Source organism: Mytilus edulis, chromosome 8, assembly GCF_963676685.1.
Source record: "Mytilus edulis chromosome 8, xbMytEdul2.2, whole genome shotgun sequence".
NCBI classification, from domain to species: domain Eukaryota; kingdom Metazoa; phylum Mollusca; class Bivalvia; order Mytilida; family Mytilidae; genus Mytilus; species Mytilus edulis.
The window spans coordinates 57,883,589-58,005,484 of NC_092351.1; the positions used below are offsets into that span (position 1 = coordinate 57,883,589).

The following is a 121,896-nucleotide window of genomic DNA, read 5'->3' on the forward strand; positions in this document are numbered from 1 at the left end:
TTTTTGTTTTTCTTGTTTTTTTTTCATCTCGTAAGAAGTTAAACATACGGCACACACATTCAGATGTTTTTTTTATCTCCGGTGGCGTGTTCAATTCCTACTCAATAGTGTGCAATGTCTTTTTATGTTCTACACTTCCTCTGCATATTCCATGTTTTGTCTTATGTAAGGTGTCAGTACTGGAAAAAATGTTCGGATATAGTTTGTCGCACATCAAAAAAAAAAAAAAAAAAAAAAGAAAGCTCAGTCGGGAAAGGAAATACTTATCCTATAATTTCCATCAATATTTGGTGCTTGTGCCTAATAATTCTGCATTCAACATAACATATCCCGTCTTCGTTTAATATTACAACTTGATACGATGTATGTGTCCTAGGAAATGCTGTTCTTGTTAATCCGTTATCGATCACAAACTATCCGTCGATAGTCCTACTGCCAATCGTTCAGAGAATTCGAAGGCAATTGCATAAGACTGATATGTGTCTTACAGTCGGTAAATATGTATGTGTTCATCTTTAGTTGTTTAAATTTGACTGGGACATTTCCCTTAATATAAATGATTGGATCGTTGTTGATCAATTGTTATCAAAGGTACCAGGATGCTAGGACTATCAGGATTAGAATCAGATAACGAACGAAATGTGTACCATAACACTGGAGAAGTCTTCATCAGGGCAGGTAATGGTGTCATGGTTAATCTATTTGCTTCAATGATAACGGGAGAAATAGAATAAATGTACATAATACACTAATCATTTATTCATTTTTCCGTACGCATAGTACTCAAAAGCGGATAGCATATAGTACGAGTCATACATTTTTATACGATTATACATTTGCATCTGCAACTGCTCATAAACCGACATAAATATTGTATAATGTAATAATATTAACGTTTAAATCTTGCTAAATGATGTAAACGGTATTTTTCTACTGGTTTCATGTAATAAATTTCGCGTTGACGTTTGCGATTTTCTTTTACTATCAGTTCATTAAATATTCCTGATAAGATATACAAATATTTCGTTATACATGACGTGTTATGTGTTTGATTAAGATCTTATTGATGTTGTGTGCATTAAAATATCTACACAAGCAAATTGCATTTTAATTTAAACGGGTTTAATATAGTTTAATTTGAAAACATATAACAATTTTATTCATTAAGAAATATAAAAACAAATTAAGAAATAATTCCTTCATGTAATGCTCTATGCTCATTTTAACATGGGTAGGCATTATATTTGTCGATATTTTACACTGAGCGTTAGCGAGGTGTAAAATGTGGTCAAATATAATGCCTACCCATGTTAAAATGAGCATAGAGCATGACATGAAGGAATTATTTCGATTCTAATAGGACAAATACAGTATTTTTATAGGTCGAAGCGTACGAAAATACCGTAAAAATGTTTAGCTGTTCCCGTTTCCTCCCCGAGGAGTTTGTACATTACATTTCATATTTGATAAGGTTAAAAATACGAGCAGGCTAAATATATGTTGTTCGATATAACATATATTATAAAATTTTATGTAAGCTACTTGAATGTATATATTTTATAGGATAACGATAGAAATAACTTTAATATAAACAGTAAATTTGTGCGCATGTGTCAAACATATGTTGTGCTCATTAGAACACGGCTTTGTTTACAAAGCGTAATAAGGACGTCATATTAGAATCATCGTTTAAAATATTGTTTGATTACATTAAATTTAGAATTAGGTTCACAATCATCCGTGTACTTTTAAAACGACAACCTGACAGCTTAGAAAACATTTAAACAAAGTTGCTTGATTTAATTTAAGATTTAATGCATGTATATGTAAAATGCTACTTAAGATACTTTTATTTTTTTAAACGAGGACACGATACAAACTAAAGTCCATAAAAAATTCACAAGGAAAGTTTAACATGGAGTTAATTTTTCATGCCAATTTTCTAATCAACTGATTTTGATTAATCATGGTATATTTTGTCCTATTATAACGGTAGCATTTTCAATAATTGAGCCCTCTGACAAATTAAGATAACTTGACAAATTGAATCAAATTAACGGTAACTATAGAAAACACATCATAGGAGTTAGTCTGTTTTTGCACCAACGGATTATCTTTACACTTTAAAACGACCCAAGATGAAAATTCTACCTGAAAGTGTAATTGTAATCCTAATCGTAAGCGAATGATAGTTTATGTATTTATCAATGTTATAAAGAACAAGTGCATTTGTTGTGACATTTGTCACATGACTAGATATACCGGTTTAAGGTATACTCTAGAGTAATGAGTATTTCACCAGCTAATATAAGCGAGAAGAATTGTAACGGTAAATCTGTGTGTAATTATGTGTCATTCGACGCTTGCATTTCGGACAGTTCAGTCTGGTCATTTGACCCCACCCACCCACCCACTTTTTATTTTGTCAATATTGTAAATTGATGTATTCATGCTTATGATTGATGTGGATGTTTTTTAAGAAATATACATGCTTGAAAAGATTGTTAACAAAGATATTTCTTTTGTAGATTGTGTATAATTGAAAAATGATATGTTTAAGAAGCGGCTACGGGCGTGCAGACAAATATTCATATATTGTAAATAAAATGAATAAACATGCTTAACTGTACTGTTCAGGCGAGCTGATATCCCAAATAGTGTTTTGTTTTTTTATGTATAAATATTGTATGTGAGTTTGAGTTGACGAACAAGAACATAACCGCAAATGTCTATTAGGACGTATCACACTACCTACTAAAATAAAAGTATCTTATTTTAGGACACATGCAAATGTATGAGTCTTAATTATAGCATGACGACCGTTAAGTGACCTGAATTAATGAACAGATTAGATAATATCTTTATCATGAAATTCACCCTTTGATAACATGTTTTACCTTTTGTCGGTCACAAGCCAGTTTTACTTAAGGATGATTCTGCTCAATCTCAAAATAAATAGGATCCTTCTTTTTCAGGTTTTTTACATTCAGTATAGATAGATGTTAAAAAAAAAATTAAAAAAAATATGGGTTCATTCGCTCTTTTTTTCGATATACTAACTTTAAACATACCCATATATGGCATAGTTGTGAAAAGCTAGAGAAACAGTTTTTTTTATATAAAAAAAAAAGAGATGCACAATACATTTACAGTGTACAAATATTTTTATTGGTGGCAAAACAAGTAGAATATATATCAGTGTTACATTTTTCAATATTTTTTTCTTTAAAACCAATCAACAAATTGTGTTATTTTAGCAGTTTAGTTAAAATTTGAAAAAGTACGGGAAAACTCGTGATTTCTTGTTATTTTCTTAAAATAAACATCTTTGTAATAAATACATCCCCACAATATTCTCAGAATATCTTCCTCATACATTTGTTCTTAATTTCCAATAAAAAATAATATATCATCATGCGCTTTATTTTTAGCTAGTCGCTGAAAAAAAGTACGGGAAAATGCCTGATCTTTTTTAAGCTAGAACTAAAATAACACAAAAAGTGAAGATAAATCTATAATTATCCATGTATTCTCAACTGCATGCATCAATGTAAATATAACGGAATTTGATGAGGGTTAGCGCTATAAAACCAGGTTTAATCCACCATTTTCTACATTTGAAAATGTCTGTACCAAGTCAAGAATATGACAGTTCTTGTCTATTCCTTTTTGATGCGTATTGTTACGTGATTTTGCCATGTGATTATGGACTTTCCGAATTGATTTTCCTCTAAGTTCAGTATTTTTGTGATTTTACTTTTTTTTTCAAAGTTTGTTACATCAACTTGTTATAATTTTTATTAGCAAAGGCAACCAAATTTTCTAACTTTCTAGAAGCACATGCATAAATCAGATTCACAAAAGTGCATACAATGAAATTCATACACCTAATAAGAAAAAAATATTGCTTATAGTATCTGAAGATTGGAAATTTCTGAAAATTTCACATGATCAATGAATTGTGAAATAGAAGTCATTATCAGCTGACAGGCGTCCGACACACATTAATCCTTCAAATGAATGTAGACCAAATATCATTTACCTATTATGAAGAATATTGAAAAACAGGCCTAATCATAAAATTTTAACGTTTGAACCATGCGAATGAGGTCACTGTTGGGTGGCAGGTGTACACAAGACTGACAAGTACACATCTGGATGAATCCATTGACTAAGTATCATTGGCTTACCATATATGGTAACTGAGGAAACAGACTTTATCACAAAAACTTAACTTTGTCACTCCTTAAAATTTAAAAGATGGTCAGTTACAGATGTCAGACTGACATGTTCACCTCCAATTGATTGCATAGATCAAATAGCATTGACCTACCATGTAAAGTTCATAATAAATAGAACTTATAACAATAACTTAATCTGGTCTCCATCCAAGTCATAATTTATATAAGTTAACTATCATGGGTAAAAGTACGGTCTTCAACTAGGAGCCTTAGCTAACACCGAACAGCATGGTCTGATTAAATCAATATACTTGTATGAAAAGCATAAACACTTTCAAGGTAAATTAATAAATAATTAATCCAACATAATTGCACAAGATTCAATATTAATGCACGGAGCACAACATCATAATAAGGGTTAACTGGGTATGGAGAAAATGACAGATATTCCAAGTAAATATTCAAGCCATAACAAATAAAAATTTGTAAACTAACAGTTTTGCTAAAATTGCAAAAACTGGTTGTTTTGTATTGGTAAAGTTTTCATATACTTTGAGGCGATAAAAAGTTACACATAATTATTTACTTTATATAGAAAATTTGTCCATATAATGTTCCACAAATAATACTTGATTTCAAAGTAAAATAACTTCCTAAAATTCCATTCTGATTGATATATGGTATTGTCATAAATTGATTTGTATGTGAAGAGTGGTATAGCAAACATTGAATTCCCTTACAAAATGTTATTGTACAGTATAAACCTGTGATAAAAAATTACACAAAAAAGCTTCTCTATATTTAAAAAAAAAAAAAATCTCATACACTTGAAATACTTTTAGCTGATTTTGTAACTCTTAAAGATGATCCACACTTTTTTTGTGAAAAATGAGGTCAAATTATTTTGTTGTACAAATTAACAGGAGGTATCAAAATTACTAAAATTTTGTTACGTATCAATATTTTGAATAAAAGGAGGACATTCTAACACCCTAAATGTATGCGAACAAAAAATTGTTGTTATTGTATTGCAATGTTGCTGTCCATTGTATTGTACATTAAATCCTAACACAAAAAAGTATGGCTGATTTACTATGCGGGTAAACATGGTATATAGATTTACAAATTAAAGTGCACATATGGTTAGCTTTGGTCAATTTGGTCAAATCATTTTTTTGTACAAGTCAACATGAGGTATCAAAACTGCTGAAATTGTGTTACGTATCAATATTTTGAATAAAATGAGGACATTCTAACACCCTACATGTATGCAAACAAAAATTTGTTGTTATTGTATTGCAATGTTGCTGTCCATTGTATTGTACATTAAATCCTAACACAAAAAAATATGGCTGATTTACTATGCGGGTAAACATGGTATATAGATTTACAAATTAAAGTGCACATATGGTCAGCTTTGGTCAATTTGGTCAAATCATTTTGTTGTACAAGTCAACATGAGGTATCAAAACTACTGAAATTTTGTTACGTATCAATATTTTGAATAAATGAGGACATGCTGGCACCCTAAATGTATGCAAACAAAAATTTCTTGTTAGGGTATTGCAATATAGCTGTCCATTGTATTATACATGGAATCCTGATATAACAAAAATACGGCTGATTTACTATGCGGGTATATAGATTTACAAATTAAAGTGCACATGTGGTCAGTTTTGGTCAATGCGGTCAAATTATTTCATTGTACAAGTCACCATGAGGTATCAAAACTAATGAAATTTTGTTACATATCAAGATTTTGAATAAAAGGAGGACATTCTAGCACCCTAAATGTATGTGAACAAAAATTTGTTGCTATTGTAGTACATGTATTGCAATATTGCTGTCCATAGTATTATACATTGAATCCTGACATAAAAATTATGGCTGACTTACTATGCGGGTATACTGATTTACAAATTAAAGTGCACATATGGTCAGTTTTGGTCAATGCAGTCAAATCATTTTGTTGTACAAGTTAACATGAGGTATCAAAACTACTGAATTTTGATACGTATCAATATTTTGAATAAAAGGAGGACATGCTGGCACCCTAAATTTATGCGAACAAAAATTTGTTGTTAGTGTATTGCAATAAAGAACAGAAAAGGAGATCGACGTTTTTCGTAATTGAAGAAAATTAGCAAATTGCAAATTATTTAAGTCTATTATAAATGAAAAGATATTTTTCACAAAAGTTTATTATTAACAGGTTTTGAAACCTTATACTGTGACTGGACTACATAAAAACTTACTGTACACTGATGTGAAAATTACAGGTAGGGTCGGACTGAAACTACTATGTGTTATAGTAGTCTCAGGGTCAGATGCCTATCTTATGGAATAGAAAACATAGAACAGACAAGAAAATAAAAGATATTAATTCATTACTGTCAAACAATCGTTCTACGTGAATTATATTTATAAGCTAAATGTCTTTATTTTTTTCAATCTCGGTTGCTAATTCATTTCGAACATTACAACAGTTCCTTATAAAGTTTTTGGAATGTGTATATATATTCCATTCATCAGGCGATTTGGTGTCACTATATCTCAGTAGCATGGGTTCGAATCCCGGTGAGGGAAGAACATAAAATTTGCGAATTTACAGATCTAACATTGTTGGGTTGATGTTTAGACGAGTTGTATATATAATATAACAAGGACATTCGGAAAATCGAAAAAAAAAATAAAACAAAATATCGTTTAAAACATGACGGAAAACTTTACAAAAGTTATTGAATAAATACGAATATTTCGTTTTGTGTGTGTGTGTGTGTGTGTGTGTGTGTGTGTGTGTGTTGTAATGTGTGTTTTTTCTGTGCTTCTGTTTCGTTAAGTTGTATTCCTGCAAATCTTGTTTATTTCAGTATTTTGACTTACATTATCTTTTGAGTACAACTGTCTAATACGCGTGTCCATGTGTATATTCGTTTAGATACACAAATAGTGTTTAATTTCATGTCATCTATAATACTAAAATAACGAGGTCCATTTGTCAGCCGTCATCACGTAAAAACGATGAATCAAAGAATTCAATTTTATATATAACTAATATAGTACAATGGTGTTGATTAAAAATTACACCACTCCAGGCCCATTTGTTTTCCACGTAATTAATATTGCCAATAATTAAGAAGTTCCGGATCGAGTTCGACACCGATACCAATAGTATATTCACCTGTTACCTATTACTTTATCTGTACGTTCCGCATCTGACAGGCGCACCACTAAATGGTGTAGTTAGAATTTTTCTGTATACTGTTGAGTAAAAAATACTCCATTCCAGGCCCTTTTGTTTTCCAAATTATTTATATTACCAATAATTGATAGGTTCCAGGTCGACGGGTTCAAACAGAAAGATTTTGAAAGCAGAGAAAACTGTGCATCTTATAATCGGCATGACTTTATCAGATGACAATACCAATACTTAAATAAGGCATACGCATAGTTATTTACTTTAATTCAGTCACGGACCCGCGATATCACCGGTGTGTTCTAGTAGATTTGAAAAATGTAAATCATGGTTTTTACCTGGATATAAATAATTTCTTGTGGAACAAATCGGTCAAAGAAATGTTTTTTTTCTATGGTGGATCACTTGTTTCACTTTTCAATGTTCTTTTCTTTTTAGTTTCTGAACACACTAAGGCCATGCGTAACCAATCTTCAGATTAAGGTCAAGTTAGGGTTACATCACTACGGATTCAACTGAGGTTGAATTATTCACTTGCAAGTCAATCATACATTTGCAATGTTTTCGATCTTACTTTGGCCGCTTTAATTACTGTTTGAGACAAAATTTTTTTTTTATCTAAATGGCATTTAACAGGTTTACAGAACATTTTCAAATTTTGTTAAAGTGGCGTAATTTTAACATACATTTTGTATTATAGCAAATACTGTAAAAATTCTCCCTTCTTGTATCAGAGAGACCGTTTGTCAACAACTCATCATATTTACAAAACTAATATCTTGCATTCGTGTGTTGGTGAAAAAGGTCCGTCAATGTCGATTCAGATTGTAACATTTATATAAAATCAAAAATACAAAAAATGTAATAGAAATTAACGTGTAAAACTATAAATTAAACAACAACCCATCCATAATTATTTACACATCCTTTGGGGAAAATTCATGTACAAACTTATACATGTTATATGTATCTAAATATCTGTCAAATTTGCTTTTAAGTATAACGATGACAATCTTTACAAGTGATACAGACAAATTGGTGGAGTAAACAGTCTTGTAAAACTATAATATTACTACAGGTTACCTAAGTTTGTATTCCGAAATGAATTAATTGTCGAAAATAACTGGAGTACAACAACCATTAAGATATAATCACATCATACGTGAATAATTAGCTCTAAAAGTCATACTTATTTTACACTCTTCAGAAGTATTAGTGATGAAATTTCTATATATAACCCTCAGACGTCGTCTCGTCTGATGCAAACAAAAAATAATAATTGTTGCTGTCTAATGAAAGTATTTTCACCCTCTCCTTTACGACAGATATACGATAAAATAACTAAATATGTAATAATATGTAATAAGGTACAAATAAACAAACAAATTAAAACAAAACTCAGCTTTATAAGCAAACTAGTACCTATGAGACTGTACATTATGACAATATATTTATTCTATTGCCGGTTGCTGTGTGTGTGTGTATTTTTCTTGTACCGTTGTTTCATTGACGTGCGCCTCAAATCTTTTTTTTATTTCAGTATTTGACTTCGAATTGTCTTTTGCATTCAACTGTCCAAAATGCCTTCCCATGTGTATAGTTGTTTACACACGAAATAAGTATACTAAGCCCCCCCCCCCCCCCCCCCCACACACACATCGTGTTCATGTTGATGTGACAAGAGAGTTTAATATAAGAGACCATAATTATCTCTTCTTGTATTAGACTGTTTAAGATTTTGGAAACAACTCAACATTTAAAACTAACATCTTGCATTCTTGTGTCAGTGAAAAAGGTGCGTCAAGATCGTTTCAGATTGTAACATTTATATAAAATCAAAAATACAAAAACTGTAATAGAAATTAAAGTGTAAAAATATAAATTAAACAACAACCCATCCATTATTATTTTACACATCCATGTTCCAACTTATGCATGCTATATTTATCTAAATATCTGTCAAATTTGCTTTTAAGTATACCGATGGCAATCTTTACAAGTGATAAAGACAAATTGGTGGAGTAAATAGTCTTGCAAAATTATATAATATTACTATAGGGTTACCTAAGTTTGTATTCCGAAATGAATTAATTGTCGAAAATAACTGAAGTGCAACAACCATTAAGGTATAATCACCTCATACGTTTATAATTAGCTCTAAAAGTCCTACTTATTTTACACTCTTTAGAAGTTTTCTAATTGAAATTTCAATATATAACCTTCAGAAGTCGTCTCATCTGATGAAGAAAAAACAATAATTGTTGCTGTCTTATGACATGTAGGAAATTAATTTCACCCTCTCCTTGATCATGTTTACGACAGATATACGATAAAATAACTAAACAGGTACAAATAAACAAACAAATTGAAACAAAACTAGGCTTTTAAAATGTAAGCAGACTGGTACCTATGAGACTGTACATTATGTCAAAATATTACCGGTTGCTGTGTGTGTGTGTGTGTGTGTGTGTGTGTGTGTGTGTAACAGGTTTAATGATAACACATTAATTGTTACTTTGACACGTTAAACCTGTCAAGGATTTGAATAAAAGTGCCGTTATCTCCATGTACAAGTTAGCACAGGCCAACATTTATCACCATCTGACATCGTTTCGCTAATCTGCATATCCTGTTTTAACTTTTAGCAGGAATTGAAATTTTCTTCAAACGTTTTTTACAATTCTATCTTCTAAAACAAGGAAATGACATTTTGATTTTTTTTCAAAAACATTTATAAATGCCTTAATACAGGGAAATCTAACTTTTTTTGTAAGTCTGCATATCCCTATAAATGTACAATCTAAATTTGAATTATACATTCCTTTATTACGAGTGGAAAAAAATTGGTGTATATATATATACATTGTTTTAACTTTAAATAATAAGTATATGTATGCTCTTTTCGGTTCTTTTTGGTCCTTTTCGGTTCTTTTTGGTCCTTTTCGGTTCTTTTCGGTTCTTTTCTGTAAATCGTCGCTCTTTTCTGTAAATCATTGGACCGCGTTTTATGCGTACTTTATTTTCAAATACATGTATTTGTATTTAATCCTGTTTATATAACGGAAGTATTATTTTACTTTATTTTCGATGTTTATACTACGAAACAAAGATATTAAAAAATATTTTTAAAAAGTCGATGTAGAGCGGTCCTTTGTGGCAGGACTGGTTTCGAAGTTAACTTATGTTAACTTTACGGCAGGACTGGTTTCTAAGTTAACTTCTGTTAACTTATGACAGAACTGGTTCGAAGTTAACTTATATTAATAGCGGACCTGTTTCCAAGTTAACTTTTTGGCAGACATAAAAACAGTCCTAGGACCACGTCCGCTTTTCAAGAGAATCTGGCCTAACCACAAAAACTTAGGATTTAATAGCAAATGAACATGATGAACCATTAAAATGAGGTCAAGGTCAGATAATTATATGAACCCTACAATATGTACCGGTATATACAATCTGTAAATACATCAAATATACTAAACCTACTGTTTATAGTAACAAAGGAACAAACCTTTTGAGGATAAATTAAAATGGACCAAATAACCATTTAAAATATTGTCAAGGTTGCATAAACCTTGCTAGGTAGGCATACATGTATTTTCATATCTAGTGTTATAAAAAGCTTGTTATTTTGAAAATGAGTAGCGAACTTTCTTTTAGCAGTAAGCAACGAATGTTTATTACAGACTTCCTTAAAAAACAATAAATTGTTTAAAATTATCCTAATAAAAATACAAATTATCGAATAAAATAAGGTCACCTCAGAGAGGGTACCGTTGCAAAGTTATCCTCAACTCTTTAGTTTTAGTTGTTGTCTACAGGGATTTTGTCGGATTCGTGAATTTTGCTGGTTGTAGTTTCTTTCCATATGTATCTGCTTAAGGTATCAATGTGCTATTTACAGGTTAACATCAACTGATAATGTTCATATGTCTTCGCTATGGACTAACTGTTGATATTTAAATATAAAAAAAAGAAGAGGTGGTATGATTGACAATGAGACAACGCCCCACACTATACAAAATCACACAGAAATTAAAGACGATAGGTCACTGTACGGCGATCAACCATGAGCAAAGCCTATACCGCATAGTCAGCTATACAAGGCCCAGAAAAGACATATGTAAAACAAAATATATGCTTAAACCATGTATACTGTGAACTATAAATCAATTGTTTTGTCGACATTCATCCCTAATCTCAATTTTGGAATACAGCTTTACATTCAAAGTAAATTGTATTAATCCATGAACTCATTACGTTCATGTTATAATTAAGTCTCCTCCTTACTTTGAGATAACGACAACTCACTGTAACTCTTTTTATCAAGGGTGAAGTAAAACATTTTATTATGAAAATTAAATAGTCTGAAGTATTTGATAATGTCTACCGTCTGATGTAATGAATGTTTGGTCTACTCTCAACTCCTTCTATTTACAGAAATTATATAGGTGCAATCATGTTTCGATTTAGACTACATGCAACTCTTGTTTAATATATATGTGATGGTGAGTTCCTTCTAATTGAAAGGTAATCAAGTAGAGGCTAACTATACAAAGAATATACTCACACTCATATGTCGACGGCAAACTGTCAGTGCCAAGGCAGGACAAAAAAAAAATAAAAACGACAAAATAAAAACAGATTTGTCAAAAATTAGGTGTTTAATACTTAATATCAGTGTGTTCTGTTCAATTGTAAGATCAAAGACACCTTCTTATTATAACAAAATATGGAATCGTATATTTCGTGTTTTCTTAAATGAACACGCCTGTGGAGAATTAACCGCACTGATTTATAAAATATGATTGAATGTGTACAAAGTGATAACAGGCAAAAACCGAAACAACAACAAAACAATGTATCATGAATATCTGTCCATCTATGTGTTAAATTATGAACCAATCAAATTATCTCCAGGACAAGTACTGTCGATTTACGACAGGAAATAATGTTTTATTCATTCATTTCCATATGCCTAAAACTACAGTAAAGTGGTGTAGTTGGATAATGTTACGAGCATCTTCATTAAAGGAAAGGTAAATTTTATTGCATTACACTAACAAATATTATTATGTATCGTATATATTCATGTTGAGCTTTACATACTATCGTGTATATTCATGTTAAGCTTTACATACTGTTCCATCCGGTCAAGGTTCATGTACAGAATTATGCATACTGGCCATGGTTTCACATCAAAAAAATATAGATAATATAGTCTTACTTTACGTGCATATCATAATCACAATTCGCATGTCATTATCCAGAATAATATCATTTTTGCAGAATGCATATTGTGTTAATAATATATACTTTAAGGGGCTCTAACATGTATTATCCGTATGGTAGTTAAAGGCAAATAGATAATTATTTGTTTACACAAAGTCAGTTGTATCCCAAAACACTGTATAAACAATCTATTCAGGATACTGACGCTTTTTTTGTTGGTAAGTGTCATCATTTGTGATGTCAAGTGTTTTTCTGATATTCCTCTTATAGTTATTTTAATTATCATGAACTATACCATGGGATTTTTACTGTTTGGTTTTCCTCAAAGAACCACGATATAGGTGGTAATTATCGTCTATGGTTTAGCTTTTGGTTATCTGAACATTACTGCTCCAGTCGAGGTCATCTTTTAATGATCATGCAGATGACAAGACGATTATATTATTGAATCATCATCACGGGGAAAGGTGTATGTGGTATTAATAGTCGGTTGTTTTCTGTCGAATGATTTGATAAGTTAAACACCTTCATTCCTTTTAAATCATCATGAATTAACCCGTATACTATTTATCATTTGTCCTTTATTAATTACCATGATGTATGCAATGCACTTTTGTTGTCTGATTTTATTCCAAAACATTGTAATGAGATTTGATATGACTGCCAATCAGGAAATTTGATCGTAATGATTAAATACCAATAAAATGATTTTTTAAAATAACAAGTCAATAATTTTTTTTTTGGAAGTTTTTGTTCTTTTTTTTTATTTTCTTCAATTTTTATAGTCAATGGAAAAGTATCGGAAATACATGATTATATCTACTATGATTTATGAATAATCTATTCGCAAAAAAAACATAACGAAACTTTAAACAGATGCAACTATGTATAAAACTGCAAATTATGTTCCAATCTATGACTTCCCATATAGATAAAGGCAACAATGGTATACCGGTTTTCAAAAGTCATAAATCGATTGAGGGAAAACAAATCCGGTTTACAAACTCAAACCGTGGGAAAATATCAACTATAAGAGAAAAACAAAGGAACAACAGAAACACCGCAGTGCAACAAAAACAATCGCCAACATACATATAACTGAACTATTTCATAGCTACTGCCATATCCCTGATTGATACAGGATATTTTATGAAAAGGGTTTTATGGTAGTTAAACCTTCCGCCTATATTATTTTGGTAAAACAAATTCCATAAAATGATAACACTACGTGACAGAAATATATCACAATCACAATCAAACGCAAGAACACTCATCACAGAGAAAAGTGCATACAAATAATATAATGGTAGCCACAACATGCAAATCGCAGACCAACATTGAACGACATCAGTGAACATATTTCGAAATTTTAGCTGAATAAGGCCAGCATTATCAGAATGAATAATTCAGATATTATAAAAATTGCCAAGTATAATTGTATATTTATGAATTAAGTAAATTTTCTACTTATCAAAAACATGCGAAACTGCTTGTGCTTTTGACGATTTTTTTGCCTCTGAATGAGTGTGTATTCGCAATATATATGATTGATGCATAGAAAAAAAAAATGTTCTTTTTTTGTTGTAGTATTAATTACGCCATTGCATTTAGTTTTCAGCTGTTTCGTATATTGTAATATCTGGGACTTTTACATCCAAATAGTATAAGTTACATATATATAGTGTGTTAGTGACCTTATACGATATATACAGGGTCAGTAAAAGCCTTATGGGGTGAGAACGAAGCTCGAACCCCCCAAAAAAATTACTGACCCTGTATATATCATGTATATCGTATTAGGTCACTAAACACTATGTAACGAATGTATCTTACCGACTATCTGTATTTGTTGAATTTAGACTAGAGTTGCCTCATTTGCAATCATACCACATCTCCTTATTTTTATAATAAAGTGTTCAAGTGCTCAATTTAAGAACCTACTTCCATTGGTCTGCACTAAAAATAAATAATGTCAACAATAACAATTCAATATGAACAGACGTGATATAGCAATATTAAACAGACCTTTCTTTACATTAAAACAATAAAATAGTGACCAAGTCGTAACCCCACTACTAACCATGTATGGAAATAAACCCCGCCTACCTGCTTTCCTAATAAAGACTATACACGGTCTACACGTGGACCCTTTTAATCAATCATGTTCCTATAAATGTATAGGATTCATGATTAAGCATATATATTTATAGGCACTGGTTGTGTCATTGTTGAAGGCTGTACAGTAACATGTACAGCTACACATTGCTGTCCCATATTTTACGGATAGATGACAAATTTGAAGTGATATCAAATAACCTTGCAGCCTGGTCTGTTTTATATATTGGTCCTTGATTGATAATTTTACTCTTAATTTGAAACCAACATTTATTACGTAACATGATGAACACGTATCAATTGAAATACCATTACATGTAATGTATATGCAAATAACTTATCTGATTCCAGATATTAAGAAATACTAAAATGCATTGGCCATTTATCATTTGACCATTGAAAAATGTATGTTATAAAAACAAAGACTAGAGATAGATTTTGAAATATGATTAAAAAATTGTGTTTTTCTCATTTTGTTTCAGGTTCCTTAAACTCCTACTTTGAATATGTGATCTTGACTCAACAAATATATAGCCATCTTGGTTGTATGTCTGTCAGAGCCAAACAGACAACGAACAGGGAACCAGTAGCCCGATTGAAAAAGTAAGATTTTAATTTCGGATGAAGTACATATGTGTATTAAAAGTTAAAAGCCAGATGATCTTCAAAAAGGAACAGGAAGTGACCCTGTGTAAACCGGAAGTAGCTATTTTTGTACATTTTGAGTATAAAAGTATACAGAAACATAAATTAAATACATGTAGTTAAATGATACCGGGAAAATATTTTTCAAACCGTAAGTTACAATTTATCTCCCTTATTTAATACAAAAATGTATAGAAACCATATATGTTTGGAGTTATTGTACTATAGGTAGCAATAAACAGTTAGGAAAAATTATTAAAATTTGCCCTTATGAATTTTACTATCCCCTTTTCATTGCTTTCTTGCAATATCAAGCTTACTGTTTGTGTCATATATGGGCATATGTATGTAATCAGAATCTTCCATAGATTTTATATCCAGTATATAAAATGGTAAAATATAATTTCTTTTTGGTGTATTCATAGCAACTATCTGCATTTATTTGTTATAAAATATTGCAAAAAGGGGGAGGGGGGGGGGGGAGATGTCACATATAATTCCCCACAATTTGGCTAAAAGTAGAATTTCAATCGCTTAAAGTAATACTTTTTCTTAAACTGTGTACATACATCATTCAGCAAATCCAATGAAAATCATATGTCTTTCGTCTCATTTTTTTGTAAAATTGCTTCAAAAACTTCGTGTAGAAAAAGAGTGTTTGTAAACAGTACATTAATTTCTGGACCGATGGCCGGTCTAGCTATGAAAATACGGATTGTCAAACAGAAAACAGCCCATAAAACATGTAAAAAATAATCTTGATGCACTTATAAACCATCTTTGAAGGCTAAATTAGCAGTCATCTGTCTAAAAATGAATTTTATTACACAATAACTTTCCTATTTGAAAAATCCACAGGGGCCAAAATGCGAAACTAAACTCCTAACTGTGTATTGCTACCATAAACTATCATTTGACGTTGGAAATGACATTTTAAACAGAATTTTTACTATTTTCATATCAAAATATTTGGGGTTATTTTGTGGAAAGACCTTCAATTGCTCTCTCAACAATTGGTTTTTAATTATATGTAGCTTTTCTGCCGTATCTCCATTAATTATGTTAAACTTGGGGTTGATGAATTTGTGCAAGCCTCTGTTATTTAGATGTGATAAATTTAGAAAATATGGCATTTCTGTTTTTGAAAGTGACTTTATCAGCAAAATATCAAGCGAACCCACTAGGGCGAGCTGATATTCGAACTAGGTCATGTTTTCTCTGCCTGTTTATGACGTCTTTACACTAAATCCATTGGATGTTGGATGTGTACGGATTGATAGTTTAGTCTTAGTTGCATGATTTTTTATTAGTTGTTAGTGGCTTTGAACTAGCTGTCCGATAACTGCAAGTACTCTCAAATCTGTTCATAATGTCTTTTTGTGTAAGAATGTATAAGTACCGGGCCACGTCCACTTCTATTTTGTCCATCTGATGAGTTAAGCCTTTTTCAACTGATTATTATAGTTCGTTCTTATGTTGTACTGTTATACTACTGTCCCAGGTTATGGGGAGGGTTGGGATCCCGCTAACATGTTTAACCCCGCCACATTATTTATGTATGTGCCTGTCCCAAGTCAGGAGCCTGTAATTCAGTGGTTGTCGTTTGTTTATGTGTTACATATTTGTTTTTCGTTATTTTTTTTTTACATAAATAAGGCCGTTAGTTTTCTCGTTTGAATTGTTTTACATTGTCTTATCGGGGTCTTTTATAGCTGACTATGCGGTATGGGCTTTGCTCATTGTTGAAGGCCGTACGGTGACCTATAGTTGTTAATGTCTGTGTCATTTTGGTCTTTTGTGGATAGTTGTCTCATTGGCAATCATACCACATCTTCTTTTTTATATTGTGAAGTCAGTATTGAAAAATAAAATGCCATCCTTATGTTTATCTACAATTTGATATAACTGGGTTTTTCGTGTTAAGTATATGAAGTAAATTAGATGCTGTTTAAAAATTTCTACACCACCTTCAAATACAATTGTCTATATTTTGAGTAAGAGCTGATGAAGTTTTCTATAATTTTAATATAATTTGACCAAAAATGAGTACAAAACACTGTAAAAATATTATTGAGAAAGCGGAAGTAGGAATTTTTAAATGTTTATTAATTGTTTATAAAAAATGCACTACGATATAACTGTGTCCTCGGACTAAATTGCAGATATACTTAGAACATTAACTATGAACGAAAAACTGATGTTTATCTGTTGATATCCTCTGTTTGATTTAAGTTCAGTTGACTTTATCATGACATGTTTCTGCACTATTCAATTATTTTGTTTATACAATTTAAATAAGACTGGTGGCATTAGTTATCCCCAGTAAAATCGGGAATTATAATAATGTTGTCCTGTCTTTGTCCATCATCATCTTGTGTGGGGTTAATAAACGTGATGCAGTATCTTAATCAACAAAGTGGAATGTATAAGTTGTATTCTTTTTATTCAATTTAAATTTGAACACATCGAGAATAAATTACTTCTACAACAAATATGTTACACGTTTGATTAAATGACTGTTCAATTTGTTCTGGATTAAATATGGACAATTTTGTAGCTTTGTTTATCTATTTTGACTAAGTTGTCCGTGTTTTGTCTTTGTTGGTTTTTTACTAAGGGGTAGGGCTAGACCAAACGGCATTGATAAATATTAATTTCATTTTCTAAAGTGAAACTATATTGTGTGTAACTTGTGCACTTAAAATAGATATATGAAGATGTGGTATAAGTGCCGATGAGACAATTCTTTATCCAAATCACAATAAACCTGGTATCTTGGACACGTTTTTAATGTACTGGTGATACCGCTTTTGAAACATGGCAAATGTGCTTGCGATATGAGACATTAATATAAAACACAGTTGTAAGTAAAAATGCACACTTTTGTTAAGGGGTTAGTTAAAAAAAACCGGGTTAACCAAAGAGGTTCCGGTATTTAACAGGTCCTGGTCTATAATCATCAACTTCGTACTTTATTTGGCCTTTTATTTAGTCTTCTAAAGACTGATATTTGAAAGTAACACTTTTAATACTTAGTTTCTCAACCATATTTATATCTATGAGATTTCAAAAATGTATACGCCGTTTTGCAACAAATGCAAAATCATTGCGGTACAATTCATATCAGTCAAGAAATAACGCTATAAAAATAAAGTGCGTCCAAACTGATACTTTTTTTAAATTTAACTTAATCAGTGGCTCTTATATCAATGATTTGAAAGCAAAAAATTATCAAAGGTTATATATGCCTATGGATATAAAAACCTTTGGTTTTTGGTTAATTATATGATTTTAAAATAGAACATAACAGAAAAAAAAACATATCAATATTATATAAAAAAGAATATGCGGTATGAAGGCCAATGAAATAACTGTCCACAAGAGACCAAAATGACACAGACATTAACAACTATAGGTCACCGTACGGCCTTCAACAATGAGCAAAGCCCATATCGCATAGTCAGCTATAAAAGGCCCCGATATACAATGTAAAACAATTCAAACGAGAAAACTAACAGCCTTATTTATATAAAAAAATGAACGAAAAACAAATATGTAACACATAAACAAACGAAAACCACTGAATTACAGGCTCCAAGTATATTTCGGATCAACATTCATTATATTGATGACAATGTGTTGATAGTGGATTTACTGCAAATGACATAACAATAGATTTTGGTATACATACGTTTACGCAATAGTGTTGAGTATCAATAAGCTGATGGTACACAGATGAGTATCATTTCATTGGTTCATAATTGTCATAACTGGCTTAAAATATACAATATTATGATTTTCATTTCAGTTTATAAACGACATTACACGGTTTTATGATAGATCAGTAAAGACATCAATACAATTATAGATCACATGCTTTGGATCGAAAATTACCCGAGAGAAAAATACATATGCGAATATTTAATAAAAATAATTGGTACTATAACAGGCATTAAGTTATTTAATAAGGATATCAATCTGCAGACCATTAAGCAAATTATAGATACATTTACAATGCTTGGAGTATGTCATGAGATATCTGGTCACAAGGACAAAGCTTATCATTATTATAAGGAGGCTTTGCAATGTGATATGTCGGTCAATAATTTAATTTTGGATGTAAGGGGTCTTCTGATCGGCTGACGTTATTTTGTTATTAGCCCATAGACATAATTTAGTCATGTGACCGTAACATTTTTTATGTTATTTCTTTATAGACAGAACAAATATTACAGTCATTCCTTAATTAAATGAAAGGATGTCTAAACTTCTAAACGTGTGAAAAAAATATTGATGTAGTGAGAAAGTCTAATTGATCCTTAAGTTGATAGTGCATGCCCAAATCGATGCACTTGTGATATACATGTAGAGCAACAATATGCAAGCGGTGTTAAATAAAGGCATTCATTCTCTATATAGATTATAACACACGATACAAGTTTAGTGATACAATGTAAACCATACTTGATATGTACTTTCTCATATTGAAATTAAATTATAACAAAATGTATTCGCTTGAAAAAATAAAGTGAAGTCAAAACTATTTCCTGAATGATTCGTATTCACTATACTAAATTTTTATAAAGTTCCATATAATAATAAATATATTTAGATATATAATTATATACTTCTGTTTACATGAATCAACTACCAATACATATCTTGTGAATGCATTCTTAAAAGGTAGAGTATTTTATAACAATGACCGACGATTCTATTATGACGACCTATTATCTTCAACCAGTATAATCACAATATATCTGCCTTCAGCGCAAACGCAGTAATACACAAAACGACTGTTCCGAGTTGCGACCAACTTATTTACACTATCAGATATTCTCAATTTTCGACATCAAAACCCCCAGTATACATTTGTACCAATACAGTATTTGTTGTGGTATGAAGGTGTAGTAATTAATATTTACTGTAACAATGTTAATTCACACAAATTAAGAAATAAACAAATAAATGATAAATGTTGAACACGTACAATGAAATATAGTTTAAGAAATCGATTAGTCCAGATAGGCCTTATAATTTTTTTTAAACATTAAATCGAAGGACCATTTACACTCAGGACCGAGTCATCAGTAGGCAGAACAGATGTATTAAAACAACCTAGCATCATATTGCTAGTAGCGGGATTAGCATTGTCGGGTAAATTTTGTCTTTTTTTAAATTTGGTCAATGAACATACATTTGTATAATGTTTGGTTCAAGTCGAAATAAAATGCTTTTATCTCCCTATTACTTACATTGTACATAGAGGTAATACTTCTTCTACAAATCCTTGTACATGAGAGTTATCTGTCAAATCTTTATTTCACAAAGAATAAATTGCAGAACAATGAACTGAGCTCAAAGCAAAGTACTTTAATAATACACTTAGACAAAGAGCTAAATCCAGTGATATACTTTGTACTACAGGTCCTTCATGAACATTCATCGACCAAAACCATATCTCAATAACATGCCATATACTACATGGTTGGATAAGAAGTCCTGAAAAAGACATGATTTGTTTTATTTATTTTTATATGCACAGGTTAAAACTTTCTTGTGGTATAATCATTCAGTATCTAACAACTATCAATTTGCGTCATGCACAAATTGATATAGGTTGAATGCCCATCTGTTGGAAATAAGAACACACCTCCATCTAATTTTAGTAAACTAATAAACAAACATTCAAAACTATCAAATGATTTATCCAAGACTTGTCAGTGTCTATTTGCCATTGCCACTGAATCAGTGATATATGTACACATAATTATATACATGTAAGACTAAAATTTTAAAGTACATATATAAGACTTAACCTGAAATTCAGTCTTAACTGAAAACTTTATTCCCCAAGTCATTTTCAAATCAGACTTCACAATAAAAAAAAATCCATATCTACATGTACAACTAATGAAAATCAAATATCCCTCTATTAGACTAGCATTGAAATCCCAGTTTTCTAAAATGTTAGCTAGGTGGAACCTGAAACTAAACAAATTGAAACAATATAATAAAATTTGATTTTTTTTCCCACCTGTGACCATAAAGAACTAGTTATATTGAATTCGGGCTGTCTATCAAAGAACAGATATGTTGACTTGAAAATATTTGCATGTGTGTGTGTCATTCTGTTTATTGTCATGACGAATGAATGTTACATGTGAGCCAGTTCGTTATTCGACATTCCATATGTTAGCATAATTAATTTGATATTCAGACGTTACAAATAGTAAGATGGTTGGTGTTATGAAAAAACTAAATTGTATTTTAATATTTTTTAGTTATCTTTTAGTGACCTAATACATATTATGGTCCGTTCTCCAAAGATAACAAGTTCCCAACTTATTTTTTATTTGATTAGTTGTCTAATATATAATTTCAAAACGCAACAGCAAAGAACAAAATACAACGAATTAGAAACCAACAAGTTTACACAGCACAACATTGAAAACTTTGAAACCTTACTTATACGGAAGGGTAAGCGATTCCTACTCAACATGTGGCGACCGTTGTTTTTTTAAAGGCAAGTAAAAGCTTACTCGGGCAAATTTTATTGGAAAAGAAAGATATTAAACGTTTAATTGACAAGTTTACCAGTTTTAGATCGAATTACTATTTTTAGTACTTGTTGATTAATAGACTGGCACTCAAGAGTTCTAAGGATTTTTTACTGATAAAATCTGTATCTTAAGATGCCGGGAAATCTCGTTGAATCTACTCGGTAAGCTAATGTCACAATTTATAATTTACCTTTATATTTGCTTTTATATTTTCTCAAGCGATAAAGTAGAATCGGGTATAAAATTATAGATTTAACTTTAATTGAAATGCGCAAAGTTGTAACGACAGGTTAGGTTTATCTTGCTATGCATTCATAGTCATGGAAACTATAATAATAAACAAATCCGATACCTTATATATTGTCATTTATTATATTACTTAGAACAGACTACACATGTTAACGGATAATTGTTTATGTACGGTGGACATTTCAAAGATCCACATACGGTAAAAATGTCATAAAACAGTTTGCCATAATGTTGAGCTGCACCGCCATTAATGAATTCTGGATAGATATCAACCCATTTGTAAGTCGAAGCAGCAGCATTTCTATACCCTCCTGACGATAAATATCCATAATACTATCTCGTCCATTCGCTGTAACATCTATTCTTTCCCGGAATCATTATCACAGAAGTAGCTCGAGTCCTTCTACATAGTGCACATGGAACATCTTGACCATCAGCATAAGAGGCAAAAAAGTTATTATCGAATTCTCCACCGTATATTTGAGCAAAATTTGCACCTCTAGGTTTTGAAAAGTTTGGATCTGGTGGTAAACACACACTCTCAGCTGCCGAGCCCGATACACCATAGTGACCCCCATCAGCATATCCTGTAATAAAGTATCTCAATATATATTCCAGTTGATGCATATTAAATGTATTAACATATTCATATCGTAACAAATCAGTCATACAAAAATGTAAGTCACAAAAAAATAATGTTTCCTGTTAGTCCAGCAAACGAGATTAGATTTTCAATTTGTACCAAACTACTGATACATAATTATTTTTAATTGTATACAGTGAAAAACAGTTAAAAATGGGCCTTTCTCTAGTTCAGAAAATGACCTACAATCCGAACTCTGTCTGTGTGCTGTTTTCAATTTCTATGCATTGTGTATCAATGTTATTTTGATTGACATTTGACAATTTGATATTGTTTTTTTATATCAAGGGTAATTTTGTTATTAAACACAAAAAAAAAAAAGATTGACAGAGCAAATAAATAGAGCAGCCTGTAGTAGTTTTGAGTTATGGCTATCAGAATAAATTCTGCACCGAACATACGACCATAGTCTCCCCCACTAGTCTTTCCATAATTTGGATCTGGTGGTAAACATACATATCCAGCAGCTGGCCCTGAATCAGTATAGTGACTCTCACCTGCAAAGCCTGTTATAATAATGTAACATCAATATGGAGAAATAATGAATGCATATCCATGAAATAATGTACATAATATTCCGAAATAATGACATGTCATTTTTGTGAAATACCCTATATAACAAATGAAGATAACATGTATCCAATACTTGAAATAAATATCACAGGGATATCAAAGGTTGTAATTGAATTATGTTAAATTCTCATGAATTGAAAATACAATGTTGCTTAAACACCACAGGAATAAGACTGGCAACTACGAGTATTAAAACCGTGTAATTGATAAATTTAACCTATGTTATATTTACCGGAATAAACCAATTCTGTATTACTATTTGGACACTGCTTTCGTCCCCATCTTACATATGTTGTCCAAAGACCTGAAGTAAAGTAGATACTACTTGGTTTATTTCAAATTGATTACAGACACATATTATGTTGATTGATTGGTTGTTTATTCAAACATAAAAACATTACAATGCTATGTTATATACCATGTTCATGATACAATGGCATTTACGACACAATGGTAAATTCGATTTAAACATACTGAAGTACTTGAGTTTCAATCATCTTTTTATAACTGAGCAAGATAGGCAACAGAGTTTTATATCTTAACAATTCATCAGCCAGATCAATTAGTCACACTTACACAGGTTAACTAAACATGCAGTTATATGTAGTCTTTTTGACGAGCTCATTAATGATTACCACAGGAAAACTACAAGATAAATCGCAAACTCGTTAAGTTTTATAAACTTAATTAATCTCCGACACCAATACGGGGGAAATAATACTTTGCATAAAATATTTTTTTCTACACATGACATATTATACTAAGTTCCCCATGTCTTCAGTTCCATAGACTGTTTGATAAAAGAGCCTACAGACTTTACACGCTGGCTTAGAGGTTAGATATAAACTATATTTCATTTCATTGTCAGGAAAATCTTTAAGTTGGAATTTAAATCATTTAATAGGAAATGTGTTAGTCCTTATTAATTCAACAAAACATAAGGAAACGGGTTCAATATTAATATAAAACTTTGCACTTGTAACATAGTATCTTCTAAATAAGGATATTCTAATTTCGTCTACTTAAACTGTCACTAATATAAATGTTGCAAATCTCTTAAAAGTTTTCTGGTATACAAAAGATATTATTGTAAACATACAAGTTTGATATGTGTTTATAAATGAAGTTTGGTGTTTTATCATTGGATGATTCTTTCTATCTGTATACTATGCCATTGATTGATTTTTTACGAGATTCCTATTGCCTTATTATATGTTAGATCTGCTTTAGTTATAAGTGGACCTTACATGATAACATATTAACGTCCTAATTATTACTCTGATAAGGAGAGGCCGTCGAAATTGAGTAAGATTCTTTTCAGTATACCAGGTGATTTTCTCACAAAAGGGAGTCTACATACAAAAATGACTATATAGATTTCAAACAATCAAGAGTTAATTGTCTAAGCTCAGATCTTTTTCAATATGAAGTTTTGTTACAAAGAATGGTTCTGTATTGTTATGGAAATGTACCTTCACTTTTAAAGCAATAGTCAATGAGCAAGTATGAAGAGTTTTGAAATATGTCTTCTCAAAACCGTTAATTAAATAAAATCGTTATCGGTATCAGTTTTCTTGGGATGATCCCCTTGAAAAGATGTTTCGTCTACCCACTTAGTATTTTGAAGAAAAAACACTACTGACTGAAAATGATATACCCAAAAAGTACATATCAACTTAATCAAATCTTTTATGGAAAGTTGCCTGGAAGAATAACATTAGTCTACATTAGAGTTCGGAATAGTTGATGAGTTACATATTTTAAGTTGACTCCACATGTTTCAGAGACTGAACTAGTAAAAACACGCACATAAATTCACAGTATGGATACTTTTAGTCTACAGGATCAATTAATTGAGACAACCTTTTGAAGCAAATGAAGCATATTATCCTCATTCAGTTCTAAGATGGACTATAGAATTTGTTTTAAGAAAACTTGCTTTACAGGATTTTTAAGTGTGTTGATATAGACATATGAATAGATATCTTATATTTACAATATATTCGTAATGACTACAACAGATAGCAATATTTATTTCAATTGCTTTTGGGATATTTATTGAACCGAATCAACCCTAAATTCAACAAGAAGGGCTAACGAAAAGTTTAACTTTCGCATATTCTCTTCTTTATGAAAAAAAGTCTTACTTGGAATGCGGCTAAATGAGCTTTGCAACTGTTTAATTGTCTGCTCCAGTTGTTGATTTATTGTCTGTTGTTGATGATTAATTGTCTGTTGTTGTTGGATGGTTTTCTGCTGTTGTGGGATTAATACCTGTTGTTGTTGAAGTGTTACCTGTTACTGTTGAATTGATGTGTTTTGTTGTGTAATCCATGCTTGTTGTCGAAGGGTTGATGTCTGTTGTTGCTGAATGGTTTTCTCTTGCTGTTGAATAGTTAACGTCTGCTGTTGGTTTCCGGTGAATAGCTGTTTTATTGTGGCATTGAGTATGGCAACGATATTTTTTCTCGGTTTAAACGATTAACAAGTACATCTGGATCATTAAGCAACAGCCTCCTCTCTTCTGCAGTGACCAGATTAACACTAAAAAAAAAATATTAACCAAATAATCATACTTGAACTTCCGTCATGTGCTTTGAAGAAACGATTTGACGCAAACTGTTTCTTATCAATCTAGTGTTAGGTAAGGTCACATAGACAAAGATATCAACAAGTGTACATGCATATGCCAACTAGTGCATTTGAACCCAAAGATCTTGATAGTACCATTTTTAAAAGGACATCTATGATTCGGCATACTCCTACATTTTCCATAACTGTGTAACCGACTAGTAATTTTTGAAGGCAAACATTTTTTTTTATATTGTTCATATCGACTAATTTATAAAACAAATAAACAAACGAAATCATCGGAAGCGTAAATATATAATATATAAGAATGTAATGGAGACCTTTACAATTTCATTCGAAACAATATTGAAATTTAAACCTTACTTTGCCAAACTTAAAATGTTACAATTTATTATAGCATATTTTTTCTCTAAGAAATAAATTCATTGATATGTAACCATTGAAGCAGATCAACTGTTCCCTCTTTGAATATGGTATTCGAACGTTAGTAGTACCCTTAGTCTTTGATGAACTGCAACTATTTAAATGTCCGATCAAAAATACTGGGACTGTGGGTGGCGTCCTTTTTTTGTGACATATTATACAAATACCGTACAAATGAAACCAACATTTGCCAAAACCACTCATGTCTTAATGATATCCTACGGCAGCTTTTCTATTATTACCTCTACTGAGTTTTGTTTTAAGTATGTTATGAATTGCATGGTTTCAGAACAGCATAACCATTGAACATATCCTTAAAAAAGAATTATTTGGAAACATAAAGAAATAATATAAGATATGCTAAGGTAAGATCAATGGTGTATCTACACAATACCTAGTGAATCAACACATATCTCCTTAAAAGAGGGACGAAAGATACCAGAGGGACAGTCAAACTAATTAATTGAATATAAACTGACAACGCCATGGCTAAAAATGAAAAGGACAAACAGACAAACAATAGTACACACGACACGACATAAAAAGCTAAAGAATAAACAACACGAACTCCACCAAAAACTAAGGGTGATCTCGGGTTCTCCGGAAGGATAAGCAGATCCTGCTTCACATGTGGCATCCGTCGGGTTGCTTATGAGATAACAAATCCGGTAAATAGTGTAATCCGGTAGGTCACATTTATGAAAGGAAAGGCTTAACTGTCAGTCAAATATAAAAATGCAAAATATAAACGCAGGATTAAAATTTTGGTGTAATCGATCCAGGCTGCTCAAAATTACCTACATACATTATAACTACGAAGACCAAAACCAAAAGTTCTGAAAGTTTAATGCATTTATAGGTAAACAGTTTCAAACTCTGAATAGATCTTGATAACATAATGTGCGATATGTAGTGGACAGTTTTGTACAATAGAAGAAAAGAAAGCATTACATACTATAAAATATCAAAAACGACTTTTCAACTGAAACCTAGTGAAAATTATATGCTACAGAAGTACTGGATATTTGATTTCAAACCACAGCAGGAAAAAATCAATTCGAAAGGAAATTATTATTTTGTTGCAAACAGTTTATTTTAAATAATAATTTACTTTTGAATTGATTTTTTTGGTTATCTTGTGTGCCGCATAAAGCGTGTATCTTGTTATTACTCTACAACCTTGATAATATAATTAATCACCAAATATTGTTTCTTAACCATTTAAAATGGAAAATTATTATGATATAGATTAAATGACCTTCTAGTGTACAAATTAAAATGAAAAAAAAAAAACATAATCCTTTAATAAAAACATAAATAAATTACTTTCAGTTAAACTACCGTTTCTTTTACATAAAAAAGTCACCAGGAACGCTCAAAACCAACAAGCTAACTAACCAAATTATGCATTTATGTACGAAGTTTGAGAGCAATGAGGGCCAAAATGTCGGAAGGCTTAGAAAATTACAGCCTAGGTAATTCAATTAATAACAAAATAACAAAACATTATAATAGTGGTTTTTTTATATATATTACCGTTGAAGTAGATTTAGAGCGTGATATTATAAAATATTTCCGTCATTTTTGTTGTTCCGTTTTGTTTCGTCATATAGTAGGTGTGATTCCTACTGTTTTGGTTTGCTACTGTTCATTATTTTTCGTCTGCTTCAATTTTTCGTGAATTTCGTTGGTACATGGAAACAACGAATTTAAAAGTTCAATAAATCAGAAATGTACTGAATAAATATATGCAGACTTTTGAAAAACCACGAAATCAAATATTCATGAATGCAAGTTTTCCTCATTCGACGAAAATTGATACCCTCAAAACTATATGAATCAACAGAAAATCGATTTACGACTATTGGACGGCGGTATACTTCTATTGCCTTTATTTATACCATAAGCATGTGTAATTGACTCAATGGCCGATCCATAATGTTAGGACCGTGCAGCAGTAACAACATATCCACATAATATGTGACCAGCCACGACATATCCAAGCTTATGGTGGTAGAACATCATTGTGAGAAAAAAACGCCGTTAACTATATGTGAGTAGCCACTTCCAGGCTTAGGACGGCAAATTGTCTAAAATTTGCTTTTTGTATATTTATCTATATAATATTCCGAAACAAAAGTCTTTGTCATGTTATTATGACATATATGTTGTAATAGCAATGAAACGAGTCATTTCGAATACCGGAATGAAAATGAGATTGTTCTATGACGACTTTTATTTATTGAAGACACTAATTTATAAAATACAACTTTATTGTATTAATTGGCTCTTAGTAATGTTCAATAGCATATTTGAATAAGATTTCAAAGAATTAAATTTACTACAATATAAACAATTCTTATCTCTATTTTAGAACATGTAATTTAAACTTGTTGAAACGAAGTTAGTTGATAATTTGTCAAGGTAAGCTTTAAGAATTCCTTTTTTAAATGTTTTAATAAAGATTTATCATGCATGTCTCTAAACAAAGTATGCGACGCATAACAGTTTATATGTCTTGGTGTTTTCAAATATGCACTTGATACAGTGCATTTATTATGGATATATTTATGAAAGAAAATCTATAGAGCAGAGCATTTTTTTTTGTAGCTCTATTTTAGAACATGTAATTTAAACTTGTTGAAATGAAGTTAGTTTAAAATTTTTCAAAGTAACCTTTAAGAATTCCTTCTTTTAATTTAGATTTATTATGCATGTCTCTATACATAGTATGCGACGCGTAACAGTTTATAAGTAGGTGTTCTATTATATGCATTTGATACGGTGCATCTGTTATGGATATATTTCAGACTCCATTTATGAAGGAAAATCTATAGAGCAGAGAATTTTGATTTTTTTTTGGTATCAATTTAAAATTAATTCAAATATTTTTCACTTCAAACGATAAAGTAAAACTCTAATATATGATGTATAGTTTGGCGTCTGCAAAAAAGAAGCCAAGGAAAGTGTTTAGCTCTTCACAATATTTATCATGTTTATATAATTTTTCTAACAATTACGTTCTACCTCCATAAGCCTGGAAATATCATGGCGGGTCACATATAGTACCTTTTAGAACGATGTTGTGTCGTTGTTCTCCTCTTATATTTAATGCGTTTCCCTCAGTTTTAGTTTGTTATCCCGATTTTGTTTTTTTGTCCATCGATTTACGAGTTTTGAACAGCGGTATACTATTGTTGCCTTTATCTAACTATAAGTCTAATGTAAATAAATGAATATTTTATAGTAACGCATGATACTGAAATCGAACTTCGTTAGCTACAAAAAATACAGTATACATTTGTTAATTAAAACAAAAGTTCGGAACATTTAATGCATAAAATCGTCAAACAATATCAATTCCTTTATGACTCTCTGTAAAAAAACAGTAGTGAAAACTGTGTTGAATCATCTGTACACATGAAACATGAAAACAACATGTTCGCCAGAAGACCAGAAACAGTTGTTCAACTGTAACTTATGATAGTAAATAACCTATGTAAGAAACGTTCAGTAAAATCGGTAACAAAACCAGCACGACAAGATTCCTTCAGCAACAAATAAATGTTTATAAATTTACTGTTTACTTAACTTTTGATTGTTCGAAATACTCTAGGAATATCTCAGATCGGAACAATACAACAATGATGATTTCTAATTGTGAAGTTACCAAAATTTCTATGGTGCAACAGATAACAGCAACTGGATATGGTGTAAATACCTCCAATTTGATATAACATTCAAGACCTTGCGTGTTTTATCATGATTTACTCAAAAGAGGTTGCTGCTTTCAAGAAGGCTTTTGCACATGGGTTCCTATTGTTCACCTATTTTTGAACCAATAACATGGAATCAAACACACCTGATATTAAATTGCACGTGGTTGCTATCTATGTATATTTATATTTTATTTTCTATCGCGTTATCTGATAGTTGGTAGTATTTGGATGTCAGCTTTATGGCTAATTAGTCCACGTCTTAACAAAAATATACACGAAATACTGATATATATATATGTCGATTCAATGCATTGTTAATTGTTCATTTTATACTTTTTGTATACTATATATAAAACACGAGTCGAATCGGTGAACATGAATTTGACAGTTATTGACCCATCGATACAGTGTAGATCCTTTTTTAAATTTAATACAACAATAGAGCGGAATATTTTCTTAATAGTTCAAACTTTTAAGAGGATTCACTGTACAATTAAATGAAAATATTAACCTTGAATCTTCACTCTTCTTTTAAGTTGTTGTACTAGTATTTTAATTTCAACCGATTCTTATGATTTGAGAATTATCACACGTACTGTTTTTCCTTGGTCGTATAACATGTATACCCTGCTAACTAAAATTTTTTGGTTCAATTGGACATGTAGTTTCAAAGAACATTTGATTACAAGCATGCGGAAATTATTTTCAGAAGAGATGTAAATACAATATTAAAAAACAATTAAAGGTCTTTCCACCAGTAAAGATCTTTTTTAATATGAAAAATATTGAAATTTGATGTTGAATGTCAATTCCAGCATCAAATGTGAGCTTATTGTACGTAGATTCCAACAATATGGTTTCTATACAAAAAAGTATAAAAAAGAGATTTTGTTTTAACTTCCGGTTTGAAAAATGTCATTTCCGGTATTGTTTGATAGTTTACTTGACCCTGATTCCACAAATATATGGTTTTATATACTTGTACATTAATTAAGTGAAAAAATTAGATACTTCCGGTTTAGAAAAAGTCACTAAAGGTTGTTTTTCAAGGTAAAATGGCTTGCGACCTAATACAAAAAGTCCCATGATATTATTATGCATACAAATAAGTTAAAAGCAAAGGTCAAAATATAGAACGTCCAATCAACCTTTGTCTTGAACATAATTTCAAGGTCATGAAACAAGGGCCTCAAATCAAAAGACCCTATGTCTTAATTATATATGATAAATGAGACATATCACCATACGTGTAATTTTCAATATGATAGGGGAGAAAACGTCCATTAAATGTCCCCATATACTTTCAATTCAAATTTACATGTTACGACAAACAATTCTTTAAAAATATTTTGTGGACATCTTGTAAGATTTCTGAACGTTAGTGATAACAAGCCAAAATCAAAGGTTGACATGATCTTGACCTTTGACCTTGACCTCATTTTAATTTTTTTGGACCAAGGAAATCAAATCAAATGACAATAGGCCTTTATCACTTATGGTTTTCCATTTACAGGTACATTTCACTTATATCAAATACAAAAGCGGAAATACACATGTAACTCTCATATGGAATCTTTAAACGGCTTCGGTCAACATTAAACGATAAACCCTGAGGATAAACATTGTAACGAGCAAATTGGAAAATATAGTTTATATAAAATATCACTGACCGAGCATACACGCGTGTAATTTCAAATTTGATAGCACTCTTTAAAGTGTTGTCCATACGACATTCGATGAACGGTTACACCACTTTCCGGCCAGGTTAGGGTCATTCTATATATGCCTTTCAAAACCAGGACCATGTAATTCGTTGATTTGATTTTGTGCATAAAATAGGCCGTTAGTTTCCTTGTGTAAATTGTATATATGTAGCATAAGCTTTAAACATGCCGAAGCTTTCGTTTTTGGATTCTAGTAACATAGATGCGTCTGCTAGTACGATTGTGTATATGTTGTATACACTAAAAGTAATTTCCACGCATCCGACAAACAGACGCATTTGAAATTACTCATTATATTTCAAGGACTGTAGATGACATTTTAATTTTAAATAGAATCAACAATTCTAAACTGCCGTTTTCATTTTGAAGGAAGAAACTAGACTTATAGATAAAGCAAACAGAAGATAAATAGTAGCTGTTGCTGCGATTGACCTGAACAAGGATTATTTTCCATTATAATCTTCTTGAAAGACACATATATAAGATGTTGATAATACGAATAAAAAGATTCTGAATTTATATAATTATATTCGCGAACTGTAGTTAGAAAACTATTTTAAGGTGGGTTAATAACATTTAACTAGTTTAAGGTGGGTTAATAACATTTATACTCTTGAAGCACAAAAAGCTTTGGTACTGGCTGTTTCCAATCGATATAAATGCCTAGTCCTAGATATTTGTGATTACGGAATTCTGAAAATCATAGAGCAACAATTGACATGCTTGGGTAGTGACAAATATTTGAAATATACACTTTCATTTTGTTAAGAATATGATGTCAAAAATATATACTAGTAATCAATCATGTTAACATGTGTTTTTTTAAATAAATAGTTAAACCTCAAAATGGCAGCCGTTTTATAAAAAGCTGCAAAGCTTTGACGTTTGGTACAGAAGTAGGATGAAATAATTATAAAAACGACGTCAACTAACGTTACCATTACTAAACCGAACACCGTGCGTAACGTGGTTGTAATATTAACTGGCAGAAACACTAAGTCTATTTATAAGTAAAATACGGAAAAAATGGATTTTTTTAAAACAAAATTTACTTCTATATTCTATGTACTATCTTATGATCATGAGCTGCTGTATCGTGATGCTTCTGTCCAAGTTTGGTAGAAATCCAGGCCAATTTCAGAAAGTTATTAATATTTTACATGTTTTAAAAACTTTAAGCACAGAGTGAATATTTGTGGACGACGACAATGTCGCCGACAGAATGTAGGATCGCTATGTCTCGATTTTTCAACAAAAGTCGAAGGCTCGATAAAAATGATATACTATGTACTTCACCTACAGTGTACATGTACATGTCAGTATACAACCTTCAATGAGATAAACCTTAACAGAAACAAAACAACAAGGCTGATAGTTTAGTTTTAGATGCATGATTTTTTTATTAGTTTTTAGTGGCTTTGAACTAGCTGTCAGATAACTGTGGGTACTCTCAGATCTGTTTATTGTGTCTTTTTGTGTCAGGATGTATTAGTACCCGGCTATGTCCACTTGTATTTGTCCATCTGATGGGTTAAGCCTTTTTCAACTGATTTTTAAAGTTCATTCTTATGTTGTACTGTTATACCACTGTCCCAGGTTAGGGGAGGGTTGGCTACGTCCACTTGTATTTTTGTCCATCTGATGGGTTAAGCCTTTTTCAACTGATTTTTATAGTTCATTCTTATGTTGTACTGTCATACCACTGTCCCAGGTTAGGGGATTTTTAATGGAGAGTCTTTGGTAAGGCACTAATAACCCTAAAAATATTATAATATTGAAGCTAACATGTTTAACCCCGCCACATTATTTATGTATGTGCCTGTCCCAAGTCAGGAGCCTGAAATTCAGTGGTTGTCCTTTGTTTATGTCATCACATCTTTTTTATATTGTATACAACTATCAAGTCAATTTACAGATTTTAAAAATGAGCCTAAGCCAACTCTGGATGGCAATCATTAAACAATGCCCCCCTCTCTTCATAAAAAGAATTGAGAAAGAAAAAGAAAAGATAATTGGATTAGGAGATATGAAAGACTTTTTTTATTAGTTGTCATTATTTGCCAGTACATTCAGATCAGTAATTAGTCTTTTTGTGGTTGGGATATACAAGTACCCGGCTACATCCTCTCTGAGTAAGGAGCCTGAAATTCAGTGGATGTTGTTTGTTAATTTGTTACATATTTGTTTTTCGTTCATGTTTTGTACATAAATTAGCCATCAGTTTTCTCTTTTGAACTGTTTTACATTTGTCAATAGGACCTTCTATAGCTTACTATGCGGTGTGGGCTTTGCTCATTGTTGAAGGCTGTACGATGACCTATAGTTGTTAATTTCTATGATATTTTGTCTTTTCTGGAGAGTTGTCTAATTGGAAATCATACCAGATCTTCTTTTTTTTTATATTCATTCCTGCTTTATTTATAGCTTCTCTTGTTTTTGTTCACATGTATATATAGCGCTATGACAGTAGTAGATGGGCATTATGTTTTCTAGTCAGTCACATTAATTTGAAACTGATTAATTAACACATATAGAAATAAGAAGATGAGATATAATTTCCAATGAGACATCTCTCTACCAGAGACTAAACGATGCAGAAAGTACATATTAATTATGGTGTTATCATTTAAAAAAATCCATTAGGAGTCTGTCATCCAATGAAAGTTGTCCATAATTATTAACCATGCTGAAAGATTCAAGCTACATGTATGTTGTTCCTATGCAAATCAAATTGTTTTTTTCAATTGAACAAGACTAATTCTCTTTTTATTTATTTTTAAAGGTAATGTGCATGAACTTATGGAAGTATCCTTCAAACAAAAGTGGCTTAGATATACATTTGTAGCAGCAGTTGATAAATGATTGGCTGAGCCACCTCTACTAGCAGATCAAGCAAACAGACAAGAAAAGGAGACCACTTATAAATAAATTAAACAATGAATGGATGTGATAAAATTTTATTATCAATACAGTTAATATAATTTGACTCTTTGTGTGGTCATTAGGGCTATTTAAAGTCTGTTAATTGTTCAGCTGGGAACTGTTTCCTTATTTTGCAAACAACACCTGATGGCAACACAACTCTTATGGTTCTCCTAGTACATGGTAAATCTTCTTTGTGAAAAATATCTGTTATTTCTGAAAACAAAAAAGTATTCAGCGAGAACTTATTTTGAAAATGAAATTTTACAAAGTGTCTTAGTTGTTTTTGTTTGGTTGCTGTCCAATATATGTATATCCCACATCTTCTTTATTCATACATATTTTATTTAGTAGTAAAAATCATATGGTTGTTTACTTACTCTTTTGAAACTTGATAAGGATTTAAAAATCAAGTACAAAATCTTACTTTTATTATCAACTGTAATCTTATTATAGCTCGAGTAGGGAAGTAGTGGAATGGGTGTCAATGAGACAACAATACACAAGAGGCCAAATGGCACAGAAATTATATACAAAATTTTCATTTACTGGTCCTTCTGAAATAGCTGTTGGTATAAAAATCTATGAAAACTGAACATGAATTGCTTTGTATGCATCAGTCTCTGTGCCAGTCACAAATAAATGCAAGTGATATTCATTGTTTGTAATTGAATTTGTATGTTAAAAACCTAATCACAGAAAATTGATTAACTTCTTGTTTTTAAATATTAACAATACAACAGTTTGTCATTAGGAGACCAAGAAATGTGAACTTTCCAGAAAACTAGATTCCTGGCATACAGGGTAATTGACAGGTTTGTGTTGGCAAAATAAAAGAATATAGTCATTTAAGTAGTACAAGTTAGTGTATGAGGGGTTACTTGATACTGGCATAATTAAGCAATGTGACAGTATACTTACTCATGAATCATATGATTTGGATCAAATGGATTATTTTCTTGAAGGTATTCACCCATGTATTCATAATACAACATGCACAAGAAGGTATGGTTTGGGTTGGACAAAATCAATCAATCAAAAGGGATATAAGTATATCAACTCTGCAAGAGCTAAACCCAATTAATTTGGGCTTTTTCATGTTTATCATGTACAATGCACATGTGTCATGTGTATTACAAATGTAATACTATTACAAAGTGCAATTGATTACAAACAAAGCCATGACTTTCCTTAACAAGTTTTCTAAATACTTTGATATTTATGAGATGGAGTTTATAGAGAGAATCGCTCTGTTCAAGCAAATTAATAAGCATAAATGCAACAGTCTCTTACTATAGCAAGTTTGCCATATGTTGATCAATCATCATATATTGAATTTAAGAAAAGAGAAAAATATATTTTCTTAATTTATTCCATTCACATGTACAACTTAAACAGTTAAAATTTATTTAAACGAATCAACATGATCAAACTTGCACCCACCCTCCCCATATTTTGATATATATACAAGTACATCACACCAGAGACATACACAAATGTACATGTACATGTATGAAGATATTTCACCAACTCATGTATTAGAAGTACTGTAAATTTGCAAATTTGTTCAAAATTAGGACTGACTAGTGACTATAAATATGATTTATTCAGAGGTGTTCAATAATTCATGACAAAAATTGTCTACTTATATAATATACATGTATAGTGCACACATGTAGATTCACTGTACATTACCACACACAATTGCTTTTGTTTATATTACCCACTATATTGTAATGCATACATTGTACATGTAATGTGATGTATATTATACAAAGAGGGAAGAATTGATAGTATCATTTGAAGACATTTCCATTTTCAGGCCTTCTTTTTCAATCATATCAAACACCCCCCTTTTTTTCCTTTTTATCTAAACTTAAACTAAAGAGGGGTGGGCAGGAGTCTCTGATAATTTTCCTCTTCCCTAACCCATCCAATTCCATCTCCCTACTCCCCCTCAATTTCTCATGTTCCCTCCTAACCCCTCCCTCAACAGCTAAAGGTCGCAATGTACATGTACTGTGTATACCAACCTACTTATATCATTATTATATGATTACAAAAATTTTGTTCGAGATGACTCTGACGTCCAACGGCTGTTTTGCCAGACACACCGGTGTCGTGCCGAGAGCCCAAGCGTGTCTGACAAAACAGCCGTTGGATGTCAGACTCGAGTCATCTCGGAATAACAAAAAGTATTTCTAAATACCAATTTTAACCAATTTATTAAAATATGAAACAAAAAAAGTTTTTAAAAACCTTTGCATTTCACCTTTAAGTAAATCTGGCTTGTGACTGAAAAGAGGTGAAACATGTTATCAAAGGTTGAATTTTATAAAAAAAGAGGTAAACGAGGCTTGCTTGTTTTGTTAGATTTGGGAAGCACGATTTCGATTCTCTTGAAAAGAATTTGGACGCAAAACTTTTAAATTTCTTGCTTTTGGTGTCATAATAATGAAATGGTTAAAACTAAAAACAGTCTGTAACAAAAATGTAACTGACATAAACAGTACATAAAATGTCAAAATATTTCTATATAATCTGTCTTTATAGAATTAAAGGAAACCCCATCTCGTACAAATGTTTACAAGAGAATGAAAAATAACCAAACATAAATTTCAAAAATTCGCGAAATTGAGGCCAATATTGGCCAATATAGCCCCTTCTCCTTTGGGTATCAATATCGTAATTGAATGAGGGAGTTTCGTCTTTAAGTTTCCTTAAGTTGCATTTGCAGATTCTACATTAAGACTTGTCAAGACAGATTACTCGATAAAGTTGTAGGGATCAATAGTTTACGTATACAATGTAAAGAGAGTAAACAGAATTGTGCACTTGTTGTTTTTTTATTGTAGATATCATGGAAATGATCGAACGTTTTGGCTAACCTTCTTTTTCAAAGATAGAAGATGTAAAAGTTTGCATGTAAATTGCGTGTGCACACAACTTCATCAGGAATAATCTTAAGGGCTTAATATCATGTATTTAAAGATGTCCTGAATACATGTATTCTGATATTACAAGAGATATACTTACTTATGTCGAAAAAAATTTACAGTCCCATTTGTTGCAGAAGCATTTAAATGGCTTACATATTATTAAAGGATTGGCATGGTTTCTATGAATTTGTGCTCGATCAATGTAGCAATAAAAAGAAAAGAAAAACAATCAAATACTGACAATATTATAAATGGATATTTATCTTAAAAACGATGTACCCGGATTTGTTCTGTGTAATTCGATTTATGACTTTTGAACAGCGGTATACTACTTTTGCCTTTTTTCACTGTATTATTTAAAAAAAAATGTGGTTGACCAAACAGTTATTGCAAATTAATGTTATTTTTGAACCAATTTTCTTTTTATAGATGAGACTTGATAATGATATAAAGACAAAAATATATTTACAAAAAAATAAAAATATTTCAGGTGTATTGGAACTTTGAACTTACTATTTCTTTCTTTTGAGCTTTTTTTTATTCTTTTTTTATACAATGATTTTTTATAATTAAAGTGGAACACTTGTTTACAAAATAACCAATAAAATCCTGTTCCTTTTAAATATCAGATGACCAAGACCAATGCATGATTATTCTAATTTACGAATGCAACACAAGTAAGTGATTTAGTTAGCTATAACATAAGATCGAATCCACACTTTTCTACATAAGAATATACCTGCCTCAGGTCAGGAATATCCAAGTTGTTCAAGACTTTCTGTTTTCATTTTGTTCTCCGAATTCGATTTTTGTTGTTGCTTTGTTTGTTTAGAATGATTTAAAAATGAAGTAGAAAAACGCCTCTTCTAATTCTGTTTTAATGTCTAATTCTAATTTTTGTTGAGTCTGCCTCTAATCTTAAGATACTATATGTCTCAAAATGTGACATTGTTTTCTACATAAGTATTGTCAATGAAACAAATTTATCTACGATTATTAAAGATCTTGACAAAATATGAAAGACAAAAAAAAAAAGGTATTAACTTGAATGAAGGCAAGAAAACTAATACCAAAACGATATTGCTATATATACATTGGTTCTTAAATCAAAATGAATAAGTTCATTAAAGAAACAAATTGTTAATTCCAATATTCATGTAAACTGTTTAGTAAGCATTCAAACCCGAATTTTAAATATTTAAGGCGTGATAATAAAAGAAGCAGATATTTCGGATGCTTTTTTAACGTATCATCTAAAGTGACTTTACATTGTACTTGTACTCAATTTGTCAGATATTTAAATTGGAAATTTACCCACTATTGACATTATTCGAAGATAAATAATTCGTGACGCATAGTTAAATGAGTCCAGTTGTTTTGATTCAATAATTCATTTTTGTTATTTGTAAACATATTTTTTAAACACAAAGGTTAATCTAGTAAGAACTATTTTTAACATAACACAAACATTTAATTCGTAACGGAATTTAATTTTTAACAAATCTGTTATTTAGCTTATACAAACGTAAACCTAATAACAACAAATCTAGTTGTATGTAATTCTTTGAAACGACAAGGAAGTCTTATAAGTATAAATAGGGTGCGGTTAAATGGTTCACTTAAGAACAATATTTCTCTTTGCATAGAGTAAGCATTTTGTTCATAATGCATATGCAATTGCTGTAGAATCTCGTTTATAGCATTTACAAATATAACAAAAGCACTACCAATTACAATCAGGGAATGATATAAAAGAGTGTTTCCACTACTGACAAACTGTTAACTTAATATATTGCTCATCATGTTATAACATTGATGACGTACAACTTTTGATAAATTTGACGAAAATTGAAAGCTTCCTAGCTACAAGGATGCAAGTCAATGCTTTTCTATATATCTTTTTTGCTTTTTGAAATAGTGTTAGTTAAATAGTGAATATGTTTATAAATCGATGATGAATCTAGATCTAGGTTAACATGTTTAATGTTCCTACTTTTACTGTGAAGTCAGCAGACTTGGGGTAATTGTAATAATTAATCAGCTATAACTGAATAAAATTATTCAAGTAATCATTGTAATCATCAAGCATTTAAATGTCTGATTATATGTTATAGCATTGTAATCTAGATTACCTTTTGATTACATTCGAATTACAATAGGAACAATCTAAAGTTGTGTCCATGGTCAATATGTTACGCCTTAAATGAACCTATATGTTCATATATACATGTACATATCTAATAGATATAAAATTTATTTAGAATATACTAAATGATTTATTTACTTTGAATTAAACTGTTACAGTATCAAAAGTCATCATTAGCATAATTGAACAGGAATTATACACATATTCACAATTTAAAGAGTAAAATTAAGAATGGAAATGGGGGATGTGTCAAAGCGACAACATCCCCGACCATAGAGGTGAAAACAGTCGAAGTCCACCAATGGGTATTCAAGGTACGAGAAACTCCTGGACCTTGAGATGTCCTTCAGCTGGCCCCTATACAAACATGTTTACTAGGTCAGTGATACTGGACGTCATACTAAACTCCAAATTATACACAAGTAACTCAAATTAAAAATCCTACAAGACTACCAAAGGCCAGAGGCTCCTGACTTGGACAAAATTGCAACGGGGTTAAACATGTGTTTGAGATCTCAACCCTCCCCTTATACCACTTGTAGAAAAATCAAACGCACAACAATACGCACAAAAAAAACTCAGTTTAAGAGAAGTCGGAGTCCGATGTCAGAATATGACCCAAAAGAAAATAAACAAAATGCCAATAATATATAAATAACAACAGACTACTAGCAGTTACTGACATGCCAACTCCAGACCTCAATTAAACTGATTGAAAGATTATGTCAGGCACAATCCTTCCTGTTAGGGGTTTAGTATTATACCATCTTGAAATATATGAGAAGAACATAACCTTTGTCATGCCATATCCCTTCTTAATAGATCTGTTGAAAGGTTTTGTTAGCTTTTAAGGTGAATACCGCCATTTTTGTGCTTTGTAAAGAATATTACCATAAAATATTGGATGTTAATAACCTGAACGTATAAGATGTCGGCATGTTGAGTTATATTAACGAATGATTTCTTTATACCGATGATAAAAATTAGTAAATGTTTTGACTAGTTTGTGATATCGAAAACCATTGTGTAATAATTTTTAAGTAATACATTAACTTCTCTCGCTAAACTGTAATACATTGGTACATACACGAGCGAATCGTACAAGTTGAGATATATAAACACCATAAGATGGCGACAAGGAACATCACCATCTAAAAATAGATAATTAACAATAGGACATGAAAAATAATCTCTTTTATCATAAATTTTTGTAATAAGCTTCTCTTTAATTATATAGATATCAAGAGCGAGGAAAAGGCAGTGGTCATTGTAAGTATTAGCGTTATTTAAAGGAAGTTTTACAGGATAAATTTCTTTAGTATACATACTGAAGTCATCATTATTGAGAGCCAATAAATCATCCAAATATCTAAAAGTATTGTATAATTTTGTATCAAATGAATATATTTAATACTGACAGCTATTTTCATGTAATTCTTTCTGAATTATAATCCTAATTATTGTCCCCTGAAAAATGACAGGTAGAAGACAAATTAAGGTCAGTGTATTGCAGTTACAAATTTTGTGTAGTTGACGGGCAAAACATATGATGAATGATAAGACAATTGAATGTTTCTAACTGTGACATGTGTGATAAATAGGTTGTTTAAAGTAAACAAATTTTGATATGTGGTCATATCAAATGAAATGATTTTATACTTATATTTTTTTTAATGATTTTTTAAGCAATTCTAGTACAATTTTACATATGTTTTAACTGCTAAATGTGTCTTATCCATATTCTAACATCCCGAGACTGCACTCTAAAAATCATGTATAGACAGAAGCCAAATACCAAACCTCTTTTATAACTTTTATTCAATTGAAGTCAAAATAATTCAGAGATTAATACTAATAAAGTTTAGGGAGTCATACACTACAAACCATTAAAAGTCTGAAATGGCCTATATCTGTACTCGACTGTACTGATTTTTACTCGACCAGTCTGAATTCGTCTGAGATTTACTTGATAATACTCGACTGTAGTCTGAACCATACTTAACAGTCTGAATGTGTACTTGACCAGTACTTAACCATTTTATGCGAGTCTGAACCGTACTCGACCTAGTCTGAACCGTACTCGACCTAGTCTCAACCGTACTCGACCTAGTCTGAACCATACTAGACCTAGTCTCAACCATACTCGACCAAGTCTTAACCAACCTAGACCTATTCTTTGTATCTTTTAACTGAATTTTATCAATTAAGGAATTCTGTTAATAAAAATGGAATTTGAACAACAACTTGAAATTGAAAATGTATTCAATACAGTATTGAAATTAAGATTTCACAATAATCAACCATAATATAACTTTAACTGAATATTAATCAACACTCACATAATAATGTATATCAACTTTTAGAATATAAATAAAAGAAGCTATCAAATAATCTAAAAAAAATGAGTTGTGACTAATATTTTCAATATTATTCAAAATTTTATAAATATTTCGGAAGTATTTTATGGTAACTGGACTATTTTCACCATTAACTTAAGCCTAGTATAGATTTATGGTGTCAGTTGAGTTCAGGTAATAATGCAGTGAGTGTTTTTATTAAGATATATATAAAATAGTATAAAAAACAACTTAATAATTTTTTTTTTTTAAATGAGAGCTTAATTGTTTTGTTTTATTAAACCAAGAATTTAATATAATCATGATAATAGAATTTCCATAGCAATCCTTGATAACCTTTTTAAAAAAGGAAATGTATTCCAAAGCATCAGTAAAAAAATATTTCAATTAATTTAAGTATTTTTTTGGTCAAATTAACATGGCATACATAAAGCACTTTAATATGTTTTTATTACCTTAGTACATTTGTGTTTTACAGGTAAAAAGAAAGCCCTATTTTCTTAAATTCGTGTATTACTTATCTAGTACATACATGTATATTCGAAAGGCCTTGTTATTTAATTTAAACAGGATGTTGCAATTTTGAATCAATGTTATTTAGAATTTAATACCTCTGGCCAGGTGTGATCTTATTTATGAGTTTGCCCCCAAGCAGAGGTTATACTTTATATTTCACCACTAATCAGGAAAACAATTTTATTTATTTATTTAATTTTATCCCTTTTTTCATGTAAGCTATATATAATATATTTTTTTTATCCTAAATATAATCAGAGATATATTTCTTTTATAATGTTGATTTTTTATAAATTTTGTTGGCTGTTGTTATATATATAAGTTAAAAAGAAATTTATTTTAACAGTTAAAAAAGTAGAGATTTTTTGGTCTAGTATGGTTCAGACTGGTCGAGTATTGTTCAGACATTTGGTTAAGTATGGTTTAGACTGGACAAATAGGTCGAGTACATGTCGAGAATGGGTTAAGACTGTTTCAGACTGGTCGAGTAATAGTTCAGACTATTTTCAACGGCAAAGATAAGGGTCAAGTACGATTCAGTACAGTCAAGTATGGTTCAGACTGGGGTCGAGTAATGTCAAGTAAAAGTCAGACCAATTCAGACTGGTCGAGTAAAAATCAGTACAGTCGAGTACAGATATAGGCCATTTCAGAATTTAATGGTTTGTAGTGATAGCCAGTGATGTTGTGAATATTTGTGGTTTTATTAAATTTATGAAATTTATAGTTATTATTTACTAACACATCATATAAAATCCATTCTCAAAATTTTCTACAGTTATATTATGTTAAACCTTTTTTTAATTGCATCATTCAAATGAGTTATTTTGAAATTCATTGTAATCCGATGTAATATTTATTACGCGAGAATGTAATTACTTATTTAATCAGTTACTTTGAGAAATGATGTAATCATTACTTAAATATAATCATACAATTTACAAATTTATTTTCATTTTAACAATTATGTATAATGTAATCAGACCCATCTCGCCAAGTCTAAAGTATATAAAGGGATAGTTCAAGTTGAAAAAAGATATGCTTAAAAAACTCCTTCAAGAAATACAATGACGATTTCAGTCATGTCAATCCACTTGTGAACGTTTTCCCCAACAATTATTTGTGTTTTGGTTGCACTATTTTTTATATAGTTTCACAATGAAGTACCCAAAAAAAAAGCCAACAAAAACCTTTAATTTTTTGAACAATTAGTCATTTAAATGTAAAAACTCGTAGAAAGAGTCACAACTTGGTTGGTTGCGTGGTAGCGTGCTCGCATCGATTGTCTCATGGATTGCATGGCATCAATTGCTCCCTAATCAATTAATGTCTAAATGACAATTATATTTTTTTTTATTTTCTGTTAAGAATTGACTAATCAGTTCCGTTTCATTGTAATGTGGTTGGAATACGAACGTTACGTCAAATTTTGAAATTGGGGCGTCCGTTTGGCTGTGTGTGATGTACAAGTTTGCCACCACGTCCTGTAAAACCATATGGCCTCTATTACAAGACCTACCTATTGTTTTTATTGTTAACTTCTTTCTTTTCCCTGAACATGAATGAAATATTTGCCACTGTATGCTTAGCAGCCAACAAATAATCAATCCGATGTCATACATTCCTATAATTATCACGTGTACGACATGTTAATATTTTGAATATACAAACCTTCTCCGTCCCGTTTAATGTTGTAGTTCTACCTCAAATGAAAGAAGAACTATTTCTACTAAATAATGGTACATGTATCACAACTATCTGTAAACTGTAGCAAATAACAACAAAGACGTAGGACATTCATTAATTGTATGACTACATTAAAAGAAAAATATATTTAATTTATTAATGAACAAAATATGAAATAGCATACAAGACACAAGGACAGAAATTATACCTTAAAATGTTGTTGAAAATAAAAAAAAAGCATCAACCGCTTTCAGTTAAAACCTTAAAAATTAGTATAATTGAAGATATTGACATGTTTTTTTAAGTTTTAACAGCTCACTCAACATAATAAAGGAACGATTTTGACTACATAAACCTGTCAATTTTTCTAAAAATAAAATCTATCATTAAAAAATTTACTTCTATATTCAGATTCTTCAATTTCTTCTAAATGCAATTTAATAATGTTTGGTCAGGATATTGAGGTTTACTTTGTGTAAAGGTAAAACACTTAACTTCATCATCCTTTTTTGTTGGCAAGAAGATTCTGAAAAAAGAATATATGTCTTGCTAAATGTGAAATTATTTGAACATGTATATTATTTGATAATGATTAAAGTAACGTAGCAAATTCATAAGTCAGATGTAATGGTATGAACTTTGTAATGTATGAACTGTAACGATTCGATTGGTGTATGTGTAAGAAACATGCTTCATGAATAAAGATTTAAATAAGAAAAATCCATGTCAGCCTCCACTGCGAACGTTTCAATCCTTAAAGAACATAATAATAATAACTAATATTGATATTAAAGTGTATTTTATTTTTAAGTCAACCTTCATTCTAAACATATATAGATATATGGAAAAGCAACAACTTGAAAATGGAAAATGGACCAATTTCTTATTCATTTTTGTTATGGTAGCGTTACGAGTCAATTGTCGATATTCATTTCGATGAACAACCGACTGTCACGAAATAGCATAACCTTTCTCACATTGGGAATGAACGAATACGCGGGTACGTTAAGGCTGTTTCAAATTATAATTCCTTAAAAATTCTATCAAATCGCTATTTTTTCTAAATATTGCTGAAAACCGTATTATTGAACATTCGAGGCATTCATATATGGGTGATATCAATTCAATAGATTCTAAAATTTCATTTTTTTCTACTTTCACTTTCATGGGAATTTCCCCGTAGCTGTCACGTGACTTATTTGATATAAATAAATGATTTGCACAACCTTTTATCTTCATATTTATACAGTAAACTTTGGATGTATCAACTCTTCCCTTTATATATTTTCAGGAAATTGCTGGCGATAACAGTGCTGACAGCGTGAATGAATGTAAAAACGTAGTTTACGTAACAGGCCGGAGGTTGAATTTCTACAAATGCTACACCTTTCAAGGATGCTAATGTTCTACGACAAAATGATACAACCAAGCGCCAGATGTGTTGCAATTGTCCAATAAATTCTGAAAAGATTGGTTATCTGTACAAGTCTAGACGTTTCCGATAAAAGGTTGAACAGATCGAAAATAAAAAAAACTAGATAACATTTCCGACAAGGTCGTCATTGTTTACAAACGCTCGAGTGATCCAGGAGAAAGAGCAAAGGGAAATAATCGATAATAAAGTATTTTTGGCGCAAATTTTTCAAATTGTATTAACTATTACTAGTTCATTTTTGTCACTTATTAGTGTTCAATAAATATATAGAATATTAAAATATGGATAATTGTTGTTTATTGTTAATTACTAGCACTTATATTTATAGAAAATAAAAAAAGGGGGGAGGGAGCAGTTCTGTGTTTTATCTCAAGTATTTTGTACATCTCAGCATACCGTACACAGCAGACACAAGTTTTAACTTACCTTATTAAAAACCATCACTCTTTTTTGAATTTCCAAACAAGAAGAAAAGTTGGCATTTGCTCATAAAATACTTTACTGTCCATGTCTTTGTCCATTGAAGGATCCCATAAATTGGTCCCATGGTAACATAAAAAAAAAAAATCTCCTCACTATTAAAAATGCATTTTTTTCCATGTTTCTTTTTAATGTTATTTCATCAGTTATGTAGTCGAAATCTTTTTTTTTTGTTGGTTATTTTTTTCCTGAAATATTTCTTTATAAAATAATCTTTTTTCACTTTGAAAATCTCAATCCACACTTCTCATAATTTAAGAAAAATTATGTACAGCTTGCCATCATTTTATGAACACCCTGAAAATATTTCTTTCATTTATTAACTTTCTTTTTCTGCATTACTGATCTTTACTGCATACCACTTCCTTTCCTGATTTTTCCTGATAGGAAGAATGAGTTAACAAGAATTTTAATCAATCTAGTTTATTAGACAACATCAATGAATACAACATGAAGCAAAAGTCATAGTAACAGTTATATTCAAGAACATTTTTCTATTTAATAATTATTTTTGACATTTACAATGAACATCTGCAATTTTTCAAAAGTGATAATTTCAAGGTCAACAAAAGATTCCAAATCTATCAACTATTTCAATAACCCACATAGCAGATCGGAGCAAAATACTTTGACCCCTGTATATAAGTCATCTTTATCACTGAAACAGCGCCATGAAAACTATTCTCTATTTATGCATAAATATCCATCTATGCAAATCAACAATTTTAAGTTATATTGTCAAAAAACAGCAAGGATTCAGGAGTATGTAACAAATGCAAAATACTATGAAAACAGAAATCAAGGTGGAGAAAGGGAGACATTTATTAACCATTTTAAATTAATTCAATGGTTGAAAATTTCTGAAACAGAACGCAAACAGCACAAACTAGAAAACTGTATGCCTTGTAACACCACACATATAGAAATTTCTAAAATTCATAAATCTGTCTCAGAGACGTCCATTCAAATCTTAAATTTAAGTGAGCAGATAGTAGAAAATGTTTCATCTATATTACCAACCAGCACAGCAACAAAAGGTAAAAAGACAGCACAAGCTTTAATCAATGTCTTAAATCCATTGTTTGAAAACCAGTTCCAAGAATCTTTTGAAAAATCTGCTGCAGAAGCATTACATTTATCACCTATTGAGAAATCAGCTGATAAAAATAAAAAAGAACTAACTTTACTGAAGAAAAACAAAACCCAAATTATTGAAGCTATAAGTGTCAATGACAGAGATGTTGAGAATTTCCTAGCTTCAGGAAAGTCATTTAGACAACATGATCGAGAGAGAATGCATCTGTTCGAGAGCAAGGCGAATGCTGAGGAAGAAACCAAAAGAAGACTGAAAAAGAAACAAAAGGGTCAAGTTGTCCTTAAGAAACATCATGGAAACTTTTCGAATTATACCTTTAACAAAGATGAGTTCCTTGTAGAGATTAAGTCTTTAATGGAAAAAGGTATTGTAAATTGGACAAGACTAGGGAAAAAATATGACGTCACAAACAAGATAACAGGAAACAAGCCCCAAAATGCTGGCCAAGTTTTATTTATGTTTGCAAAAGCAAATGGAATAGATATTATGTCTTTTAATAAACATAAAGCAGTTTCAGGCAGGGATATCTTAAGGAGGGTGAGACGACCAAAGAAAAAGATAATGAAAAAATTATCTATTCCAACACCAAGATCATCAAAACAATTTAAAGAAGTTATCAAACAAAAACTTGCTGATGGTACAATCTATCTTGGAAACCAAATTGCCCCGAAAACAGTTATTTCAAGTTGTATAAGTAAAGAAGGAAATCTGACAGAAAATAAAGTAATTGTTTACAGTCGAATCATTGGGTTACAAAAAATCATCTTAAGTGAATTATCTCGTCTTCAGAAATCAGGGATTTTGTTAGTACATACTGATGAATATTACGACACGTTGACAGAGGATAAAATAAGACAAAGATTACAATTTCTAGGGGAGGAAACGAGCGTTAGCTGTCAAGATATGAGACTGAAGTTAAAAAATATTGAGAGAACTTTCAAATTGAAAATGTGACATGACCACTCTGATATTTTGAACCACTCCTTTGTCAATTTTATGACCACAATCATGTATGATGCAGCCAATTTCATGACAGACAATGAATATCAAACACTAGCAAGGACAACATCATCAACTAATGTACAGTCTATTGTAGAGAAACCCCAGTTATACATACTTGGGAGATCAGGTAAATTGATAAATATATATATCTATATAACAATGATAACTTAAGTAATAATAAGTTATAACAAATGACAAAAACTAGGCTTGGAACAATATAAACAAGAATGTGTTCATAGTACAGGGATGCCAGACTTGCACTTTCATTTTCTTTGTTCGGTACACTTTGAAAAACTCCAATTTGGCATAAGAAATACCTCGACCAAAAACATTAACATGGTCGAACAGTTGCACAAACCAGAAAACATAATGCCCATAAATGGGGCAAAATGTTAACCAGAACTAAAAGGCCAAACAAATTAGTGAAGGAATTAATATTTGACAATTTCATAATATTAAGGAGTGGGTATCAATGAAACCTGTGACTCAATTCATATTCAAAATGTAGCAAAAGATATTCATAAAAAAAGTATTAAAAAAATGTTTGAATAAAATTATCTCCCCTTATCAGGTCAATAAAATGAAAACAGGTAGGAGCTATTAGTCCACAAGATGTCTCTATTTCACCAAAAAAAAAATTGTCACTTTGCAATAACTATAATCCTTGCGTGCAAATCAAAATACAATGTACCAAATTGGAAGTTTGAGAAAAAAATCCATATGATCTTACATTTTTTTTAGTATTGTTGATATACTTTTGTTCATACAAAATATACATATTTTCTTATAATTGCCAAATGAATATAAGATATGAGTCTATACAACTATTGAATGGAAACCCTGAAATCACAACGAGCATTACATTTTTTAAATACAAAAAAAATCATTCCTAATGAATATAAAAAAACAAAATGCTTTCAATTCTTAAAATAAAATCTCATCAAGGATGTACTTGGGTGAAATTAAATAAATTAAGAATTCAAAATTGATACTTTTACCCAGAAGAGCATCAGATCAGAATCAGGATTAAAATGAGCTAAAATATTGAATCCTCTTAAAATATGGCGGTATAAGACAGACTCAGATTTTTACATTATTTGGGTCTAAAATCCAAAGAAAGAAAAACAATTGTCTGCTTTAATTTTGGAAAATAACCTTTTATGAGCTATCAAGTCTTACATATATATATATATATAAATATGAAAAAAATAATGTGTCTTATTGGGCAAGATAGTTTAGATAGTATTGTAGGGAAAAACACCAAGGAGTCTTGAACATCTGAAACAGATTCAAAAACCTCACCCAAGTTCATCCTTAATACAATAAATTATTCATATAAAAAACAAAAAACATTGTGCAGAAAAACTTCATGTTTTTAGGTGTTTCTTTTCCTAATTTACTGACCTCTACAAACAATAATATAAATGAAATGCAAGTTTTTTATAAACAACAACATTTACATGAATGCAACACCTTTAATAAATATTTCAATCTATTCATATGTGACCCAAGACATGTTTCAAAATTTACATGATTTATGAATTTTAAGGCATCAAAAACAGTTTACATACAATGCATTAAAGTTAATTTACACACCTTAGTTACATAGTCATGATAGTCATCAGTACAAATTAAGTGAAATACTTCTAATAATTTAAAAAATTACAATTTTTCATGTTTCAGCAAGCAAAGATATTGACCAGATAAGTTACACTGAAGCAAGGATTGAAGACCTAAAACAATTGACAAACAAAATAAGGTATGGAGACGTCGATCTAGTTTTCAAACTAAGACTTTTCAGTGGTGATGGACCAGCCAGGCAATTTGAGGCGGGACAACATAGAGGGGGAAACTATAGCTGTATTTGCGGTGTAGAAAGTAAAAGCCACGTGAATTTGGAATGCTGCTATCAAATGATGCCCCTAGATCTTGAGGATAAAAGAAAACTTGTTGTTGAGGGTTCCTGCTGGAGGAAAATTAAGGACGGAATAATAAATCCATTTCAAAACTTAAAAAAGGAAGAATTAATTGATGAGCTTGAAGAAAGGGGGGTTGATACTTTTCATATGAATTTAAAGTCAAGATTACAGGAAGAGTTAACCTCAGTACTCCATGGAATATGTAGACCCCCTGCGTTACTAATGACACAACCCGATAAAACATCAACGGAAATGAATATTGAAGGCTATGAAGTAATGCCCTGTGAACCATTACATGATATATGTAACATCGTACAAAATATAATTACTGAACTTCCCCACCATGTAGAAAATAAAGAAACAAAAGCTGAATTAGAAAATTTTTGTTCAAAGACCATTGGGGATAAAAATCAAATTAAGGGTTCTGACGCAAGGTATTTTGCTATACAACTAGCACAATATGTATCAACTGAACAACAGCATAATAAAATTTCTGAAGATACAGTTAACCTTATTCAAGTATTAGTTGAAATAATCAACATTGCATACAGCTCAGAGGAGAAAAGATCACCACGGCAGATACTACGGTTGTATAACCTTACTTTTTTATTTGGAGTATTAACAAAATCTGTAATAGGAACACCAGTGAAAATAACCACCAGAAAACGGTACGGTTGCCATTTCCACAGTTTAGTTGTTCATTTACCAGAAGTGTACCGGATTATAAATACAAAATCAATTTTATGCGAACAGGAAGAACGATCATTTGGAAGCTTAAGGAGAATCGCGGAAACTACAACTAATAGGAAACCCGGTTGGATAATAGACAACACAATTATACGATACAATGCTCAACAGAAAAGTGATGATAGATGCGACTCATTTGCAAAGCAAGACTCAACCATCAGTCGTCAAGCTAAGCGTCTACCACACAGGAAAAATACAATCTTCACAAAGAAACTGCTATCAGGAAAATCATCAGTTGTCCAATCTCATTTGGCAAGAATAGCAGATTTCATTATCCCTGGTGATCAGATCTGGTGGCATTATGATGGTGAAAATGTTGTATTCCATGACAGCATTGATGAACCAAACTTCAGACTGGAGGGTCCTCCACTGTCAAATTACCGTTCAACGTCACTGAAAAAAAAGAAATAACTAATGTAAATAGAATCTGGGAAAGCTGTATTGCATCAGTCAAATTACAGAAACTCATTGTACCAATACTAAGACTAAAAACTAGGGAGAATGGAAAGCTTGTTTTCCTTGACACACAGATCAGATCAGGTGTGTATAATTCTTTTATAAAATATAGAGTGCTTAAACATCAATTATGTATAAAGTATATAAAAAAATTGTTTACATAAACTGTAAAACTTGCTACATAATTGTCAAAAGTTAAAAATAACAAGAAAGTGTCCACAGTAGACTGATGTCCAGAAAACCATGAGATATGAATATTGTTATTTGACATATTATTTAGAAAGATCACATCCTAAGGAACATATGTACCAAAAAGCTTCAAGCTGGTATTGCTTAAACTCAATAATTTACCATTACCAAATAATTAAGCCAAATACAGGACTACAAGGCAAAAAGAGCAGAGCCCGGAAAACTTAAAAGTTTTAACATTTCCAAAAAAAAAATTATCACTTTCAAAGTTAGAAACCTTTGAGTCATGCTAATTAATTGGGTGGTTACTAGTAATATTTTGCAAAACAGAACATCTTTCTTTTGAAAGAAGATTTTTAAAAACATGAATTCTCATTTTTTTACAGCAGCAGTAAAATCCGTTGCAAAAATTAGCAAAGAAAAAGCAATAATACCACCGAAGAAACCTAATGGTAAGCAAGTTATACAAGAGTAATGATCAAAATGCTTTAAACTTTACAAAAATGTGACTACAACTTTATCAATATAAAAACCCTACATAAAATACTTTTAATTTTTACAGATGTAAAGGTTGAAAAATTGACTGAGTAAAAAACAACCCCATGTAAACTGTTTAATTCATACCATTAATTGTTTGATTATTCCTTTTTATCAAAATTCTGCATTCTTGATGTCACATCAATAATAATTGCTACATATGTCCGCTGAAACATAAGGGTAAGCATTAGTAATTATAAAAAGCATATTTGGTAAAGTTCTTCAACACTGAACTAAGTAATAAACATGTTCTGTTGTTCATTCTTTTCATGATTGCTTGTGTTATTTTTTAAGTGAAAAAATATTCGATCTGCCTCCATTTTTTCAGATATCATATTGGGTGACCTCTCCAAAAACAGAGGAACCAATCATTCAAGGTAATTTATAAACATAAGAATAAACTATAACCATGGATAAGACATGTAAGAGACTGGAGTGAATTGAAACAACACACTTAAAATCTGTATGAGAACAGTAGTCTATATTTCACTCTGTCAAAGTTTTCTATGAAATCACTGTGTAAGGAAACATGAAAGTGAGATAAATGTGAGCCAAAATTTGTTCCTGTGAAAAAAGTTCCAGGGGAACTTATAACACAGGAAATATGTCCTGGGAGAACTTTTTTCGCAGACAATTTCTATATAATTTGTTCCATCTCAATTTAGTAAGTTGCACACTTTACCTTGTGAAATAAGTACTGGGTTGGTGAAATTTGTTCCTTACCTTGTAATTTACAAAACTCACACCTAAATCAATATGTTTATCAAATTTCTAAATTACAGCCAAATGTATTGAATGTGCAGGTAAAGGTAATATGTTTGGTTAGCTTGCTTGCTAGCTGAACCACAAAGTCATTATTCATTTATTATGTCTGGTAAAATACCCTCCTTTAAGAGTAGACTAGTCCTGGGGATAACCAACTGAATAGAAAAATGTGATAATATGCATGTTATTGTTCATGACTAACAAACATGAATGGAATTCATTGGTAAAACGTTTCATTTTCTAATTATTAAATAGGTTTTTGATTTTTTTTCTTTTTACATTTATTGAAATTTATTTAAATTGCATCACATTTTAATCTTTTAAATACATGAATCATGCACAACTGCAGAACTTGAAAAGCTAAACAGCATATTTGAATTTAAAAGAATTGGTTGAACCATTCATATGTTGACAACTGTGCACACAAATATTGTACTTTATAGATTAATAACAAAAGTTTTCCATTGAAAACACAGAAACATAAATTTAAAATAGGTGCATTAACATTTCAGAGCAGAACAAATGCCCACCTATACAATAAAGTGTCAAGAATACAGTCACACTGACAGCTGAAGTTCATCATGCTTTTGGTAAGTTTTGTACATGTATATACCAGGAAGGTTAACAAACATTGTTTTAATCCTATACTTACAAATTTATACTGATAGCAAATATACTGCAACAATGGACAAGGATAAATACTAGGCCAGGATTTGAACCTGGAACCTCCTCAACTTTGTTGAGTTGCTCTTCCAGCTGAGCTACATAGTTTTGTATTAGGAACAAATTTACCCATCTATACACCTGATGTAACGCATGTTTTTTTCTATTAAAAACAAAGTTACAATGTATACTTAAACGTTTTTAAAAAAATTAATATTTTTGTATATACAATCATTGGAAGAATGTGAAGAGATTGCAAATCTGACTAATACAATACTTTTGTACTTTCTAAATTGATCTGAAAACAATATAATTATTTGACTGTTGCAGAGGAGTCTAATGTATGTTTGATATGCAAAATTTACTCTAGATTATGATATCTTTTGATTTTTATTGTTTTAATCCTCTCAAAGTTTCAGCTGTACAGGATGATCTATTTTTTATTATTATTAATAAACCTTTAAAGATACTTATCTCCATTATAGTAGCTGATCCAGTATGGACAAAGAGCTCAGAACAGGGAATTCAGATTATCTCTTCTTGTGGAGACCATGGTAAGTTTTATTTCACTGCAAAAAAATAATAGAGTTGTAGTATACCAAATACTTTTCAAATGGAACAATTAGCACTTTTTCTTTCACATTGATGATTCTGTCTTGATTACTTTCTGAAATGGTACAAGTAAGATTATCTTTTATTAAGAAAAAAAAACCAAATAACAATTCTATAATTATCTTCATTTCACCAATTCATGCAATTCAACAAATATCATTGAACAGTACATTCTGAATTCCATTATACAAGTGTTTGAAGCAGAACCAGTTATAGAATTCACTCCAGTTGGTGTACAAGGCAAGTTATTCAGTTGAATCTGTGATAAGAATTGCATCTTTGTATTCTAAGGAAAATTGAATGGATAATGGTTAATTGCTAATGGAGATAACTCTGCAAATTTTTAATGTGTTTGCTTCAGCAGCTCAGTGAATATAATATAATTTATTTCTAATGAATAAATGATTTTATTCCATATTATTTTATTACATGTATTATGAAGTAAATTTTAACCAACACATTGTAATGGATTGTTTCAGATGCCAAACTTTCCAACAAAGAACCGAAGAAAACTATAGAAAGTATACATTTAGATAAAGAAATTAGGAGATTATATTTTATCAATATCAAAAAGGAAGCTGAAAACAGAAGGGGACAATTAGCCTGTAACATTTTAGAACCTGTAAAAGGTATAACATTTATTTTCTATGTACTTTTTGCTAGCATAAATAGACAGCCACTTATAACTATTATAAGAATATTCAGTGTTTTATGGTTTTAAATTATGGCTCCTGAGAATAGTTTCCTTAAACAGAAGTGCGATTTTTAATACAGGTAATAATTTTGTTTTCTTTAATTTAAAATTTTCTTCCAGATGTGAAAGCCATTTTAAAAACAAGTGACCATCAAAAAGAAAAGACAGAGATGAAGCCAGTTCATGCTACGAAATTGACTGCAAAACGGAAACTTTTTGTGACCAGCCAGGGAAATACTGGTAAGGATTTAATACTCTTAAATACATGTGAAACTGCAAACTACTGCTCACATGTGATACCCCGCTCCCAAGTATTTTGATAAACAGGAAGTTGCTGAGTGAAAATGAGTGATGAAAATGAAAACGCATTCACAAACCAGTCATTTGGTTTCAGACAGGGTTTTATATATGTCACTTACAGAATGTATATAAACCCTGAAACCAAATATCAGAAATTCTTGTATAGTAGTTCCTGAGAAAAATATGACGAAATTTTTCATGGGACGGACGGACTGTCGGACAGAAAGAGGTACAACAGTATATCCCCACTTCTTAAAAGCGGTTTAAAGAAGGGTATTATCATTTAGATTATTGATAGACATTCAGTGCTGACCTTTTATATTGTACCTCAGATTATACATTTTTTTTTCTTTTTGTTTGGTGGTGTCTCTATTAAAGCTATATAATAATAAATCTTTAATTTTTCATAAGTGATTTTGACGTACATTTTCAGATTATATACGTTTTTAACATTTTTCTTTAAAATATTTAATTTTACTAATCTTTCAGAACCATCTAGTGGAAAAAAGACACCGTTGGATCTTGCTGTGCAGTTGCTCGGAAAAACACCAGAAGTGTTAGAGTGCATCAAATATAAAGGACTCGTGCAAAACCATCCAAGTCATGCACCCTTCTCGATGAAGTATGACAAATTGTTTTCCAAACTCCAGATAGACATCAGCGCCAAGTACCATGAACTGAAAAATAAATTAAACAACTCTGAGATGCATGAAAACATGGAAAAGGAAAACGCTGACTTGAAGATTGCACAAAAATTACTAGACCACTGGGGAATGTATTACTTCTGATCAGAGACAATTTAATGAAGCAGAATTGATTGTTAATTTTTATTAAATTTAACTTAAATAAGACCACATTAACTGCAAAATGATTGATTGATATTTAAAGATTAAATTCATGAATAGACAACATTATTGATAACATGATTGATTGATAAATATCAATGATAACACAACTGATCGAAAATAAGTTTCAATGATCGATAACTTAAGATTGATTGATAAAAGACCATTTTGACTGATAAATATACATTTTGTACAGTGTAAATGGCAGCAATGATTACATTATTAATTGATAAATGATATGATTAATAACATGATTGATATGATTGATAACTAAGGATTATATGATTGATAACCTAAGATTGATCGAGAAATGACATCAATGATAACATGATTGATTGATGGATATAACACATTTTTGGCTGAAGTTCAAATTCAACAAAAGAACACAGGATACTGGTTAATAAAATAATACTTCTTCTATTGATTGATTGATTTTAATCCTTTTCAAATTTTACTGACTTAAAACTTTGATTATTATTTTGTCACCTGATTAGAAGTAGTATATTTCTCTGCAGACAACATTAAGGAAGCTGAAAAATCATTACATAACACTTTGATTGATTGATTTAAAATAACTTGAGAAAATGTTCTATTGATTGAATTACAACAAATGATTATACTGACATTTGATTTGGAAAATACCGGATAACTTTCAACACCAAGAACCAAAGGCGGATAATTCACCAAGAAACAATGCCAAAGATAATTAAACAACAACCAAAGACAAAGATAATTTTATATGGAACATAATTGTCATAATTTGCAGTTCAATTGTACAAAATTCAACACGTGATTTAAAGTCTGGAGATGTACAAGAAAGATGCTGATGTTCAGGGTGGGACCTTCCACAGGTATTATCAGTATCAATCTTAAACTTAGGTGATGATTGCATCGCCAAACTTGAACTACACTCCACTTAGAAATAACATGTGATTTAAAGTCTGGAGATGTACATGTACAAGAAAGATGCTGATGGTCTGGGTGGGAATCTCCACAGGTATTATCAGTATCAATCTTAAACTTAGGTGATGATTGCATCGCCAAACTTTAACTACATGTACACTCCACTTAGAAATTGCTAAGTTTTGGACTCTTGAGTAGCTTACTCTTGTTTAGAAATGATTGCATTTCCAAACTCTAGATAATGATACTCGGAGTGAAATTAGCCAATGTTGAATAGAGGTAATGACATGACTGAATTGTTGATAAGTTATGATAACTATGCAAGACGAAATCATCATTACATCTGATCTTCATAAAGATAAATTTACAGCACTAAGCAGGAGACAATTTATAGCACTGCACAGCAGATACCATGTACCGCACTTTTATGTATGACATTCACAAGTACAAGAAATTGAACGGGAAACGGCCCAATTGTAAATCCTTCATATCATCCTTTGATATATAATTTTTTAAATTGAAAAAGCAGTAAATACTATTGTGATTATTTCAGAAAGAATAACTATAAAAGAAAATTTTAAAAGGACAGGGAACATCAGTTAAATTACAAATCCTTCTCCTTATTGAGGTATAATTGCTTATAAATGAGAAAACAATTCCCTAAAGTTATGCAAGAACATGATGAAAAGAAAAATAATGTGAACAACAGATCACAGTACTGTCTTTTACAATGAGTGGAACTTCTAACTGTTTAGTCCACTATACTTATGATAATGTATGAAAAATATTTACATATTTTAGAATATACCCGCTAATATGTAGATATAAGAAGATGTGGCATGAGTGCCAATTAGACCCTCACAGAAGTCACAATTAGTTAAATCAAACCATTACATGTAAATAGGTCAAAGTACGGCCTTCAACACAGAGCGTAAATCTAACAACAATCAGTTATTTAACTGCTGTCCTTTTATTAGATCAAAAACCCAGACTGGTCTTCAACAGCAGCAATAAATCATTATATATATAATTAATAGATCTTGATTTTATTTTGAGGAACTGAATCCCCACCCCCTTTTTAAAATTTATCTGTTGAAAAGATGGATGATATGAAAGGATTTATAGGGTTGATACATCAGATATCACAGCAATTTACTGGAAACGATCACATCATACTGGATATGACAACAATTAACTGGATTTGACAACAATTAACTGGATATGACAACAATTTACTGGATTTGACAACAATTTACTGGATATGACAACAATTTACTGGATACAATCACTATATACTAGATATGAGCACCATATACTATACATATACTGGATATGACCAACAAAACTGGATATAGCATTTTAAAGATACAGAGGCATTGTGGCATGTCAAAAGACATTGGATTGATGTGGCGTCTTAAATATTTTAATTTTTCATCTAGGACTTCATAAGTATTCTGTTAAATTTCTAGCTTTTCCTAACTAATTTTAATGTTTATAATCATTAATAAGTTAAAAGGTAATTAAATTTGTACAGTTAGTTTTTGAGTGCATTACAAATTTCTTCATTTAAAGAATAAAGTTAACTAATTATCTAATATTCAATGTAAATAAAGATGGGAAAAGTTATTATATAATTCAAAGTACCAAAATAGCATAAAAGGGCCAACAATAAAATCATAATGACTGGCAAGGTAATAAAAAAAAAATCCCGATTTTATCGGAATTTTTAATTTGTTTTGTTTCAAAGAAGGTGCAATAAAAACAGTGGTTTCAGAGAAGAAGTAATAAACAAAGTGGTTTCAGAGAAGATCTAAATGGCATTTAAGGGTTTTCTTGCTGTGTAATTAATTTCTCCATGTTCATGATGTTTCATTAATATTTCATGCCATATTCTGAATTGCAATAGTTCACAAGTCCAAGTTCAGCACCGTTAAAAAATGTTTAGGAAGTTCCAATAATAAATAAAACTTGTTTTTCTCTCTCCTTGGATAAAAGTTATTTAAATAATTTAAAATTTATAAACCAAATAAATGATAAACATAAATGTATGAATAAGTTAATTTCTTTGTAAGAAAATATGAATGTCTTTGTGTAAACAAACTTCTTCAAATAACAAAAAATGAATAATGACAGACATTTAATTTATTAAAACTAACAAGCAATTTTAAAGTGATTATAGTTTCTAAATGTACCTATTAAACAATGAATAAACAAAAATAAGTTGGGCAGCTAATATGGGTTTAAAATGGAAACCTAACTAATTATTACACAGCAATTTTGTTAAATGATAGGTATAAAAAAAAGTTTCTTTTGGACTAAAATTTGCAATGTGGTGGTGGGTGGGGAATGCAGCCAAGATATGTAAAATCTTGCCAGTCACAAGCCTGGAAGGAAGGTAACTTCAATCAATATGGAAGTGACCTTCTGAATGCAGAGTGAACCACCATAACAAGTAATATACTAGTTACATGTAAGTGTAAGAATGACTCTGCATTAATAAGGATTGTATTTTTTTGACAATATTATGTTCTGCATTTCTAGTACATTATGTAGATTTAATTTAATTGTTTTTGTGTCAATCAAAAATCAAGTAATATTTTAAATAGCCATGTCCACACTTATACAAAAGATACTTATCTGTTATGAGGGGGATAGGACCTGTATCAGGACTACAGGATCGGGTAATTCTTTATTCAAATTTTTGGGACCTCAGGATTTCATTATTTTAAGCCCGGTATTTCGGGATCAGGACCCCTCCTATCTCCCCTCAGATATGTTCATGTCAAAGTTTTTTTTTTAAAAGACAAGTTAGGCAAATGGAATTTTTTCATAGATTAAGATTTCAACTTACAAAATCAAACCAAGGTTTACCCCTGGTTCTGAAAGGTAATGATCTATTACATATAAATAGACAAATTTTGTACTGCATGGAATTCTGATGTTATGTGACAGCGCATCAACAGGGTGCATGATATAATAAAATGAAACCCGGTAAAATAATGATATCAAACCCGGAAAAAACAAACAATCTCAGAGCTATATATTACAACTATGACACGTTCAAACTTTTGAAAATATCAGTTATTAAAAAATTATTTATATTTATATCAAATATATGTCCAACTGGCATGACTGTCAGACTGGTTTGTAATTTATATTTACAGAACAGATAATGTATGTAGAATTTCATAGAAAAAAAATGTAGCAATTAAAAGATTATATAAATATGGAAAAATAAGGACGGTGTATGACTGTCAATGAGGCGAAATCTGTCACAGCAAGGCCTTCACAACTTATATTTTTACAAGACAATAATAAAAATCATTTCCCTTGAGACCGTCATTTAAATTATAGGGGATGCAAATGGGATTCTGTTAAACAGACCTATGATAAATTTAAAATCTTAGAAATGTTTACCTTTAAAGTCCTTTTCATATAGGGTCAAATCACATTTTTTTTTGTACTACCAGACTATGATATTGCTCAGGTAAAAATCATTTAAATGTAAACTTTTCCTACACTGGTTTGGTTTCGCATGGAATATTTAGGGCCAAGATTCTGCACTTAATATTTATTTACAGCAAGACTTCTGGCCGAGAAAAAATGACAGGGCTTTTCATACATGTATGTACATTTACAAGAAATTGGATCATTCATGACATGACCTTATCATATACCTGTATGAGGGGGGATATGACCTTTATCAGGAATCCGGGATCGTGAGTTTTTAAGCTTGGGATTTCACGAGTGACCCTTTCGGTATCAGGGAATTCTTTTTTTCAAATTTCAGGACCTCAGGATTTCATGTTTTTAAGCCCAGGATTTTTGGGATTTCATTTTTTGAAGGATCAAGACCCCTACTACCCCCCTCATATATATTTTAGATTTTTCACACCTATATTGATTTTTCTTAAGCCAGAAAAAAGGTATCTATTCCCTCTGGACCATAAGCCACCAGTTCTACATGTATGCCTATACTATAGTAAAATTTTATAAAAACAACTTTGCTTAGACAAAAATATTGGAATACTGGTCTTCTTACAACAAGTCAGAAAATGTTTTTGGTACAGACTGCCTATTCCAGCGGCACATTCAATGGACAATGACCGTGTATGTATGTATGTATTGGTGGTCACTTTGTTTACTTGTCTATATTCTATTTATATTGAGAAATAGGTTAATACTAGTATTACTTATAGTTCTGCAACTCTTTCTCCCGAGACCGGCCATGCATAAATTATTCTTGTTGTGACTTTCTGTTCTATATTATCTTTTCAAAGATTGAAAAGGAAATACAAATGTAATGTCAGCCATGTAGTTGAGAGGAAAATAAAGAATTGTGAAAAAGGCCAATGGCCGAAACTTCTTAATAAATTGGTTTACAATTATACTTTCTGTTCTTGCATGTGCCCAACTTCGGCCCATAGGAACTTTTAGTATGACGTCACTCATCTGGTTTGGGGCAGTCGATCTACACTTAAGGATTTAAAATGAGCAGACGCTCATATTTTGGCTTGCGAATATGGAACCTTAATTCACACAAGTAGGCTAGCCACCACCATATATTTATTTATGTAAACTAATGTTCAACGATATATATTTTGCTAAATAAACATCTTGTTTATGTTTATGTGCTTTTAGTAGTTTGTCAAATATCCCAGAACTTGGGTCGACGAGAAAACAAAAACCAATGGAAACTTCCACTCGAGTTACATGTATATTATAATGGTATAGTTATTTATTGGCTAGAACGTTGGAGGAAGGCGTCCCAGAAAAACCTCTTAAATAGTCTTCACAGTTATCTGGACTACATGTAGCTAGGAACTTGAGAGAAGTTTGCTTTCATTTTCATTCAGCCATATATTATATGAGCAAGTCATTGCCATCACATATCAATGTTTTTTTTTACCTTAAACTTGTAATCTCTACATGTACATGTACAATGTATGCACCTTGTGGGTCCTTAATTGGAAGAAATATATCTTATCGTTTTCTGTCACTTGTCTCTGACGACGTGGGGGGGGGGGGGGTTAAAATCTAACACTCATACGAAAAATCAGTGATTTCTTCCATACTAGTGTGGAGTTAAACCACCCATTGACAGAAACAAGTGCCGGGCGGCACATTGTCATTGATATCACATCAGTGTATCACATATGAAATCGCCATCGAAGTCCGTGACTATAAACATTGATAAATGCAGAAGGAGTCTCTCAAACCACATCAATGATAATAACCTATTAATAATACTACTTATTCACTTAAAACAGTTGGAAGTAATCATATATATTAAAGGGACAGGTGTGTCGTCTGATTATTATCTGGCGATGTCACACGTGGTTGTCCGTTAATTTCACATTATGAGACTTTATTCTTGGTAAATACGCTTGAACTACAACTTACACATAAAAAATGATCATACTAGACATCCACAGCCACTAGTCTGCCAAAAATACTACAAAGCTGCAGCAATTTCACGTTTAAGCATGAATATTCCTTCCTGTAGAAAAATCAGACAGGTGCTCGACTCATTCATGCTGCAAGCATCGAAAAGACCCCGAAATTTTTTGATTGGTCGATTAACCAAAAAAGGCGGGGCCTAATCAGCGATAAAAAACGGCTAAATTTAATAAACTTTACGTAAATTTGTGAATATGAGGTTAAATGTCAGTCAATATGAGATAAACGCATCATATTTCAATACTTTTATAAACCTTTGGGCATCTCAATGACAAATGTAACCTTGCGACGCCGAGATATATTTGATGACGTCATGAATAATAATAAGGCAAATAGAGTTATCTGCGCTTGGTAAAAACTACGGGAAAAAATGAAAAAAAGTGCCTTAACGTACCCGCGTATTTTTTATAAATATTTTTATTTAAAATGTGTTCCAACAAATTGTTCGTCAATCTCATAAACTGAAATTCAATTATTATAAATAAACCACACAAATCCATTAAATATGATTACAACGATTTGTCTTTGCAAAATAAAGTTTTTGTTTTATATCCTGTGTCCTTCGATTCAAGGTAGTATTATCAATACCCTAGGGTTCCTATGGGAGAATTTCAGATTCAAAAGAATATGGATATTTTATTGCTTTTAAACCAAGATAAATATAATATTTTATCATTTCTTTTATAATTTGATGTTAAGAAGCATTATTAACCATTCATCAAAAAGTCTTACATTAATTTTACTTGTTTAACCTGTTTGTTCTTCTGGGGCTGTTTTGTTCTTTATTTATACAAATAAAATGTCAATATTTGACTTCTAGCTTAAACATGTTAAAGGTTATAAAAGAAGAAAACATGTTTGATCTGATAATTAGATGACAGACATTTGTGACCAATAGATATAGTATTTTAAATTTATCATAAAATTTCAAAATAAAAATCAAACTAAACGTTTTATATTCTGTTTTTGTTGTCCTTTTAAAAAAAACAATTTCATTATTTAATATCTCTACAAATATGCCAAACAAAAACTTTCCTAATTTGAAAGAAGTCGGGTAAAGTAATTCGAAAACTATATGATTCTTTACTAACAACCAATGTGTTGCTTGTACTATAAATATCATACATGCAACATCACTAGAATTCTTGACACTCCCCACATGTTCTTTGAAGAGGAACGAGAAGTCTTAACATTATATATAGGGTGCGCTTAATTGATTTACTTGTGCTGAATGACATTTTTATTTCTTTTAGGGTTGTTTTGCTATTTATCTATACAAAACAAAATGTTATTTTCGACCTCTACCTAACGGTAAACAGATACAGAATATTTGAGCTTTTTATCAGACACCAAGAATGTGACCAATATACATATACTATTTTTAATTTATTTAAATGTTTTAAAAATAAAAAGTAAATAAATCCTTTTTGTATTCTGTTTTGTTTTAATAAAGTCGATCGTAAAACGCAATTTTTAGTTGTTAAATGTTTAAAATTAAGGCCTTTGTTTTACAGCATTACTGATCATTCATTATTAAATGTCTCCACATATATGCCAAACAAAAACGTTCATAATTTGAAAGAAGTCGGGTAAAGTAATTCAACAACGATATGGTTCTTAATTTACAACCAATGTGTTGCAAGTACTATATATTATATAATACATGCAAATACGCTCGAATTCTTGAAACTCCCCACCAGTTCTTTGAAGAGAAACGGGAAGTGTTAACAGTATAAATAGGGATCGCGTAAATGTTCCATTTTAGAAAAATATTTCCACTTGCATAGGGTAAGCATTTGTTTCTTTAAATTTATTCAAATATTAGGCAATTAATTTTGAATATATTGTGAAAGTTAAACATAAAAAAATACTACCAGTTTATGGCAGGGCATAACACTAATGAGTGTTGCCACTACTGAGAAGAATACACAGAAGAAAAAAATCAGATCGATGGAGTGACTTTTTGACATAACATTGTTGTCCCAAATACATTTGACTTAACTTGAAAGGTTTCCGATTACGAGGAAGCCAATCAATTTTTCACAAATGAACTTTCAATTTTTGATTTGAGTAAAAAAGAAAACTGTTTAAAAGACATTAAATCAACATGTGTTTGACATCGTAGTACATTTATATAATTGACATGCTTTCATGATTAATCTGTTCTAAATCTCTGTATTAAAAGCATGAAGTTTGAGTAAAGAAGGTTTGTAAATTCTATTGACTATTACAACATTATGATGATTTAAATATTTCTCCCATTTTGCAAGATGTGTTGCTATCTCAAATAGGAGGATTACTCATTTGAGTAAAAAAAAGGGTGCCAAAAACCTTCTGTCAACTGTGGACAAAATCAATCAGAAAGTCGGGCCATCATTACTTTTATGACCCGAATAAAAGATAATTTGGTAATAATTTTTGAAATATTAAATATCATACGAGAAACAAAACTGAAATATTACCTCAATATGTTGATGTTAAACGAAAAAAAATCATCCGCTTTCAGTTAAAACCTTCGGAATTGATACATTTGAAGATATTGACGTGTTTTTGTCAGTTTAAAAAGCTTACTTAACATGCTAAAGGAACTATTTCGACTACATATACCGTCCCATCAGGACCGCTAAAATATTTAAGTTAAATTCAATCATTTACAAATGTAATACTGGTTAAGATTGTTCCTTCAAATTGTTCTAAATTGAATTGAATAATGTTTAGTTATTTAGTTGAGATGCTTTTTTTTTTTTTTTTTTTTTTTTTTTTTTTGTGCAAAGGTAATATACTTTATTTCAACTTTTCTTTTTGCTGACTAGTAATTTATTCTGAAATTTGTTTACGTCTTTGCTAATGGTTAAAAATATTTGAACCTGTGTATATATAATTTCATAATGTTACGTAACAATTTAGATATGTGATATAATTATGTGAACGTTTTATGAACTGTAACGCTTCGATTGGTTTATGTGGTAGAGACATGCTTCATGCCGAGACTGGGAACGTTTCAATCCTTAACGAACATAACAATAATGACCAAAATTAAATAACTTCAACGTTCAGTCAAAACTATGATTTTTTTTTAAAAAGATGCCGGAATTATTGAGTCAATAACACACAGTTTAAGAAGAGCATTTTTCACTTCTTAAAATATAGATAAAACAGAACTATTGTATTATTAGCGAGACACATACATGTCCACAGTATAACAAGCAATAAATCGAATCCGATAAAAAAAAATCAACTAAATAATTATTTAGATGTATAGTTAAGACAACATATGGAAATAGATCAATTTTAATATTCTTTTTTTTTTTTTGTCATGGATGCGTTACTAGTCAATCGTCGATATTCATGTCGATGAACAAATGATTGTGACGAAATAACATAACTTTTCTCACATTATTGGGAATAAACAAATATTTTCGTAAATATCTTGATATAAAATGTGTTCCAAGAAATTTACCGTCGATCTCAAAAACTGAAATACAATTATCATTATTAGAGCACACATATCCAACAAAAATGATTGCAACTTTTATTTGAATTGGAACGATTTGCCTCTTCGAAATGAAGTTAATAACTATTTATTTAAGGAATGACTGTAATATTTTTTCTGTCTATGAAGAAATAACATAATAAATTTGGTGCACACTGAATAATAATTACAACAACAAAAATAACAAAAAATAAAAATAATAAGTAGCGGGTTATTTAACAGTGTGCACCACATTTTTATGTTATTTTGAATAGACAGAAAAAATATTACAGTCATTTCTTATAATTAGGTCTTTCCACTTTTCTATGGAAAGACCTATTGTTTTTCTTCTGATTATTTTTTTTTTTTTTTTTCTTCCGCCTAATTTTCTTCTTGCGATAAACATTTGTTTCGCAATATGTCGCTTAGATATTTGGTATATGATATCGAACAGTTTATGCGCTTTTGAAATTTACCCTGCGTAAACGAATACTTTTCTTTGTAGGAGTTATCTCCCCAAACACTGTTTTCCTTGTTAGCGCATCTCCTTCGCAACCGTAAAATATTATGACAAATTTATTTTACAAAATTGCTCGTTATATCCTTCGCATGATTTGTCCTATTTTGACCGAAGTGATATGAACGCTCCATATGAGAGTTATTTCCCCTTATGCATTTGATATAAGTGATCTGCATTTCTATCTTGAAAACCATAAGTGCTAGAGACCAAGGATCTTTTGATTTGAGGTCCTTGGTCTAAAAAAAAAAAAATTAGGTCAAGGTCAAAGGTCAAGGTCATATTCTAATTTTTGAATTTGGCTTATTTCCACTAATTTCCAGAAACTGTATAAGATATCGACATATTATTTTTTCTAAATTGTTATTTGCGACATGTCGTAACACATAAATTTTGATTGCAAGAGTACGTTAAACGTAAAAGAGAGTTTTCTCCCCTCTTGTATTTAAAAATACGCGTTTGGTGATATAACTGATTAACCAAATATTATTAAGACCTATGGTCTTTTGATTTGAGGTCCTTGGTTTATGACCTTGAAATTGATCTCAAGGTCATAGATTATTTTGACGTTCTAGTTTTTGACCTTTGCTTTTAGCTCATATGTATACATGATATAGCCATGAGACTTTTGGCAAAAGGTATCAAACCATTTAACCTTGAAAAAAACAACCGGAAGTGACCTTGTGTAAACCGGAAGTAGCTATTTTTTGTACTTTATTAATAAAAAAGTATATAGAACCAGATCATTTTGGAATCAGTGTCAATTAAATATTCAAATATTATCGGAAGTAACATTTTTCAAACCGGAAGTAACAAATTATCTCCCTTATTTAAAAAAATATTGTATAGAAACCATATATTTCTGGAATCAGCGTACAATAACCTATCAGTTGACGATTGAAATGACGTTTTAAACTTAATTTTACAACTTTCATATTAAAATACATTTTTTTCAATGGAAAGACCTTCAATTGTTCTCTGAACAATTGGTTTTTAATTTAATTCTAAATTCCTTTTTAAACCGTAGAAAACCATGAAAAAATGTTGATGACGTCACTGTCACATGACTAAATTATGTCTATGGGCTCATAACAAAATAACGCCAGCCAATCAGAAGACGCGTTACATCCAAAATTAAATTATTGTGTTATGTTCTATGTCTAACGAATCAAGGTACCCATTTTCAATATCCTAGTGTTCCTTCAGAATAATTTGTTGGGGGTATGTAGGGATTGAAGGTACCTGGATTATAATTTAGTACGCCAAAAGCTCGTTTTGTCTACATAAGACTCATCGGAGACGCTCAGATCAAGTTATATAATATATATATATAGTTATAAAGTTAAAGAAGTACAAATTTGAACAGCATTGAGGACCCAAAATTCAAAAAAAGTTACGCCAAATAAGGCTAAGGTAATCTATGCCTGGGATCAAAAACTTCTTAGTTTTTCGAAAAATTCATTATTTTGTAAACAGGAAATTTATAAAAGTGACCATATAATTGTTATTCATGTTAACACCAAAGTGCTGACTACTAGGCTGGTGATATATTCGTGGACGAAACGTCTCTCAGCTGTATGGTCATTATTATTTCCACGATAAATATAACAATGTATAGTTGATTATCCATCGTAATGGTTTACATGTACTTGTATAATCTGTTTTTTTGGGGGAAAACAAAATGTCCTTATTTGACCTATAGCTAAATGCAATACACGAAGGAAACATCTTTAATTTACCATTCAGATAACAGACCAATGTGACTAATGGATATAATATCTAAATTGTTTAGAAACTTGTATTTGTATTCTGTTTTTTTTTTTTAATAAATCCTACCGTTAAACGTAAATTTTAATTGTTAAATGTCTAAAATGTGGCCTTTTTCATACATCATTACTTAAGTAAAACTCAATGAATCAGTTTTTATTGTTAGATATCTCTACAAATATGCTAACCAAAAACGTTCATAATTTGAAAGAAGTAATGTAAATTTATTCGAAAACGATATGGTTCTTAATTTACAACCAATGTGTTGCATGTGAACTATATATAGCATACATGCGACGACACTAGATTTTTTGTAACTCCCAAAGAATTCGTGGAAGAGGAAGGGAAGTCTCAACAATATAAATAGAGTGCGCCTAAATGATTTACTTCAGAACGATATTTTTAATTGCATAAGGTAATCAATTTTTTCTTTTAATTTCTTTAAAATATTAGGCAATTGATTTTGAACAAACTTAAACATAAACAAATACTAGCAGTTTATGGTAGGGAAAACAAAGGATTGTTGCTACTGCTGAGAAGAATTCACAGAAATTTGAGTAAAGTACTTTAAATTAGTAAATTCTTTTGACTATTACAACCTGCTCATGTATTAAAGTTTTCTCTGTTTTGAAATATTTAAAGCTGTTTTCTTTCCTATCTCAAATGTGATAATTACACATTTGAATTAAACAAGGGTACCGAAACCTTCTGTAAACTGTGGCCAATCACAACACGGAAGTAGAAAATTAATTACTTTCCTGACCATGTGAAAAGAAACAAAAGTAACCATTTACATGAATTATACAGTGTTAGTGGATCTTTTTTTGTTCTTAAAATACTATGCAAGATACAAGAACATCGAACATACTACATTATTATGTTGTCAAACTATATACTAGTATTCAGCCACTTTCGGTTAGATTTATTGAAATATTTTATTGAAGAAATTTTTGCTGGTTTTTAATACATGTAGCTCAATAAAAGCGTTTGACTTCATAGCTGTATTATTAACTGCAAACAGTTTCAGTAAAAATCAATCAACTATTCACAAATGTATAACTGTTTAAAGATAAATGTTTTTATCCTTTCAAAACACTATTGAATAAATGTCGTTAACGTATTTCGAAGTGTATTTTAGATAAGTTTCAATACCACAAAAGGAAAGTTGAGATTGATTTTGTGGATGATGGTCCCAACCGTCTAGTAATTAGGGCCTAATACAAGCGTTTTCTAGTTTAAGATAATAACTCGGAAATTGCACCTCAATGTTAATTACCACAAGTGTGCTAGAGGTGGATTTGTGTTTGAAATCATGGCTCAATCGAACAGAAAGAATAAATATTTAAGTGATATAGAATCCTTGTATTTTTTAAAAATCTTTTTTATATACATGTATTATTATATATAATTATTGAATGACTGAATAAGTAGCTTACGATAAATCTTACGAAGCGATGGATCATATAATTATGATTCAGTACACTACAAAATATAATAAATAACAAGTCTAAACGGGTACAACATCACAAAAAAAAAACACACAGTAAAACGAACAATATGTTAGATATTTCGGATAACAGATGTCCTTCCTTGGTAATAGCACGATGTCAAATGAATCATGTCAATTCAAATTAAGACTCTATCAAAATCTTGAAATTTATACAATTTAAGCGAACGCTGGTACAATTTTGAAATTTCCAAACATGGCACAAAGCCTACAAAGATATGCCAAAATAAAAACAGTTATTTGCTATGTGAACTGGCACAACTCTATATTCCCAAAGGTGGTGACAGTTGAGATGTTAACAAAATGTGTGGAAATACAGTCCCAATAAACATTCGTGACCGATCTAAGCTGGTATAATATTTAAAATATGACAACGGTAGAGCAAATGCACCAGCGACTGCGTATTTAAACAACCCATATATAAGATCAGCAGGGACATATGAATATCAAACAGATGCATGTTTATACTCACCATACTTTTGAAATAACTCCTTTTAGGAAAACAAATAAATATCCTACTTTTTATGAAAGAAATACACTTCCCTTTCTAATAATATCTTATGTAGAGTATCACGTGGTAAAATGGGACGTGATAGGACTGTATAATTGTAGTAATTATCATAACACATTATGTCTCTTTAAATCGAAAAGTTTGAATCATGTAGTTTTAATGTACACAAAAGGTATAAAACAAATTATATCAATAAATGTATTATACTATATGGTGCGATGCGAGAGAGAGAGGAGATTATCATTTGTAATGGGAGTGTTTTTTTTTTTCGTTTTCATTTTCCCCTGCAAAGAGATTGTGTACGTTTATTTGTTTCTCCGGACAATTTATTGTTTACTATTTTGTTGATTGTTAACAATATTGGTTAAAAAAATTAGGTTGATAAACAAAGTTTCAAATCTGTACCATTCATTAATTAAGCATTGTAAGTAGGGATGTCAAAAGATTTGACATTTAATACTCGAGTTCTCGGTCATAATACATGCGAGTACGCGAGTACTCGGATAGAACTTTAACGTCCAGTGAATTTTTTTTATTTTTGTTGAGATGTGGTAATAATTCACAAAAACCTATTTATTATAATATGATGGCATCGTTTGACATCTTCGCGTATTGTTACAGAAATATCAAACTGTATGAATCAAAACTATATTTGAGCTTTAGTTATACGTATTGATAGTCCTAGAACAATGGATAACGGACAACCACTTCGAATTAAATAACTTTTCATAATCGAAATTATTGTTTGTGAGTTCAAGAACCAAATCAAAAACTGGCCAATTAAATCATTAATGTGTTAATAACGTCCGACTTGACAGACAATCTGTATCAGTTAGTATTTTTTTTATATTACGACTTGTCTAATAATTGGTCAACACAATAGTTGATTTAAATCACTTATACGAAACAAAAATTGTATTTAAAATTAAACAATAATAAAGTTTCAAATAAACATTTATTACATTCAATGTAGATTTCATACCAGATTTACAAACAAAAGTAGGTTAACGGTTTAGGTCATAAATTCATAAAAGTGTTAAGTTGTGTACAAACACCGTTAAAACTGTCTCTATTTAGTTGCAGAGGGTCAATCGCATAGCACTTTGAGTGTGCTCTCGTTCAGAAATATTATTTTATCCACAACTGCAGACAGAAGTCTGTTTCTAAGTTTTTTTGCAACAAGTCCTGCACACAAAACAATTTTCTCGAAAGGAACACGTTTGCCTATAATAGATAACCATGAGTCAGAGAATAAATTATGTCACATAGAAGTATGATGATAAATGCATTGTATATATTATGTTTAATAGTATTACGAAAGATATTTCAAATGGAATTTAAGTGAGAGTAAATGCAAGGAAATATATCTCAACATGTCAATCTGGTTTAAAGCAGTTTTTTCAACATTAGCATATTAATTGTCGTCTTAATACGCATCAAATGCACAGATGCTTGTAAATCAGCCATCCATTACCATCATAAAATTATATGTTTTCAAAACGGCACTAATCATGATATGCAGGAATGAGTCAAACGAAACATAGAAATATAAGTATAAAGGTAAACTAGAATCAATAAAATATTGCTAAAAAATCCTGTAAAATGTATTCAATTGTATAATGATGTCGTAGTAACATCCTCATTGTGTACCTTCATTATTTCTAAAAAAGAATTGTTCATTTATCTATGAAAGACACCCATAATATTTCGTACTCACATTACACTCAAAAATAATTCCTGTTCGTTTAACAAATTCGTTATACAATTGAAAATATATTACTTGTTAGATAAGGAACGCTTCTCGTTGACTATTTCTAAATTAGTTGAAACTAAATAACATGAGAAATTAATTACAATTAAAAGATGTATAGGAGAAGCTTAAGGGCTGTGAACAAATACTGATCCTTGAATTGTGCAGGTGTCAACAAAAAGACAAAAACCTATTTCGTATATGCATCAAAGAGATTCATTGATTTCAAAAATTAAATAACCAAGTTCATGTATATTTCAAAGACATTTTTGTTTTCACTTTTTTTAGCGACAAAAAAAAAACCCAAATGCAACTCTAATCAAAGTTATTGTACAATGGGAACAGAAACCAGCTATGAGCAACAAGGATTGCTTCATGAAATGTTTTCTAAGCAAGCAAAGAAGACGCCAGACAAGATTGCAATTGTTGAAGACAGCGGGGCGAAAATAACATTCAAAGAGTTGGATGAAAGTTCTGACAAACTTGGAAAACATTTAGTTCACAAAGGCGTTAAAATAAATTCGTGTGTTGCAATTTATTTGGATAAAAGCATTGCGTATGTAACTGCGTATATTGCTATTCTAAAAGCAGGTCAGTATTGGTTTTCATTTTTCTTTTGTAATTTAAGTGTTTTCATTTTCACAAATTTGCAAGAAAACTGTCTTTGTTTTACATATATCTTAAATTTACTGGATCCAGTTTGTGACTACGTGAAAATGACAGAACACTCGTTTTGCAAAGAAAGCCCTTGGTCCTCGTTTTGAACAGAAAGCTCTGTGTCCTCGTTTCGAAAAAAAAACTCTGGATCTTCGTTTTGAAATGAAGATATGGGTCCTCATTTAACCTGTATGACCTCTTGATAATGTCTTGATTAGCAACAATAAGCAAACAATGAAAGAGCCATCACTAAAATATCTGTATTTTATTATTTTAAATAGTTCAATGCAGTGTTTATACTCATTTATCGGTAATTTGTACTTAATTTTTCCCTTGATGTGTACTCGCTGATAATGTCAGTATCAGTGGACTGGCCGTGATATAAAAATTATTGGGTTAGTACGCAAATGACAAGCGCGAATGCAACGCGTAAGGATCTACTTCGCCTTTTCATTCACAAAATTGCGCGCGATTTTTTTTCGCAGAAACGCACGAGATTTTTGGCGAATGAAACACTTGACATTGTTTGAAACTTTCACAAAGTCAGTTTAGCCTTTTTGAAAGATTATTGTGAAAATGTGAACAGAAAATGCATGAAAAACCCGATAGACTTAAAAAAAATGCGTTATGTGAAGTACAACTACATATCGTCCATGCTGAGTTTTTATTCATACCAATACATAGCCTGGTGCTGTTCCAAGTATAGTTTTCTTTTTCTGTTTCTTGAGAAGTATTTGTTTTACCTGTTCAGTCACTATAAAGTTCATATTTAAACGCAACACATAAATAGTGACCAAAAAGGTAACGCTATCGCAGGAGAAAAGCTAGAAAAAAAATGAAATTTATGCATTTTCGACATTTTCGTGGGACCATCATATACAATTTTAAAAGATGTGGTTTCATTGTCAATGACAGTTATTCATAGATTAAAGAACAAAAAAGTGAACCGTGATATCAAGGATTGGTGTAGTATATCCTTGGTGATATTCATATGCGGATCTATTCCAAATAATTATGACATCTTGAAAGACTATTATATTTTTTTTTCTTTGACGCCTCACATCGACAGGAAGGCGTCAAAGCAAAAAATAAAATAGCCTTCCAAGACGTCATAATTATTTGGACTAATGCGGATCTATAGGATACATTTTAAAAAGGGAGGTATAGCAGGGGACATTACACAATAAAAGTCTGCTCTGACCAGAATTGTAGCCTTTATAAGGGGTGACTGTGACCCGGGTTGCCTACCCCTAAATTCGCTTCTGAAATTAAAGGTAACTGCAAGGCCTTTGAACTCCCAAGTTTCATATTTCTGGTCTGTCTTGAAAATAAATGAACATGGTTTTGAAAAAGCAAGAATTGTAAGCTAAAAGTTTAGTGACGTCTATTAAAATGTTTGAAATAATTATGAAGTCGACAAGAAATGATCTGGTTCAGATAATTTAGTCGGTTTACATTGCCTCTTGAGTCGTGTATAAATGTCTCCTCTTCTTAAAATTATTTGAAATCAATGTGATCGTTTTCATGATGAACACTGGGCGAATAATGACAAAATAAATGTATTTTTATCCACTAATCTAAGTAAAATATAATTATAACTTGTCGTTGAACTCAAAATGATGATCGATAAAATTCAGCTGATTCGTATCATTCTTATTTCTGACTATTAGTTAACCTATGCTGATGCTTTGTGAAAAATAAAAAAAAATGACTAACCGGTATGCTACCATGATTATATTTGGCATTGTTAGAGTCATGTCCAAAGCAGAATATTAATGCAACGCAAGCAATAATTCCTTTTCGATACTTTGTGCAAGAGAACGCCATGTTTATTGCACTGTGACAAAATTTCAAATGACGTAGTGCAGCCTATGACGTCAAGTGTGATTCGCCGTGATTCGAAGCAAAAAAGAAGTTCCTTTGTTATTTTCTCTGTTATTGTAGGGATTTTTTTGTTAAATTACCGATAAACAGAATAAAGGACTTTTTGTTTTTGATACTGACTTTATCACAGAAAATATAAGGCTCACCCTTCGGGCTCACCTGATATTTTACTGTGATAAAGTCAGTATCAAAAACAAAACGTCCTTTATTCTATATATATCTCAAGACCGTACGGTGACCTATAATAGTGTAAATGTCTGTTTATTCGGTCTCTTGTAAAGATTTGTCTTATTTACAATCAGACTAAATCTTTGTTTTTATATTTAATGTTTCTGACGCAAGATATTAATCTAAAATACCCAGGACCATGCCGTTACAGTCAAGATAGGAAGCTCGCGGGTACAAAATTTTGAGCAAAAAATTAAACATTTGTTTTTTTCATTACAAATTTTATTTATTACACTAAGAGTCATTACTTAATGATGTGTTACAAAAATCAACCAATAACATCGATTCTGTTTGCCCCCAGATGACTTTTGAAATGTTTATATCATTGAAAATGCTCAAAATCATCTCCCTTGGTCCAAAAATGCCATGTTTTGGCATCAAAATTGAAAGTATCTTTTTAACACATCGGTGACCTATATTTTTTTATTATTGTTTTCAAATAAGCTGTACATAAACTAAATAATTGTAAAATTGAAGCGATTTCTGTATTTAGGTTATTAATTTATTTCAATATTACTAATATTTCTCCTATTAGTTCAACAGAAAAAAGTACCTTTACAAAAATGTATGCTTTTTTCCAAGGCAGATTGTGAGCGTAAATGAACAGTGACCCCAATTTGTTATTTTATTTTTATTTTAAGTATTAGATAAAGTTCATTTATAGAAAAATATAGTGAAATCCTATATTAGAAAAAAAATATGATTTAGACCCGCGAGCCCCCTTAAGTTGAGGTTCTAGTATTGTACTAAATATTTCCCTCAGAATCAAGGATTCATTATCTGATCGAGTCAAAACAACGACAAACAAAATAACATATTAATAGCAAGTGATATTTTTAATACACTTTATCTAAAATTTGTTCGACAAATGTTACATGTAATAACCAAACCGGTATAATCTTCGTGGCTCGGTATTTGTATATCCCGTAATTGCGTTATTTTTTAACGATAATTCTCGTAGGCTTGTCTTTTGTTTTTGATATGTGATTTGTCTATACGTACTTTTGGCGTTTCTTAAATACCTATGACGTTGCTCTGTTCTTATTCATCCCTTGATTGTGCCATTGTAAAACATTTGTGTATGGTTGTCTTTCATTTCCGCTTATGTACTTTGTCTATATGCCTTTTTATGTTGCTTTGATATATATATGACGTGGCTCTATACTTACACAGCCAGTCATTGTGTTACTGTACTTTGATAATTTTGAGTATTATTTTCTTTACTTTTTGCTTATTTTCTTGGTCTATATTCCATTTTGTACTTCTTTGTTACACATGAGTATATTTTATAATGCTTAGGATTACAATACAATGTTGTCTGATGTATTCCCAATTTGACATGTTAACCTTTAGTTCTGTTTATTTTGTTCACACGTCAATATAATGGAATTTGTTTCGACTGTCATACAAGTGAGAGGTTTAGCTAGCTTTCAAACAAGTTTTAATCCACCATTTTCTAAAAAAGAAAATGCTTGTAACAATTCAGGAGTATGACAGCTATTAGCCTTTCATTTGATGTGTTTGAGCTTTTTGTTTTGATATTCGATAAGAGACTTTCCTTTATGAATTTTCTCGAAATTCAGTATTTTTGTGCTTTAAATTTTTTTCAAACCTGATTCAAACCATTTAAAATTTACTTCAAAATGAGTTTATATTCGAAATGAGTACATGATAACAAAAACAAGAATGTGTCCAAAGTACACGGATACCCCACTCTCACTTTCATTTTCCATCTTCAATGACCGTGAAATAGGTTAGAAAAATCTAAATTGGCATCAAATTAGACAGATCATATCATAGGGAATATGTGTACTAAGTTTCAAGTCGATTGGACTTCAACTTCATTAAAAACTACCTTGACCAAAAACTTTAACCTGAAGCGGGACAGACGGACCGACGGACGAACAGACGAACGAACAGACGGAGGCAAGACCAGAAAACATAATCCTCTCTACTATCGTAGGTGGAGCATAACAATACTTATAGATGACCATTATCACCTTTGTCCTAATTAGACATTCTTTATGCCCATTGACAACGAACCATCTTCCTTACGGGGTTAATGATTTGAACACATTCGAGACACTTTGCAAAATATTTTTTTTTAAAAACTTTTGCAATTAAACACTTTACTGTGAAATTTCCATGCAGAACGTGTATGAAACAAGAATATCAATATGCTGACATTACCACATGACGTCTGTAACATATGTACACCATGGAATGTAAGGCATATCAATGTTGAATAATCTTAAAGATTTTGCCAGTTGTCTAAAGGGTCATCAAGAAGTGCCATTTCAAACCGTTTGTTAACCCTGTTGTCAGCCAATTTTTCAAGATTTACTATAAAAAAAGATTGTTAGTATCTCAACACAATTCCTAAAATTCAAACTGTATTCGGTTCTATATTAAATAGTAAAACATTATTATAATGACCCCAAATATTTGATTCAAATAACTCTTTAGCTAAATTACGTTGAACAAGTTCTTATTTAAACATTTGATTCCAAATTGCATGTACATCCAAGATAAGTATGAAGATATGATCCTCCTAAAGACACAATGATGAAGTCGTTATTGTCATAAAACCTGTCAGTTTTCCTATCAAAAGTCGGTGGTTCTATCTTGGTGCATTAACATCCTCAATCAATAAAAACGAACCGACTACAATTAACACAATAGTGATGCAAGTATCGTTACCATCAATCAATCATTCAACCAATCAGAAACGGTAATTCTTATAATTGTAGACTGTTTTATGCAATATGAATCGACGAAATAGTTCAGAATCATAAGAGTAATTGGTTCTGATCTGTTTTATGTTGATAGTCTGCTCTTGTGTTAATAGACACGTTTACACAAAATATGTGTAATCAAAACTGTAAATGAACAATGGATTACTATCATTGAATCGAGTTCATTGTCCTTATTTTATGTTTTTAATGACAAACAACTTGATATCGAAACAGGTGCTGCTTACCTACCCCTGGATGTGATATACCCACTGCCTACGATGAAATCTATCCTTTGTGATGCAAAGCCAATAGCAGTTATATCTAATAAACAGTTAACAGACACGCTAGGTGGTAAGTGAAAGATAATACAGACAGAAAAGTTATATTGCATCTTAATCAATAAAAACATCTTAATTATTTTTCAGAATAAGTAAATTTAAAATTGTCAAGGACTAATTTTAAAACAGTAAAGATTTCTGATTACCAGTTGTAGTGAAATCATATGTAAAAGTAAGACAGCAATATACTACCAATGCTGGACTCATCTAGAAGATAAAATTAAGCTACAAACAAAAACTTCGGAAATGTCATAAACTCATGAAGGTGAATGGACAGGTTAAGCTCATACCTTTTCAAAATTAAGAGCAAAATCTATGCAAGTAAAAAGTGCAATTCAGTTACAGCGGATTCCATTGAGTGTGTAGCGAAAGGAAATATATTTGGTTAGCTTGCTTGTTAGCTGGACCGTGAAGTCATCATTAGATCAGGTAAACTACCCTCCTTTCGAAGTAACATAGTCCAACAGACAGATCGTTTGGTTTTCTGTCGGACTAGTCTATTCTTAAAGTGGGGAAGTTTACCTAACCTAACAATGACTTCGCGGTTCAGCTAACAAGCAAGCTAACAAAAAATATAACATTTGGCTACACACTTTATGGAATCTGCTATATTATGTGGCTAATGCAGATTTTGTAAAACACTGTTTGTTTTAGGTTTGTTGTCATGTGTGCTTTTCTTAACTCAGTCAAGGTTTGAGCAAAAGTAAAATATATGATAAAAGAGATGAGTTGCATATTGTTAATTATCCTCATTCAGATGATGACGTTCCCTTGTCATGCGTGTTACCATCTTCTGGTGTTTATAAATCTCTACTTGTACGATTCGCTCGTGTATGTAACAACGTATTATAATTAGGCGAAAGAAATCTATGTTTTACTGAAAAATTATAAGCTTAGTTTAACTTGCATACACACTTAGTGTCCATTTAATCTTGTTTGTGTTTTGGTTTAGAGATAAAACATCTATGCACATTTATTGAATTGGAAGAAGAACTAGTGACATGGGAAGCAACTCTTCCAACAGATTTGACTTTAGACAATCGCGCTTACATTGTATATTCATCTGGAACAACCGGAAAACCAAAAGGTAAATGTTTTTGAGTAATGCATAATTGTATTTTTTTTTCATCATGATTCAATCAACGCTAGTGAGTGTCTCGATATTCTTTTATCGTAACATCTTCCTACTGTGTTGTGGTACACCACCGAGAAGATAAAAAAAACAGCAATAACATCCATGTATGTTTTATTATTTTTATTAGTAAAGTGTTTGATTTTAATCTCACGAAATACTTGTCTCTAACTCTTTCGAAACATTAAGGACTTTCTTTCTTATGCAAACTGCAGTTCACAAGAGGCTTTATCCATATTGATATATATTTGCAGATGCTATATTTCTTACTATTGATGGTGATTTTACATGTGAAGATTGATCGTTAGCATATTTTGATCTATATGTTGAAAGTTTATTCAAAAAATCGAAAATCATGTGAAAAGGGCAAGAACTTTTGAAAGAAGTCAAATAATGATATCGACCATCTGCTTTATATATCAGATATATTCTTTATGTCGTAAGTAACTACAACCCTATTTTTATTCCACTAATATGACCTACCAAATTATACTATTTACCGTGTATGTTATAACAGGATCAACACGACGGCTGCCACATGTGGATCAGAATCTGTTTATCCTTCAGGAGCATATGCGATCACCCTAAGTTTTTGGTTGGGTTGGTGTTGCTTGGTCTTTAGTTTTCTTTCGCCCCCTTCTTCATTAGGCAAATATTGACTGACGAATTCAGTTTGCTGTTCAATCTATCAATTATTGTATTTATATAACATTGTATTGTAAAAATAATAAAAAGGAGTGACTGAATCTCCACTGGACCAGTTGTGAACTTCTAAAGATCAACGGATTATCGATCAATCATCTAAGTCAGTTCAAAACCTATCATTATGGATGAAAAATATAAATAAATGATGGTTTTATGTCTTCTATATATCATTCTTCAAAAAGTTTAAAAGTGAGTTTCACGGATGTGTGTTTGTCTGTTCCAATAATCGGGGTTTAGAAACGGTAGGTAACTCGACGTAAAACTTATTTATAGCTGTTCGTGGTATTTGCTGATTATTTATAACAATTACTTGTTTTTGTTTTTTGTGTGTACAGATATTATAACACATGCACAGGTATTATTACAAAATTATCATGATAAGTGAAATGCACTAAACAGTAGTTTTAAAGTTTTTAACAACTTTAAACAGTTATCTTCAAATCTTTTAAATACCTAATTTTTCATTCATATATTGCATAAAAAGGTGGTAAACCGGTTAATTACTGGCACATACAGTTGAACTAAATCTTTCAAGATAGGGTATATTAGATTACATCATGGATTTATACTGTTAGAATGATTCAAATATCATGGATAACGCTTTATCTTAGTTTATAAAGCCTTTAGTACGCTAAAACTACAAAGGGTATTGAAATATAAGTTAAATTATTTATTTGATAAAAATGTTTATTCGTCTATTATCTTATTCTTAATTTCAACACTGTGTTATCATATGTTAAATACAGTTTCAGTTGCTTAATAAAGTACGTATGTATCTTGACCCCAAAGGGTGACTAAGGAATAGAAATATGGTTACTTGGTCTTCTCCCGACCGGCGGTAAAACGCTTGCTGAAGTGGGGCGTCCTTTTGGCTGTGTGGGATGAATCAAGTTGGCAGTCGCGTCAGGTCAGAATGGGGACGTTAAATCCGATGTCTCAGGTAGAGCGAATGCCACGCTCTTTGCACGTTAAGAACCCTGGCAACAACTCTTTGAGGGGTCCGTAGGTGGCCTGTTGCAAGGCAAAATTTCTGCCCCTATCCGATAAACTCTCGTTTTCCAGTGGCAGTCCAAATTTCCCCGACCATCATCCCAGATGGCCTCTACTGTGACAAGACCTACCTATTGTACTTATTGTGAACTTGTTCTCGTCCTGAATATGCACGAAATAGTTGCCACTGGACGTTAAGCAACAAACAATCAATCAACCAATGTATTTTGATGGTGTTTAAATACAACACTGTGTAAGATAGGTTATAGAATACTAGTATTGTATAATACAAGGTAAGAAAAAAGAAAAATCTATGAAATCTATAGAAGCACACTGTAAAAGAGGGACGAAAGATACCAAAGATCATATTATTAATTATTAATACCTAATAAAATCTTTATATTGTCAGTAAATGTCAAATGGGGTTCGAGAAAATACAATATATATGGGGTCAGTAAATTCCATATTGGATAAGAGTGAAATTTGCTGACCTCACACTTGTATAGTATTTGGTCAATCTCGCACAATATAACGAAATTATTTTACCAACTACTAGTATCTTTAAATCTGGAATTTCGATGAATGCTCTAGTATTAAATTGTTAAAATATTTAATATAACAATGAACATACTTTAATTGGTCTTTTCAAAATAATAAAAAGCCAACAGTGACAACGCGTTAGCTTGTTATGTGATTTTTGCACTTGTTTCAATCGCTCATCATCATTTGCTTCATCTGTTGTCCTAGTGAAATGTTTTAATATCACTAATATCATGAATATCCATATACTAGAATAAACCACTCCCACTTAACTCATATGGAATTCCGATAGTGACATAACATGAATTTTAATTTTGTAAGGGCTGAGGGTTTGTCCACAAAGAGTAGAAATAATTTACGAATAATTTGGGCATGAAATTTCTTGCATTTTATACCAGTATTTTGTTCACTCATAGGATCAATACTTTCATACACTTTACACATGACCTTTATCTTATATGGTAACAGTTATCAGTCCACACTGGAGATTATTATTTTTGTACCGATGGGGAAAGTCTTTGCCAACGGAGGTGCAGTAGTTTCATACCAATTTAAACATAAAGCTGGTTTTAATTTGAAGGAATAATTCTACCGCATAGTTGCTCATTATCTTCATATAACAATAGGCACAAAACCATATATATTTTGAAGGAATATCGTGTCCTCACATATCATACCACTGGAGACATGCAATCTTCCTTGTTTTATTTTCGTAGGAATAATTTGTCCACACAGAGGAGCAGTATTGTCATACCACTGGAGACATGAAGCTTATCCTTTTAACCAAGATGATAGAGTGGCCTGCAACATATTTTTCCCATGGGAAATGCTGCGACCATTATTAAAAGGTATTTTCATTAGATGTTTTTCTAAATAAACACCTAATGCGTTTGTAAAATTATAGTAGAAAGTATAAGCATCTCAATAAATATATCAAGCTTGATTTAAATAAACATTGTTAAAATGAAACAGCATTTGTGTTAACAAAGTCATCATTATTGATCATGATAATGATATTAATTGGTTAGTTCACCATTTCGTGACAATTTTCTCGAGTCTAATAATTTTTAATTCATTTGTATAAACGGCTGTAGTCCAATTTTGACCTATTTTGCTCCTGGTAGTTTTTAAAAGCGAATACAAATTAATACAAACAAAGTGTAAGTATGTTATAAAACCATAACATGCATTAGTAAAAATAACCTGTATCTTCGATGAGTTTATAATGTGATTGAAACAATCTCCCACATTAGCAGGTGTAGTGTTTTGTCAGATTTTTTCAATGTTTATAATTTAATTTTGGTTGTCACACGTCATCTTTTTAACTAAATTATTTTTGTTTATCAGCTCTTAGACATGATTGTGTCTTGTGACCGTGACGTCATCAAAGTCTTTTAAATGATTTACTATTTAGAGAAATTGAATGACATTAGAAAATAATGATTGAAATGTCTTGACAATAATTTTATTTGCTATAAACCTGCTTAATAAACTAAAGGAAAGAAACGAAAGGTCGAAATTTCACAGCGATCTTTTGATATCGTATAGTAAAAAAATGTTTTGTAAGTTCAAAGCTGTGTGACGAAAAGAGAGGACAATACTTTTGGAAGTGTAACTTTTAATGTTAAGAGTTGGTATTTTAATCAATTTGTTGAACAGTGGAATCAAAGCGGTAATTGATTTCTGAGATGTAAACATGCACAGTTCAAAAGTTTTAAAATATTGCTAGATTATTCAATCGACTTATCAACACCTAAAACTTGATATTAGATGTTAATTGAAACAAACGGTGTTTTAAACTTCTGAATATATTACAATGCATTTCGCATAAATCTGATAAACATTTCAATGTTAAGAATTCTATCAATTTTACCCCCAAAAAAAACTTTTAAACGTGTTCTGACGATACAATCTATTGCTTATTTTCAATATAAAAAAATAAGAAAATATTATAATTTCCAACAAGACACATTCAAAGGAAGTCAAAAGATATATTTATATTTCAACAGGATTTATATTTCAACAGACAGTCGGTATTCCAATGGGTACTAATTGTGCACCCCTGCTGGCTGATTTGTTTTTGTATTCGTATGAAGCAGAATTTATTCAGAACCTTCTAAAAGACAAAAAGAAAAAGCACCTTGCGAAATTCTTTAATTTTACTTTTCGATATATTGATGATGTTTTATCGTTGAACAACCCATACTTCAGCCAATACTTACATCTCATATATCCCAGTGAACTTGAAATTAAGGATACTACTGATACTAGAAGGACTGCTTCATACCTTGATCTTTTCCTCAATATTGACGTAGATGGACGACTTCACACAAAAATCTATGATAAACGGGACGATTTCAACTTCCCAATTATCAATTTCCCATTTCTCAGCAGTAACATACCCTCTGCCCCTTCGTATGGTGTTTACATATCACAATTGATACGTTATTCACGTGCTTGTTCACACTATACGGACTTCATATACAGGAGTGTGCTCCTTACGCAGAAACTGCTCCAACAAAGTTATGAGGAGGACAGATTAAAATTGACACTCCGTAAATTTTATGGACACCATCACGAATTGGTTGATCCATATGATGTCTCTTTAACCAAACTAGCTAAGGACATTTTTACTACATGGTAGATTGTGGTTTGTCATTATGTCGTCTAATCTTTTAATTACCAAACGTGACTTATTCCCGATTGTGACCGTTTTGCTGAATGTGAATTCGCATTACTATAAGACGTGTTTCTGTACTTGTTTATCCCAAATTCATGTATTTAGTTTACATGTTTAATGTTATATTTGTAATTCTCATCAGATTTTGTCAAATGTGTTGACGTCTTCTTATTATATATTTAGGTATGACGTATAGAAAAATTAACCACCTCCTCTTTATTAATTATATTAAATTTTGTACGATTATTTACGTTTGAAGTTGGATTCATAACAAACTGGGCATATATATATTACAGTTAATTGCAATTAATAAGTATTGCAATATGCATTTTGTTTAAATGAATTATCAGTATTTAGTTCTAAATCAATCCTAATTCTATCTCATTTTTGAATGATAGTTTTTCATATGTGACGTCATGCTGTTTCTAAATTTCATAAATTCAAATGTGGCATAACGTGTCTGCCTTTTCGCCATCGTATGTGACGTCACAATTTTTTTAATTACGTTGACGCTTGGACTGATTCGGATGTGTGTCTATTTTGTGATAAACTTTGGTTTAGTTTTCTGTAATTAGTTAATATTTCAGTTTCATTATGTATATCTCTTTCATATTCATTTGTTAAAATTTACTGTTTGCAATAGCATTAAGTATTCTATATAATAAGGATGTTCTTATCCCGTGCATATAAACAATGCCGTATTTGTCAAAACCTTTTCAACTTTTGATCTTCAGTGCTGTACAACTTTGTACCTTTTTCACGTTCGATCTTTTATATCTAGGCGTTATGTATTCAGGTTTAGTTTTCTGTAATTAGTTAATACTTTAGTTTCTTTGTGTATATCTCTTTCATATTCATTTGATAAAATTTACTGTTTGCAATAGCATGAATTGTTCTATATAATAAGAATGTTCTTATCCCGGACATAAAAACAATGCCGTATTTTGCGAAACCTTTTCAACTTTTGATCTTCAGTGCTGTACAACTTTGTACTTTTTTCACTTTCGATCTTTTATATCTGGGCGTCACTGGTGAGTCTTGTGTAGGCAAGGCGCGTTTTTGGCGTATTGAATTTTAAACCTGATGCTTTTTGTTATCTATTAATCATGTTTTTCTGTGTCTAATATGTTCTCCTATTTATTTGTATTGTAGTCCTGTAATATTATGTTGTCATTTCAATGTTATATTTAACTTTGCCATTAAAGTGCGAGGTTTGGCATGCCTTAAAACCAGGTTCAACCCACCACTTTTATTCCCCTTTAAAAGTGTCCTGTACCAAGTCAGGAAGATGGTCATTGTTATAATATTGTTCTTTTCTCTTTGTGTTGCATTTTAACGTTGAGTCGTTTGTGTTTTCTCTTATTTTTGAGATATTGAGATAAGACGTGGCACGGTACTTGTCTATCCCAAATTCATGTATTTGGTTTTCATGTTACATTTGTTATTCTCGTGGTGTTTTGTCTGATGATTGGTCTGTTTCTGTGTGTGTTGCGTTGTTCTCCTCTTATATTTAATGCGTTTCGCTCGGTTTTGGTTTGTTACCCCGATTTTGTTTTTTGTCCATGGATTTATGAGTTTTGAACAGCGGTATACTACTGTTGCCTTTATAGACCACCATAGGGCCTTCGAAAATGAGCAAAACCAGTACTTCATAGTCATATTTAAAATTCAGCTTAGATACAAGTAACTTGAATTTTCTGTGGCTTGTTTTTCAGGAATAACAATGAACATCATACCAAGCACAACCATCTATGATCCATATTTACTGTGTAAATACATTAACAAAAATAAGATTACACAAATGATGTTCACGCCGTCGCTTTTAGAAACAGTTATCAATACTCCGGAATTGATATTGGAGGAACTCAAAAGTTTGAGGTAAAATATAAATATTTCACTTCATTTTTTTTCCGTTAGCTATTTGCGTGACATATATCAAGTTAGTATACAGTATGACTAGTACTACCACATTATTAACTTGATATAAAGTTTGATGATAATGGTACAAAAGTCAGACGCGTGTTTTGTCTTAATAAGACTCATCAGTGACGTTCAGATCAAAATAGAAATGAAGCCAAACAAGTACAAAGTTGACGAGCATTTAGGCCACAAATTCAAAAATGTTATGCCAAATACGGCTAAGGTTATCTCTTAGTGGGATCAGAAAATCCTTAGTTTTTTGAACTTTTTTTTTAAATAAAACATTTGTAGTCCTGTAATATTATGTTGTCATTTCAATGTTATATTTAACTTTGCCATTAAAGTGCGAGGTTTGGCATGCCTTAAAACCAGGTTCAACCCACCACTTTTATTCCCCTTTAAAAGTGTCCTGTACCAAGTCAGGAAGATGGTCATTGTTATATATTGTTCGTTTCTCTTTGTGTTGCATTTTAACGTTGAGTCGTTTGTGTTTTCTCTTATTTTTGAGATATTGAGATAAGACGTGGCACGGTACTTGTCTATCCCAAATTCATGTATTTGGTTTTCATGTTACATTTGTTATTCTCGTGGTGTTTTGTCTGATGATTGGTCTGTTTCTGTGTGTGTTGCGTTTCGATGTTGTGTCGTTGTTCTCCTCTTATATTTAATGCGTTTCGCTCGGTTTTGGTTTGTTACCCCGATTTTGTTTTTTGTCCATGGATTTATGAGTTTTGAACAGCGGTATACTACTGTTGCCTTTATTTATACAAATTACCCTATAATTGATATTGATGTCAACACCGCAGTCCTAACTACTTGACTTGTGATACCATCAAAGACGAAACGTTCATCAGCCGTGGCATCGACCCAGCGGGGTAAATAGTTATCAAAGGTGCCAGGATTATAATTGAAGACATCAGACGCGCGTTTCGTATAAATAAAACTCATCCGGAAAAAATCGGGTCACCATTTTTTTTTTGGTACATTCATGTATCAAAAGAAATAAAATCACAACATTTGCTTTTATGAAAATTACTTTATTTGAGTTATCTCCCCTTAATGTGCAAAGTAAATTGTCTATATGTACCTCAAAATTCTCTTACATAAATCACATGCTACTCTCAAAATTTGCACATTTCATCAGACCAACGTCATCTGCTACTTCAGAATCCAAGATGGATGAAGACATCCGAGCCAGCTTTAATACCTACAGTGCAAGCGAAGGCTATCTAGTCAAGGTCGTTAAATACTTCAATCATCATAGCTAAAAACGAGAAAACATCATATTTTCTATTGCTCAATAAACGAGTTTTTTTTCAATCAAATAACTAGCTCTTAATATCCGTATATTTGAAAATGCTTAGGTAGACTTTCTAGCTAAGTACTATTTAATTTCAGGCAAATTTGGATTTGTGGCGAAGTTGTGACTACAGCGTTGTTTGCCAAATGTTTCAAGTTATTGCCATTGGTTCAGTTTTTGAACCTCTATAGTACATCAGAATGCCATGACGTTGCCTGTCAGGATTTGAATAGTTATTTGGAAAAAAATAAGGTAAGATTTTTATCACCTCATCGATAGAACACGTAGAAGTGAAGATAGGTATACTCACTTGAAATGTTTCATCAAAGTCCAGTCATACGTTTGTTTGTATTAAACAGTCAGCTTTGCGATCAAGATTTGCCTTTTCGAATTGATCTATCTTATCGATATTACACATGCAATAAATTTTACAATTTTCGCAAATAACACTTACAAGTGGTCACTAAACCAAGTCAACTATCAGGCTGCCTTGCTTTGCATAAAAAGTAACAAAATTGGACAGGAGAACGCTTGACGAACAATGAAAAATAGCTGAATGTTGTTACGTGTTGTTATTATGTGGTGAAGCTAGTTGATGAGAAATTTAAATATAACATCATGTATGAAGTCTATGTATGTGCTGCATTCTTTAAGATTAGGCAGGGAACACTAATATTATCACTTATGATTTATTCCTTTTTACTGATTTTTGTATATTTAGAACTTATTGACCGAAAGACGGGTTTGTCCAGTTGGTTCAAGTTTACCTGGTGTTGACTTCGTTCTTATTGACAAAGACAACAAAATACAATCCACTGGAGGAAAAGGAGAGGTATATAAATATCTAAAAACAAATGTTTGCTTAATCATGTTCATTGGTATTAAACTGATAACCGTCACTGGAATTACGATTTCCACAATATGGCGACGGCATATAAGGCTAAAATCTTTAAAGTGATTTTTTTTCTAAAATAAGGCATGTTTTTATCAATAATTACTCAGCTGCAAGTTTTTTTCTATACCACTTCATCCTATTTGAATCGAAACGGTGCACTGAAATTGTCTAAGCGCTTTGAAAAAAAAATGCCGTCGGAAGATAATCGTTACTTAGAAAAAAATCCAATTGTCAATTCTATGTTACAATCTTTAAATTCGATCTTTTAAGCATATCTCCAACACTAAAAAACTATGCTTGTATTGATATTTTCTACGATTGTTAAGAAAGTCAACAGATACGCATTTATCTATGATCACTTAACAGAAAGCGTATCTGTTAACTTTCTTAACAATCTTAGAAAATATCAATACAAACATAGTTTTTTAGTGTTGGAGATATGCTTAAAAGATCAAATTTAAAGATTTTAACGCTTTTATCTATGATCACTTGGAATCCTTTGAAACACAGCTGTAGACCTTGAGGCAAAACATGCCCTGGGTGACCCTTTATTTAACTGTGATATACCATATACAGATTTTAAATCTAATATTAGAGAATATGTTTTTAATATTTTGAAAAATGAATGGAGTAAAAAAGATGATAATAAATTACATGAAATTAAACCTAATTTAGACATACCTTTTAATAATTTTATGTGCAGAAAAGATCAGTGTGTTATTTCTAGATGTCGTATTGGTCATACTAGAATAAAACCCGAGTATCTTTTTAAAAAATGAAGATGAACCGCAATGTGTACCTTGCAACTGTAAGTTACTATTAAACATGTTTTAATTAATTGTATTGACTTTGCTGATATTCGTAAGAAGCATTTCAATGTCAATAATATGTATGATTTATTTTTAATAATGTTCCATTTACAAATATTGTTGCATTTTTAAAAGAAATTAGAATTTATTATAGAATATAAAAATGTTATTATATTTAAGTCGTTTTTAATTTTTACCACGTTATCTTACTGTTGATTTTTATTAGTAAATAATCAATTTGCTTAAGTCTAGAATTTTAGTATATTGAAGGACTTTTTGTCTTATTTTAAAAATATGCTTTAAATTGTAAAAATATTCGAATTAGCTCTCGCCGCGATGTAGCCTTTTTGTGCTCATGCGGCGTAAAGCAACCAACAATCAATTAATCTATGATTACTATATTATTTTCTATTCATTAAAGCGAATACCCTATGAGTTCTAAGCTTTAAAGTTGAAATCATCATATGGTTAATTTTTAAAGATGCAATCAATAGATGGTTGACCGGAGTTGTAGCTGCTTAGTCTTAAGTATTTTTATATTGAGTTTCTTGTACAATTGTTGTCTGTTTGTCTTTATCTTTATTTGTCCGTCGTAGAGTTGTCAGTTTGTTTTCGACTGGCGCAGCTGTATGTCTCTCTGGATTCATTTGCCTCTCTCTTGTTTATTATGGTGTCCTCCTTTATCAAAGTAGCCGTTTCACACTGATTTGTGCATTCCTACTCGACACCATTAACATAACATGTCCCGAACGTAGCTGTATTACGTCATATATTTTTATTTCAGTGCTTAAAGCAGGTTTAGGAATTTTGTATTGTGTACGATTACTATCTTAACATCTTGTTATGGATAGTCCAATATATGGCGGAATTATTTGTAACTATATACATCATGTACATAGTCAGTTCCGAATGTATTTTTTAGTCTAAATTAAAGTATGTTTCAATAACAAATGATAATCCTAATAATTTACAAAAGATACAATACAGTTCATCATAATATTGTCAAAAGAAAATAAAACAGTGGATATAAGAAAAAACACAAACAATGATTAAATATCAAAGGTTTTCGAAGTATTATCTTTTTGCTACCTATTCCAAAATTAAAACATAAATTTCTTCACTTTTGAATTTAGAAAATATATTTTTAAGATCTATGTTGGAGGACCAACTTTAGCCCATGGGTATCTAAATAGACCAGTTGAAGAGCTAAGATTTATAAAAGTGCCAGAAAGTTTAACAACAAGTCATGGGAATCGACTTCATAGAACTGGAGACTTAGGATATATATTATCTGATGGAACATTAGAGATTTGTGGCAGATGTGACTCATCTGTCAACATTAGAGGTCATTCCGTAGATGTACAGGTATATTCATCGAGAGGAGTCCTGTGCTTTTTCTGCATTTGGAACTGATAAATAAAATTATTACTATATTTTCAAAAATACACGATAACTGTCTATTAGTAATGTAACAGTTTGGTATACATTTTTTTTACATTAGCTTAAAGGCGTATTAAGGCGACAGTAATCTAACAACATTTTAACATACTTGTTTATTTGATTATTTGCAAACGCCTCAAAACTTTCAACAAGAAAAATAATTTCCACTCCAATAACATAGTTTGAATTGACACTAGTAACGTTTTTTGTTACAAAAAAATGTTCAGATGAAGATGACAATTAATTAAAAAAAGAAGAATTGCAATCTTTTAATTTAAAAAGCAAGCTGCAGTTTTCAATTTGTTTTGTTCAAAACTGCTGCGATGCTATGCCTCAAAAACCACCTCTGAGATAATTCGTGTTTTTAACAAACGCTATAAAAAGATGTGGTATGAGTGCCAATAGGATAACTCTCCATCCAAGTCAAATTTGTGAAATTAAACGGTTATAGGCCAACGTACATTATTAAACACGGATCCTTGTTTCATACCGAAAAGCAAACGTTAAAGGACCCCAAACTGTCTTTCCTATATAAAAAACAGTATGTGCTAAAGAATATAGTGAACATATCGAACATAAATTTATAATAACTGTATCATACATCCTTCGTATACAGGGATTGAAGACAACCATAATTGAATGTAAAGAGGTAACTTCCTGTGTAGTTTTAGTTAAAGGACAGGACGATAAAGACAAGTTCCTGGTGGCATACGTTGTACAAGAAGAACAGACAACTTTGAAAGAAATAAGGGATTCACTCAAACGAAGAATACCTTTTCATATGATTCCATCATATTTTGTACCTTTAGAAAGGTATTTTTGAATTTTCTCCTAGATGCTTTTTTCATCTACAAATATTCAGAAAAACGTTTTGAACCAATTGGAGTGTTCCAACCCATTAGTGAAAATTAATTGAGAAAAAAAGACCAGCAACTACAAAACAGTGATAAATCCATATCAGTACAGAATTTGGTAATATTAGAACATTGATTTATGATTATTAGTATATAATGACATCTACGATTACTTTATATAAGTTTTTACCTACAAAACAATAACATTTGTTCAATAATAAAACTCAGAACATAACTTTATGTTGGAGTGGATACTATGTCTTTATAGCATAAGTACCGAGAAACTATATCGTTATGACAAGTTTGTGACTAACTTACATTCTAATGATGAATTATTGAAAAGGGAACTTTGAAATTTGCTCGCTGTTGAAATAACGACTAATTCTCCTCCTCGGCCTTGAAGTTGGACAAAGGTGTGCAATGTTGTGTGTCGTGAACTGATAACAATGAAAAGGGAAATAGGGAATGTGTCAAATAGACAACAACTCGACCATAGAGCAGATAACAGCCGAAGGTCACCAATTGGTCTGAAATGCCGCCCGAAAATTGCTCGACCGGAGACGTGCCTGCGCATGCCCCTATACAAAAATGTATTCTAGTTTTAATAAGTGATTATGGACGTCAATCTAAACTCCGAAATGTATTTAGAAACTAAAATTGAAAACCATGCAAGACTAACAAAGGCTAAAGGCTCCTGATTTGGGACAGAAGCAAAAATGCAACCGGGTTAGACATATTTTTTTTAAGATCACAACCCTAGTCTATCCTTAAAATTAATGAGAAAAACAATCACACAACAAAAAGCAAAGTAAAACACAAATTAAATGAAGTCCGAGTCCGATGTCAGAATAGGAAACAAAAGATACTATTCAAAATGGCAATGGTGTAAAATAATCAAATGACTACTATCAGTTACTATCATTCCAGCTTTAAATATCAATTAAACTGATATAATGATTGATTGATTGATTGTTGGTTGCTTAACGTCCAGTGGCAAATATCTCATGCATATTCAGAACAAGTTCACAATAAATACAATAGGTAGGTTGTTGCAATAGAGGCCATCAAGGATGATGGTCGGGGAAATTTGGACTGCCACTGGAAAATGAGAGTATATTGGATAGGGACAGAAATTTTGCCTTGCAACAGGCCACCTACGAACCTCTCAAAGAGTTGTTGCAAGGGTTTTTAACGTGCAAAGAGCGTTGCACTCTCTTTACACGAGACACCGGATTTAACGTCCCCCTTCTGACCGGACGCGACTGCGAACTTGATACATCCCGCACAGCCAAACGGACGCCCCACTTCAGCAAGCGTTTTACTGCCGGTCGGGAGAAGACCAAGTGACCATATTTCTATTCCCCAGTCACCCTTGGGGGCTGATAAAAAGATTGTGTCGCCATCATATGAATATCAAGTACAATACAAAAATAAGTGAATTAATATTAAAGTCAAAATATGCATTTTTTATGACTGGACAACAGTTTCGTAACTCCAGCCCTTCATAAATATGTTTAATGGTTTTTATACATGCATTGTTATATCAGATTTTTTTTTATTACATGAAAGAGTTCAAGAAAGATAAACTAATTCAAACATTTTAAAATTGTAGACTTCCAATAGTAAAAACAACAGGAAAAGTAGATGAAAACGCTTTATCAAAGTTAGACGAAGAAGTAAAGAAATACCATAATCTTACTGCAACTCAACTGACTGACATGGAACAAATAGTTGATAATATCATGAATATCTGGTTTGAAGTCCTTAACATCCGGGGTATACAGTTGGATGACAACTTCCATGAATTAGGAGGGTTAATATTTTTAAATAATAAATTTGCGAATTAAATGCATGCGTTACTGTTTTTGACAATTTTGAAATTTAACTACAGTATGCAAAATGCTTCAATGTACATTTGATATCTTCTCTATCAAACCTATTTGTAAAGTTAGGAAAACAATATACAAGTGTTTTTTTTTTTTTTTTTGTTTATATAAAGCCTCGGTCACACCTTTACGGATAGCTCCAACGGCTGCCTAACGGATAACTTTTTTTCAATCCGTTCATGTCCGTTAGACGTCCGTTCTTATCCTTTAGATGTCCGGCCGTTATATGTTCGTTTAGCGTACGTTTTATCCGTCGACGTTTGTTCTGTTCGGTTGAAAATTTTAAGCATGTTCAAAACTTTCAAAGGACGTCCAACGAATGAAATGTCAGTTGAATGTCCGGTATGCGTCCGATTTGTACGGTACTCATCCGTTTCGTTTCCGGTCTGTATCCGTTACTTGTCCGTTATACATACGTTGTAGGACTGGTACATAATTTCACGAACGGCCTTCTACCGGATGTTTAACGGATAAAACGGACGTTGAATGAATGTGAAATGGACTTCTTCCGGACGTATAACGAATAAAACGGAGGATGAAACGATCTGAAACGGATACATGCTAATTGAAAATTTCGTTTCAAGAATGTCAATTATTAGTGTGTCAGATTTCTTGAGGTTCATGGATTTTCATAATTCATAATCGATCTTACAGTAAGGGCCCGTCTTCACTATCAATCAGCTCTTATTCATGCCAGACACTACCCTTTCGTGGCATTTTGAAGAACAAACATAAACCGGTTACACAGAAATATTTTGAATATTTATGCAATTTACAAGTATTATTTTTGCCGCCTTTAATTTTTCCGTATAGCTTTTTCATCCGTTTTATCGTGTATGCCTCCGTTATGTGTCCGTGTTGTCTGTTCTGTCCGGTATGATTCCGTTTCACCTACGTTGCTTACCCGGTGGTGTGTGTCCGTTATGCATTCCTTACTCGTCCGTTGTATATGGTCAGTACATCAACAGACTCCCAATGGATAACAATTTTGTCAACGGACAACTTTTATTTTCATTCGTTAGGCGTCCGTACATGGTATCCGGTAAGGTGTGATCAAAGCTGTAGGATCTGTTTAATCAATTATCAATTCCGAACACATGTATCTGTAAATGAATGACTCAAACAAAAATGTAAATTACTTCAATGTTGATTTATCGGATTATTAATCTGCTACACCACTTTGCGAATATCATACAAATAACGACGTGATGCAACCAAATTGTTAAAACTAAGATGTTGAAATATTCTGCTGTAAGTGAAAGTGGTAATGAAACTAATATCACTTTTAAATGTTTACCCTGCTGATGTCCAATCACTACACCTGTGATATTTTTGCTGTTTGCATTTACGTTTATGTTTCAAAGTACATGCACACGAGGATAACAGTATTAAAATTGATTGCTTAATGTTCTTAATAAATAACGTTATATTTGACACTTTTATCCAAATATTTTGTATAATTCAATAAGATAGAGAAAGGAAATGGGGAATGTGACAAAGCGACAACAGCCCAACCATAGAGCAGACAAAAGCCGAAGACCACCAATGGCTCTTCAATGTAGCGAGAAACTCCTGCACCCGTAGGCGTCCTTCAGCTGGCCCCTTAAATAATATGTATACTAGTACAGTGATAATGGGCGTCATACATAGATATGAAAGTTTATGAGTTTTAATAATTGATTCGGAAATTTTATGACAAGTCAAAGCATTTCTGCAGGAGTAAACAAACAATAATTACTATCTATTGACTAGAACATGTAGAGCGAAACAAAAAATTGAGAGAATAACATTTAATCATTAAGGAGCAAGATAGGGTTGGTGATTTGCACTAGACGTGATGCTAAACATATTTTCATCTACAACAATTTAATGAATTAATCCGTATAACAAAAAAATCATAAGTCTCAACCTTTTAAAGATTATCTAAAGATAACGTTAAATTAAATAAGTCACTATATCAAAATTGTTATACATTTGAGTAGTTAAATATATAATACATATTTACAAATGTGTATCATGTACTATAAGTGCGCTATCTATTTTTTTAATACACGTAACTATATGATCACCTCATACGATGTGGTGGTATTGTTGTTATTGATAACAAATCCAAAAGTTCAAGTATATAAAACCGGACTAGACCAGTTGCCTTACATTTCATTACTAGATAGTTTTCAATTAAGCAACATCTGCTAAATTTGTATCTTAAGGAAGAACTCTTCTGACGTTTCAGTCTCATCCAGTCTCATTGAAATCTCGTTCTAAAATTATTTCCAAAACAATAGTCAAAAGTGGAAAATAGCAATGGATTTGATAAATATCATAATTAAATTGTGTATTTCCAATACGTAGTTTTTGAGTAATAACATTTTCTGATTATATTACTAATCTAGTCAGTCTTTTTAGCCAAAATTTTGAGAGAATGTGTGAGGGTTACACAAAATGATTTACCAGAAACATGTACATCCCTTATAACGTTTTCGTTTCAAATTTCTTAGATACTGTATGTATTTTTTGCAATCATGTATATCAAGTTGAAATAATATGCATTTTGTTCTTAAAACTGAGAAAATTCACAGATCTACAAAAATGACAACATGGTAAATTTGAAACGAAAAGCATCAACATATGATAAAAATTTCTTATATTAACACCTACCTATAGTTTTTTTAGTTGAATTTATTCAGATTGGTCCATTCATCTTTATTGAGAGTATGAAAAAAGTTTATTGTGGAACTTTGATTTTTTTTCACGATAATAGCCCAAAAATTGGTAAAAATTAATAAAAAATGGAAAAATCATCAAAATTATGTTCTTCCAAAGGGCTGAAGCAAAAAAAGAAGAGCACCACCATATAATTTTTCTTCACTTATTGTTTTTTTACAGTCATATAAACCAAAAAAATCAGGTTTAGAAAAAAAGTTTTATCTAGAAATGTTTGGCTCCTCAGAGGTGTACATCCTTAACTTCATGATCGTCAGCCTCAATCATTTTCCAAACATGCCGGACTATACTCAAGCATTCCTTGTTCCTTATTTGTATGGACTTTTTTTCAACATTTAAGCACTCTGAAGTCTGTTTTAATTAATATTATTCTGAGAAATATTAAGATGAACCATGTTTTGTTTCCAGAAATTCGATGCTTGCGGCAGAGCTTATTACAAAATTAGAAAAAGAATTTCAAGTTGATCTACGTGTTTCTGACTTATACATATACACAAACATTAAACAACTGAGTCAGTATATAGAAGCAAAGAAAAACAATAAGACGGAAGAACTCATTAGATCCGAATTGACAGTCAATCTGAAGGATGAAGTCAACAGACATAAGTTGAGGAATATAAATAGGTAAGGATTGTTTAATGTTTAAAAATTTGTAATTCAGTAAGCAATTTCGTCTTATTTATTCTATTACTATTTGGAATTATTTGTTAAAGAGTGTCTGCAATAGCGTATTTTTTGCATTTGTTTATTTTAGTGCATACATGTACTCATAATAGTATTCTGAAGAAAAAGAAGAAAGATAATCTGGTTCACAAAGTGCAATTTTGTGAAGAGAGCTTCGCTTATCTGATGATTTACACAATGCGATATATTTCCGGCATGTTGTGTAATCGTTTATAGCGGTTTCTATAATTCCTATTTAAAACGTGTATACATATATCATCTAAATGATTGAACCCTATTATTATTATTTTATTTCGTTAAAAATACAGTTCTGTTGTTGTTAATAATTTCTGGTTCAATTTATACATGTTACGGTACTTTTTCAAAAAGAAACAAATACTCCCTTTCTTCCCCTTCTTCTTTAAAAATAAATTTCCTTATTCACACTTACATGAAAGAGAATGTTCTACTGTTTTATTTTTGATATCTATTTTAAAAAGTTTTCATTAATCATTTATTCATATTTTCAAAAATCTCATCCGACCGCATCTCGATGCATGGTTATATAATGTTTGTCTTTTATAATTTGTTTTATCTTTTTAATTATTAATTAAGAAAATAAACTTGGTTCTAAATTTAAACAAATATACTCAAGTCTGTTGAATCAAAGGCATATGTAATAAAGGAACCGCTAAACAAGGTATTTGCAGTACTTTGTTGCTATGAGCTTCCTTCATAGTGATCTTGTTGTTGAACATGCAATTATTGTATAATTTAAATAATCCCATTTGAAATTAATTCCTATACTGACTATGTACACTTAAAATTGCATGCTCATCTAGATCTTTTGTCATCAAATTTCAGTATATCAAATAGAATTAGTAGACATGGGTAACTAGTCCTTATAATTGAACAAAATTACATTTTAGTAGAAAACTGTTTTAACGTTAATTAAGCTCCTTCCCGAATCGCTTGAGAATATTCCAAGATATTGTAAGTCAGGTCGTGGAAGAATCGAAGCGATATCGCAGGAAGGTCGTGGGAAAATAGGAAAGTTCGCTGTACCATCGTATAGCGAGGGTGTAGCGAAAGCTTAATTATTGTCGTTGCTGGTGGCATGACCGTGCTGTTGTCGATAATTATAAGTATTAATGACAATTGGAATTAGTTAGCTCGCCAAATGAACGTGGTAAGATCGTAGAATTATCGTAGCAAGAGCAAGCTATTATCGTACAAAGAGCGTGGTAAGATTGTGCTGCAATCGGATACCTGGTGATATGGTCGTATTGGGAACGTGATTAACCTATGAAGATCATGATAATCGTGAATAAGCGTGTTTAATCGTAGCGAGCTCGTTGCGGAAGCATAATGAGGACATAGTAGCATCGTGGAAATAACAATGTCGCTCATACCGTGACCTCACTATAATCTGAATTTGTTTTTATTGACAATTAAATTCTAACTGCGACCAAACAACGCTTATAAAACGACTATACGTTTATACCATCAAACATGCCGCGATCTCACGAGGATCTGAATTTATTTTAGATCGCACTGATCGTGATGCGATCTTGGTATACTGTGACGGAAGATGTCTTTGTGTTTGCTGTTTTATTGTGTGAGAATGTTTCATACTGTCACCAGGATAACTATAAACATTAAAGACGCAATCAAGTAAAAATGACAATTTTAAATAATTTCCAATGAATACTTCCCCGGTGTTATCACTTCTAAGAAAATGACTAATGTTTAATCTTTATTATTATAATTGTGTTAAATATTCTGTTGATACAATTTCTTACAAGTTATGAACAAATATTGTCTCCATCAATGCAGGTTCTAAATTTCTTCGTTATGTATTACGTGAAAGGTACATTCTTTTAACATGAGTATGTATGGTTTTAAACATGTAATTATGTCACCCGATCGACAATGTCGGGTGACATATTGCTTTTCCTCTGTTTCTTTACTACAATTATTATTATTCTTCCAATGATTTTGTCCGGCAGTTTTCTTGGCGACAATGGAACCAATCTTAATGATAGTTGACTATAATGAGGAACACAAAATTTCGGGTTGCAGTAGGTCAAAAGACCATTAAAAATGGCTGCCGTTATCATGGAAACGGAACAAATGTGAAAAATTCCACTGTTTGGTTTTGGTGAATTATTTGGAGATGCTATACTTGGAATCATTATATTTTGATATAATGTATGTGCCCACTATATACTTGTTTTGGATGATTTTTGGCACTCATTGAAACTACTATGTTGCCATGGAAACTACACCAAAAATTTCCAAAATATCAAAATGCTCCAAATTTAATGAAACTTCACACATTGGAAGATGTGCAATTTGGCGTTGGAATTTGGAAAATGTCTACCGTTATCATGGAAACAAAGCAAAAATGGTCAAAATGCTTCAAAAACCTTAAAAAGTGGCATTTACTTTCTTAAAATGGTAGGTCAAATCCATTGAAACTCTGATGATATGTTCCCTCCAATGTACCAATGTGGTATCTGCCTTTAGAAATTTAGAATGATCTGTGTTACCATACATGTAGAAACTAGCAAAATGTCAAAAATGTCAAAAATTTCAAAATGCTCCAAAAGTCATGAAACTTTCTATGATTGTTGACTGTCAAGTTTGCATGAGACTTTTGGAGTTGGAATTTCCAAAATGGCCACCGTTGCCATGGAAACTGCAGCGATGTCAAATATTTTCAAAATGCTCCAAACTTAATGAAACTTAATATTATTGTCAACTGGCAGGTATAGATGAGACTTTTGACTTTGGAATTTTCAAAATGGCTGCCGTTGCCATGAAAACAGCAGAAATGTGAAACTTTTGACAATGCTCTCATTGTACTGAAAATTTACGGAAAGATATATACCAATTCATAGATCTACATTCACTGTTAAGTTGTTTTGAAATGGCTGCCGCTTAGTGGCAATGGGGGAAGGGTAACATTCGCTATTGCTTGCAATGGCAATTCTAGTTTAATTATTGATTTTTGTAGCTTCGATCAAAAGATAAAAGCTTTTTGGTATCAAAAAAGTAACATAGACAATAACAGAAACTACACACATGGAAAAGTTTTACTGACAGGTGCTACTGGATTTCTTGGATCTTTCATACTGAGAGAACTGTTACTACAAACAGAGGTAATACTTAAGCTTAATCATTGCAACAAAATTATTTCAAGAGGAAACTTAAACTTTTTAAAATCAATTTTAAAACAAAAAGATGTGGCATGATTGCTACTGCGACACATTTGCAAAGTTCACATACTATTGGTGAAAACAAGTCATACTAAAAGAATTGTATTTTATTGTGTAATGCTTCCCCATTAGTTTTCCCTATGATGTGCATTTTAAGCCGCAGGCTACATTTCTTTACTAAATACGGAGTATTAATGAACTGTAGCATAAACGCAATCCAACGATCTTGGATACGATTCATCTATATTTATGCACGTGTTATTTACTGAAATAGAACACATTTTGTCGTGCAATGCTGGATTAACAAATTAATTCGCTTAGTTTTTCATTTTTTGCATCCACATTTATAGCTCGTGATATAAAGTATTCGTTCCATGCTCAAATTAAGGAACAGTTGTTTCTTTTCGAAGAAACAAGTGTTTGAATTACCCGATATATAGCCATGAATGTGTTTGATGACGACACGGAAATCTAAGGTATTCCACCACAAGACAGCATCGAAACAACACACTTATTCATAAGACAAACTTACTTGTCAGATATCAGATGGGGACACTAAATTTTGTATTTTTTCATAGAATTTATTTTATGATATTGTACCTTCTATTATGATTATAAAGTAATTTAAATCGAGAAAAAAAAATGTGTTGATTCCTTTGTCTTTAAAAAACAACAACGTATAATTATCAATAGGGGCCATTTTATTCTACAGCTGATTAAACCGTATATGGATTGTTCTCATTGTTGAAGGCAATACGGTCGCCTATCATTACTTACAACCACTTCACTTCAGCTTAAGTTGTCCCATTGTCAATCATTTCTATCTCCTTATTTTTGTATACAAACATCTTTCAGAAAAGTTGGTTTTCCATTTTGAAATATTTACATACATGAAAGTGTTAAAAAATCTATAAATATGGATTTTTGACATATTTCAGTATTTAGGTCTTTCAAATTGTTCCCTTTGTTCCGAAGATATTGAAGCAAGCAACCGTAGTTACATTTGTTTTCGTCTTTGCAATTTTGTTTTCTAATGGAGATATTTGAATTTTATTTTTATTTTAAACGGACTCGGACATTTCCCAACCTTAATAAAATCATTAGTCATGTTATCCATGCTTATGTGCGACAAGGTGGGAACTTGTGTGAAAATAGCAGCGTTGGATCTAAACCTGTTATAATTCTTTTATTTATTAGATAAATTTAATCTCCGGTTGTATGTGAAGCTAGGCAGTTGTTTTTTGTTGTTTTTTTTTATATTGTTTTACACGATGTACGCTTATATATAAACATAACAGTGTACCGATTCCTACAGTTATCTACCGACCCCAAAAAGTATGGCAGGTCACTAATTCCTGTTTATAACAAACTTTGTGTATTTGTAAGAACAAATGTGTTGGATCGAAAAGTACTTTCGTTTAAGTTGTACTCTGTGATGACTTCAGATGGCTTTTAATTTCTAAATGTTCAAATTACATTGAACAAATTTTTTTCAACGATGATTCGAAATTCGATGAAACAGTTACTATGAATAGCATTTTCAAGCAAAGGTGTGTGTAATACTTTTGTGAAACGAACGTTATATTTACTTTAAATACTATTTTTTAAAGTTTGATTATCCCTGTAAATCTACTACTTTGTGGAATGTGATATTTAAATGAATTTAAATGATAGTCATTTTGATCGATCATTTTGATTTATTAATTGAATTTGTAAATTGTAAAATTTGTAAAAATTAATTTAAATGATAAATATATTTATAATTTTCCAAAACGATAGTTTGAGGAAATGTTATGAACATATAAATTTGAAATGGTTTGTAAATATGTGTCTCATAATCCAACAGCATTGTTTTTCATTGAATTTCCTAATGTACATTTATATTATGTATTGTGTAATGTACATTTATATTATGTATTGTGTAATGTACATTTATATTATGTATTGTGTAATGTACAATCAGTATGTGAAACAATATTAAAATAAATGTATCATTATCTATTATTATTTATTATATACTATTGTTTGAATGTACACCAATATCTTATTACGTCAACAAAATTGCCACTGTGCAATACAATAAGTTACAACAACTTAAATATGCCCATGCAAAATGACAATATTTCAGATAGTTTTAGCTTAGTAATACTTGTAAATGTCTTTTGTTTACTTATTAGTAGATATTATTTTTATTTGGTGAGTATCTATGACCATAGTTCATATTTTATTTGTACAGTCAAGGAATCTGAATTGAGAAAAGAAAAAAAAAAACAAATAGGAAACTGTAAAAATTGTATTTGGATAATAAATCTCTTTTCTTTGTAGAAAGTTATAAAACTGATATTTTTCGATTTTTTTTAATAAAGAATGAAAGTTTCAATTGATACGCATGTGCTTTGCAGCCAAAGCAGGGATGTGATTTTCAACACATTTTTTGTATTATATAATAGTTTTGGGAATTTTCTATACAAGTCATATTTAACACCTGAACATATGATCGAAGTATTTACTTGTAAATAAAGTTAAAGTATTAATATCTGATTTCTTCATTTTCTTTTCAAACTATGAATAGATTTTTTCCTCAATCGTAATAACTACAATATAATAATAAACTTGTAAGAATAACTACGTATAGCAAATAGAGCAACAATCATTTATAAACCTTGTGAGGGTTGCAGGTATTCTTGTGTTTTAAAAAATGCATATGTTTATACATTGGGCCATTCCAGTTAATTTCTGACAGGTGGGGATGGATGAGGAGAATTTTGTTTATACGTATCAGAAAAAAACATCATGAAAAACTACCTATCAGATCTAAAAATTAAGACCTATCAGATGTAGGGTTTCTGTTCATATTGGTTGGATGGGTTTTCATAGGAAAAAAAGACCTATCAGAATTTTTTACAGAAAGGATTGTACCCATCAGAATTTTAAATACAATACCAGATAATGCATGATACGTACATGTCTACTTTCAGAAGCACCCCTAATATCTAACATAGGCATTTTTGAAACCCCTCAGATGTACTTATTTTAAATTATTTACTTCTGCATGACCCTCAGAAGTTTTTTGGGTATAAGTGTACATGTCAGATGAAAAAAACCAAATTTTCACCCCTAAGATGTATGAATTTTACACCCCTCAGAAAGGACCATCAAACCCCCTTTAGAAGATATTAACTGGAATGACCCATTTATCTTCGAGCGCAATTATCAAGTACGCTAAAGCTTGTAAGCATAATACGCTATTACATATTATATGTATGAATTAAGTATGATCATAATGATTTCATTGATATAATATCAATATTAATAATATTTGATATCATATGTAATAATATAACCAGAACAAATATATATTGTGACATACTCCTACATATATATAAATACACAGTTATTATGCACAAACACATGTCTGTATATGAGTAAACTTTGATATGAACTATCATGTTTTATATCATATATGTTGGCTACAAGATAACAACCTTAAAATTAAATGGTCCATAGTAAAGATGACACGATGCAACATGTACATAGTTTACAGTTTACAAGGTTCATTTTAAGGAAAATATAGTTTGTAGTCAAACTATAATAAATAATTTTGACCAAGAATTGTTTGAAACCTTGGGAACTGTATTTTTGTCAAATTTCTCACACCCTTATTTAGGATACATTTTCAATCTTTTTTCTGCTGCGTCATCTATATGTATGGTAATTCGGTTAACAGAAATAGACCTGTTCTTGAAACCATTTTTTTAAACTGAAGAACATGTTGGTATTAAAAGGCAAACTATCTAGTTGTTATTTCTCGCTACAAGTGTGAATGATCTGATATGTAGCTATTACGAATGCCTACTTCACATATGTATTAAATCTATAAGGATTTTTTTAAAAATCAAAATGAAAGGTTTTTGAGAATTTAAACTGGTATCGTCTTTTCCACGTAAAACGTTTAAGAACCGGGTATATTTCTCTAAATTGGTAAACAAAATTCTTATCATAGTAAATTATTACAAATCGTCCCTCTTGATAATATTTTACCCATTAATAACTATCAGAAAAACTTGTCTTTAATATAATTATCCAATCCCACCAGATTACCATCTTCATATGCGTCGTGTACGTTTCATAATAGTGTTATTCTATTTTTCTTAATTATCGCGACACTAAATATATAGTTTGAAGCGCAATATCATTGGTAGTTGTATGAAATATACAAATTCGTATATATAAACACAGAGAAAAACTTTTTTTTAATTGTATTTTGAATTATTAAAAATTGAAGCATTCCCTTTTTATAAATGGACACCACTTAAAAAAATATTATCCAGATACGTTGTCCTCTGTTTCTTCTGGAAATGTATCTTGTATTTCGTAGTAATGCTAAGCCTTTTTCTCATTGCAATTCAGGTCAATGATTTCTTTTTTAATACTGTTGTTGTTTTGTACACTGTTCCGGCGGGTTAATCATGTTTATATAAAGACAACTGGTTTGAAACATGACGGCCAATCTAGCGAATGTTATAGTTGTGATATAATGCCGATATAATGTAATCATCATTAAGGATAAACCCAAAGGAGATTATGATGTTCAGTTTGTTTGTAGTTCTTATATTGTTTCAGTGTACAATAATATGTTTGATAAGGGAAGTACAAGACACGACACCAGACGAAAGACTTGAAAAGTCATTACGTCGGTTTGGAATATTGCCACCATATCAAGGCACTACTTCAGAAACACAAACTTTGGTGCAGTCCAAGTTTGCAAGAAGAGTAGATATTATACAAGGTAGGATATTATTGTTTAAATGAAAAATCTACAGAATAATCTTATAGAATCTCATATATTTTAAAATAATAAGAAAGTTATAAAAATTATCGAACTAAGTTAAATTTCTTATTAAAAGCATTTAAATGTTTTTACTACTATATGTATGATTATATAGATATTAGAACATGTGGTATAAGTGCTAATGAGACTCTCCATCTGATATCTGATATAAGTCACATTTGTAAAAGTAGAATCATTATAGTTCAAATTCAAGTTTGAATGAATTGTATTAGCCGTTATCAAATGCTTGTGTCACCGATGACCAGGAATATGCTCCACTTGTGATAGCCACATTCTAGATCTTTGTTCGTCAGTTTTAACGTTGCCATGTTTAAATGTTTCTGTATTACGACGGTGTAACACGAGGAGCAGTACACTCAAGCAGGCTTACACCTCCAGTGTTTTTTGACGAATGATTTGTTTTTCATCTAGCATTTGTTTGACATGGCCTCCCCTCATTTCTATTGGAGTTATCAAGACCAAATATGAACCATCGGTAGACCTCATCATGAAGTATGACCAGATGAGGCTGTGTAGGATTTCATCATCCCCTTTAGAAGTTATCTCCCTTTTATTGGTTTTTTTTCGACATGGTCTCCCTCGTTGTTTTGAAAGATATCATGACCTTATCTGGACAATAGGTAGACGTCATCATAATGTATTACCATATGAGGCTGCCTAAAAAAATATCATCCCCTTTGAGAGTTATGTCCCCTTGAAGCAATCTCTAGTATTTGCATTTTGCTTTAAAAGTATTAGAGATAGAATCGATTTGAAAATGGCAGCATGTACAAGAACAGATGGCAATGTTTATAAACATAAACAATTTATTTGTTACTAAGCCTTATAAGGAGTTATTCTATTTCGAAAACCAGAAGTAATAGAGGGTTGGAACCTTTACCAATAATCTTTAAATCATATGACCTTTAATATGCACCCAATGTCAAAGGTCACTGAGTGCAAAAAAAAATTACGCTGCAATTTCAAGCTTACATATTAGGAAAACGATAAGACTTTGCTGCATACATACAGGGTATAAATTGTTCCTCTCGACGAGCTCTTCGTTTTATACAATAATCCAAAAATTGTCCGACCGTCTGTTTAAAAGTTACAACGGGATGATTCTTAAAAATATAGTTTTGTGTGCATGTCTTTTTAAAGGTCACAGATATCAATGTACTATAAACTGCAAAGATGATCAGTAAGTCAAGACCTTCAATTTGAGATCAATGAAAGGTCATGATGAAATTTCACCTTGACCTTCACAGTATACTATGACCTTGACTTTGTGATATTTGAAAGGTCAAGTGGTCCTGAGTTAAATGGTGATAGTCCCATGTCTCTACGTTTTCCGGTTCTCAAGTTTGGTATTGCATCATATATTTGATTATTCATTGTGACCTTGATGAACTTTGAAATTGTCCCAATTTATTTTTCTATAATGTTGTCCTTTAGCTGTAGATTATTTATCATTTAACAGATTTTAGATATCTATTATCGTTTTAGAGATAATGCAGTTTTAAATTTTGCGAGTGGAGGCTTGTATTTCTGAATCAACAACAGCTTACCACTTAAAATGTTTTAGAAATTGAAGAAGTAAACATAGGTATATTTTTGACCAAATACCAAAAACCTTCATGGAAAAAAACACCAAAAAATCAATTTGAAATTTTCATGTTTTGCATTGACTTTGTAAGTTTCATAACTTCTATCTATATAGTTGATATTGCATCATTTTTGGCACTTTGTCAAATGGGGTCATCTTATATATCAAATTGAAGGTCTTAATAAACTCTACTTAAAAATGAAATTTTAAACCGCCTTCTCATCCCAGGGGGACGGGTGGGATCATTTAGTGCAAACATTCAAATTTTTCAGGTGGTAAGGTTGTCGCATATCAAATGAAAGAACATAAAGAATACATTTCAAATTTTAAATTGACATCCCCAAAAAATTGGTTGGTGGGTTCATTGAGTGCAAAAAAAAAGTTAGGTTGTTTTATATCAAATGAAAGGTCATGTTGTGTACATTTGAAATATCAAATTCCTGACCTCCCATAATTACTTAGATGGGGTTATTAAGTGCAAAAATCAAACTTTCTAGAACATGGCGTTGTCACATATCAAATGAAGGATCATCAAGTCTTTGTTACATATATCATACTTCCGATCTCGAAAATGTAGGCGGATGAGGTCATTAAGTGTAAAAAGCGAACAGTTTCAGAAGGTATGCTTGTCATATATCAAACGAAAGGTGGTACAAAGTACATTACAAAAACATCACGTTTACTGGAAAGACCTTTCAATTGTTTTACAAACAATTGAGATACTAGTTTTTATGAATGTTTTGTTGTTGTTGTTTGTCTTTTCGCCGTGTTAAGTGTTATCTGCATTAATTCTATGTATGATTGACATTTGTTTAGGTATGTCCGCTCTTGTTTGTGGAAAAAAAGGATCACGGTTGAACTGGCCTTATTTAGAATAAAAAGGTGCGAATCCTACTATTGAACATTTAATATACGAGCAACAACGTTTTGGCAACTCTACTTAAATTATCAAATTTTAATATTGGTTATTTAAAAAACAAGGTCATAATAAATAGAAAGTATTTTATTGAAAATGTAGTATCTTTGCCACATTAGAAATTAACGTAAACATTAACTTAGAATATTTGTTAAAGGAGATGTATCATTGATGCAATTTGGTATGACGGATGAAACATATCATACTCAATCAAGTGATATAGATTTCATCATACATGTTGCAGCTTATATGAACAGAGACCAAACTTATCCGGTAAAGTATATATTTTATCTAAATGACAACAATAGTTTATATATGTCATGTATGTACGTAGCATATTTGTATTAAAATTCACATACAAACGGTTTAATATCTATAGAAAGGTCATATGATGGTAGCATATTAAGACGTTTAGACCAATATTTAGTTGTTAAAATACATGAAATAAGAATTTTAAAACAAATGTACACATAAAAAACTATTGAAAATGTACGTTGGCGTTACGTCTTTATATGGCATTGTATAAAGTGTTGCTGTATTTGAAGGAATTTATTATGATATTTAAGAATTAAACGTAAACTGCAAGAAAACTAATAAGCTTTCAATAATTGACTTTTCAGTAACATATACATTTTAAAGAAAATATCAGTTTGAACAATTTTGCTGTATATCAAATCATTGGTAAAAATCCAATTTATATTAAAAATAAATCATAACACTGAAGCAAAATTTTTACAAAGATGTCCAAACACTCAAATTCGTATTTGCCAATCCCGCATTGCATAATAATATTTTCTATTTTCATTCTAGTTTGAAGTTGTCGGAATGTGTTTGTATTCTATTTTTTCTAATGCTATACGCAAGGTCTGTAGACATAAAAGTTGTACCTAATTTAAATAAACAGACGTAGGTGGCTTGCTTGGTGATTTAATTGATACAAATTCATTTGTTTCAGGCTTTTGTATTTCCCAATGTGACTGGAACAGAACATGTTGTGATGTTCTCATATACTGGTAAAATAAAGCCAATACATTATATCAGGTACATGTAATATATATTGTTATCTACATGTGTTTTTTTATTGAGCAACATCTTGAAACAAATGCTGACATTTGTAATGGAAATTGGAATAAATAGAAGAACTATTATATATGTGAATGTTATACAAGTAAACATTAGAAACACCTTAAAGTTTAAGTGAGAAAATAAAATTTTTAATGGAAAAATCTAAGTTAGGAAAGGGAGTTTATCAAAACTATATGAGAAATATGGAATGAACTAGAAAATTGAAAAAAAAACATGTACAGATGTATGTACGCAGACTATTTCTTTACTGTCTTCGGGTGAAGAACATTTGAGTTTTAATTTCTTTTAGCGTTTATAGAAAATAAATTTAAGATCTGTTTAAAGAAAAGAAAATGACGTTGCATGATAAATATTAATTTGAAACAATGAAGTATAAATAAAAAGACATGTATGCATATTTCAGATAGTACTTGTAGTACCCCAGCTGTGAGAAAAGGTTTCAAAAATCAGACGTCCAAAAACAGTGGCTTCAAATAAAAAGTCCATACTAAACGATTACATGGTTTAAACACAATGTCAATATGATAATCACATACCCAACAGATTTAACACAATTTCACAAATGAAAATTGACGAGGACCTTTCTTTTAAACGGCAAATAAATAATGTGTCATGCTAAACAAATTTTATCTTAACACAAAAAGTATTATCGTTTTTTATAAGTTTCCTCCTATAATTTTTCACAGGTATGAAAACTTCGTAGAACTCGTACTTTAGAGAATACATTCATTTTTGTGTTATTACTACTCCTAACTAAATTCTTGAAAGCAATATATTATTACAATCAAATACTCAGGTTAGTTAAACATGTTAAACGTTGATGGTGGCTGTGCCAATTCATATAAGAAAAAATATGTATCGTATCTATATATTACGTGTATAGTATGCCAAAGATTTATCTAGGAAAAAGTATTACCTGATTACCGTTTGAATTTTTGAGTTTTGTATTTTGTAGTACTAATTCAGTCTTCCCTAATGGAGACATAGATTGTCCCGAAGACGATAACATAGACCTCTATGATAAAAAATTAACAGATGGATACTCAAAATCGAAGTGGGTAGCAGAACAACTAATCCATATCGCACGAAAGAAAGCAATTCCATGCGTTATCTATAGAATCGGTAATATGAAAATTGCAGTTTGTCTTTATATCTGTTGCAGGGGTAAATGAAAAGAAAAAAAGGTGTACGCATACGGCAATCTTAAATCATGTTCTGTATTGTGTCGAAATATGTTTTTCTTAAAATGGAGATTTTAAGAAAATACTTGAAAAATTTGCTTTCTAGTTCGTAACCCGGATTTATTATTTTTTTTCAATCGATTTATGAATTTCGAAAAGCGGTTTTAATTACTTCTGTTGCCTTTATCTTTAATGTAAAGGAAATTTTTAAGCTGTGAAATAAATAGAAAAGAATATACGTGCTTGTGTGTTTGTAAAATAAACAAAAAAAACTTAAGTTTTACTTATTGTAAGAAAAGGGAATTGATGGAAATTATATGATAGATATGAAATAAATTATACAAATGAGTAAATAGTTTGTAAAATATGTGTCTATGACTAACATTTCTTTATGGTCTTTGTGTGCAAAACAAATGAGTTGTAATTAAAAAAAATAGTGCTTATAGTAAGTTTTCATATAGTATAAAGAAATGAAAAGGGCATTGCATTAAAAAAAAAATACAATTTGAAAAAAGAGGTATAAATAAAAGACATGTTTACAAAATGTACTTGTCAGAGAGATAGTACATGTAGAACCCCGGCAAAAAGAAAAAAAATCAGAAGTCAAAAACAGTCGCTTCTGTATAGTCCACCACAATTAGATGGTTATTTTGTATATTGTATATGTTGAACAGGACATTTAATATTTGATAAGTTCAGATGATCTAATATTCAAACAAACTGACAATGTTTTCTCTTTCTTCCTCGTACACCTCTGTCTATTGTGCTTGACAATAACACACAGCAACCTTTATTCTAAATGGATATAGTTTTTCTATAAACAATACATTCATGAGAAATGTACCGGTTACAAGTCACCATTGTTATTTGTACAGAAAGTATAAATATACAGATAGAGATTTATTGTTATTTTATATGCTTAATAACAGTATTTTAATGACTAAATTGTAAGAGAATTTCAAACTAGAAAAAATAAAGATAATATTTCAGTGATTGATTTTAACTCTACAATTAAGGTTGGTTTAACAACATTTGACCCTTTTGAACTGAATTTGATTACTTCGAAGTACAAAACAATAGATTACCATGTGTTCGACTGATGTGAGTTAAGTTCAACCTTCATATATTCATATCGGTCTAAACGTAACCTTGAATATGTCTTGAGACAGGACGCACGCATTATAGAATCATTACAATTTGACATTCATGAATCTTTCATAAACTTGAATATGTCTTGAGACAGGTCGCACGCATTACAGATTCATTCAGATTTGACATTCATGAATCATCCAAATGTTCGACAGGTAATATGGCTGGTGAATTTGAACATGGGGTCTGGAATCATCAGAATGCAAGTTTAGCAGTGCTTGAAGCATGTGCCAAATATAAAGTTGCACCCGATTTTGACTGGAATATTGAGATGACCCCTGTGAACTTTGTGGCTGATTTTATTGTTCGCTGTACATATAGCCTGTCTACCACTCTGGGGAAGACTTACAACATTAGCAATAACCAACCTCTACAATCAAGGTACATAAAATAATTTAATTTTCAGATGGACATCCCTGTCTTTAAAAAGTAATATTCATAAAGTCCAATTGCTTTATGTTACGAAATAAATGTTTTCCAGTGTAATGTCGGATAAAAAAAGAAGAACATTTCTTGTGAGAAAAAAAGTTATCCTCTTTCCAATTTGATAACCTTAGTAAACCGTTTAAAATGTTATATAATATAGAAGACGGTCTAAATAATAGCAAATAATAAAAGCAAATATATTCAATTGACTGCACGAATCGAGGCGCAATTTCGATCATAATGAACAGTTTAGACGTTAGAGCGATAGAATTGAAATATTTATTTAAAGTAAAGTAGTAAACTTCACTTTTAGTATATTGCCTCATTTTGCCATCATTCTTAATAAATACCGTGTTGACTGTGGGAAGTACGATAAAGTTCCGTTCCGTTTCAAATGTTATTTTTATAACTTGTAGATTCAGCACTGTCTTTTCAAATTTCTGATATCAGAGAAAAACTAAAACAATGAATAAAAGGGTTTATTCAGAAATGCATAATGAGTTAACGTGTGTACCAATACGAGTATTAACATGCAAATACATATAAAAAAGTAGATGTGGTATGATTGTCAATGAGACTACTCTCCACAAGAGACCAAAATGATTAAGAAATTTACATATATAGATCACCGTACGCCTTCAACAATGAAAAACGTCCACACCGCATAGTCAGATTTTTAAATTCCTTGAAAAGACAATGTAAAACAATTCAAACGAGAAAATTAACGGTATATTCTAGTTCATTTATATTGTATACAGAGAAATTTGAAATTGTAAAATATTATTAATGATATGCCTATGAATAAATGCACAGAGCATTTTGACAGATATTTTATCTAAAAAATAAAGCATCGTATGAGAAACTATGAGCTTGCAAGATACGTCAATAAGAGTGAAATTGACACATACACGATTCTTAACCTAGAAAATCACTAAACAAGTATTTTCTGAAAACGGTTATGTTGGTAATATGACAATACGATCTTTGTTACAACATGCAGAAATGTGTACGTGTCTTTAAAGATCTATGAAGCCATGTATTATTAGGAGACATGAAACTGAATTAGGCAACATTGGTCATTTTTATAAATTTCCTGTTTACAAAACTTTGAATTTTCGAAAAACTAAGGATTTTATTATCCCAGGCATAGATTACCCTAGCTGTATTTGGCACAACTTTTTGGAATTTTGGATCCTCAATGCTCTTCAACTTTGTACTTGTTTGGTTTATTATTATTTTGATATGAGCGTCACTGATGAGTCTTATGTAGACGAAACGCGCGTCTGGCGTACTAAATTTTAATTCTGGTAGCTTTGCTAACTATAAACCCTTTGAGAATGCACTAACGAATGTTTTCTATAATCCTTTACACAATATTTACATATCAACAAGATATAATTAATTCAAAAATTTGACAGCGAATGTCAGATCAAATCTTCATAATAAGAAATATAAGACATTTATATTTTAGTAATACTTTGTAATTAAAAAAAAAAGGTTCGTGATTTTCATCAATTAATTAATTAATTAATCCTTTAACCATCGAATTGTATCTTAATCACTAAATAATTTTTGTAAAAGCTAATTTTACAGTTCTAAAAATTATACTTTACAGATTAGTATTTGATTGGATGAATGGACATGGATATCCCTTAGAGATTATACATATCAAAGACTGGAAAAAAAGGTAACTCTAAATGACATATAAATTGTGTATGGTACCATTAAACGGTTTGCCTGCCTAAGAAACACGTGTGAAAATCGAATTTCTCTAGTCAAAGCTAGACTTATTGTATATTAAATAACTATCTAAAAGCCGGAGGGTTATTAGAACCATAGACATTTGTTTACCCTAATTTGTCACATATTACCCTGCTTCTGTGTTTAGAAATGAATTCGAAATCTTTACTGTTGTCAGCTTCCATTATTTTGTCAACGTCAGTGTATTTTATTTTTCATTTCATCTCCTGATATAAAAAAGAAAGTCGATCAACAATGTAAGCTTTATCTGTATAATTTATTTTGGTATGCTCCTACGTTTAGCAAAGGTATACTGCAAACCATTTTATTATACATAGCACTGCGTTGTACATTGGAGGAAACAAAATTACGAGTTATTCATTTGATTTTATAATATTAACCTACCTTTGCACAATGAACACTTTCTCTCGTGGTTTAGTTTGCCATCTATGTTTTATCGAAATTAACAGTGATGCTCTGATGAAAACAATTTTTTGGATTTGCTACATACAAGGAAGCTATTAAACCAATAGTCCCAACTGGTGAAGTTGAAATCATCCCATCGTAAATTTTAGGGACGGGTTGAGTCACCGTAATGCAATATCCGTTTCACAGATGATAACGGATATGTTCCTTTTGTTGTAACTAGATCATTTCCCCTTTTAATGAATATGACCTTCAAAATTAGACTGATTACCGGACGAGTACTAACATGAGCCATACGGGATCAACAATTGGAGTAGGATCTGCTACCCTTCCGGAACACACAAGATTACCCCATTTATTTAGTTTTATAAATGTAGTGCTATAAAATATTCCTGCTAGCCCCTACTTTCTTTCATAATGTTATACCATATAGTTTAACAAGAACATATTTTTAATTGCCAAAAATCCTTGTGAATTTTTTATAACTTTTTAAACAAAGGATTCAAATGTTAAATGAATGCAGGCTAGAAGGAATTATTTTCCAATACATTTACAATGGTTTACTTCTCGAAAACAAGCTCGAAGGCCCTTCTTTATTTCTGAATTTTAAATTTCTTAGATTATATTCCATCAATTTCAAATAGTTTTCTAAAAGGTTGTTATCTCAAAACAGAGTAGTTAACATAGGAGATTTATATGTTTATTGAATTAAAAATGTCTTTTATAGAATTCTAGAAGAGCTGAAAGGAGAAAAAAATATTAGAAAAAGACATACTGAAACCAATTTGCAAAGCCTGTTAGAGTCAAATCATAAGTATGTATATTTGATGATATAAACTAGTGTATACTGTACCATACAAAAGACATAACTGCTTTTAAATGTAAACTGCAATTGACACAAAAGTAAAATAACACACATGTCGAATACACCGTATGCTAAGTCTTTAAATGTATAAAGGAAGTGAAATGCATTTATGGACAGGTTATGTCTGTATGCCATCTATGTTTTATAGAAATTAACAGTGATGCTCTGATGAAAACAAATTTTTTCGACACGCGAGATGTTAACTTTCAATTTCAATGTAGCAATATAACAGAAGCGCCTTTGTATGAAGGTTGAATGTCCTAGCTATAACGCGTTCCAGGTCTTGTATTTTCTATCATGGTTTCATTGAAAGGGATTTGCTACATACAAGGAAGCTATTAAACCAATAGTCCCAACTGGTGAAGTTGAAATCATCCCATCGTAAATTTTAGGGACGAGTTGAGTCACCGTAATGCAATATTCGTTTCACAGATGATAACGGATATGTTCCTCGTGTTGTAACTAGATCATTTCCCCTTTTAATAAATATGACCTTCATAATTAGACTGATTACCGGACGAGTACTAACATGAGCCATGGGAACAAACTGTACCCCTCTACTTGCCGACTTGTTTCTTTATTATTATGAGGCTGACTTCATGCTGGAACTTCTTAGGAAGAAAGATAAGAAGTTAGCACTATCCTTTAACTCTACTTTTCGCTATATAGATGATGTTCTTTCACTAAATAATTCAAAATTTGGTGACTATGTGGAACGCATCTATCCAATCGAGCTAGAGATAAAGGATACTACAGATACAGTTAAGTCGGCCTCATATCTTGACTTACATCTAGAAATTGACAATGAGGGTCGGTTGAAAACAAAACTTTACGACAAAAGAGATGATTTCAGCTTTCCAATTGTGAACTTTCCATTTCTAAGTAGCAACAGTCCAGCAGCACCTGCATACGGGGTATATATCTCCCAATTGATACGATATTCCCGTGCTTGCATTTCCTATCATGATTTTCTTGATAGAGGGTTGCTGCTCACAAGGAAGCTATTAAACCAAGAGTTCCAAATGGTTAAGTTGAAATTATTCCTTCGTAAATTTTACGGACGCCATCACGAGTTGGTTGACCGTTATGGAATAACCGTATCACAAATGATATCGGATATGTTCCTTACGTCGTCACTGCAATCCCCTTCCCTTTCCTGAATGTGACCTATCGAATTATACTATTTACCGGATTTGTTATCACATAAGCAACACGACGGATGCCGCATGTGGAGCAGGATCTGCTTACCCTTCCGGAGCACCTGAGATCACCCCTAGTTTTTTGGTGGGTTCGTGTTGTTTATTCTTTAGTTTTCTATGTTGTGTCGTGTGTGCTGTTGTTTGTTTGTCTTTTTTCATTTTTAGTCATGGCGTTGTCAATTTGATTAAGATTTATGAGTTTGACTGTCCCTTTGGTATCTTTCGTCCCTCTTTTATGTCTCTTTGAATTAATAAAAAGACGAATTGCCGTAGTAAAGTTAATATGATTTGTATTATAAGAATTTATTATGCACAACTCTATTTTTGCAACTTGAAGTTTTACAAATTTGTTAAATAAGCACTGTGAAAATATAAACTGTGTATAAGTTAATAATTAACAGCTTCACGATTGTACGGTGTGAGAAACCATGGAATGATGTATTTTGATTTATTGCATTCACTTTAGACACATAAGAAGATCGTTAATAACAGTTCACCAACCATTTCACATACTGAGTAGGTATTAAAACGTTTGTCATAACTTTTGTATTAATTGATGTTTTTCCTTTTCCAATAGTGACGATTTCTGTTCCACTTTGAAGACCTACAAGACCGCCAATTTCAAAGAGGCATTAACAGATTTCAAGTTATCATATCCATACACTGATTACATGTTACTGCAAAAATATTTTGAATGGTTATCTCAGCATGGAGACATTGTTCCTTAAGTACACAAGACTCAAATCTCAGGTGACTTCCTATATTTGTTGTCGTCTGCCTTGTAAAGTATTATATTCACTTCAAACTTAGTACAGTATGACCATAGTGTACAAAAGTTTATGTTTGTCCTTACACAAGTAACACTTCGGGGTCACATATGAAGCGCAGAATCTGATCATCCTTTTCGGAGAACCTAAAATCGACACCAGTTTTGAATGGAAATTATATTGCTCAGTCTCTAGTTTTCTATTTTGTCCATTGCAAACCGTTATTGTCTTATGGTTTTTCCCATGACTCTGTAATTTGTTTTAGACTTATCAGTTTGAATATATATGTGATAGCATCTATGCATAACATGTTTAAATGTTACAGCGGAAAACAAGTATATACTATTCAGGTCATGCCGATTTGCAGGCAGAAAGAGTTTATAAAGTGAATTCTTAAAGTATTACTAGTACTATTGACAAGTTTATTCCTAAATCGCAGAATTGTTTTAGAGAAAATTTACTTTCTTAAAAATGACAAAAAGTATATGATGATTATGCGTCCGAATCGCTTTGTTAGATTTACCTTCAACGGAAACGAAAAAAGTTGAATATTTGAAAGGCACGTTTTTCATACAAAACAAAATTCATGATGCAGAAGACATATGTTAAACGACAAGAGAGCAGGTAATGAACGTGTCCAAATGTGTCTGATGAGCGACAAATAAATTACATTGTAACGATGATTTCCGCTGGAAAAAGTCGCTAAAAAGTTAAGTTAGGCGACCATTCGATTGATGCTTTAAGCATATAATTCTCCAAATCTCATGATTTATAATCACGCACAGCTAACTAAAACAAATGTTAATCATGCGTCAATCAGGGGCATTGAATTTGTGTTCTTCCGTACGTCACGTCAGTTCGACCTTGTGTCAAACTTAATGTCAAAGTTGTTGGTCAATGTAAGTTATGATGTGTTAGTCTAATCAACTTGGAACTTTCATGAAGTACATATGTTTGATGTTTTTGGTATTCTAACGCCATTTTTACGCGCCGCATTCAGGCTTTTTATGGCGGTCAGTTTTTACTGGTAGTGGATGCCGAAGTGCCCGAAAAAAACCATCGACTATACATGTTTGATATAGTCTTTCTAATTTAGTTTCAAATAAGAGTTTTGATCACATTTTCACGTTCCACTGAAATCATAAAATGATTATGCGAGTGGGGTATATGTGTATCATCGACACTTTCTGGTTGATTTTATGTCATGTTGGCACCACGTGTACGAAAATATCATTTTGCATAATACGTGTAATATATATAGATAGATAGATATACGCGTATAATTCACAATCTCTGTTTTACAGATGTAAGCCAAATTTGATTTGACGGCCTTCTATACGATCCTAGTAGCAAGTGACATTACCAAAAGTGTACGTTATCCTGTAGAGCGACCACGTTATATGAGTGTTAATGAATTATTCGTAGAATCATATAAGAATTAATTATTTTTGTTAAGTGATTAGCAAGTGAGAATTAATCTTCTTGTATGAGTAAACACAAATCGTTGCATGCATAACTGGGAAACTCTGTGGCATAAAGATGCTGTAAAACAAGATGAGGTATATCACATGTAACTATAAAGGCAACAAGGGACTAATGTTCAATGTAGTGTAATTTTATGATTATAATAATAGATAGTATCGATACAGCTCATAGATGACACAGAATTTCTACGTTGGGCATGCAGAATTTGTTTTACTCCCAGACGAAGATTACGGGTATACTCAAATATCACAATACTAACATTTTGACTAGATATATGGTCGATTTTGTAGATTATTCATTCGGTCCTTATTGATCTAAATATTAATATTTTTTTATTTACCTTTTACAGTAGTGAATGTTTTAGTTTTGTAATTATTTATAATAAACTTGTCCATTGATTATTTATACTATACGGGTCTGTTCTTTCATGAGCATGCAACACGACGGGTACCTCATGTGAAACAGGTTCTGGTTATCCGTCCAAAGCAACTAAGGTCGCCTAGATTTTTTTTTTCTTTATTCTACGTTGCTTTTTAGCATACTGTTGTTATTTGTTATTTATTTGTTATTTTCATTTTTGCTGATAAATATTTTGCAGAATTTCTATCAAGCTTTAAAAGTTTGCAAGTCTTGGCTAGGTATCATTATTGAATATTTCATAAATTTTCACAAAGTGTATGATTTATCCCTTTGGTATCTCGCCTCTACTTTAAAACATATATAATTTTTTAGTTTTTTGTTACAAATTTTTAAGTATTATGTTATAGTTATGTACTAGTCGTTGATTTATTATTACGAGAGTTTGACAATTGTTTTCCCCTAAATAAAGATTAAAAGTATATTTTACCGTGTCTTATGTCATCAGTCTATTTTTTACTCACAACATACTATATGTATTTATAGCCAGTATATAAGTATCATAGAAAATTTATTTATTAAGGTGCAATGCACCATTGTTACGTTTACTAAGAGCATTTTGTTTCTCATATCAGGAATAACACGCTTCCAAATGTATCGTTTATATAATTGATATGCAGATTAGCTAAGGGAACAAGATATGCCTTTTTAGTTCGGCCGTCGTCGTTAATTTTTACAAAAATCTTCTCCTCTTAAACTATTGGGCCAAACTTAACTAGATTTGGCCACAATCATCATTGGGGTATCCAACCAATCAAGATGGCCGCCATGGCTAAAAATAGAACATAGGGGTAAAATGTAGACTTTGACTAATAACTCTGAAACCAAAGCATTTAGAGCACATCTGACGGGGCTAGAGTGTTTATCAGGTCCAGATCTAACTGCCTTGAAATTTTCAGATGAATCGGACAACCGGTTGTTGGGTTGCAGCACCTAAATAGGTAATGTTAAGGAAATTTTGACGTTTTTTGTTATTATCTTGAATATTATTATAGATAGAGATAAATTGAAAACAGCAATAATGTTCAGCAAAGTAAGATCTACAAATAAGTCAACATGACCAAAATAGTCATGTGAACCCTACAGGAGTTATTGCCCTTTATAGTCACTTTTTACCAATTTTTCGTAACTTTTTATAATCTTTTACAAAATTATTTTCCTGAACTACTCGACCAAATTTAACCAAACTTAGCCACAATCATTATAAGGGTATTTTCTTTTGAAAAAAAATGTGTTCAGTGACCCAGACAAGCAACCAAGATGGCCGTCATGGCTAAACATAAAACATAGGGGCAAAATGTAGATTTTGGCTTATAACTCTGAAACCAACGCATTTAGAGCAAATTTGACAAGAAGTTTAAAATGTTCATCTATCTGCCCTGAAATATTCAGATGAATTTGGCAACTGTTTAATGGGTTGCTGCCCACCAATTAGTAATTTTTAAATAAATTTTGCTGTTTTTGGTTATTATCTTGAATACTATTATAGATAGAGATAAACTGTAAACAGCAATAATGTTCAGCAAAGTATAGTATAGTTGTTTTTCACTTTTAAATCATGCATAATTGCAAACTGTCGTATTGGTATATTTTTTATTAAAATGTTGCAATTGGAAATTGTTCATTGTAGTTTTTAAATATTTAAAGAGAACTCATAGTAATGTATGATATTCGTGATAGTTATTTCTATATTTGTATTATTATTTTTTAAATACTTTTAAATTCATGATTGGTCTTTTTTTATATGTATAATGCTTTTTGGTTCTGTATCGTTTGACATATACTGTATATGCTTATTAGTAATAAAATACAATAGTCAAACTTAATGTTCACATGTGCTGCGACTAGAGAAACAAAAACGGATATATTACCTTTTATTAAACGTAGGAAAAGTACAAAGACACGTATTGCACCCAAATAAATAATCACGATTTGATTAGTTTGAAACCGTCACGTAGTGACCCCCTATGGATCCGTAAAGGGGATTAGTAAATTTCATAGGTGGCGCATGACATCACGTCTACTCCTAATGGTGACGTCATATATAAATGTTTTGTGTTTCATTGTTTGTTTTTTAACAAAACGCAGCAGAAAAAGTTCATCGAGCGATAAATTCGTTATACGGTTAACTACTTACCCCCTACGGATCAAAGAAGGTGATTCAAATCCAGAGGAGAATTGGACTCCGGCCTCACCCCTACGGATTTTACTAACTCTCTCTCGATCCGTAGTGGGTCTATAATTAGACCGTTGGCTTCGTTTCCCATTTGTAATGGTTTTACACTTATTGTCTAGTATTTTTTGGGCCCTTTATAGCTTGCTGTTCGGTGTGGGCCAAGGCTCTGTGTTGAAGGCTGTACCTTTTATAAATTGTTTCTTTGATGGAGAGTTGTCTCATTGGCACTCATACCACACATCTTACATCCACATAACTTATAATAGTTTTCTACAGTATTCTACTATGAGTCACTGTTCTGTAAGAGATACTGTCGACTATTTGAACATGATGATGATAGAGGGCTGCTTAACTTCTTGTGGCAAGTTAAGAACATGTTAATGTTATACAGTGTTTGAATATTAACCCTGCTTGTACAACACCGACACGACGAACCAGATTTTTAATGTATTAGCTCATAAAGTAGTAGTCCACAGGAAGACATATCACCTACTTGGACACAATGATAATCTGACTCCGAGTCGACCAGTCTTTGCTCTTACTCTTTAATGCCGCGTGGATAGCGGAAAAGCAGCAACTATCTATTATAAAGTCTTTGGTTTTGACCAGGCTAGGTTAGATCCTATGACCTAACGCAATTGTCTAAAAAGGTAGTGTAATCCTTGTAAATATAAAAAATAGTAATTAATCCTCAATGATTAGTGTTTCATATGATTAAATAATATGTGAGTGACATATTAATGATACAGGAATCCATCAATAAAAACATTCTACAATATGAATGTTGAAAATGACCTCTATTACAACAAATGTTCCTGCCACACTGCCACAGACACAAAGATAGCGTGTTTGATATTTTGTGCTAAGTAACTACATCAAAGGGGGCCCGACCTATGGTTCCGTTACGGCAGTAGAACGTTTTAGTAACGATCTTGTCACGCCCTTGCTACGTCTAAGATACATTATCATCCCTTAATCAATAGATGTAAGCTTCAACACAGACTTTCCCGGTCGCATTACGATCTCAATATGAGTCTACCATGACTCAATCACGTTCTTACCACACTCTGTATTGCTATAAATATCACCATTTTTACACCCGTTTCATCGAGAAAACATGCCAGTAAGGGTATCAAAAACGCTTAGAGGTCGTTGTGCTAAGTATAGGTATCAACATAATGAGGTCGTGCAATTTAGGACGTTGTAGAATCGTTTTGAGGACGACAAGCGCGTAAAAACAGCGTATCATTGTCTTCATCTTTATAGTATAATCGTATCAATGTCGTAGTAGAAGCGAGATAAGGACGTAGTGAAATCCTGATAGTCTCAGTCAAGTCTCAGTTAGGTGGCAAAATAGTTGTTATTTGCTTCGCCGATTGCAACACGTTTCCAATAAAATGCTTTTGCACCTATATAGGTCTTATTGCATCCTTACTACGACTTTCTGACATATCTTCTACGACTACTTGTGTTCACTACATGTACGTTTTAGATCATGTTAAAAAATGGTAGTGGACCTCCATTATGATGATGACGCGAAAAGTCCTGATTACAAACTCACCACGACCACCACTTTCGAATAACAAAAAAAAAACCACACACATTCTATGTCAAAGTCGACAAATTTTATTTCAAAAGGAAACGCACGTTAACTGATGTACAATTATGTGCATGTTACCAAATGTTGCCAAAAGAAAAATGTTTTAATTTTGAGCAATACTGTTTTTATTTTATTGATAGGAATTTAAAAACGATAATTACAATCAACGTATATCGGCTTTTAGGGCAAATCTTTACATGTATGATCTGTTAGAACCCTTGTCATGATTAACAGATATCATCTTGCTACAGCTATGAAAAGAATAGTTGAAAATTCGCCGGGTAAAATTGACCTGATCTCGACAGACTTAGATATGATCTTTAGGTGGAATTTTTGTTTGTTAAATTACTCTTCTATTGGTTCGAATCTTATAAATC

At 31.2% G+C, this 121,896-nt stretch overlaps 1 protein-coding gene across 1 annotated transcript; it reads left to right on the top strand.

Annotated features, from left to right (window-relative positions):
* The first annotated feature begins 64,222 nt into the window (after positions 1–64,222).
* Positions 64,223–119,562, top strand: LOC139485951 (uncharacterized). The gene is made up of 23 exons (XM_071270631.1): positions 64,223–64,312; positions 72,337–72,639; positions 77,787–77,903; positions 78,843–78,977; positions 81,974–82,105; positions 85,653–85,815; positions 87,256–87,409; positions 87,879–87,989; positions 90,011–90,226; positions 90,918–91,114; positions 92,768–92,968; positions 96,174–96,389; positions 99,448–99,592; positions 104,273–104,438; positions 107,160–107,275; positions 107,958–108,043; positions 109,044–109,210; positions 110,574–110,799; positions 112,460–112,531; positions 113,738–113,824; positions 115,652–115,824; positions 117,146–117,782; positions 117,965–119,562. Exons 2-21 carry the CDS (start codon positions 72,384–72,386, stop codon positions 115,800–115,802), a joined length of 3,114 nt encoding a protein of 1,037 aa, XP_071126732.1. The 5' UTR covers positions 64,223–64,312; positions 72,337–72,383; the 3' UTR covers positions 115,803–115,824; positions 117,146–117,782; positions 117,965–119,562.
* Positions 119,563–121,896: the final 2,334 nt, after the last annotated feature.

What these genes read in the sequence shown, in the direction of transcription:
- LOC139485951 (XM_071270631.1), top strand. Translation starts at nt 72,384, where the DNA reads ATGGGAACAGAAACCAGCTATGAGCAACAAGGATTGCTTCATGAAATG. An exon ending in ATGCGTTATCTATAGAATCG is followed by an intron (nt 109,211 to 110,573) that starts GTAATATGAAAA and finishes AATGTTCGACAG; the next exon opens with GTAATATGGCTGGTGAATTT. An exon ending in CTGTTAGAGTCAAATCATAA is followed by an intron (nt 113,825 to 115,651) that starts GTATGTATATTT and finishes CTTTTCCAATAG; the next exon opens with TGACGATTTCTGTTCCACTT.